This window comes from Rhinoderma darwinii, chromosome 5, assembly GCF_050947455.1.
Source record: "Rhinoderma darwinii isolate aRhiDar2 chromosome 5, aRhiDar2.hap1, whole genome shotgun sequence".
Classification (NCBI taxonomy): domain Eukaryota; kingdom Metazoa; phylum Chordata; class Amphibia; order Anura; family Rhinodermatidae; genus Rhinoderma; species Rhinoderma darwinii.
Window position 1 is genome coordinate 123159163 of NC_134691.1, and position 144179 is coordinate 123303341.

General features: G+C 41.9%; 1 protein-coding gene across 1 annotated transcript; it reads right to left on the reverse strand.

The window, feature by feature from the left end:
- Window positions 1–37175: 37175 nt before the first annotated feature.
- TMX3 (thioredoxin related transmembrane protein 3) lies at window positions 37176–102590 on the reverse strand. Its single transcript, XM_075828378.1, has 16 exons — window positions 102492–102590; window positions 100771–100822; window positions 86208–86247; window positions 83752–83875; window positions 74139–74184; window positions 71097–71177; window positions 59914–60013; window positions 58840–58917; window positions 57223–57289; window positions 55921–56019; window positions 54467–54524; window positions 47125–47178; window positions 45684–45740; window positions 44297–44426; window positions 40638–40706; window positions 37176–37495 (listed from the first exon to the last, which is right to left on the reverse strand). Exons 1-16 carry the CDS (start codon window positions 102526–102528, stop codon window positions 37232–37234), a joined length of 1356 nt encoding a protein of 451 aa, XP_075684493.1. The 5' UTR covers window positions 102529–102590; the 3' UTR covers window positions 37176–37231.
- Between the last annotated feature and the right edge of the window lie 41589 nt (window positions 102591–144179).

Consider the following 144179-nt stretch of genomic DNA (forward strand, 5'->3'; position numbering starts at 1 on the left):
ATCACACATTGCCTAGTGCCCTGAAAGATTATATTTTCTGTCCAGGAATTTAAAGGTTGGACTTCACACATATAGTCTCAAAAATGAAGTATTAGGAGTTGTACTACATCACTAGAGAATGTTGTACAGATGCATTAGCCACATCCCACAATTGCAAAGAGCTGGGGAACAATCTAAGTAAAAACAGTAGGACACCATCAAAGAAAAAAGTATGACAACTTTTTTTTATATTTTTTACAAAGAAATTAGGCCCTATGCACACGACCAAAGTTTTCATCTGTAATTATGGATCTGGTAATTACGTCAGAAATTGACCCATTAATTTCTTAACTCCACTGAGTATATTTATGGATTTGTGTCCGGGTCGTAGAAATGATCTAAAAAATATAGAACATGTCCTATTCTTGTATGGAATTGCGGCACAGGCACATCCATAGAAGTCTATGGGCACTTCTGCAATTGTGGAAAGCTACGGATCAGCATACGTATTTGCGGATCCGTATTTGTGGACAGTGAAAATCCTTACAGTCGTGTATGAGGCCTTATGCTTGCAGAATACATGTTTTACATGCAGATTTTGCCACAGATTTCACCATAAGGCGTTGCAAAAGGTAAAATCAGCTGTGAAATTTGCATTTCTTCAACAGAATGAAAATGCTGCAGATTTGAAAATCTTCAGCATGCTTTTATTTCCATGTGTTGATGGGGATGTGAAAACACTATCATCATGTTTTGTACAGCAAATTGCCGCAGATTTTTGGTGCAAAATCCGCTTTGAAAATCCACAGCAATTTCCCTACGTCTGAACGTGGCCTAACACTGCTAGCTGTGGCTTATTTACTGTCTATTTGCTAACTAGCTATCACTGCAGAAAACATAGTGGCGTGTACAGCATCCAGGCTGGAAATAATGATCGTGTCATGCATCACATTTCCTTAAAGTAGAGACCTGATTGGCTAATTTAACTCTCACAATTCACTGCCTCATCTAAACTGAAAATGTTTGTTATTCGCAAAACATGGCGAACAGCCTGAATCTCAAAGTGGCTAAATTGTTTGCTTATCTTTAATGACAGTTATTTATAATTATGCATTATATATAGAAACAGCTCACTATGGAACTTAAGGGGTTAGCTCACAAAGAGACAAGGAAAGAGCCTATTCATGGATCAGAAAAGCAAATATTTAATAAAAAAAATATTAAATAAAAATGTAAAAGTCCTTTTACACAGGCCAATGATCGGGCAAACAAGCGTTCATATGAATGCTCGTTCCCCATCATTGCCTTGTATAAATAGGACAACGATCAGCCGATAAACTAACACGCGCTCGTTCATTGGCTGATCGGCTCTTTTATGCGGCCAGAAAAATAGGGAGATGTGCATCTGACATGATGGAGATGAAGGGTCGTATTAACAATTGTTCGTCCCCACAAATTAAGGATCGTTGCTCCTTGTGAATGGAGCTTTTGAGCACGGATCAATGATACAGCATGTCGATCGACGCTCATTTTTCCGGCCAGCATTTGCCGTGTAAACCATCTTTACACGGGCCAATGATCGGCAAACAAACGCTTATATAAACGCTCGTTCCCAATCAATGGAAAGACAAAATGTTTATCATTTATTCTCTTACAATCTTGATCATACTATTGCATATACTTTACTACATTTATACGCATTCCTACAGAAGCTATGCCAACCTAAATAAAACAACTTAATTAGTGATTTTCTAAGGACAGATACTGTATGTGGAAGTGTCACTGCATAGATGTATAAGGCAAAACTTTATTTCATGCGGGTGCTCTTAATAGGAACAAAGGAGTGTATTGTGTTATTCACAGCAGCAATGTATCTTGGAACTTAAAATATGCACAGTGAAACAGACTTTACTAAATCAATCTAAATCAATGCGTAGTATAGTTTTCCAGCAAATTGTACAAATTATAGAACACCCTTTATCTGTTCTTAATCAGGAAAGTACTTTTGATATTGTTTTGTTTCTTTGAAAAATTTATTGCCATCTTTGTTTACCAGAATTAACTATAATTCTACATGGCGTAGGGCCCATTCTCACGAACGTGAATAACGTCCGTGTACTGCGCATGGAAATCACGTGCAGCACACGGACTCATTGCATGTCCTATATTGGTGCGTTTTCACGCACCTACGCGCCTATGGAAGTCAATGGGTGCGTGAAAACCATGTACCGCACACGGATGCACATTGAAAAAAAAAAGAGATGTGCTTTGTGTGTGCGTGAATAACGCATGCCACTCGCAAAGCACACTGATGCATAACGCAGCACACACGGACCAGATTCACGCGCGTTTTCACGAGAATGAATCTGATACGAGTGATACGAGTGGTGTGTCAGCTATGATATACAGTTGACACCTGCAGCATATGGAGCGGGCTCAGTGGGTAAGCCCGCTCAAATCTTCACCCCCCCCCCCCCCCCCGCGCTCCATGATGTACAGTTTCGTAGTGGGCGGGAAAGGGTTAAAGTTGTGGCATTTCATAGTGAAAAATACCTACGGTTAGGGATTGAAGGCGGATCTTGCGCCATAGAAAAGCACTCGATGGCTCCACTCTGATTAAACCAAATCTACAACTTCATGACTAAATGCTGTTGTTACTCCTAGAAGCTTCCACTTCACAATAATAGCACTTACAATTAGGCCTTATTCACACAGACCTGTCCATTTTGTGTGCGCGCAAACGGTCCGTGTGGCATCAGCATATGGTGGCAGCGTGATTTTCGTGCAGCCAGCATCATTATAACACTCTGATTTATGTTTACAAATAGAAAAGCACTAGGTGCTTTTCTGTTTTCATTCATTTATTTTACTACTGTATCGCGCATCACGCGCGGCTCCCAGAAGTGCTTCCGTGTGCCGTGCGCGATTTGCACGCACTCATTGACTTCAATGGGTGCGTGCTGCGCGAAACACGAGCAAGTATAGGACAAGTCGTGAGTTTCACACAGCGCACATACGCTGCGTGAAATTCACTGACAGTCTGACATTCACTAACATAGGTCCGTGCGACTTGCGTGAAAATCACGCACGTAGCACGGACGTATAACACGTTCGTGTGAATAAGGCCTTAATGGGAGGCAGAGAAAACGTATTTCGCTGCATTTTTTGCCCATGGCGCTCAATGGCCGCAATCTGAAAACACTGCGAAAATCGTGGCAAGAAATTGCAGGCAGGTTAAAATCTGCCATAAAATTCCTGAAGAAATTGAGGCAAATTTTTCTGCCTGCAAAAAACTCTGTGTGCAGTTCCTTATACAGTATTGACAAATCTGCACCAATGTGTTACTTAAACTTAGAATAAATAGTACATACATATACTTTTCACTTTCAATATGTTTTACTCTAATAACTATGTACAATATACTAATTTGTAAAATAATTACTTTTACCAAAAAACATTCTCTGGGGCCTCATTTAAACATGTGCAGCTAGGGCAAGAGTAGAGCTGGAAAAGATGATGCCACGGAAGAATATAAATATGGTAATATGCATCTTTCATAGAGCTACAATGCACATCACTGTGCTTACTTTTATTATAGGTATTGTAGTTTGTGTTGAATCCATATTGAACTTGATATTCCAAAAAACAGCGCAAAGGTTTACAGCAGATGCTTCAGTTTTATTATTGTTCTGTATAAACAATTAGTTTTTTGTGTTTAACTTTGACTCCCTCCTACTCCTATAGTATCATTGTTTAACAAAACGATTGTTACACTATTATCTTCTCTTTTTTGAAACCCTTGTTATCGTCAGCAATTTTTTACAGTATACTGTCAAGTTCTGGACCAAAAACTTATTGTCCAGCGAATCCTATGGAAAACAGCTTATTTATTTTCAAATGTTTGGATTATCATCAACAGAATTTAAAATATACCAAAAACAATAAGGCTCTGTTCACATCTGCGTTGGGGTTCAGTTCTGACGTGCCGTCAGAGGTTTCTGGCAGAACGAGACCCTGAGCAGACACAAACTGAGACTGACGGAAACCTCTGGTTTCCGTTTCCATCACCATTGTAGTCAACTACGCTATTGCTTCCGGCAAAATGATGGATCTGGTGCACAAAAGAGACAAACGGAAACCACGGGCACCGGCTCCGTCACCATTGAAATCAATGGTGATGGAAAAGGAACTTCAGAACGGGACCCCAAACATAAGTATTAATGAATATCATTATATTAGTTTACACAAAAAAAAACAACAACAAAAAACCCACGAAAAGTGCAACTACAAGGTAGAGTTGATTAATTGCCGAATGATAGAGTACCACAGAATATAGACAATAATACACATACTATAAAAAAAAAAGAAAGAAAGAAAAAAAAGAGTAGTACTTGAGGGCAAGGACTCTACATTCAAATGTAATAGTACAATATAAAAAAAATTAATAAAAAGACTGCAAATAGTTATAGTTTATTATATATAGCCTCTTTTTAAATTATTTTATATATTGTATGTTTTTATGCTCTCTCGCTTTGCAAATGGTGCAAAATGTATTCCAATAAATACTATTTGGTCTTGATTTTTGGGGTGTCTTATTTATTTCCCTAAATATGCTAAAAGAGAGAGAACAAATAAACACACACACAATATACAGTACAAAACACTGCAAAATAGGGATTTCTGAGGCAATAGCTTTAATTACTGGGCTGGGGGTCAAATCAGCTTACACATAATTAGTACGGGCCGTGACTTGTCCATCCATCCTGAAAAAGGTGCAGAAGGCAAGTCCAGAACAATCCCCGGAGTAGACACCCATTTGAAGTGCTGCCAAAACTCTTCTAGCAGACAGAGACTTTGGCCCTTGCCACTGACATCTATGTAAGGCCTCATGCCCACTTCAGTTTGTTCCTTCAGGGTGCTATCTGTTTTTGTCACTGATAGCAGCCTGAACCCATTCATTTCAATGGGCCCATGCACACTTCCGTTATTTTTGATGGATCCGTTGTTCCGTTCCGTCAAAAGTAGAGCATGTCCTACTTTGGTCAGTGATTCCGTGACCGTGGGGCCCATAGAAGTCAATGAGTACATCAAAAAATGGACGGCACACAGAAGGCTTCCACGTGCCGTCCGTTTTTGACGGATCCGTTGCCCTAGCAACGGCAGGGCGTGCCAAATTTGACAGACTGGGACATGTGACAAGTTCAAATAAAGTTCAAAACCTTCCGTTTTTTTAACGGACACACGGAAGACAAACAGAAGCACAACGTCCACACGGATACCATAACGGACACACAAATTCATGAGAAACGGCCGTGAAAATGGTAATGGAAGTGTGCGTTCGGCCTTAGGCTAGATTCACACGAGTGTTTCCGTTTTCCATCCGCAAAAAAACTGACACGTTTTTCATGCGTTGCAATTCCAGAGCAATTCCGCCACGTCTGGTCATGCCCTAAGGCTGGGTTCACACGAGCATGTTACGTCCGTAATGGACGGAATGTATTTCGACCGCAAGTCCCGGACCGAACACACTGCAGGGAGCCGGGCTCCTAGCATCATAGTTATGTACAACGCTAGGAGTCCCTGCCTCTCCGTGGAACTACTGTCCCGTACTGAAAACATGATTACAGTACGGGACAGTTGTCCTGCAGCGAGGCAGGGACTCCTAGCATCGTACATAACTATGATGCTAGGAGCCCGGCTCCCTGCAGTGTGTTCGATCCAGAACTTGCAGCCGAAATACGTTCCGTCCATTATGGACGTAACATGCTCGTGTGAACCAGCCTTAAGGCATGACCAGGCGTGGCGGAATTGCTCTGGAATTCCGCTGCGGACAGTCCGCAGCGGAAATCCGCAGCGTACACGTTTCTCCATTGCCTTCCACAGCATTTTAGTAGGGTTCGTTTACACATTGTGGACAATTCCGCTGCGGAGCATAGGCTGCGGTGCAGAATTTGGTGTCCGCAGCATACACTGACTGTTGCGGACGTGTAGCGAACTTGTTGCGGACTCATTGTGGAATTTCTCCATTGACTTCAATGGAGAGTCAAAATTCCGCAATGAAGTCCGCAGATGTTATGTGTGCTGCGGAGCGTATTGGTTTTACTAACATGACATTTCTTCATTCTGGCTGGACCTATGTATTTCTAGGTCTACAGTCAGACTGAGGAAGTCAATGAGGCTCCCGTAATACGTAATTACGGGAGCGTTGCTAGGCGACGTCAGTAAATAGTCACTGTCCAGGGTGCTGAAAGAGTTAAGCGATCGGCAGTAACTGTTTCAGCACCCTGGACAGTGACTTCCGATCACAATATACATCAACCTGTAAAAAAAATAGAAGTTCATACTTACCGAGAACTCCCTGCTTCTTCCTCCAGTCCGGCCTCCCAGGATGACGTTTCAGTCCAAGTGACGGCTGCAGCCAATCACAGGCTGCAGCGGTCACATGGACTGCTGCGTCATCCAGGGAGGTCGGGCTGGATGTCAAGAGAGGGACGCGTCACCAAGATAACGGCAGGTTAAGTATGAATTTATTTTTACTTTACTAGGGAAAGGGCTGTCCCTTCTCTCTATCCTGCACTGATAGAGAGAAGGGAAGTACTTTCACCTCAATACGCAACGGCTAGTTCGCATCAATTTAATGCCCATTTTAGGCAAAGCAACGCACATTCTGTGCGGCATTGATGCGGACAGTGGCGGAAGAACTCCGCCACATCTGGGCATAACCTTACAGTTATGGACATAGCCTCCACTTGACACTCCAATATAGAAAATATGTACTAATAGAAAATAGTAGGAAGCACAAAGCCTTTTCAATGTAAAAGTAGTGAAGACATATAAACATGATGTGTGATATCTCATTTTTGACTTGAGCTTTACATTAATTTTATGACCATGTATTTAATCACATCAAAACTGGTTCATCCAAGATTTGTGAAAGAAGCTGACAAAATATAAATGAAAATCATGAATATCACATCAGTGCCTTTGTTCTCTAGGTATAGAGAAAGCACCAAAAAAATGTACGCTATCTATAGTCCTTTACTCATAATGAAAATGTTACACCAGTATAATGGATTTATCCATAATACTATAAGAAATCTAAAAAAAAAAATACAAAAATTCTGTTATGCATTGTACATTTGATAATTGTAGTAAAACATAGAAATATTGTTACAAAGCTTGAAGGTTGCATATTCTTGACTCATTTTTGAACAGCAATGTAAGATTTTATGCTGAAACCGTTCAACGTTTTACAATGGATGAAACAAGAACAATAACAATACAAAATAATAAAATGGAATTCTGGACAAAAATTAATTTGCTTGTAATTTAATGCACAGTGCTGTTAAGTATTTTCACCTCCACAGCATCATCCTTCAAGCATTATGTTTCAGTAATTAAATGTTTTAAAGTGCTTTGAGGCAGCTATATTATGTGGAATTGAGTGCAGGAACGCCTGCCCGTTCGTTTGTCATAATATGCTCTCCAAGCGCTAATTGCTACTCTAACATATTTACCTCTTTAAAAGAAGAGAGAGAAAAAAGCGGTTTTCCACATGTAGAAGCACTTAAGCTCAGCTAACCATTATTCACATGATGCATTAACATTCCTTGTCAGACTAAATTTGCACCAAAGCTGTGCACAGATAACAAAATGTCCCCAGTTGCTAGTATATTACGAGGTATCAGCTAAGAAATACGCTGCTCCTCTGGGAAGCAGATATGCGTGTTGCCTCTCCGATGGCATTTATTGTAACGCTATTGTCAACCCTTTAGTGTAATTGTTCTGATATTTTCCAGCTGGGAATGTGCATATATTCAGTTCACATCTACGGAAAGCCTACTGGGACATATGTGAGCACTGAGGATATGTTCACACGCTTCGCAAAAAAACATCTGAAAATACGAAGCTGTTTTGAGGGGAAAACATCTGATTTTCAAAGTCGCGTTTTTGAAGCTGTTTTTCCCAAAAAAACGGCTCCAAAACTGTCTGAAGAAGTGACATGCACTGCTTTTTCGTGGCCATTTTTTTATGCGGCTGCTTTAAAAATCGCCACTTCGGAACAGAACGCCGTTTTTCCCATTGAAATTAATGGGCAGATGTTTGGACGCCGTTTACGGCCTGAAAAACGGCTGAAAACACTCCGTGTGAACATACCCTCAATGTCGATAATGTCATGACCAGAAGACGCTGTTTTAATGCTTTATTGTTTGAAATTTAGAAAAATTACAACTGAGCAGGGTGATCAAAAAGTAGCACAGACAATACACAACAACCATGTTCGAGGCAATCCAGGAAAAAAAATTAAAATTCTCAGGGCACCCCTACCAAAAATTGTTTACAAAACGACAAAAAATGGCTAAAAACAAGCACTACACTCTTATGGTATGTTCACACAATGTTTTTTTGTAAGGCAGAAACTAAAAATCTGCCTCCAAATTAATTTAGGAATTTTGAGGCAGATTTTGAACTGACAGCGTTGTTTGACTTTTTTTTTTGCTGTGTTTTTTTGCCCACATTTTTTTTAAGCCGTTGAAGTGAATGCAAAAACCGCAGACAAAAAAAGCACCAAACGAGCGCCGCAGGTTTTTTCTGCCTCCTATTAATTTCAATGAGAGGTCAGAGAAACCACTCGAAGACCATCAGCCCCCCACTCACAGTAATGACCATCAGCCCCCAACTCACAGTAAAATGACCATCAGCCCCCAACTCACAGTAAAATGACCATCCGCCACCCACTCACAGTAATGACCATCAGCCGCCCACTCACAGTAATGACCATCAGCCCCCCACTCACAGTAATGACCATCAGCCCCCCACTCACAGTAAAATGACCATCAGCCACCCACTCACAGTAATGACCATCAGCCCCCCACTCACAGTAAAATTACCATCAGTCCCCCACTCACAGTATAATGACCCCTCAGTAAAGAGACCATAAGCCCCGACCAGTAAAGTGACCATCAGCCTCAGCCCCCCCAGTAAAGTCACCATCAGCCTCCGTCCCCCCCCCAGTAAAATGACCATAGGCCCCCTCCAGTAAAGCCACCATCAGCCTCAGTTCCCCCCCCCCCCTTCGACAAAATGACCATCTGCCTCTCTAGTAAAGTGACCATCACAGAGAGAATGTGTGCTTACTCCTGGGGAAGGAATAAATAAGGAGGTATAAGAACAAAAACTCCCAGCATGTCCAGGCCATTATTATGTGATATCAATGGACATTACAGGGAGGAGATATGAGGAGAGAACTACAACTCCCAGAATGTCCAGGATGTTATGTGATATCAGAGAAAGTTTACAGGAGGAGGAGGTAGAAGAGGAGAGAACTACAACTTCCAGCATGGCCAGGCTGTTATGAGATATCAGAGGACATTACAGGGAGGAGGTATAAGAGAGAACTACAACTCCCAGCATGCCCAGACTGTTATTATGTGATATCAGAGGACATTACAGGGAGGAGATATAAGAGGAGAGAATTACAACTCCCAGCATGTCCAGATTGTCATTATGGTATATCAGAGGAAATTACAGGGAGGAGGTATAAGAGGAGAGAACTACAACTCCCAGCATGCCCAGACTGTTATTATGGGATATCAGAGGACATTACAGAGAGGAGGTATAAGAGGAGAGGACTACAACTCCCAGCATGTTCAGGCTGTTATTATGGGATATCAGAGGACATTATAAAGAGGAGGTATAAGAGGAGAGGACTACAACTCCCAGCATGTCCAGGCTGTTATTATGGGATATCAGAGGACATTACAAAGAGGAGGTATAAGAGGAGAGGACTATAACTTCCGGCATTCCCCTGGCTCAATTTTACACACAATTGCTAACAAATGAAAGAAAAAAAATACTTACCCTGCCCAGCGTTAATGGCTCCTCTCCCTCCGTCAGGTTTCTAGTGGGAAGCGGTGGGCGGTACTCGTAACAGACGTCCGCGCGTCACGTCTGCTACAACATCGGGGGCGGAGCTTGTAGCAAAAAAATTATTTTCTTAAATTTCTGCAGTGGATGAGCGGAGTGTCGCGGCACCACGGTTGGGAACCACTGGTATAAAGTGTAATTTTTCATTAAAACTACATAACAATTTAAACTAAAATTGTGACCCTAGCAGAAAATTAGATACACCACACATCGTAAAAATGAAAGTTCAACATGTGCAGAGTTAATACATACCATTTATGCCTAGGTCTACATGCAGATATCTTCACAAAATAACCAGAATTGAAGTGAGAGCAAAAACCCGGTTTCAAGCTAGAAATTTTAAAAAAAGAAACAGTCTATAAAATACAGGGATTGTGCTCCTTAAAAAAACATATACTTCCTAAAAGCAAACAACCTGATGATTGTCGTTGTCTTGACATGCTGTTGGCAGCCGTGTCCACTTTCACGTAATTTTATGACAAACAGGGATTATATTTAAAAATACAAAGTGCAAAGTTCATAAATAGAGATGAGCGAACCGGGACAACTGAACCCAGTTTCGGTCCGAACATCGGAAAAAGTTTGGTTCGCAGCGAATCCAAACTTCACCGGGTTCGGCCGAACCCGTTTTGACCGAACCCGGTCAAAAATATTATACAAATCGACAGCCACTTGTCTCTATCAATCACTGCTAGAGAAAAGAGGCTGTTGATTAAAAATAAAATAAAAAGCATTTCATACGTACCCGGTCGTTGTCTTGGTGACGAGTCCCTCTTCTTCCTCCAGTCCGATCTTCTTTTCTGACGCGGCAGCCTGTGATTGGCTGCAGAGGCCTCTGCAGCCTGTGATTGGCTGCAGAGGCCGCGGCAGCCTGTGATTGGCTGCAGCGGTCACATGGGCTGTAACGTCATCCAGGAATGTCGGGCCGAATGTCGAGAGGGACGCGTCACCAAGGCAAGGGCCAGGAGACCGGACTGGAGGAAGCAGAAAGTTCTCGGTAAGTATGAACGTCTTTTTTTTTTACAGGTTACTCTATATTCTGATCGGAATTCACTGTCCAGGGTGCTGAAACAGTTACTGCCGATCAGTTAACTCTTTCAGCACCCTGGACAGTGACTATTTACTGACGTCGCCTAGCAACGCTGCCGTAATGACGGGTGCACACATGTAGCCACCCGTCATTACGGGGCCTCATGCACACGACCGTAAAAACACCCGTTATTACGGGTCGTAATTACGACCCGAAATAGCAGGCCCATAGACTTCTGTTAGCCACGGGTACCTTCCCGTTTTCTCACGGGAAGGTGCCCGTGCCGTTAAAAAGATAGAACATGTTCTATTTTTTTATTTTACGGGCCGTGCTCCTATACTTTATAATCGGAGCACGGCTCGGAAAAACGACTGGCTGCCCGTGGCCGGCCGTGCTCATCTCCTGAAATACTCTGTGCTGCCTTAAACTCTGTGGACAGGTCAGGATCCCGTTTCTTTTAAATGCTGCTAGGGAACCTGCTCGATCCACTATATAAAGCTGCGCTACAGTGCACGCTCCTCTCCTGAAATACTCTGTGCTGCTGTGAACTCTGCTCTTACCATTACGTAGCTCAGTCTGTTACCTCTCCTCCACTCCTGTCCTCAATAACACCTTCACATGATAGGCAAGTCACCACGTAATGGTAAGAGCAGAGTTCAGAGCAGCACAGAGTATTTCAGGAGATGAGCGTGCGGATCTTGTGCGGGGTGGTGACTTGCCAATCATGTGAAGGTGTTATTGAGGACAGGAGTGGAGGGGAGGTAACAGACTGAGCTACGTAATGGTAAGAGCAGAGTTCACAGCAGCACAGAGTATTTCAGGAGAGGAGCGTGCAGATTCAGTGCTGCTGTGAACTCTGCTCTTACCATTACGTAGCTCTCAGTCTGTTACCTCTCCTCCACTCCTGTCCTCAATAACACCTTCACATGATTGGCAAGTCACCACCCTGCACAAGATCCGCACGCTCATCTCCTGAAATACTCTGTGCTGCTGTGAACTTTGCTCTTACCATTACGTGGAGACTTGCCAATCATGTGAAGGTGTTATTGAGGACAGGAGTGGAGGAGAGGTAACAGACTGAGAGCTACGTAATGGTAAGAGCAGAGTTCACAGCAGCACTGAATCTGCACGCTCATCTCCTGAAATACTCTGTGCTGCCTTAAACTCTGTGGACAGGTCAGGATCCTGTTTCTTTTAAATGCTGCACTGTAGCGCAGCCTTATATAGTGGATCGAGCGGGTTCCCCAGCAGCATTTAAAAGAAACAGGATCCTGACCTGTCCACAGAGTTTAAGGCAGCACAGAGTATTTCAGGAGAGGAGCGTGTGATTGGCTGCAGAGGCGGTCACGTGGGATGAAGCGTCATCCCTGGAGGCCGGCCTTCTGACGTCATCCTGACGTGCGTGACCGCCACTACAGCCTGTGATTGGCTGCAGCGGCGACATGGATGAAACGTCATCGCTGGAGGCCGGACAGGAGGAATGTAAGTATGAACGTATTTTTTTTGATTTTTATTACATTAAAATTGTATTTTCCGCGCGCCGAGCATGTACTGTCAAGGTTGCTGAAAGAGTTAGTGCAGCCAATTAACTCTATCAGCACCCTGGACAGTACCATGCTCGGCGCACGGAAATTACAGGTTCGGTCAGAACTAGTTCGGTCCGAATCGAACTTTTTCGTGAAATTCAGCGAACTAGCTGAACCGAACTTTTCATAAGTTCGCTCATCTCTATTCATAAATATCACAAACGTCTACATCAACAAAAGCTTGTGCTCTCAATAAGGGCGGATTTACACGAGCTCCGTGTGTCATCACCATATGATGCGCGGCTGCGTGATTTTTAAGCAGCCGCCATCATTATGACACTATTTGTATGTTTTTAAACAGAAAAGCACGTGGTGCTTTTCTGTTTTCAATCATACTTTTGACTACTGTTGCGCGAATCACGCGCATCCCACGGAAGTGTGGTGCTCGTGATTTTCACGCACCCATTGACTTCAATGGGTGTGTGATGCGCGAGAAATGCAGAAATATAGGACATGTCGTGGGTGTACACTGCGTAAAAATCCCGGACTGTCTGCACGACCCCATAGACTAATATAGGTCCGTGTAAATCCGTGTAAATCTGCCCTAAGGCTTTATTCAGACAAACTGGAAAAATGTCCGTGCAACGCGCGTGATTTTCACGCGCGTTGCACGGACCTATATTAGTCTATGGGGGCATGCAGACAGTCCGTGAGTTTTGCTCAGCGTGAGTTCGCTGAAAAAAACTCACGACATGTCCTATCTTTGTGCGCTGTTTACGCATTACGCACCCATTGAAGTCAATGGGTGCGTGAAAACCACGCATGCCGCACGGAAGCACTTCCATGCAAACTGCGTGATTCGCGTAACAGCTGTCAAACTCTGAATGTAAACAGAAAAGCACCACGTGCTTTTCTGTTTACAAACATCCAAACGGAGTGTCATAATGATGGCGGCGGCGAGAAAATCTCGCAGCCGTGCATCATACGGACACGGAGCTGTTAAGTTCTTTTTGCGCACGTAAAACGCCGCGTTTTTTGCATGCGCAAAATGCACACGCTCGTGTAAATCAGGCCTAAGGCTGAGTTTTTGCATGCAGAAAATCTGGCTCAAAATTTTTCTAAATAAAAACCACTGCTGTAATCTACATTACAGCGCCAATCATATTATGTAGAAGATAGGACACTTATAATGTGGTGACAGAGCCTCTTTAAGTACGTGATATTGGGTGTCCCCTGAATATCTGGCACTGGGAGCTTTTCAATGAAAACCCATGAAAAATATGCGTTTAACCCCTTAATGACCGCTGATAAGCTTTTTCACGGTGGTCATTAATGGGCTTTATTCTACAGCGCCGCCATTCCACGGCGCTGCATTAGAATAAAGTAAACAGAGCAGGGAGCTGTCAAATCTCCGAACTCTCAGCTGCCAGATGTAGCTGAGGGCTGGGGGCGTCCCTGCTCGACCGGGTGAGATCGATATTAGTATCGATCTCACCCGTATAACCCCTCAGATGCGGTGCTCAATAGTGTGCACCGCATCTGAGTGGTTTTGGAGGGAGGGAGCTCCCTCTCATCCCACTGACACCCGGCGAAAAAATCGCTGAGTGTCTGTGTCTCCGATGGCAGCCGGGGGCCTAATAAAGGCCCCCAGGTATGCCTGTAGTAAATGCCTGCTAGATCATGCCAGAGGCATGTCCTAGCAGATGCCTGTCCATTTTAAACGGACAGGCAGTAATACACTGCAATACAAAAGTATTGCAGTGTATTATAATAGCGATCAGAGGATCGCATAGTGAAGTCCCCTAGTGGGACTAGTATAAAAGTTAAAAAAAGTTTAATAAAGTTAATTAAAAAAATGTGAAAAAAAAAAGAAAAAGAAAAACCCACCTTTTCCCCTTACAAAATGCTTTACTTTTAAAAAAAACACAATAAAGCTAAAAAAAGTTACACATATTTGGTATCGCCGCGTCCACAACGACCCCGACTATAAAGCTGTTACATTATTTAACCGGTGAACGCCGTAAAAGATAAAATAAAAAGAGAATGGAAAAATTGTTTTCTGTTAATCCTGACTTGGTACCAATAAAAACTACAAGTCGTCCCGCAAAAAAAAAAGCCCTCATACAACTGCATCGGCGGAACAATAAAATAGTTATGGCTCTTCAAATATGGAGACACAAAAACAAATAATTTTGAAAAAGAAGTGTTTTTACTGTGTAAACGTAGTAAAACATACAAAATCTATACAAATTTAGTATCGTTGCAATTGTAACAACCCGCTGAATAAAGTTATTGTGTTATTTATATCACACGGTAAACGGCGTAGATTTAGGGCGCAAAAAAAGAGTGGTGAAATTTCAGGTTTACTTCTATCCCCCCACAAAAAAGTTAATAAAAGTTAATAAATAAATTATATGTACCCCAAAATGGAACTATTAAAAAATACAACTTGTCCCGCAAAAAACAAGACCTTATACAGCTATGTCGACGTAAAAATAAAAAAGTTATAGCTCTTCGAATGTGACGATGGAAAAACGTAAAAAATTGCTTGGTTATTAGGGCCCAGAATGCAAACAGGGGGAAGGGGTTAATATCTCAGCCCTCCCTTTGTCCTCTACAATTATGATTTCATGGTCATCTTTAATAGGGCCAATATTATCTGATTTTTTTCTATTTGGCATTCATATATTTAGTTTTTTTGGAAATTTATTTTAATGTCCTTGGCGATTTGTTTTTCTGTTTAACTTTGCGAACTTGATTTCATTTTTACATTTTCTATTGAGATTTTTGTACATCTAGAATGAGTTTTCTGAACTCTCAGGCTTCAATGTGCCATTTGTTTTTGTCTTTATATTTTCAGTACTAATTAATAGTAGGAAAGTTCAGATCCACCACAATGAGGACCCCATTATTATTTGCTGCCTTTTCTATTTTTGCAGCATTTCATCCTCAGCTTGTTCGGTGGCTTATAACAAACTCCAATCAGTAGTTTAGCGATATTGCTTAATAAATATTTAACCATAAAGACTCCACACTGTCAAAGCCTCCCTCAATGTCTTCATTTAGCACTGGCCTTAGGCTGGATTTTACAAAGAGACAAGCCCTTCCTTCGTTTTTATCTTTTCTATCCTTTCTAAATACTGTGTAGCCCTCCACAATTCTTACCCAGTCATGACTCTCATCCAGACAGGTTTCTGATATGCCCACTACATCATAAGCTATGTTTGTCATTAGAATCTCCAACTTGTCCATTTTATTTTCAAGTTCTTCTTGCATTCACCAGCACACAACTTGGAACAAGATTTTTTTGTCCAGAAGAAACCAGGATTAACTTGTACCAGAGTGATTGAAAGAGAACAGTATGGGTTACAGACTTTAGGCAGTCATTGACTGCAAAGGATTTCAATCCAAGTATTAAAAATAATCCCTATATTTATAGCTATCTTAATTTGTCCAATTACCCTGTGAGAATTGAGAGGCTATGTAAAAATGGCTGTATTTACTAAACAGTTAATGCAATATTTTTGTTAAACCCCTTGAATTAAAGCTTAAACTAGTGATCTGGGATGTGATTTTTTTATTATTATTATTAGAGGCTAGTAATGAATTAAACCAAAATAGCAATACTTACCTATCCTTACCCCCGGCGATCCTGAAGCTCCGGTGCCATTCACGGTTATTTATATGCACGTACCATCTGACTGCTACAGCCAATCAGAGGGCTCAGTGACCATATGTTGCATTTCTGGCATTATGCCAGAAATACAATTAGTCACCAGTGAGCCCTCTGATGGGCTGTGGCAATTACATGCTACGTGCATGGAAACAACCACCAGGAGTGCCACCTGAGACACAGCATTGGATTACCAGGGTCAAGTATAAGTAAGTATTGCTTTTTTGGTTTATTCATTTTATATCCAGTACTAATAAAAAAAAAATTCACTTCACGGATAACCCCTCTAATGTTTACACTTCAATCATATCTTGAATACTTTGTTTCAGGTGCATTGTGGTAGAGTGCAGAGCCAAAATTAAGAGAATTATGTCACTGTCCAGATACTTCAGTACCCAACTCTGTATGTACACTACCGTTCAAAAGTTTAGGGTCACTTAGAAATTTCCTTATTTTTGAAAGAAAAGCACAGTTTTTTTCAATGAAGATAACATTAAATTAATCAGAAAGACACTCTATACATTGTTAATGTGCTAAATGACTATTCTAGCTGCAAACGTCTGGTTTTTAATGCAATATCTACATAGGTGTATAGAGGCCCATTTCCAGCAACCATCACTCCAGTGTTCTAATGGTACATTGTGTTTGCTAACTGTGTTAGAAGGCTAATGGATGATTAGAAATCACTTGAAAACCCTTGTGCAATTATGTTAGCACCGCTGTAAACAGTTTTGCTGTTTAAAGGAGCTATAAAACTGACCTTCCTTTGAGCTAGTTGAGAATCTGGAGCATTACATTTGTGGGTTCGATTAAACTCTCAAAATGGTTAGAAAAAGAGAGCTTTCATGTGCAACTCGACAGTCTATTCTGTGACCCTAGAACTTTCCGCGTAAGAGGTATTGACCGAATTCATTGCGGTGTCAGAGGTGGGGATGTCAAAAAGATACTTGCACAAAAAGAGTGCAGGTGGATTATCACACTGGGCACCATGACTCCACATGGGCTCAATGAAAATCTAAGTTTCTCGGCCTTTTTGTAACATATTTGTTGCCTCTTGGAATATAATATAACTCGGCCAGTAAACCTCTTTCACACCAATATCCCTTTAAATTTTAAGTGCTTTTAATTGTTACTAATGCCTGTTTTTCCTGCATTGTCATGTTTAGATCGAGTGATTCCAAATTTGCTGTCCTTCCGATATACTACGGAACTACACCTCCGATGTACCGACTTACTACCATGGACAAGAAGAATCTATTCATATTTATTCTATTGGTTTATAGTGTACTGTATGGTCCATTTTTTGTATTTTTTATCTTACTGCTATTTTGCTAAATAATAATATTTTATTACCTTTTGTGACTTTGTGTCTCTTAATTGCTTGATATTTAATTAATATATACGTTTTATTTATATATATTTCTTATTTTTATTATGTGCCTTTTTTGTGGTCTGTTTGTTCTTGTCGTTGCCTTTGTGGTTCACTGATCGCAATATATACATATATTTACAGTGAAGAAAATAAGTATTTGATCCCTTGCTGATTTTGTAAGTTTGCCCACTGTCAAAGACATGAACAGTCTAGAATTTTTAGGCTAGGTTAATTTTACCAGTGAAAGATAGATTATATAAAAAAAAAACACAGAAAATCACATTATATATATTTATTTGCATTGTGCACAGAGAAATAAGTATTTGATCCCTTTGGCAAACAAGACTTAATACTTGGTGGCAAAACCCTTGTTGGCAAGTACAGCAGTCAGACGTTTTTTGTAGTTGATGATGAGGTTTCCACACGTTAGATGGAATTTTGGCCCACTCCTCTTTGCAGATCATCTGTAAATCATTAAGATTTCGAGGCTGTCGCTTGGCAACTCGGATCTTCAGCTCCCTCCATAAGTTTTCGATGGGATTAAGGTCTGGAGACTGGCTAGGCCACTCCATGACCTTAATGTGCTTCTTTTTGAGCCACTCCTTTGTTGCCTTGGCTGTATGTTTCGGGTAATTGTCGTGCTGGAAGACCCAGCCACGAGCCATTTTTAATGTCCTGGTGGAGGGAAGGAGGTTGTCACTCAGGATTTGACGGTACATGGCTCCATCCATTCTCCCATTGATGCGGTGAAGTAGTCCTGTGCCCTTAGCAAAGAAACACCCCCAAAACATAATGTTTACACCTCCATGCTTGACAGTGGGGACGGTGTTCTGTGGGTCATAGGCAGCATTTCTCTTCCTCCAAACACGGCGAGTTGAGTTAATGCCAAAGAGCTCAATTTTAGTCTCATCTGACCACAGCACCTTCTCCCAATCACTCTCAGAATCATCCAGATGTTAATTTGCAAACTGCAGACGGGCCTGTACATGTGCCTTCTTGAGCAGGGGGACCTTGCGGGCACTGCAGGATTTTAATCCATTACGGCGTAATGTGTTACCAATGGTTTTCTTGGTGACTGTGGTCCCAGCTGCCTTGAGATCATTAACAAGTTCCCCCGTGTAGTTTTCGGCTGAGCTCTCACCTTCCTCATGATCAAGGATACCCCACGAGGTGATATTTTGCATGGAGCCCCAGATCGATGTCGATTGACAGTCAATTTGTACGTCTTCCATTTTCATACTATTGCACCAACAGCTGTCTCCTTCTCACCCAGCGTCTTACTTATGGTTTTGTAGCCCATTCCAGCCTTGTGCAGGTCTATGATCTTGTCCCTGACATCCTTAGAAAGCTCTTTGATCTTGCCCATGTTGTAGAGGTTAGAGTCAGACTGATTAATTGAGTCTGTGGACAGGAGTCTTTTATACAGGTGACCATTTAAGACAGCTGTCTTTAATGCAGGCACCAAGTTGATTTGGAGCGTGTAACTGGTCTGGAGGAGGCAGAACTCTTAATGGTTGGTAGGGGATCAAATACTTATTTCTCTGTGCACAATGCAAATAAATATATATAATTTTGACTATCTGATTTTCTTTTTTTTTTTTTTTATAATCTATCTCTCACTGGTAAAATTAACCTAGCCTAAAAATTCTAGACTGTTCATGTCTTTGACAGTGGGCAAACTTACAAAATCAGCAAGGGATCAAATACTTATTTCCTTCACTGTATATGCGTCCTCTATTCATGTTATTCATGATCTCCTCACTTTACTTGACATTCATGTGTTCTATAAGCCTAGTAATTCTTTTTTCCATTAACTCACGACACTAATATTTTCCAGTACCATTATATATTTTTTCTGATGTATTTTTACACCTTCATGCATTATAAGTTGCAATTTTTATTAAATTGTCATATCTAAATCATTAGCTATATCCCTGCACCCACGTGGTTGTCCCGCGTCTCGTGACCCTTCTTCTCTTGTTTCTTTTCATTTATTGATTTCTTTCTTCTTTCCTTTTCTTTTCCTTTTCCTGTTTCCATCCACTTCTTTCGTTTGATCACCTTCGGGAAAACATCACAAACACTATCACTTTCTTACCCTTAGTCATATTCATATTTTTAAGTATTACACATATGTCCCCATACTCATTCTAATACCTCCATACGTCCTGGGGTTGCGCATGCTGTAGTTGAACCTGGGAGCCTCGCCCTGACTCTCTGTCATCTCTACGCTCGCACTGTGCCTGCTCTGTTCCCATGGACACGCGTCCTTGGGGGCACGCAGACGCACTGAGAGCGTGACGATAGAGGGCAGGGATCTCGCGGCTCAGGTCGGGTTCCCGCGCATGCGCCGTAGACCAGAACAGGAGGACAGACACCGAACCTCACATTTATTATTAATGGAACCATATATAAAGCATGATATTGCAGTATCTAACACACTACCCCCTGAGGAAGCCATATTGGCGAAACGCGCGTCGGGGCGCTACATTTTCAGGCTGCAGTGTGGGGCCTTTAACACGTCCACCTTTATGGGTAAGCCTACCTTCACATTTCTTATGCAAGATATAGACCCATAGTGATCTATATAGGCTATGTATACTCGACTCTTTCTCTGGCAAATTTAGTCCTACTATGATACTCTGGTCCTGGTCTATTTCTATTCATTCTATCTATGCAATGCGTAAACTAACTATGGATACAAATTTTTCACATTTTTAGTAATTTTTGAAATATATATGGCCTTTTGAGTGATTCTTTTTCGCTGTAAAATTCCATAAACTCTGTTGTTATTACTATTCTATAGTTACGCATGCACTATATCACTTAGACTGCGTTACCTGCGATCTATACTGGACAGTGACTTATTGCCAGGGAAGTTGTGTCGTGGTGGGCTTAATATCCCAAATATCCAATGCCCTTGAAGCCACCACACTGTGTTCCTTCTTTTATTCGGATCCGTCTTTGAATTTTATGTATTAATATTTTGTGTTGTCCTAATAAAATTTGTTAAATCTTTTACTATACTTGTGGCGTAATGACTTCTCTTTCTCTAAGTTTTTTATGATGTAATGAAGTTTGCTATGTTATCTATATACAATGAGGCGTATTGGACACTTGTTAATGGCGCCTAACTTTCTACCTAACCTGGTAAGTCCTTATATTTAAATCGACAGTCTATTCTTGTTCATAGTAATGAAGGCTATTCCATGCGAGAAATTGCCAAAGAAACTGAAGATTTCCTACAACGTTGTGTACTACTCCCTTCAGAGGACAGCACACACAGGCTCTAACCAGAGTAGAAAGAGAAGTGGGAGGCCCCGCTGCACAACTGAGCAACAAGACAAGTACATTAGAGTCTCTAGTTTGAGAAATAGACGCCTCACAGGTCCTCAACTGGCAGCTTCATTAAATAGTAGCCGCAAAACGCCAGGGTCAACATCTATAGTGAAGACGCGAATCCGGGATGCTGGCCTTCAGGGCAGAGTGGCAAAGAAAAAGCCATATCTGAGACTGACTAATAAAAGGAAAACATTAATATGGGCAAAAGCACACAGACATTGGACAGGGGAAGATTGGAAAAAAGTGTTATGGACAGACGAATCGAAGTTTGAGGTGTTTGGATCACACAGAAGAACATTTGTGAGACGCAGAACTGAAAAGATGCTGGAAGAGTGCCTGACGCCATCTGTCAAGCATGGTGGAGGTAATGTGATAGTCTGGGTTTGCTTTGGTGCTGGTAAAGTGGGAGATTTGGTCAAGGTAAAAGGGATTTTGAATAAGGAAGGCTATCACTCCATTTTGCAACGCCATGCCATACCCTGTGGACAGCGCTTGATTGGAGCCAATTTCATCCTACAACAGGACAATGACCCAAAGCACACCTCCAAATTACGCAAGAACTATTTAGGGAAGAAGCAGGCAGCTGGTTTTCTATCTGTAATGGAGTGGCCGGCGCAGTCACCAGATCTCAACCCCATAGAGCTGTTGTGGGAGCAGCTTGACCGTATGGTACGCAAGAAGTGCCCATCAAGCCAATCCAACTTGTAGGAGGGCCTTCTGGAAGCATGGGGTGAAATTTCTCCTGATTACCTCAGCAAATTAACAGCTAGAATGCCAAAGGTCTGCAATGCTGTAATTGCTGCAAATGGAGCATTCTTTGACGAAAGCAAAGTTTGAAGGAGAAAATTATTATTTCAAATAAAAATCATTTTTTCAAACCTTGTCAATGTCTTGACTATATTTTCTAGTCATTTTGCAACTCATTTGATAAATATAAGTGTGAGATTTTATGGAAAACACAAAATTGTGTGGGTGACCCAAAATTTTTGAACAGTAGTGTTTGTATATATATATATATATATATATATATCTATATATATCTATCTTATACACACACACACACACACACACACACACACACACACACAGTGCATTCGGAACGTCTTCAGACCATTTCACTTTTTTCATTTTGTTATGTTGAGGCCTTGTGCTAAAATAAAAAAAAAAATCGTCCCCATTGTTCTCAATATCCCATAATGGCAAAGTGAAAACAGAATTTTAGGAAGTTTTGCAAGTTTATTAAAAATGAAAACCTCAAGTTTTGCATGGACCTCAGTATTCAGACCCTTTACTATGACACTCGAAATTTAGCTCTGGGGGCCTCCCATTTGTCATCATCTTTTAAATGTTTCTACACCTTTATTTGGAGTCCACCTGTGGTAAATTCATTTGATTGGACATGTGTTGAAAAGACACACCCCTGTCTATTTATGTTCGCACAGCCGACAATGTATATCACTGCAAAAACCAAGCCATGAGGAGAAAAGGACTGCCGGTAGAGCTCAGAAACAGGATTGTGTGGAGGCGCAGATCTGGAGAAGGGTACTAAAATATTCTGCTGCACTGAGAGTTTCCAAGAGCACAGTGGCCTCCATAATTCTTAAATGGAAGAAGTTTGGAACTACCAGGACTCTTCCTAGAGCTGGCCACCCCACCAAACGAAGTAACCAGGGGAACAATGCATAAGAGAAGAAGTGGAGCCGCACTCACCCAAATCTGACGTTTTAAATGTACTCCATTGCTCATAAAAGATGTGGGAGGGAGACATAGACAGGCAACAGCTGTTTCGCATAGACATACTTTCTCAATCCTTTCGCGTGTCTACGCGAAACACCTGTTGCCTGTCTATATGTCCGTCTCCCTCCCACATCTTTTGTGAGAAATAATGTACATGAAAAATGTCAGATTTGGGTGAGTGTAGCTCCACTTCTCTTATTCATTGTTATATTGATGAACTCTCTTTGCCAAGCCAGCACCTCTCTTGACACATACCATGTCAGTGTGCATGCTGCCTGGGCAGTGATCTGCCAAACGTCCAGGAGGACTACTGATTGCAGCAGTGGCGACTCACATTTATTTTTCAATTGCTAAGCAATCAGGGGAGAAGGGCCTTGGTAAGAGAGGTGACCAAGAACACAATGGTTACTCTGCCTGAGCTCCAAAGATCCTGTGTGCAGATGGAAGAAACCTCTAGAAGGTCAACCATAACTGCAGCACTCCACCAATCTGGGCTTTATGGCAGAGTGGCCAGAAAGAAGCCTCTCCTCAGTAAGGGTATGTGCACAGGAGCTATTTTCAGACGTAATTGAGGCGTTTTACGCCTCAAATTACGCCTAAAAAGACGGCTCTATTACGTCTACGAACATCTGCCCATTGCTTGCAATTGGTTTTATGATGTTCTGTTCAGACCAGGTGTAATTTTACGCGTTGCTGTCAAAGGACAGCACGTAAAAAGACGCCCGTGTCAAAGAAGTGCAGGACACTTCTTGGGCCGTTTTTGGAGCCGTTTTTAATTGACTCCAATGAAAAACAGCTCCAATTACGCCCGTAATGGACGACGCGAAAAATGCGAGTACTTGCAAAAACGTCTCAAATTCGTGAGCTGTTTTCGCCTGAAAACAGCTCCGTAATTTCAGACGTATTTTGCGTTTGCGTGTGAACATAACCTAAAAGTAATAGGGTCATGATATTAAATAGCAAACACTACATGACATAACCAAACCGAAAGGAGCAGCATGAATCAATTATAGCCCACTAATTTATACAAAATGAAAAGTATATTAAACCAAGTAACACGGGCTGATCCAAGGGCGTTCACCCAAAAGCATCGCAATGGAATATATATAACCTAGAAGAGGAGGATGCTATAAAGACACATGATGTACAAAGAGTAGAAAAATACTTTATTAGCATACATGATGTAAGACAGTAAACAATGTATAAAAACAAAAGAATCCATAGACCAACAGTTTAAAAAGGGACACAGGACTGGGTGTCTATATGACATAAGTATAGTGTAGTAATCATTAAAAAGGCGTTTAAAAAAGAATGTTCAATATACAAGTTCTATTTAGTGGGTGTAAAATACTTAAGTACCCAATAAAACCAAGTTAAGAGATTGATTTAAAAAAACACACATTTAAACTTACAAAAAAAGCTACCACATGTGGACTTACTATTCCTCGGTCTCAGCGTCTCCCATTCGCCACTGCACATGCCTGTGAACTAAGTGAAGGCAGCCGTCTTAAAAAGACTACTCTATCTACTGCAAATTTCTCATATGTTCTGAGTCAGTCTGTTTAGTCCATGTATGCGCATGGGCTAAGAAAACCCAGGGCACACAAACGCCATCTTAGAGATGGGAAAAAAAGGTCCAAGTCGCCAGCAGGCACCCATTGAGCATATTGTACTAGAGAAAGGGGAAACACAAAATGTGCCTAGACTAAAACTGGTACAACAATAATATAATATATGTTAAACGAGTGTATTAAAGCACGGCTCGCCCAATATGGATGACACCGCTCACCCCTATACCTCTCATCCATAAACGGGACATGAAGGGATTAACCCATGGCCAAACTCACACAAAATACCCATTAAATTAGGTGACAAAGAGGCTTGCTCCCTCCAGTCCAAAAAAACCCTCCCACATCATACTGATGTAGAAACGGAGTTTGACACAGGTGGGATCCAAAAAAAAAAAAAAACAGACCCAGGAACCGAACCCAGGATGTCTGTATTACAGTAAGTCTCACAATATCACCCTATCTGGTGCAACACTGCACTTCATCTGGGTAAAATCTTAACATAGCCAGCAACATACCCAAATCCCGAGAGAGGATTATATGTTCTGAGTCGGTCTGTTTAGTCCATGTACGGGCATGGGTAAGGAAAACCCAGGGCACACAAACGCCATCTTGGAGATGGAAAAAAAAATGTAGAAACGGAGAAGACGAATGTCTCTTCTTCTCCATTTCACGAGCACAATGATTATCTCCTGTATTATGTTTTCATCAACGGACGCATATCTATGTATAGTGTACATGGTCATATATATATATACATATCTTCAATATTGTCTTGGTATTTATCATTATCCCTGTTATCCCGTTATTGTTACATTATATTTAAATCTCTCAGCGCAGTTATATGGACTCGTCCCTCTTTGTTCCTCCTCTCGGTATTTGGGTATATTGCTGGCTATGTTCATTTTTTACCCAGATGAAGTGCAGTGGTGAACCAGGGAGGGTGACGTTGTGGGACTTACTGTGATGCAGACATCATGGCCAGGGTTTGGTTCCCAGGTCTGTTTTTGTTTCGACCCCACCTGTGTCAAACTCTGTTTGTACATCAGCATGATGTAGGAGGTTTTTTTTTTTTTTTTTTTAAACTGGAGGGAGTAAGCCTCTTTGTCACCTAATTTAATGGGTATTGGGTACTTAAGTATTGTACACCCACTAAATAAAACTTGTATATTGAAATATTTTTTTAAACACCTTTATAATGATCACTACACTATACTTATATCATGTAGTGTTTGCTTTCTAATATCATGACCCTAGTACGTGTATTTTTGGTACTGTATCACTTAATTATATTTGCTGATTGTTAATGACTCTTTGAGTCCTTATACAGTGTCCACCAAAAGTTCCGGAACACCCTCATAACTTTTGAACGGCTCGAGGTAGAAGGTTGAAATTTGGTGGGATTTAATGGGGTAATAACATCTACCAGTTAACAAAAAAAACAAAAAAAAAACACCCCACCCGCTTTGGGGCGGTCGGGTGGGCGGGGGAAACAAAAATCTTAAATGGCTCGGGGGGGTCAAGTGGGAGCTCATTTGAAGGCTCTTTTCAATACGAAAACAATGCCGCAATTGATCTTGAGATAGCATTACCCAATAATGTACCGTGCGGGTAAAATCCTAAATGTGTGTGGGCGTGTGAGCTTGGGAATGTCACATCAAGGTGACTTTAAATTACGTATTATTACAATCGGCCTCGGCGATACAAAATGGACCTTGTCTACGATTGTAACATGATTTCATGTGTACACATATCGGTAGTCGCTTGTGAATTTCAGAGAGCGCAAATTCGGAGAGTAATTTTCATTTTTGTATATTTCTATTGTCCTATCACAAAACGCATTTGACCGAACCGGAAAGGATCACTTTATTGATGATGAGAGGGTATGGCGAAGAAAAAAATTATCCTATCCGTGATCCAATTTCATGGTCAACTGTTAAAAGAACTGTTCATCATTTCGAAATAACCGGTTCAATTAAAGACGACAAGATAACTTTAACATTAAATATATCAGCGAAAAAAAAATATCCCATCTCAAAATAGTTTGTAGCATCGTTTTTGTATTGAAGTTTTCAAATTAGCCCCCATTCGACCCCCAGTGCCATCTAAGATTTTGCTGCCCCCGCCCACCCCACAAGGGGGTGAGGGTGTTCTTTTTTGGTGTTAGCTGTTAGATTTCATGACCCCATTAAATCCCACCAAATTTCAACCCACTACCTCGAGCCGTTGAAAAGTTATGAGGGTGTTCCGGAACTTTTGGTGGGCACTACATACACATCACATTGTGTCATTGTGTGTGTTCACATGTTTGAGACAGGTCCTATTGGATTAAAACGTTGCATATTTGGGTGAATAAATTCCTCCTTTTTTTTGGATGTGCTGTCTCATCTCTCTATTTGGATTACATCAAAGGACTTTGGATCAGGTTCTGTTGAGGCTTGCACCCATATAATCATATATCTGGTGCCGTGATATTCCATTGTTTGAAATTCTCCTCAGTAAAAGACACATGAAAGCCCGCCAGGAGTTTTTAAAAAATCCCCTAAGAAACAAGATTCTGTGGTCTCATGAAACGAAAATTTTAAATTTTGGCTCCAATTCTAAGCGTCATGTCTAGAAGAAATAGGCACTGCTCATCACCTGCCCAATACCATCCCTAGAGGGAAGCATGGTGGTGGCAGCATCATACTGTGGGGGTGTTTTTCAGCAGCTGGGACAGGGAGACTGCTCAGAGTGGAGGGAAAGATGAATGGAGCAAAGTACAGAGATATTCTTAATGAAAACCTGATCCAGAGTGCTCTGGACCTCAGACTGGGCTGAGGGTTCACCTTTTCAACAAGACAATGATCCTAAGCACACAGCCAAGATAACACAGGAGTGGCTTAGGGACAACTCTGTGAATGTCCTTGAGTGGCCCTCCCAGAGCTCTGACATTAACCCAATCGAGCATCTCTGGAGAGACCTGAAAATGGCTGTCCACCAACGGTCCCCATCCAACCTGACAGAACTTGGGAGGATCTGCAGAGAAGACTGGCAGAAAATCCCCAAATCCACGTGTGCAAACCTTGTGGCATCAGACACGAGAAGACTGGAGGCTGTTATCACTGCCAAAGGTGCTTCAACTAAGTACTGAGTAAAGGGTCTGAATATTTGTTTTAATGCAATATTTTAGTTTTTCCTTTTCAATAAATTAGCAAAGATTACAAACATTCTGTTTTCACGTTGTCATTATGGGGTATTGAGTACAGAATGATGGGGAAAAACATGATTTTTTTTATTTTAGCACAAAGCCTCAACATAACAAAATGTGAAAAAATTAAAAGGGTTTGAAGAATATCGGAGTTCAATGTGTAAATATAAATAAAACACACACACACCCCCCAATCAGCCCTAACCTTAACTCCATAGTTAAATCTGCCGTGCGCTGTCACAATACGGTGCGCTCTCAGGAGTTGAGCCTGTACCTTGTATGGCGGGAACTGGCTGTTTCATACACCTGACACTAACCTGCAATGGCCAGGATCGGATATAACTCAGATCCCCGTTGTTTACCCCTCAGATATGCAGCTGTGAATAGTGACCATGACATTTGAGTGGTTAGAAAGTGTGTGGAGTGGGGGTGATAGTCCTGCAGAGGAGAAAAACGGATGACACATGCAAACCACATGGACATTCATATAGGTAAAAAAAAAGTCTGTTTTATGTGGATGTAAATCGGACACGCTCATCTGAATAAGGTCTTATGCAGTCTCCTGCTAATTATTAATTTTGCCTAGGTGTTTTTAAAGTGCTGGTATCAAGGAAAAACAAAAAACAAAATATTAGGGAACAGAATATGAGAATACGACAAATTGCAGGAGACTGCATAACGGTTTCTGCTTTTCTGCTTCCAGTTTGTTCCCAGAGACCACCTGGAAAGGTGAGCTCCTTTAATCTGTTAACTTGGTTGTCTCTGCTGCTGCGGTGCTGTGCCTGTGGGGGGACATGTTCATAAATTTCACTTAGCAGCAATCGATCAAAGTATATAAAGTCGATGTGCTGTCCGTGTCTTTCTATATTAATGCTCTAAAAAAATACAAAAACACTTTTTTTCATGGTTTTATTATAGTAAAAATGTCATACATTATCAGAATTATTCATTTAATAATACAATCTGTGAAAAAAATGTGAAAGAAAACGAATACATTTATCTGCAGTCATGTAAAAGCTCCTTGGGTTTCAACATGTTTAAAATAAAAACCCTAAAGAGATTTTAAGTAAATATGACTTTCATTTAAAACTAAGTATTTGATAGTCAAGGTGATAAAAATAAATTATTGTATGTGAAATTACTGTATCATTGTAGGAGCGTGACACACTAGTATTGGTTTGCATGGTTTTTACTTGTCTTTATGATGCATTTTAACTAAGTCAATGAAAAAATAAATGAACAAATGCCTCAAAAAGACAGGGGATGGGTCATTATAAAGAGTACTGGAGTAAAACGTGCCTAATTTATTAAAACACACGTCTCTTATCAAATTATGCACATCTCCGGCTGTTTGTGCGCCAGAAGAGGAAATTGCCGCCAGCTTTGAGCTGGAGAAGATTCTCACTATAATTTACGGCAGTTTCTGCCGTAAATTATAGTGAATTGTATTGGGCCGTGAATGGCCCTGCCCCCTCCTGCTAAGCCCCAGCGACTTTAAAAAAAAAAAAGAAAAAAACAAACCGTGGCAGGCAGCTAAAGGCCAGTTCACACTGAGTTTTTGGCACGGATTTTGACAAACAGTGTGAATCAGCGCCAAAAACCATTGCAAACCGCCTCCCATTTATTTCAATGGGAGGCGGAGGCAGTTTTTTTTTTTTCCCTCCGAGAGGCTTTTAGCCGCTCATGGGGGAAAAAAAAAACGTGTCATTTCTTGCCACGGTTCCACCTCTGACCTCCCATTAAGGAGGCATAAAAAAGTTTTCGGCCATGGTCCTCAATGGCCGCGGGCAAAAGAACACAATGAAAACCGCAACAATAAGGTGCAGGCAGGTCAAAAGCTGCCTCCAGATTCCTAAAGGAATTTGGAGGCAGATTTTTCTCTGTCTGCAAAATACTCTGTGTGAACAGGGCCTAAAAATGCCCTGAAAAGTGGTAAAGTGTGAAATCTATTCCCACTCGTGTTGTTTAAAGGATGATCCCACATTCACCAAGATGTGTCGCATGACATTTAAACTTCTTACAGCTGAGCATCTAACTAGGCAATGTCAATTACTCTGCAAAAATTTGGTGGGCTGCAGTTTGAAAATTCTGACAATTGGAGCTCAGCATGTGACTACATTGTTATGCCTTAAACTTCAGGAAAGGTAGGCTAGAGGACTGGTTGCCTCTCGAGACATGTCTGTTTTAGTAAATAATTGTATTTCCCATGAAATAATTTGGGAGCAGCTTTTCTTAGAACTCTTTGTTGTACCGTTATTCATACTAGATATTTTTGAATAAATTGAAAACTGGGTGTTACCAATTGGGGGGTGCGCCCCTACACAGGCTGATAATTTCCACTCACTGCTGTAGTGGTCACATGGGACAAAACTTCATTCCAGGAGGCCGATTCAATACAGACCAGCCCGGGAGAATGGAGGCATCGATGTGGATGCTTTAAAGAGTCAATATGGGGAAGCGAGTATGTTTTTTTTTCTTTTTATTTAGATGTGATTTTTCCGGCAGAAATGCAGCTATTCGCAACATTTGCCATTTCTTGCAGATCTTCACTTACCCTTTGAACTCAATGGGGAAAATCTGAAACAAACGCGCAACCATTCCGCAGCATAAATGGACATGGTGCGGATTAAAAAAAAAAAAAAAAAGAGAAAAAAAGCAATTTTATAAAGCCCAGAAATATTCTACAGTGTGTGAATGAATTGGTAAATCTCATCTACTTAGCTGTTACTGTAATATGCTGCAGATTTTCTGCTTGTAACTCCACACAGATAACCTGCAATTACGCAACATTCTGATATGGCAAAAATAACAGCTCTAGACATGCTTACAATGAATCGAATGGACATTATTAAAAGTTGGTCGCTGGCATCAGCACAAAGAAACAATGTATTGACCTTATATAAAAGAGTAGTCTTATGGATAAGATGTAAATAGACAAAGAAATAAACCTCTGCTCCCCTTCCCCTTGATAAGAGAAATTATTTTTAACATAGTATGTTCAGACGTAATCTCTAGAGAGCCACTCAATGAACATTTTATACATTTGAATAATATGCGGCATCACATTTTGTGTTTAGCTTGTTACTTCTAGTGATTGATGTAAACTCATTCCCAAATATTCGTCAACTTACTTAGTATAGCGAATGTGCAATACAATGTGTGATGGTGATGACATCAGAATGTTTTTGTAACAAACATAAAAAGGTCAACATGAAAAAAAAATAATACATGGTTTGCATATTTGTATTCTGAATTAAAATGGTAAAAGATTAGACTAAAACGGCAGCTCAAAAACAAACCTAAAATAACAAAAATGACGAAACAACACAGCATATATTTAGTTACTATGGCAATCACCATGGCATTCGTGAAGCTTACTCTGACTTTTCCCGTGAGACTCTGTATACAGACTTTGCAGTGTCAGGATTACAGCTATCAGTAATGGGGTTTGCTGCTTTTACAATGCTAGAATTAACAAGAAATTGTTTGAAGAAATTACTTCAACTTTCCTCATTAGTTATTCAATCATTCCAGATTTTTCAATGGTATGGAAATAAAGTTCAATCCGTGTTTGTTTTTTTTTAAAATTATGGGCAGTTTTAACTAATAATTTATTACAAGAATTCTTATTTCTCTTTATATCATTCACTTTAAACAGGAAAATTACCTAATAAAATGGCTTTAAACAAATAATAATAGCCTGAAACTTCAGTATGTTTACCTAATAATTTCATCCCGAGGGTACCCGAACACATGGCGGATCTTTCCACAGCAAAATCTGCGTGTGTGAAAAGTGGTAAAAAAAAAAAAATGAAGATACTGTTGGCCAAAGCAACATACAGCAACTGTAACGTGAGGGAATACTCTGCCATCGGCTTATCTGCCAAATATAGCAATAATCATAAAAGGGAGAGAACTGAAATGTTGAGATTTTTTTTTTAGATTCTGCCCACTTTAATGTTAAACATTATTGCATGTGAGCGCATGACACATTTTAAAAAAAATGTGTAAGACTAAAAAAAAATACAATTTGTGGGATTAAACGGACAAAAACAAAATTAATAGAAGGAGAATCTAGAGAATTCGAAACACAAGGATGAATCAATTTCAGTGACCAAGCCAGATATAAAAACACAATAAAATGCAAATTTTTACATTAAATTTTGAGCAAGTTTAAAATACATATGTCCTGTACCACATCTAGAATTGACTTAAATCTGCTTAAAATCTGTATGATAAAAGTTAATAGCCTTCTGAAATATGAAGAGCTAATTCAGTAAAAAAATTGTGAAAGCACAAGCTACAGTTTTACGAATACCAATCAGAATATAACATTTAACGATTGCACCATTAAAGCGGTTATCCGTGGACCAAAAAATGGATTGCAATAATATATTTATGTGAAACGAAAAAACGTAGTAAATGTACTGTATTTTTCGGACCATAACTTTTTTTTTTTTACACATCTTATTAGTTCCCGTAGGGGACTTGAACCAGCGATCATAGAGCGATCGCTGAGCTGCGCTGTTTCCGTAACTCCCATAGTAGTGAATGGCAGTTACAGAAGCATCGTAGCATGCTACGCTATTTCCGTAAAGACGATACAGTTCTATGGGAGTTCCGGAAACAGCGTAGTTCAGCGAGTTACGCTATTTCCGTAACTCCACCATGTACGCTGTTTTCGTAGCTACTGAGTTCCGTAAACAGCATAGCTCGCGGTGCTACGCTGTTTCCGGGGCTTCTTTTGAAGTTCCGGAAACAGCATAGCTCAGCGAGCAATCGGCTGTTTCCGTAACTCCTGACCACCTACCCAGGAAGTGGCCGGGAGACATCGGGGCCGAGTAAGATAGAACGTGGTTTAGGGGCCCCGTTCTAGAGATAGACGCGGGTCCCAGAGGTGGAACCCGCCTCTATCTGACATTTATGACATATCCTGTGGATACGTCATAAATGTCTCTCATGGGAAAACCCCTATAAATGCCGCTGACACTATTGACCGTGGCATTTAACTAGTTAAACGACCAGGAACAACGTGATCGCTGTTCCTGGCCATTAGAGCAGCGTGTCAGCTGTAAAACACAGCTGACACCTGCAGTGTATCGAGCGGGCTCAGCGCGTGAGCCCGCTCCAGACATCACCCCCATGTTCTATGATGTGCCGGCACATCATGGGTCGGTAAGGGGTTAAGGGAAGCGGTCAGGGGGCCCGGCGCAGCCGGGTCCCTTAACTGCCGACTATAAGACGCAGGGACTTTTTAGCAAGATTTATTCTTACTAAAAACTGAGTCTTATAGTCCGAAAAATACGGTACTTTCATTTAAAATTCTGTACTAAATAGTGCAGTTAAAACCCCATGAATTGTTCTCGGATGTCCTGGAGCTTTTCTAATAATGAGGACGCTCTGACACGGCCTCACGTAACTGCGGGCTTGCTTCATGTGCTGTTTGTGAACATGACCGCCAGGGTCTGTCACATTGCCTATTGCTTGAGTCCCGAGCAGAGCATCAGCTAGCACTGTGCTTGGGACCCCAGCACTGCTCCCGACGTCCATATTTGGTCAATTCAGGGGTTTCCTATCGCTGGAGTTCCCGAGTAGAGCATCAGCTGATGCTCTGCCTGGGGACTCAAGCACTTCTGCCAATGTCGCTGTCACTCTCCATATATGGACAGTGACGTCGACAGCAGTACTTGAGTCCCTGAGCAGAGCTCTGCCCGGGGACTCCAGCCCTAATCCCGACGTCACTGTCCATATATGGTCAGTGACTTCAGGGGTTTCCGATCGCTGGTGTTCCCAAGCAGAGCATCGGCTGATGCTCTGCTCGGGGACTCCAGTACTGCTGCCGATGTCATTGTCCCCATATGGACAGTGACATTGGCAGAAGCGCTGTAGTCCCCAGGCAGAGCATCTGCTGATGCTCTGCTCAGGAGCTCCAGTGATAGGAAACCCCTGAATTTACCAAATATGAACGTCGGCAGCAGTGCTGGAGTCCCGAGCAAAGTGCTAGCTGATGCTCTGCTTGGGACTCAAGCAATAGGCAATGTGACAGCCCCTGGCGGTCATGTTCACAAACAGCACATGAAGCAAGCCCTCAGTCATGTGGGGCCATGTCAGAGCGTCAGCATTATTAGAAAAGCTCCAGGACTTCCGGGAACAATTCACGAGGTTTGAACTGCACCATTTAGTACAGCATTTTAAATTAAAATAAATTAGTAAATTACTTCGTTTCACATAAATATATTATTGCAATGCAATATTTGGTTCCCCAGATAATCCCTTTAATGGTACATGATGCAAATTTTTCATAAAATAGAATTATTTTTTTTTGCACACATTGATAGAAGTCTGAAATTGGGAGGACTGTTCAATACTATGCGGACTTAAAAAAAACAATTTATGCAAAAATAGGCCTGCACAATAGGAGACAAAGGAAAAGTAGAGCTGTTGTGCATAGCAACCAATCAGGTTGCAGCTTTAATGGTGGTGGAATCTGATTGGGTAGTCGCAGCAGTTTTCATAAATCTCCCTTAGGCCTAGTTCACACGGAGGAATTTGCAAGCTGAAAAAATCTGCCTCAAAATTCCATTAGGAATTTTGAGGCAGATTTTGACCTGCCTGCACCTTCTTGCTGAGGTTTTCGCTGCATTTTTTGCCCAGGGCCAGAGGGCCGCAGGCAAGAAACCCTGCAAATGCCGCGGTTCAAGGTGAGGCAGATAGAGACAAGAAAGAACAGGCCACTTTTTTTGCCGCCGCAGAAAAAAACGCCTCTGCCTCCCATTGAAATAAATGGGAGGCGGTTTCTGCCGTTTTATGGAGCGGATTCCAACTCAAAATCAGCACCAAAAAAACTCTGTCTGAACTGGCCCCTAATGTTTTAACATCTGAGATTATTGAAAGGACACCTATCGTTACAAAATAAAATGTTCCAAACTCTCCATAGGCAGCTGTAGCTGTTGTCTATTGGATTTAGAATAGTCATAGATGTTGTGTATTAACCTGCATATTTTTTCTTTGCATCAGTTCTATAAATGTTCATTTTCTCTCTCCATGCTTGCTGAGTTGGCAGTCTATTCCTAGTGTGATGTCAGAGCTGTGCTGCATGCTTTGAGCCAATCAGATGGGTCTTCCTCATGCAGACTCACACGGAGACTGATGCAGAGAGACTAACATTATCCCCTTCCTCCCTCCCCTCCCACAGCACGTAGATACTAAGTGAGAGATCCTATTGCAGCTCCCCCCTCCTCCCTGTCTAGCACCATTTGTTTCAATCTTGACAGATTATATAGTGCGAGAAGCAGTTTCTAAACATTTATACAGAAAAAAAATGCAGATAGGGAAAGGGAGGACTACAGACTGCTGGAAGTAGAGGAATATACCATTTTCCTCTAATAAGATATCATTTTCTTAATGTGAATACATTTGTAATATAAAAGACTACGTACACCTTTGAAATGGGATTTATTTATAAAAAACAAAACAAAAATTGCATCAGTGTGATTGATGCAACTTTCAGAATAGTTTTATTACTTTTTGAGATACAGCTGCTTTGTATACTGTATACAGAGCAGCTGTATTGTGCTGTGAGAACTGAATCTGCCAGGTCCGCTGGACTGACTGGTTCGGTGTCAGTGGGTCCTGCGTGTCACTGACACGCAGGATCGAGCTGCTATCATCACATCTAAGTTCATAACTAAGAAGTGATCGATTAAAGTGGATCCTGCATCTCAGACACACAGGACCCGCTTTCACTGAAACCGTCAGTCCCACGGATTCAGCTCTTAACGCAAGATATAGTAGCTCTGTATACAGTATACAAAGCAGCTATATCTCAAAAAGTAAAAATATTTTTTAAATAAAAAGTACCGTATTTTGAAAGTTGCATCAATCACACGGATATACATTTTAATAAAAACAAACAAAAAACACCCCAACAATTTGAAAGGTGTCCATAGCCTTTAACCGGTTCCCAACCGCCGGCTGTATATAAATGTCTGGCGGTTGGGGTCCTTAAAACCTGCGCCATAGCAGATATACGGCGCGAGTTCTAGCTGGCTGCTCGAGCGATTGGGCAGCTGAATGTACGGTGCCTGGCAGTCAGTGACTGCTGGAGACCCTGAGGAGAAGATAGAAGCAGTTTTCAACGAGTGCTGTGCATAGAATAGAGGCAGCGGCAGAACCGCTGCCACTATTGGTCCTCATGATCATGTGACTGGTCACATGATTGCCAGCAGATTGCCATTATTGGCAGGCTGCTGCTGGGCCTAACTAGACCCTGCACAGCTCTATTAGTGACAATAGTCACTATATTAGGTCAGATTTCTCCTGTAACTGGGGCAGCCCCCGATACAGTGGAAAAATAAAGTGCGAAAGAAAAAAACTAGATAAAAATTAAGTCCCCCAAAGGTCTTTTCTAACCTTTGAGGGAGAGACCATAATAATAAAAAAAATAAAGTAAATAATAAACTAAATAATTACACATAAAATACCCCCCCCCCCCCAAAAAAACACAAAAACTTTCCCCACACCAATCATTCACCTATCGCTAGCCAAGACCCAATTACCCTAAAATAGACATGCAATACATTAAAATTTACGGTACACATTATCACAAAAAAAAGGTCTATTTTAGGGTAAAACTATATCATTACCAGAAAGAAAATTAGCTGAAAAGTAAAAAGAATATATTTTTTCTATTATTTTCAAACTTTAAGCCTAAAAATTCTAATAGCAAAAAGGATGTGCATACAAATTATAAAAAAAAAACAAACAAACCTGCATTGTCTATGAAAAAAAAAAACACAAAAAAAACCTGCTAAAATCACGTCGCTAGCCCAACAAATAAAAAAAAGCTATAGCCGTTTAACTAACACGTGCTAAAAATGGCTAAACAGCGTCTGGTCCTGGAAGTTTAATATAGCCCGGTAATTAAACGCTTAATATGGCAACTGAACACAATTGGTTTGGGTCATTTGCGCAAAGAGAATTCAGAATGAATAGAATTGATAGCAAAATCATAGTATGTAAACCCACCCTAACAGGGCTTATCGGACATTGAAAACGACACACCTGTAGAACCTTGAGTAATATATGCGGTACCTTTCTTTAAGCTGAGGGTTGTGTAGGTATTGCTGTAAGGCCGGATTCACACGAGTGTGTGCGTTTTGCGTGCGCAAAAAATGCAGCGTTTCGCGCCTGCAAAAGGTCCATAAAAGCTCCGTGTGTCAGCAGCATATGACGCGTCGCTGCGTGAAACTCACGGACTGTCTGAACGGCCCCATTGACTAACATAGGTCCGTTGCACGGACGTATTATACGTTCATCTGAATAAGCCCTAAGGCAGACTTAGCTTTTGAGACACCACTTCAACACACCTGAGTTGTACTACAAAGCTGCAACAGAGAGACATCAAGTACACAATATTCATTACTACTTCAATCTGTCAAAGTTTGAGGTTGTGCACCTAGTTTGACCATCGTGAAACTAAGACTGATATAAAAAACAATGTTGCACAATACTTAATCCAATAACTTAGAAAAAGTAAAACGAATGAAAATAAAATCATTAGCAAAAACTCCAAGATGAATGAACACACACTAGAATTTTAGCTGAATTTCCAAATAATGAACCATAGTAGGGACAGCGGTACAATAAAAAAACAAAAGCTCCTTATTTGTCTTCTATTTTCAAATCCTTTTTATTAAATTCTAGAACGCATGAGAAAGTCTTGATGCCTTAAAAATGAAAATCAGTTGCATGCCAAGAATCAGTGAAGCCGTCCTGTCTTTTTTATTTTCTATATTTTTTTTTTTTTTTTTAACAAAGCTGTGTCAGTGGTTGAATTTAATAAATAAGTTTATTTTTGGATCCTAGTAATCAAATTTTCCTAAAAGTTAATCTTTCTTCTTTTCCGTGATATCTTTTTCTTCTTGGTCTTCATCCGTTACCTCGGAAGAGTTCTCTCTAGTTTTGTCTTCGTCTTGTTCCTCGTCGCTGCCCTCATCCGACACGTTTGGATCAATGACATCTTTTCTGGTCATTTCCTCCGAGCCATCATCAGAGTCAGCGGTGCAGATTCCATAACACATTATGCTGATGACACCCAGTGGCAGACCGAAGAGGAAGCACCCAAGTAGAGGTGAACTCTTAAATACAGACTGGAGAAACAGAAAAGGTTTACAGATTGTTCAAACCATACGATGCCCAGGATAACAGCTTCACAACCCTCACCATATTTCTAAGTCAGTAGTAGTTTAGTTTATGGCAGTAACAGATTAATAGATCGAGTGCAGACTCAGACACGTCACACAAGTCTTTTTAGTTACTTTTCCTCGTGTAAATATTGTATACAAAATAATTTTTGTTAGGGAAAAAAAGAAAGCAAATCATGTATTTAAGATTTGACAGAAACATTTTACCAAATTGCAAGATTTTTTCACGATGTAGTCAAAAGAACATATATGAAGGATTGTTTTGTTTTTGCATGTGGAGATGTATAAATCAATAGCAGTTTTTTTGGGTACATCTATCTTAGGCCTCATGCAAACGACCGTAGCCATGAGCACGGCCGTGATTTTCGGGTCGGCCGGCTGCGGACTGTCAGCAGCGAGCCGCCCACAAATCGCGGGCCATGCACATGGCCATTATTTTCAACGAGCTCGGACCGCAGAAGACAGCCGTAATAAGGCATGTCCGTTATTTCTGCGGTGCGGGCTCCCGGGCCATGCACAGTCGTGTGCATGGCCCCATAGAAATAAATGGGGCTGCAATTCTCCCGTGGATTTTTGGGGGAATTGCGGCCGCAAAAGCACGTTCGTGTGCATGGGGGCATTTAAGATGTCTAAAAAATATTTTACTAATAATGGCAAAAGAAAAGCATTAAAAAAAAAAGCAATTCCCCCATTGTTTTTAATGTATTTTTATGCCTTTTATTGTATGGTATAAATTCTGCATGTTGCTACTTTTACGGGGATAACCCAATATGTATAGTTTGTCTTATCTTTAAACACTTTTTTTATTTTATTTTTTAATAAAAGCCGTTATGGAAAAAAACAAACAACTTATTCTTTTGCTGGTATGTTTTTGTTTTTTTGAGAGAACCTTTCACCTGGCCATACATATGCAGCTGAGGGCAGCATGTAATAGGTAGGGCTGTACAAACCGTCTCACTATAAAAAAAAAAAAGCCTATCTTTCTCTGTTATTTAGATATCGGTGCCGTTATATTTGGCGCCCGATATTTAAATAACCCTCTGAACAGTCAATAGGGTGTGTAATTGGCAAGGGGGCGTGTAACACCGCTGTGACACTGTCCTATCAGCTATGGACAGTGCCACAGCAAGAACTGGAGAGAGGAGAGCGAGAGAGGAGAGCGAGAGAGGAGAGCGAGAGAGGAGAGCGGAGAGAGGAGAGGAGAGAGGAGAGAGGAGAGCGGAGAGCGGAGAGCGAGAGAGGAGAGCGAGAGAGGAGAGCGAGAGAGGAGAGCGAGAGAGGAGAGCGAGAGCGCAGCTCCGCCACCACCACGGAACAGAAGACGAGAAGAATGTGAATTCTTCTTCTTCTGTTCCATGGCAACAGGAGTATCTTCGGCAGCGGCATTGGAGCTGTGCGTGCATGCGCACGCTCTGACTCACTCTTCAGCTCTGTGCAGACAAGGACGACATGACTGTGTGAACGCTCGCGAGACATCACACTGTCTTGTCGTCCTTGTCTGCCGAGAGCTGAAGAGTGAGGGCGCGATTAGACAGTGCTACAGCAATAGTACACGCCCCTTTGCCAATTACATGCCCCATTGACAGTTCAGGGGGTTATTTAAATATCGGGTGCGAAATATAACGTCACCGATATCTAAATAACGGAGGAGGATAGGAATTTTTTTTAAAGTGTCCCAGGGTCTGTGCAGCCCTCCCCATTACATTGTGCACATGTATGGGGAGGTGAAAGGTTCCCTTTAAATAACTGTTTATTTTACTTTTTGTCCCACTAGAGGATAATTCTTATGAACGTTAAACAAATAAAAGCAAAAACGGACAGACCTATTAGAACAGGCCTAAGGCAATGTCACTATTGACCTTAACAGAATGCCAGTGCATTGAACCGTAAGGTGCCAAGGGGTTAAAATACGCATTACCTAAATATTTTTGTAAGCTTCACCATAAACCTAACTCACTAGATGCTTCACAAAAAGCACCTTCCATTTTTATGGGAGAAAAATGACACTCCTCCTTTTTAGCATCAGATACAATCACTATACTAGCACGTTCAAACGGTATCTCCAGATCTGTGGTCTTGCAAGACAAATCCTTTAAAATACTCATGATGGTATGAAACAACCAAAACTTTTTTGCGATCACAAATTAACTTACACATTTTGAGAGAAAAACATGTAGGAAACATCTTTGACCACACAATAAGAATAAACCTTTAAGAGATTTTCTGGGACTTTTATATTGATGGCCTATCCTTAGTATAGGTCATCAATATCAGATCGATGGAGGTCCGACCCCCGACACCTCCACCAATTAGCCACAGCGACGCATGCTGCGGCCTCTTCATAGTTTACCAGAAACATCGCCATACACAAGTGTAGCCGCTGTGCCTTGGATTGCAATTCCAATTCCATTCATGAAGGAGGGACAGGTTTGCTGCCAAATTGTATATTTTGCAGCGATTTTTGAAAAATTGCAGCAAAAGAGAGTGGTTTTGCAACCAATGCACTTTGACTGCACCATGCACATAGGCCCTTAGATTCACTGGCCAATACAAGTCTTCCAACCATAACCTTCGACATCTTCGCTCAGCTGTAAATTCGTTGATCCCTTTATTCCGGTTACATGAAATTGTACCCACAATTGGACATTTTTTAGACAGGCTTAAAAACAAATAAGCAGATTAGAGGAATTATGCAGTTGGGTAAATGACTCACACAAAAAATTATGTTAAAGGGCAAACTTGGAGGGAGAAATAATCGGGATGCAACATCTACCAATATCTTTAAACCATTAACAGGATTAACCTACTAAACCTCAACAGTTCTGCTGTATCATGGCATACAGTTCTCTCTCCTCTTTTATACATGGCGGTCCGTCCGGTTGCTACTTACATTCCTCAAAAGACCTCTGAAAAATTATAGGTGGAATCGGACTGGCTGCTCTCTGCACCTGCTTTACTTTAACACCAAGTTTGATAAATTACCCCACTATATCTAGTTCGATACAGTTGTTTTGGGAACACCAGGTTTTAATAGCTTTGTAAAACATAATAAAGGTTTTCCATAAACCCCAGTACACATTAAACTTACTATAACAGTAGACTTGGCATCATAAGCAACTCTCTTGATGCGCTGCAGAATTCCATCACCACCTTGAGCCTGAAATGTTAAAAAAAAACAAAAAAAAAAAACTGAATATAAAGCTGTAACCGGTCAGTCTGCACAGTATTCTAATAGTAATTACATGAAAATAAGGTAATGTACAGGCCAACATGCTAGGAGCTCAAGCAAAGTGTATTTGAGATCCAAGCCAGTTGTGTACAGTGCCAATACATATGGCAATATATTCCCGCAAGATCTGCATAAAAAAAATTGTAGTATCTTCAACTGGATGCTGTATATTGGACTGTATACTAATTTTAATGCACATGGTCGAGAGTACAAGCGCCATTAAAGGGAATCTGTGCCGAGGTTTATGAAAATAGCCTAACTGATGATATAAATGACAGATAAGGCTATGTTCCCATCTGCGCTAGGAATTTTGTTTTCTGTTCAGTCATAAGAGAAGAAAAATGTAATTATATATGACAGATACATCACATGATGGAAACCAACGAAACTCGATTAACCCCAAATACTTTTATGGGTCCCGTCGGGTTTCCATCATGGTGTCAAATATGTTACCGGAAAGAATAGATAATTATTTTAAGCATTTTTGACAGAATCTGTGAAGCAGATGTGAACAGAGCCTTAATAAGATCAGTCATGCCAAAATATATTTTAAAAAAAAAGGGGGAAATTGAAAAAGATTGAATGTACTCAAGAAGGACAAATATTTTTGAATATGGTAAATATGTAAAACCTACATATTTATGATGTAAGTTTCTCTTAACCCCTTCCCCCTGCTTGCATTCTGGGCCCTAATGGCCAAGCCATTTTTTTTAATTTTTCCATTGTCACATTCGAAGAGTTATAATTTTTTTATTTTTGCGTCGACATAGTTGTATAAGGTCTTGTTTTTTGCGGGACGACTTGTAGTTTGTATTGGTACCATTTGAGAGTAGATGCGACTTTTTGATCACTATTTAAGTCAGGATTAACAGAAAACAGCAATTCTTCCATAGTTTATTTTATTTTTTACGGCGTTCACACTTTTTTGCTTTATTGTGTTTTTGTAATAGTAAAGCATTATGTATGGGGAAAAAGTGGTTTTTTCATTTTTTTTTCACATTTTTTTAAATTAACTTTATTCAACTTTATTTTACTTTTATACTAGTCCCACTAGGGGACTTCACTATGCGATCCTCCGATCGCTATTATAATACACTGCAATACTTTTGTATTGCAGTGTATTACTGCCTGTCCGTTTAAAACGAACAGGCATCTGCTAGGTCATGCCTCCGGCATGATCTAGCAGGCATTCACCACAGGCAGACCTGGGGGCCTTTATTAGGCCCCCGGCTGCCATCGCAGACACAGACACTCAGCGATCTTATCGCCGGGTGTCGGTGGGAGAGAGAGGGAGCTCCCTCCCTCTCTCCAAAACCACTCAGATGCGGTGCACGCTATTGTGCACCGCATCGGAGGGGTTAAACGGGTGAGATCGATACTAATATCGATCTCACCCGGTCGAGCAGGGACGCCCCCAGCCCTCAACTACATCTGGCAGCTGAGAGCAGGGAGATTTGACGGCTCCCTGCTCTGTTTACTTTATTCTAATGCAGCGCCGTGGAATAGCGGCGCTGTAGAATAAAGCCCATTAATGACCGCCGTGAAAAGGCTAATCGGCGGTCATTAAGGGGTTAAAGAGGACCTGTCAGCTCTACTGACATACATGTTTTAGTAACTAGTTGTATTCTCCATGAAATAGGAATTCTAGCGCAAACCCCTTTGTTATTTCTCTTGTAGAAGTATGAAGACATTTATTGGACTGTGTCAGAGTGTAGGGACAGACCCTAAAGACAAAGGATTGCTCATTTCCAAGTGTCAATTTCTCTAGACATTTCCGGGTGGAATAACCGAGGAATGGCATAATGCAGAGTTTTAAGAAAAGTGTTCTAGTATTGTTATTATATGGGGAAAGTGAATATTTACTAAAACATACATCTCAGGAGAGGAAAAATCTATTTTAACCCCTTGATGCACCATGACTTGCCGGCACGTCGTGGTGCAGGGGCAAAAGTATGGAGCGCGCTCACAGGCTGAGCGCGCTCCATACGCTGCGGGTGTCGGCTGTGTTGTACAGCCAACACTCGGGAGTAACGGCCAGGAACAGCGATCCAGCTGTTCCTGGCCATTTAATCCCTCAAATGCTGCGGTCAGTTGCGACCGCAGCATCTGGGGCTTTATAGAGAGGGGGGCGCCCCCCTCTGACAGCTCATCGTCGCCCCATAGCGCGATCGAGGGTCTCCAATGGTTGTCAGCCTAGGTCCCTAATGAAGGCCCCCAGCACTGCCTTCACTCTGCCTCTGTTAAGCCCTGCCTGTGGCCTGTAAAAATGACTATACATTGCAATACATTGCAGTGTACTGTACCAGCAATCTAACGATCGCTGGTTCGAGTCCCCTGTGGGGGGGACTAATGAAATGAGTAAAAAAAGTTAAACAAAGTTTTAAGTAGTGATAAAAAATATTTTAAAAAAATGAAATTTAAAAAAAAACCTTTTCCCATTTTTTCTCTAAAGTAATGTAAAAAACGAAAAAATTAGCAAATTTGGTATCGCTGCGTCCGTAAAAGTCTGAACTATGACAATATAGTATTAGTTAATTTGCATGATGAACGCCGTAAAAATAGCTGTTTTTTTTTGTCAAAAAGTCGTACGCACCAAATAAATCTACTAATAAAACCACAGCTCGTGCCGCAAAAAATAAGCCCACATACCGCTCAGTCGACAAAGAAATAAAAAAGTTATGGCTTACAGAACGTGGTGTCACAAATATTTTTTTTTTTCTAACAAATAGTTTTTTCTTTGTAAAAGGAGTAAAACATTAAGAAAACGACATCAATTTGGTATCACCGTAACCATATTGATCAGCAGAATAAAGTTATATTATTGTTTGACGCATGGTGTACAACGTAAAAACGAAACCCAAAAGAAAATGGAGGAATCAGTTTTTTACAATTCCACCCCACAAAGAGTTTTTTTCCGTTTCCCAGTACATTATATGGTGCTTTAAACAGTGCCAGTAGAAAGTACAACTCCTACCGCAAAAAATAAGCCCTCAAACCACTCCATTGACGCCAAATAAAAAAGTTACGGCTCATAGAAGGCGGGGAGTGAAAAACAAAAATCAAAAAAAGGACTTGAACTTCAAGGGGTTAAAAGAAATTTGGTGCTAGATGTGGTAGGAAGTAACAGTCTACAACATCCGCTTCTTACTCTCATAATTATATAAAAGGGAAATTTATGTATTTTCTTCAGTTATTTAATACTGAATAAAAAAAACATATCAAGTAAAAAATTTTATTATTGGGCTAGGAGTCAACTTTACGTACGACTTGAAGATGAAGATATGTGGAATTTGTATTTTGGACTAGTGTCTCCCATAAATAGAAGTGAGTGGGGACCAAAGCATTCCCATAATGTGATTTATGTTACAGAACATTCCTCTGGTTTGAATGGCTCAACTATATGATCAAACTCAGCGTTCTTGATATAGGTAATGTCAAAACATCATACTGTAGCTCCTATTTGAAATCCTATTTCAGATCTGTAAATTGATGTGGGAGGATTGTGTATACGAGCTTACCTCTGCTGTTCCATCCAAAATGCTGTTAATAAACTGAATCAGGTCTTCGGTAGTCTCGACTTTGTCGTTTGGCAGAAAATACTGTTGGTTGGATGTATTGAGTACAACAATAGTGGGCACCTGAACTTCACTGCAAGCAGACCCAAGCAAAATAGAAGAAGAAGTCATTGTCACATCACTAGGATTATGAATGGCAACATACCGACCTGAAGGCTACAAAGATGCTAACTGCAGCTAGAATTAAGCCACAAGTATGGGATAAGTTATATGGGCTATACGGTCCACATATTCATATATTCTTCACAAAAATGTAAACATCATTATAGTTTTCTTTTGAAAACTTCAATAGCCAAGGCAATAACTTCAAAAACGTAAAAGCTGAAATTTCTAACAAAATAAAATATCTGTTGGCACTGAGAATTATAGGGATATCCCTCAAACGGCATGGATGCTGCTAAAGGTAAAACAAGCATAAATATGAACTCCCTGGGATGATGGGTAAAGATGAGGCAAATAGAACCCCAGTTGAGTAGACATTGCAACTGGACAATTTCTTAAAAAATGTTTAGTACAGAAGACTTTCATATAAACAAAGGCTTAGTTTACGACATGAAGTAAAATAGCATAAAACAGGTTGAATTGAAAGTAGTTATGTGCCAAATATATATATATATATATCCCCCAAAAAAATGAATGAAGAGACAGTACTCCAAGGAGATTGATGGAAAAAAGTGGTGTGTTTATTCACCCCAGGCAGGCAACGTTTCGATCCGTCTCTATGGGATCTTTGTCAAGGCTCGACAAAGATCCCATAGAGACGGATCGAAACGTTGCCTGCCTGGGGTGAATAAACACAACACTTTTTTTCACCAATTTCCTTGGAGTACTGTCTCTTCATTTTTTGGAGTAATTTCATTAACAAGGGTTCCTAGTCTCAACCTAGGAGGCCTGCACCCACTGCTGTCGCTGTGCTGCTTTATTCTTTTTCTCATATACACACACACACACACACACACGCACACGCACACGCACACGCACACGCACACGCACACGCACACACACGCACTATTAGGCTTCATTTTGATAGAAGCAATACCATAGTCAACTACGCTATTCATTCAGTCAAAACGACGGAACCCTTGCACAACAGAGACAAATGGAAGCCATTGACGCTGGATCCGTCACCATTGAAGTCAATGGTGATGCAAACAAAAACGATGGTTTCCGTTTGTTTAGGTCAGGGTTCCGTTCATGTGTTCTCCTGACGGAAAGCTCCGATGGAAACCCTGAACAGAACCCTGACGCAGATGTGAACGAAGCCTTACATGTAAATGTTTGCATTAAGTGAGGCTTGGGGTAAAACAAAAAAAAAAAAAAGACAACTTACTCCATAAGAAGGCTATTTATGTAATCGTTACCATCCATATGTCCAAACTGGAAGTCTCTATAAGCAAAACGTAACAAAAAAACGTAATAAGATACTGCTGATTACAGTAACACTGACCTCTTTAATATACTGAAGCTACACACAAAATTGTTTAAAGAGGACCGGTCACCTCTGACTTGTCTGTTTTAGTAAGTAATTCTGGAAAAACTTTTCTTAGAACTCTACAATGTGCTGTTCCTCTATTATTCTTTCTAGAATTTAAAAAAAAAATTTGACAACTGGGCATTACCATACAGAGTCTGACACTGTCCAATCAGTGCTGACAGAGTGAGAGTGTATAGGACACACCCCATTGACAAGGGGAATGGTAACATCTAGTTGTCAATTTATTCATAATTTTCTAGGAGGAATAACCATGGAATAACACAACGCAGAGTTCTAAGAAAATATGTTCCAGTATTGTTATTTACAAATATTTACTAAAATAGACATGTGAGGGAAGGGGACAGGTCCTCTTTAACCCCCTTCTGACATTTGACGAACAGTTAGCTGAGAAGGGCGTGTATGGAGTGGGCTCACGGGCTGAGCCCATTCCATACTCAGCGAGTGTCGGCTATATGTTACAGCCAACACCTCACTGCAACGGCTGGGATCGGAGACAACTCTGATCTCAGCCATTTCACCACTTAGATGCCAGGGTTAATAGTGACCGTGGCATCAAAGCTGTTGGAGGGGGTGGTCACCTTCATCAGCAGCCCTGCTACGTGATTGCGAGGTGCTGCTAGTTGTCACGGCAGGTTTGTCATCTTTGTGCTCCCATTAAGCCCTGCCAGAAAAGCTGGTAAAAAAACAGAATATACTGCAATACATAAGTATTGCAGTACACTGTGCAAGCAATCTAACGATTGCTTGTTCAAGTCCCCTAAGGGGACTAATAACAAAAAATTCTGCAATTAATTTTTCTGCTACATTTTTTGGAAGTCGCAGCGTGTGCATTTACCCTCACATGTAACGGAAAAATCTGTGAGGAATTGAGGGCATCATGCTATGGATTTTTACCTTTTGCAAGGCATAGGTTGAAATCCGCATCAATATCCACATATAACTCATGCAAATAATCTGCTGTGAAATCTGAGTGTGAACACCATCTTGAACAGAAGTTACAGGGTGCTTGACAGCAAAACTGTATAAAGGGATTGAACGGTGGTATTTTTCACCGACAATCCGAGAACCAATAGAGATTCTGGAACCATCAGAATAAGCTAACAGGTCACACTAAGCCATCCTTTGGCATCAAGAGTGTTGTAGCAATACTTGCCTGGTTAGTGTTTGTATAGACTAGCCATTGGCTCTTGAAGGTTTTCATAAACAAATACATAGAATAAGCCCTAACTGGACAACCACAGCAACAGGACTGCACACAAACAAAATCAGGACATACCGGTGAAATTGGTCTCTGTAGTCTCTTGCTGCTTCTTGAACAATAGACTTTAATCTATAAAAAGAAAGGAATTAAAAAAATTAAAAAAAGACAACGTTCAAATTACACCATAATTCATTTAGATCAACACCGTCTGATTTGAAATAGGTTCATTTACACATTTTCACCCCAAAAAAATTCTGATGTTGAAAAGCTGCCAGTGATTGTAAAACAGACTAAAGCTGTTAACAGTTTAAAAGGGAAACCCTAACTTTCCACAAAAACTAAACCTAATAAAATTACAAAATACATTCATAAAATTATCATATTAAAAGTCCTGTTCTGAATTTAAAACTAAGCAATTGCGCAAGGCCGGAAGGAAGACCATCAGTGAAATCCAGTAATGCATATCCATTATTGCAGATTTCAACCTAATTCTGTTCCGTTTTAGTACTGGCTTGTGATCCCTTACAGGGGGTTTTCAGTCCTAAGAAATTGATAGCGTATCTTTAGGATAGGCCTTCAATACCTGATCGGTGGGAGTCCAACTCACGGCACCCCACCGTTAAGCTGCTTTGAAGGGGCCGTGCGGCTTGTACGAGCACTGCTTCCCCTTAATTTTAACCAGTTCGTACTGTTCAAATGAATGGGAGGCGGCTGTAATACTGTGAATCGTCGCTACAAATGTGTCGGCCATTTAAAGTACGAGCAGGTAAGGAATAAAGGGGTAGCAGAAATCGTACGAACGCACAGCACATTCTTTAAACAGCTGATCGGTATAGATGCCAGGAGTTGGAACCCCACCGATCAGAAATTGATGGCTTATCCTGAGGATAGGCCATCAATTTCATAGAATTGGAAAATCCCTTTAAAGTATAACACTTGAATGGTCATCCCTGCAGAGGTCTAGGAGCATGTCACCATACTGTTCTGACAATATTTAGGCTGTAGTAAATGTCACCTTTATTCTGCAGAGAACACCAATAAAGCGAGCACTGGAAATGTGAAATTTCTTGATGCAAGTTCTGCAAGTTATTACTGCATCTCTCCCAGATGTAAAGAGAGTAATTTTAATAAAATTATATACACTGCTCTGCCACTTTATTAGAGAGGCACCTACCCTTTCAGAATTCGAGATTCCGTGTATCGAAATTAGACACTTGACCCCGGATTGCAACATAAAATCAAGTTTTCCATGGATCATTTTCAGTATGAATCCCCATTAGAAAGGTAAAATCGAGCGATCTAAGCGAGTTCGAAAAAGGCATGGTCATCAGTGCTAGACTGTCCTGGGCCAGTATTTCAAAAACTGCAAATCTGCTTAGGTTTTCTCGTGCAATGTTAACTAGAGTAAACCGAGAACGGTAGGATTGAGGAAAAAGATCTAGTGAAAAGGTATCCTGTGGACGTCAACAACTCGCCAACGAAAGGGACCAGAGGAGGATGTCAAGAATCGTTCTGACGAACAGGAAGTGCACAGTCAAGCAAATTGCAGCCAAATACAAAGCTGGTGCTCCAAATAAAATGACCAAACACACAATTCTTCTTTCCTTAGCATGGATGGGCTAGAACAGTAGACTACAATTTCGGGTGCCACTGTTGTCTAAGGGAAACGGAAAGGCAAGATTCCAGTGGGCAAAAGGGCACCGAAATTGGATCACTGAGAGGAAAAAAAAAAAAAAAGATCACCTGGTCAGATGAATCCAGATTTTCTGTTGCCCCATGCTGATGGGAGGGTCAAAATTTGGCACAGGCAGCATGACTTAATGAACGCTTTATCGGCTAGTGGAGATGGGGAAATGGTGTGGGGAATGTTATCTTAGCACACCCTGGGCAGGGCAGATTCTACAATATTTGGTCAACAGGACGAACATCAAAAAAGCACCTCCCCCTCCAGGATCAAATAATACTGACAACATTAAAAGAGTTGTCCAGGTTCGGGGCTGTATTTTACACTGATAACCTATCCATAGAATAGGTCATTAGTATATGATCAATGGGGGTCCGACACACGGATCTTGCACCGATCAGTTGTACGGGCTGCCTCCAGGCTCCAGAATCTATGCAAAGGTCGGTGACGGTAGCAGAAGGCTTTCCCACCTATCATATACTGATGAGCTATCCTGTGGATATGTCATCAGCATAAAAAACAGCCCTCAACCTGGACAACCCTTTTAATAATAAGGCTGCATCATTAGATTAATACAAATAAATAGATGTGACACACCTTCGTTGCTGTAGAATCTAATAACACACAACGCAGCTGCTGCATAACTGTATACTAAACACCTTAGTTGCTAAAGAAAATAAATACAGTACCAAAACCAAGCTCCGCACATAAATACAGCACCAGAACCAAGCTCAGTACATATATACAGCACCAGAACAAAGCCCTGCACAAATATACGGTGGCAGAACCAAGCTCAGTACATAAATGCAGCTCCAAAATCAAGCTCAGTACATACATACAGCACCAGAACAGACTTCCATAATGACTTCCCCCAGTAACGACTCCTCTGTGTTGAGTTTTCCACTCAAGATTTCTTCGGCTCCTCACTTTTCCACACCTATAAACTAACACATCCTCATGGTACCACAGACTACACCCCTGAATAGAATAGCACCATACACTGTGCCCCTGAGTATACCACCACACACTGTGCCCCCTGAAAATACCGCAATACACTATGTACCTAAATACATTCAAGGCACACACTGTGAAATAAAGCACCACACATACACAGTGTCCCATAAAAATAGTGCCACTCGGTGCCCCCTGTAGATAGACCACCCACAGTGCTCGCCTGTGCAGACCTTGTCTCCTTTGAGAAGGCCTGCTCTAGAGGAACAATGCAGTTGGAGCTATGACATCATCGCGCTGTCTGCAGCACAGGGAAAGCGCTGAATGGTGGGGGATTGAACGAATAGTTCCCTTACTCCACTAGAGCTAGTTAGACGTTATACAAATAAGTGCAATGGGAATGGTTAGGCGGGATTCACACGACCGGGTCGTTCCCGAGCCCGAGTGTCGGCCGGTAAAATCGGCCATTTTGCCCGGCCGGTTTGCATAAAGTTATGCATCCGTGCCGGGCCGGGCAGATCCGGACAGTGACATCAGCGGCAGCTCCTGAAGGGGAATCCCCATGTGTTCGGGGATTCCGCTTCAGGAGTTTCCCCTGATGTCACTGCCCAGATATGGACAGAGACATCAAGCGCTCTGTCCGGGAGCGGAATCCCCGAAAACACGGGGATTCCGCTCCTTCAAGGAGCTAAAGTGCGGCTAGCACATAGCAGAGCGGGGAGATACCTCCCCGCTCTGCTATAGTGGCGTCGCTACAGTAGTAGCAGCCGCAGCAGCTGCTGCTACTACTACTAGCGGCGCCATCGAAGGTGTCGCCGAGCCAGGGTGCTTTTAACAAGCAGGGGAAGGGAGCCAGCGCAGCGCTCCCTCCACCTGCTGTACACCCCGGCCCTGCAACACAGTGTACAGCGATGCCATTCGTCAGAATGGCATCAACTCCTCCTCCTCACATGCACTCTGCGCTGTGAGGAGGAGGAGATAGAGCGCAAGCGCCGGGAAACCCGGCCATCACTCGGAACACATTCCGGTGATGGCCGTGTAATACCCGGCCCCATAGACTTCTATGGGAGCCGGGCGGCCGGGTGTCCGGGCAAAGATAGAGCATGTCCTATTTTTTGACGGCCGGATTTTCCGGCCGTCAAAAAATCGGTCGTGTGAATAGCCCCATTAGGGGTCTATTATTCCTAATGCAGCCGGGTGCCGGCCGATTTATGAACGGCCGGCACCCGGCCGGGAAACCCTGCCGTGTGAATGAGGCCTTAGGGATCTCGGTTTCGCCAAACTGGCTGTTATTTTATCAACTGCTTCGGGAGATCCCATCCCTGGGCGCAGGGATATTAAATAAAAGATTTGTCAACCTCTTTGCTACTCCACCCCTCTTTTCAAGCAATGGACACCCTAGGCAGTCCTCGGATACCTGTGGATGGATGTTTCAACACCTCTTAAGGAATCTATCGAAGGGAGTAGTGAGCATTTTGACCTTGCAGGTTTTTTGCAGAATTTATTGGAATTAGGCTGTGAAAATAAAAAAAATTCACACTAAAATGTTGATTTTTTTCATTTTTACAAGTAATAAAAGGAGAAAAAGAACTCCAACATTTGTAAAGCAATTTCTCCCGAGTATGACAAAACCCCACATGTGGTCAGAAACTGCTATTTGGACACACGGCAGGGCTCCGAAAGGCAGTGCTATTTGGCATGCAGATTTTGTGGGATTTTTTTGTGCGCCATGTCGCATTTACAAAACCCCTGAGGTACCAGTTTACAGTGGAAACCCCCAAGAAATGACCATATCAGAGACTGCACCCCTCAAAGCATTTGTCATTTGCCTGGATATATGACAGGGCTTAGAAGTGAAAGACCATTATGTGCATTTGAGGCCTATTCTGGCGATTTTCACAGCATTTGCCCACAATTGCAGGGCTTTGATGTCAAATAGTATAACGAATCCCCAAGTAGTGACCCCTATTTTAGAAAACTACACCCCCTAAGGCATTTTAAAGGGTAGTGAGAATTTTAATACACTGGGAATTAATGCGCAGCAAATAAGCAAAGTTAAAACTGCAATTTTCGACTGATATGCCATTTTAGTGCACATTATGGTGTGTCCTGTTTGTGCCATTGAAGACAAATACCTCAAACTGTTAAGCGCGTTCTCCTGAGTATGGTAACGCCACATATGTGGACGTAAACTGCTGTTTGGGCACACTGTAGGGCTCAGACCGGAGGGAGTGCCACTTGGAGTGCCGATTTTGCTTGATAATAGATCTGTTTGGGGTTTTACTGTTATTTCAGTACATAATGTGGGGGCATATGTAAGATGTGCAGAGTACATCAGGGTATAATGAGAGTATAATAATGCAGGAAATAGTAATTTATAGATGTGTGGTCAGTGTCGTTCTGGTAAATGGTGCACAATCATATCTCCCTTTTGGAACACACTCCTTTTGTGTCGCCATATTCTGAGAACCAGAACTTTTTTTTATTCTTTCACCACCGGAGCTTTGTGAGGGTTTATTTTTTGTGGGACAATCTGTAGTTTTCATTGGTACCATTTTAGGGTACATGCTACATTTTGTTCCTTTGTTTGTCAAGCAAGGTGACCAAAAATCTGACATTGTTTTTTATTCCTTTTTTTTACTACTGTGTTTATGAAATAGTCACTTTATTCAGCCAGTCAATACGATTACGGCGATAACATGTGTATACAGTTTTTTTCAGGTTTTAAAGCGTTTGCACAATAAAATCATTTTTTTTTTTTAAAACATTTCCTTTTTTGTGTCACTATATTCTGAGAGTCATAACTTTTTTATGTTTCCATCAAAAAAGCTGTGTAACGGCTTGTTTTTGTGTGGGACAGGCTGTTTTTATAGGGTCTATATTGGGGTACATGAGACTTTTTATTCTATGTTTTGGGAGGAGTGGTGACCAAAAAAGTGATTTTGGCATTTTTTTCATTTTTTACTATGCGGGAAAAGTAACGTGATATAGATCAGGCTGTTACGGACAATGCCAAATACGTATACATTTTTAATGTTTTAATTTTTTCCCTATAATAAAAGACTTATTAAAGGAAAAAAAGGCGTTTTTTGTTTCTTTAACTTGAAACTTTTATACTTTTGTACAACATTTTTATGAACTTTTTTATAACCTTTTTTTTGTCCCACTAGGGGACGTGCAGACATGAAGCCCTGATCTCTATTCTAATACATTTCAACTACCTACGTATTGCAGTGTATTATAGCCGTCAGTGTCACTTTGACAGCAAGCCCATTAGGTCCTGCCTCCGACAGGGCCTAACAGGCTTCCGTATGTGGCAGACCAGGAGGCCATTGTTAGGTTTCCATTTTCCATAGCAACCATCAGTAGCCAATGAGCTACAAACCACCTAGATGCCGTGGTCGCTTTTGACCGCGGCATTTAAGGGGTTAATGGCGGGGTCCGGTGCTAGGTCCGGTCCGTTACAGCTCCGCTTCTGTGACCCCGCCATCTTCTTGTCGCATTTGACCATGGCATCTAGGGGGATAATGGCGGGGTTTGAAGCTGCCTCCGGTCCCTGGTGTTACAGCAGGGTGTCAGCTGTAATGTACAGCGGACACCCACTGGTGATGACACAGGCTTAGCTTCAGAGCCCATGCCATCACTGCCACGCACAGTTATGTGCCGTTGCATTAAGTACCAAACTGCAACGACGTAACTGTATGCGGATTGTCGTTAAGGGGTTAAAGGGGTTGTCCAGCCTCTAAAAATTGAGGGCCTATCCTCAGGATAGGTCATTAATAGCTGATGGGTCGGGGTCCGACTCCGGGGCCCCCCGCCGCTAAGCTGTTTTGAAGGGGGTGAAGTGCTTGTACGAGCGCCGCTTCCCCTCCATTTCTACTTGCTCACTGTGAATCGTCTATACGGATGTAGCGGTGATTCACAGGTATTGCAGCCTTCTTTTCCCATTGAAGCGCATGGGAGAAGGCTGCAATACCCGTAAATCGCCGCTATATCTGTGTCGACGACATACAGTGAGCAAGTAGAAATGAAGGGGAAGCAGCGTTCGTGCCAGCACTACGCCCCCTTTATTTTGAAAGTTCTGCCTTGCTTCTCTTCTTCCTATCCGGAGGATAGACCATCAATTTTTAAGGACTGGACAACCCCTTTAATACACTCTGTAGCTCAGATTATTTTACACATAACCACTTAATACAAATATTAGCCATTCATACATCAAACTATTTGGACCTCGGTGTGTTAATGCGCTGCATCGAGTATTAAGGTGTGTAGATTATAATTACAAATTGGAATAGCACCATAATAAAACCATAAAAAGGATCAGTCAGCAGTAGCGAGCCCACTTACTGATGAATTCTAGTCAGTAAAAAAATGTGTATTCACTGGTTGCAATAAAACTTGGCCGAAAAATAAAGCCTCATGCACACGACTGAATTGGTTTTGCGGCCTGCAAAACCACGGGTCCATTGTGGTCCAAAAACCCCTTGTTGTGCAGCCGTGTGTTATCCGGACTCACAGATCCACAACAATTCACCAGTATTGGTGAATCTGCAAATCCAGACCGTAAAATGACTTGTCCTGAGTTTTTGCAGTCCTGATTTACGGCCCCCGCCCTGATCTGTGTAATCACGGTCGTGTGCATGGGGCCATATAGAAGAATGGGTCGTGTGCATGAGGCCTAAGTGGTCCAAAAAAATAATAATAAATATTTTCAATGGGGAAAAGGAACATTAAATGGAGAATGCCGCATATTGGGAGCCAAAATTAATTGAATGTTCTTACCGTGTATGTTCAACTGAATTGTTTTTATCATCAATAACTGCAACAGCCACAAGTTTTCCTAAGGAAAAATAACCGTTAAAAGATAATAATTTAAGATTACAAATGAGCAATAAAAAGCTTTCCAAGACTTTCAGAAAACCCTCATGAAAGGCTTAAAGAGGCTCTGTCACCACATTATAAGTGCCCTATCTTCTACATAATGTGATTGGCACTATAATATAAATTACAGCAGTGTTTTTTATTTAGAAAAACGATCATTTTTGACGGAAGTTATGACCTATTTTAGCTTTATGATAATGACTTTCTTAATGCCCAACTGGGCGTGTTTTACTTTTTGACCAAGTGGGCGTTGTGGAGAGAAGTGTATGACGCTGACCAATCAGTGACCAATCAGCGTCATACACTTCTCCCCATTCATTTACACAGCAGCATCTTGTTCTTACTAGAACAGGATGTGCAGCCACATACACACACATTAACGTTAATCAAGTGTCCTGACAATGAATATACATCACTTCCAGCCGGAACGGGATGTCTATTCATAATCCTGACACTTCTCTAACGTTTGAGTGATACTACAACAACACAGCAGAGCGAGATCTCGCTGTAAATGACAACTAACAGCGTAATCTCGCGAGACTATGCATGCTGTGCAGTAAATCTCACAGAAACGTTAGAGAAGTGTCAGGATTCTGAATACACATCCCATCCTGGCTGGAGGTAATGTATATTCATGGTCAGGACACTTGATTAACGTTAGTGTGAGTAAGTGGCTGCACATCGTGTTCTAGTAAGAACACGATGCTACTGTGTAAATGAATGGGGAGAAGTGTATGACGCTGATTGGTCACGGATTGGTCAGTTATACACTTTCCACAACGCCCACTTGGTCAAAAAGTAAAACACGCCCAGTTGGGCATTAAGAAACTAATTTGCATAAAGCTAAAATAGGTCATACCTCCGTCAAAAATGATCGTTTTTCACTTATAATGTGGTGACAGAGTCTCATTAAATAAGGTTCAGAAGAGTAAAAAATAAAAAAGGTATGAATATGGTGTATATTAAAAAAAAACAAAATAAAACATGCAGAAAAACATTTATACTTTAGTATTGTTTGTGCATTTTATCATGGTTGTATAATAAAGCAATAAGAAGACACCTAAAAGACTGGTCATTAGTTGTTAGTTTTTTTTAGACTAATTAAAATTCATTGGTAAAAGCCTAAGTTTACTTAAAGAGGTTTTCTGAGCTTATAAAAAATATATATATACAGAAAAGTACCTATATCTATCTGAATGCTCACCAGGTGATGCCTACCTAGTGAATAATTACAATGAAGAACTCTTTTTTGCAAATATTGTACAGCAAATAATGCAACAAACACACACTAGCATGTTCTGAGTTGCCTGCTTTTCAGCAAATATGAAGAATTACAGGAGAGTTGGATTCATTACCTGTGTCACCCAGCTCATATAATGTAAATCCATCGACATGAATGTACCCTTCAAACCTCTCCTTATTAACCCAGCTTGATAAATCACCATCTTCATATTCTAAACAAAAATGAAAACAAAAACACATGGTTAGGTAATGCCCCATACACACATCGATACTTTTCATCCGTCATTACGGACCCATTCATTTATATTGGGCACGGACATCTTTCCGTATATTTAAGGGTGTGTGTCCGTGCCATAGAAATGATCCGCAAACTAAAGAACATGTCCAATTCTTGTCCACAATTGCGGCACAGACTCTCCCATAGAAGTCTTTGGGCTCTTCTGCAATTGTGGTCACTTACGCATGTGTATTCGTTGCTGTCAGATCTGTATTTGCGGACAGTAAAAACCCTTACAGTCGTGTGCATGAGACCTTAAAAATGCTTTCCAGTCATAAGAAATTGATATCTGATCAGTGGGGTTCCGACTCCTCACCTACTCGTACTGTGAATTGCCGACACACTTGTAGCGGCGGTTCACAGTATTACAGCCCTCTCACATTCACTTGAATGGGAGAAGGCTGTAATACTGTGAATAGCCGCGAGGCGGCCTCTTTAAAACAGCTGATCGGTAGGGTTGGCAGGAGTCTGAACCCCACCGATCAGATATTGATGGCCTATCCTGAGGATAGGCCATCAGTTTCTTTAGACTGAAAAATCCCTTTAACGCAAAAACATTACAAAATAATGCACTTAGTTCAATAGAATTATCTATATTAGTGTTTTGTTATCTGCATATTCAGGAAAACTTGAAGACATTTTTCCAGAAAAGACATTCACAGCATGTCAATTTGACATACAGTAACTGGCTCATTGATAAGGATTCATCTTCCATAGAAATTTATAAAGAGTCCTTATATACAGTTTTAAAGACTATGGATAAAGCAGCAGATGTGTAACCACTACTAAAAACCGGAGAACTTGTGCTAATGTGAATTTTTTCTTAATAAAGCAACAGATTTCTATTTCTATTCAACATATGTAAAATATATAGAGATAAACACATGACATCCAGCTGTAATGTATCAACAGTTGGGACTCACCACTTGAAAAATATATAAAATCCAAGAACCCTGCTGTTTCCCACGAGGATCTACCATTATCACTGCACATGTCTGTTAGATAGGACCGCCCACAAGAGGCGGAATATGCTGGACACCGGTCATACATGATGTATGACCCCGCGAGTGCACGCATATAAAATCTAAACGTCCAACAAAAATGTATATAACATAAAATATTTAAGAAAAGATCTCACCATCATAAACAAAGTATGTTGAGTCTTTAAACACCAAAATAGAAGGAACCTCATTCAAGGTGACATACTAAAATAAAAAAAATAAAAAGGAAAGGAGAATGATATGAAATGTAATCCAGAAATATTGACAGACAACTTAGGCTGTGTTTACATCAGTGTTAGTTTCCGCTGAGGGGTTCCGTCGGGTTAACCCCTCAGCGGAAAGTCAAATCGAAACCTCAGCTTCCGTTTCCCTCACCATTGATCTCAATGGTGACGGAAACATTGCTAAAGGTTTCCGTTTGTCACCGTTGTGACAGGGTTCTGTAGTTTTGGACGGAATCAATAGCGCAGTCGACTGAACTACTGATTCCGTCAAAACAACGGAACCCTGTCACAACGGTGACAAACGGAAACCTTTAGAAAAGTTTCCGTCACCGTCGAGATCAATGGTGAGGGAAACGGTAGCTAAGGTTTCAGTTTGCCTTTCCGTTGGAGGGTTAACCCGACGTAAACCTCCAACGGAACCCCTCAACGGAAGGGCAACGCTGATGTGAACACAGCCTTGGGGAGTCGACATGTTAACACAACTAGCTCCAAACCAGCTCACAGTCAAGTACATTAATCTAAATAATAGTTTTTCAGTTACATATCCTGGCAAAGTCCAGTTTTATATCCCGGCAAAAAATGGATCTGATAACACATTAGTGTCTGGTCACATCTGCGCTACGATTTTGGAAACGCCGAATACGCCATAAGACGGAAACCAACAGTGCCAGACGGAACCTATCCCATTCCATTTGGGTTTCTGTCATTTTGCCTGGTGAAAATGATGGAATCTGCAATGGAGGCTCCAAACAGAGCCCGTGACCCAGATGTGAACAGGGCCTTAGGCTGGGTTGACATTTGCGTCTTAATTATGTTTAAAACAGATCCTTATTTTATTTGACGGATAATAAATAAAAACAGACAGAAACAAAAGTTTCAGGGTTTTTTTTATGGATCCATTTGACTAAACCATCAAAAAACAATTTTTTGCATGAGTTTGTATCAGTTTAAAATCCGTTATGCCCCCGTATTTGACTGTTCAGTCTTTTGACTGATCTGTAAGCACATGTTATGTGGCTCCGGAAAGGATCTCCCAAGCTCTAGCTGGTGACTAGAGCATATTTTGAACAGATATGTCTTCTGCAACATGTGCAGAAGAATTTGAAGAATCCGTCAAATGGAATAAATGATGGATACAAACGGAATACATTGTGTTTATATCAATCATCCATTGACTTCCATTTAAAAAAAACAAAAAACTGGAAAGGTGCATTCCCTTAAGTTTCCGTTTTGGTTTTTTTTTCACGGAAAAAACAGCGCTGCAGTCTGCGCTATTGATTCCGCAAAAGAAACCTAAAACTTGACGAAAAAGAATTGAACTGAAACAAACTGAGATTATAAACATCCATTTACCACAGTAAGAAGATTTTCTATCCCCCAATCCCCATCTTGTAAAAACTAACTGAAGTGTTATGACTGTTAATAATCATTTTTGAAATCCAAATACAGGCTAAAAACATTTGTCACTTTGTCATTCTTGATTTACTATTTAATGCTCCTTCCTTATAAGCCATACGAGTAGAGCGTTACCTCAGGTAAGACCTCTTCTGAAGCAGAAAAGAAGTATGTATACACAATAAGTTCAGACGCAACTTCAATGAATTTTTCCTGTGGAAAGAAACATTTTCAAATAATGGTAAACAAGAAAAATTCTAACCACATTCGTGATATGAAAATTTTCAGACAATAGTAGAACTTTTTCTATCCTCACAAAAGTATTATGAGTAAAATAAAACTTTTCAAGAACATTTCCTAAGTAGACCTAAGAACAATTATATAGAAAAGTTCCTATAGTGTACATGAAAATTTCCAAACTGTCTAAGGACTTGTTCACACAGTGCAGATTCAATGCAGATATTGCTTGGATTTCTTAAGTCAAAATCAGAATTGGATCCAGGAGTAGACACACTTTAAAGGGGTTCTAAAGCCTTTAGCATTTTTCACCTATCCACTGGATAGGTGAAGAATTATAGAATTATAGATTATAGAAATGAACCAATTCAAAGTAATTTAAAGGGGTTTTCCAGCCTCTGACAACTGATGACCTATATACCGGATAGGTCATCAGTACATGATCTGTGGGTATCCGACACCCGTCCCCTGCACAGATCTGCTGGTCCGGTGCCACACCGAACGTACAAGCCGGAAGCAGTTAGCTCCCGCCACGGAATAGCTGTAGAGATACTATGCTATGTATGGAGCCAACTGCTTTCGGGCTCCGTACATAGAATTATGTGCCACAACATCCGATGCCCGCAGGCCACCAGAGCGGCTTATTGGTGCAGGGTAAGGGTGTCGGACCCGCACCAATGACATACGGATGACCTATCCGGTGGATAGGTCATGAGTTGTCAGAAGGTGGACAACCCCTTTAAAGTCTATGAGGCAGACAGAAATAGCCATGCCTGGAAGAGGAATCCGTCCAGGCAGAGTCCACAAGGGATTTCTCATAAAAAAGAACTCTCGCCAATTCTGTACATCTAGTAGTAGACATTTTTTTCATTTGGTTTTTCTTTTTTTCATTACATGTTTTGCTTGAATTTCTCCTATAAAGCATGAAGTACAAGCCGTTTTTTCACAATACTGGAAAATTAAATGCCTCACCTTTAGGGTTGATTCAACACCGACATACACAAACAGCACATTATGACGTTTTTGTACGTGCTCAAACATCTGCTGGCTTGGGAGTGGTCGTATTAATGGCCTTTAAACAGATAAATGTAGAACAGATAACTTGTTTAATGTAAAAAAATAAAAGCAAAAACAGCACACAACACATATTTCTCTAATACCAAACTGCAACAAAAGGATTATATATAGACAGACATACCTTCAATCTAGAATTTGTTTGCAAAAATAACAAACAACAAAAACTGAAGTTTTACCACATGCCTATTTAACCTATGAGTTTCATTTGATAGAATTCAGATTTTTTTAATGTTTTTGAATGTTTTTTTTTTAGTCTTATCTAAAAAACATCTAGGACTCATGCACGCGATCGTGTATTTCTTTACTCTGCTATCCACATTTTTTGTATGGGGCCTTGCACACATCAGTGTTTTTGCGATTCTGCTGTTCTGGTCATTATAGAAAAATGTCCTAAATCCCTCTAATCAAGTTTATGGGTCCGCAAAAATAATGGGCAGCACACAGAAGCCATCTGTGTGCTGGCCGCATTTTGGGAATACATTGCTAGGAAGCGCCTAGAAAATCAGATTACGTGACATTCCTACGGGTGCGGACTGCGAAATACAGATGACACATGGAAACAACACGGCTGTAATGTACAAACACAACGGTTGCGGAAGCAACTTGGAGGCATTACGAACCCAAATACGTACACTAGGATCTGTAGTTTTTAACTTAAACAACAACAACGATCGTTTGCTTGAGGCCTTCATTGCCTAATAAAAATTTGTGCAACTTTCTAATACAATTTTGGTTTAAATTCCTGACAATTTGCAAGATTTCAGTTTGCGGTCAGTGAAAGGAGCCATTCGTGTTTAGATCCATAGGATTAAAACCTGTACAGCTCTGAGGGGATGGATATACTCCTCTGTGAGCTAAATACAACAGAAGTACAAATCTCTCCCTTGATCATTTGCTAGAAAGTATTTAGCCTGGAGTCGACAGAGGATTGCTTGTCCACTTCTGCTGGGAGTTGGACTAGGTTTGTATGTCAGCCTCTATAATGGGAGTAATTGAAGCCCAACTTTATTATAAAGTTGCAGAGCCGCTTCCTACAATAATACCGTCATCTCAATCTAATATTGTCACAGGGCAGAGCAGTTTTGCCCTGTCAGTGGGGATGAAGTCAGCTCCACCTACAGAGGGAAAACGGTCATGTAGAAATATGGTAGCTAAATACATTTATAATGTATCCCAAAGATTGAGGGAGATATTGTAAAACATACATTAAAAACAATAAAATAACCTAAGCGTCAACACCAAAACGGTAACCTACAATTTAAAATAAACATCAGCTCATAAGGAACTGTTTTAAGGACTGGATTTTAGGGACACATTAACAGATTTACATTTTTATGGTGGAAATGTAAAAAAAAAAAAAGGATATTATATATAAATGTGTATCACATTCAGCTTTCTATGAAGATATATCGGTGAGTAAACCACAAGACCACCAGGTATTATCCCCACATGCTACCTGAAAACTTCTAGAGTATCCAATGTGGCCCACATAGTTACAATATAAACAGCATGGTGCATATATGAATGAAGCACAATTATCTGCAGCTCGAGTTTAAAGGGGTTGTCCTGTTTTTTGAGGGACAAGTTGTATTTTTTAATAGCACAATTTTTGGGGTACATATAAATTTATTGATTAACTTTTATTAACTTTTTTGGTGGGGTAATAGAAAAAAACCCTAAAATTTCGGAATTCTTTTTTTGCGTCTTAAAATTATGCCGTTTACCGGTATAAACAACATAATAACTTTATTCAGCGGATCGTTACGATTGCGACTATCCCAAATTCATATCCTTTTTAATGTTTTACTACTTTTACACAGTAAAAACACTTTTTATTTCCAGAATTATTAATTTTTGTGTCGTCATATTTTAAGAGCCATTACTTTTTTTATTTTTCTGCTGACATAGCTGTAGGAGGGCTTTTTTTTTTTTGATCGAGGGACATATGATATATAGGCAGACAGTCCAGGGTCCATTGTAGGACCCCAGGGCTGTCTGACTATATTTCCTGTTTAGCAAAGACAAGAAGGTAGGAAAAGGATCCAGCGCTGAGTCTTGTGCAGCTGTTAAAAATGGAAACTTCTTCCAAGTTTCTGTTAGCAACAGCCTGGGCTTCAGGAGCAGAGCATACGATTAGGGAAAACAGTTTCTGAAGTACTGCCATGAAAAGGCGGCGCATCAGAAGAACTATCCTGAGTGACCGAATGGCGACTTAATCCATTCTGGCTACGCCGGATAGGGAAGATGAGATTATTTACGCGCTTAAAGGGAATGTTTGCCAGCAAAACATGTTTTTTTTTAGTTAAACAATTAGTGTATAGGTGATTAAACATTGTTCTAATTTTTTTTTTTTTTTTCACGAGTCAGGAATATATTATAAATTGGATTCAATTTATAATATTTCCCAGCACTGGTCACTAGATGGAGCAATTCCCAAAATTGCAGCATTGCATGTGGTAAAGCAACCACATTGCTTTATGCTGCAAAATTAGGAAAAAATCCCTCGCTCTAGTGAGCTCTCAGAATCCCCCCCTCCTTTATCCTGGCTAGTGCCGGGAGAAACGAGGGGTTTGAACGGTCTAACCTCCTACACTGTGTGTCGCCATTTTTTGAGCTGACACACAGTGTAGAAGGTTTACATACACTAGTAAAACACACTAAAACACGAACATACATAGAAATCACTTACCTGCTCCAGTCGCCGCCGCTCCCTCCGGTCCGTCCACTCCGTCTGCTGCCGCTGCTCCATGTGCACAAGTCCGGAAGTAGTAATCTTACTGCCCGGCCGCGACTTCCGGTCCACAGGAAAATGGCGCCGGACGGCGCGCATTTCAAATCGGACTGTGTGGGAGCGGCGCATGCGCCGTTCCCACACACACGGCGTACACCAAAGTGGATGGAACGGGCCCCGTTCGCAGTCCCTATGGGACTGGAGCTGCCGTATTCCATGTCTGTATGTGTCGTTAATCGACACATACAGAAATGGAAAAAAAAATGGCAGCCCCCATAGGGAAGAAAAAGTGTAAAAATAGAAAAAAAAGTAACACACAAACAAATATAAACGTTTTTAATAAAACCCTAACATAAAACTAATATAAAAAAAAAAATGTTGGTGACACTGTTCCTTTAAGCAATTTGTTTAGTTTCACGGGAGTTATGGCTCACCTGGCCTGCTATAGGATACGATCAAAGCTTATATGCGGGGGGTATTGATGCAAAGAGCCCGGGAGAGGTGGAAATCTATTCTGGGAATATCAGGATATACTCGTTATATGTCCATATGGGATAATGCCTTCCTTGAGGAATTAAATATTTTGGAGGGCTTTGAGTACTGGGTGCACCGTAGCATTTCTTATGTCTATCAGCTGTATGATGAAAATGGGTTCAAAGCTTTTCGTCACTTACAGGAGTATTCCTTGCCTCATGCAGCCTTTTATAGGTATTTACAGCTGCGGCATGCTGCTCAACATCAGTATAGGGTCATCTCTCTGATTATGTGCAAGACGGAGGTGTTTGGCCAAATTGTGAGAGCGGAAACATCTCGTACTCCGATTTCCTTTGCTTATAGATGGCTTTTACCAGGGGTTCTGGATGACCCAACACAGGGTTTGAAGGAACGATGGGAGGTGGATGTGGCACCCATGTCTACTGAGGTATGGAAAATGTGTTAGAATTAGTGTCTAGGCTCTCTCTTAGGGCTTATTCAGACGAACGAGATATACGTCCGTGCAACGTGCGTGATTTTCCCGCGCGTCGCATGGACCTATATTAGTCTATGGGGCCGTGCAGAGAGTTCCGTGATTTTTACGCAGCGTAAATCCGCTGCGTAAAACTCACGACATATCCGTTCTTTGTGCGTATTTCGCGCACCACGCACCCATTGAAGTCAATGGGTGCGTGAAAATCACGCGCACCACGCGGAAGCACTTCCATGGGACGCTCGTGATTCGCGCAACAGCAGTAAAACTATGAATGTAAACAGAAAACCACCACGTGACCACCGAGTGTCATAATGATAGCGGCTGCGCGAAAATCACGCAGCCGCGCATCATACAGGGCTGACACACAGAGCTGTTAAGTGCCTTTTGTGCACGCAAAACGCACACGCTCGTGTGAATCCGGCCTTAGGCTGGGTTCACACGACCATGTTACGTCCGTAATGGACGGAACGTATTTCGGCCGAAAGTCCCGGACCAAACACACTGCAGGGAGCCGGGCTCCTAGCATCATAGTTATGTACGATGCTAGGAGTTCCTGCCTCGCTGCCGGACAACTGTCCTGTATTGTAATCATGTTTTCAGTACGGGACAGTAGTTCCACGGAGAGGCAGGGACTCCTAGCGTCGTACATAACTATGATGCTAGGAGCCCGGCTCCCTGCACTGTGTTCGGTCCGGGACTTGCGGTCGAAATACGTCCGTCCATTACGGACGTAACATGGTCGTGTGAACCCAGCCTTAGAGTTTACCGTACACCATACTTTTTGTGCAATATAGGTGTTAGACCTGATGCTGGGTGTTCCTGATGCCATAAGACTAATGCAGACTTGCGCCATATGCTCTGGTCATGCCCCATGTTATCTTCTTATTAGGATGACATTTATGGACAGTGTCAGGTCTTCAATGATTAGTTTCCAAAAAACCCCTTTCAATGGTCTCTGTAGTATGTAGGGGAGCTGCCAATGACTGAAATCCAAAAGTTAGCAGTGATAAAACGTCTAGATGAGGCCCACAAGACTGTTGCCAGTCATTGGCTTGGTGATGCGCTTCCTACTGTGGAGGATTTTTTTGGGGTGATTCTGTTGAAGAGGGGTGTATACATGAAACGCGGCACACCACTTAAGTTTGAGCAGCAGTGGATTGACGCCAGGGGTGGCGTCTCAGGAGCTACATAGGACAAGAATACTTTGAATGATGGTGGGCTAAGGAGTGATGTGGTAGACATGGCTGTAGGGTTGAATATACTAGGTACCAACTTTATAAGACCAGCCGAAACTCTGACTAGACAGTGCAGAAGAATTCTGAAATTCCTAATATAAATCTCCTTTGCCAGTGATGTCATACCATTTTTGTTTTTCGGAGAACAGTTGCACAGAGACCAGGCTATGGGTTGGGGCATTTGTCATCTCTTTTGTACATGTTGTTTTAACATGTAATTCTTGTATGTAGAAAAACTTGTGTTCCTTAACCCCTTAAGGACGCAGCCTAGTTTGGGCCTTAAGGCTCAGAGCCCATTTTTCAAATCTGACATATTTCACTTTATGTGGTAATAACGTCGGAATGCTTAAACCTATCCAAGCGATTCTGAGATTGTTTTCTCGTGACACTTTGGGCTTCATGTTCGTGGTAAAATTTGGTCGATATATTCAGTCTTTATTTGTGAAAAATTGCAAAATTTAGAGAAAATTTACAAAAAATAGCATTTTTCAGAATTTAAATGCATCTGCTTGAAAAACAGACGGTTATACCACCCAAAATAGTTACTAGTTCACATTTCCCATATGTCTACTTTTGATTGGCATCGTTTTTTGAACATTCTTTTATTTTTCTTGGACGTTACAAGGCTTAGAACATAAACAGCAATTTCTCATATTCTTAAGAAAATTTCAAAAGCCTTTTTTTGAAGGTGCCAGTTCAGTTCTGAAGTGGATTTGAGGGGACTATGTGTTAGAAACCCCCATAAAACACCCCATTTTAAAAACTAGACCCCTCAAAGTATTCAAAACAGCATATAGAAAGTTTTTTAACCCTTCAGGCATTTCACAGGAATTAAAGCAAAGTGGAAATTAAATTTGCAAATTTCATTTTTTCTGCTGAATTTCAATTTTATTCAATTTTTTTTTAGTAACAGAGAAGGTTTTACCAGAGAAACACTACTAAATATGTATTGTCCAGATTCTGCAGTTTTTAGAAATGTCCCACATGTGGCCCTACTGCGCTCGTGGACTAAAACACAAGCCCTAGAAGCAAAGAAGCACCTAGTGCATTTTGAGGCCTCTTTTTTATTAGAATATATTTTAGGCAGCATGCCAGGTTTGAAGAGGCGTTGAGGTATCAAAACAATGGAAACCCACCAGAAGTGACCCCATTTTGGAAATTACACCCCTCAAGGAATTCATTTATGGTTTTTGTTATCATTTTGACCGCACAGGTTTTTCACAGCACCTATTTGAATTGGGCTGTGAAATGAAAAAAATTATATTTTTTCCAATAAGATGTCATTTTTGATCAAAATTTCTTATTTTCACAGGGAACAACATACCCCATTTTGTTGCCCAATTTGTCCTTAGTGCGGCAATACCCCATTTGTGGTGATAAACTGCCGTTTGGGCCCATGGGAGGGCTCAGACGGAAAGGAGCGCTATGTGTTTGTTGGAGTCCAGATTTTGCTGGATTGGTTTTCGGGTGCCATGTTGCATTTGCAGAGCCCCAGAGGTATCAAAGCAATGGAAACCCACCAGAAGTGACCCCATTTTGGAAACTACACCCCTCAAGGAATTCATTTATGGTTTTTGTTATCATTTTGACCGCACAGTTTTTTCACAGCACCTATTTGAATTGGGCTGTGAAATGAAAAAAATGATATTTTTTCCAATAAGATGTCATTTTTGATCAAAATTTCTTATTTTCACAAGGAACAACATACCCCATTTTGTTGCCCAATTTGTCCTTAGTGCGGCAATACCCCATTTGTGGTGATAAACTGCCCTTTGGGCCCATGGGAGGGCTCAGAAGGAAAGGACCACCATTTGGCCTACTGGAGCTTTTCTGGTGCTAAGTCATGTGTGCAGAAGCCCCTGAGGTACCAGTACAGTTGAAACCCCCGAGAAGTGACCCCATTTTAAAAACTACACCCCTTAAGACATTCATCTAGAGGTGTAGTGAGCATTTTGACCCCACAGGTACTGTGTAAAAGATAATGCGCAGCAGATGGTGCAGTGTGAGATTTGCAATTTTATATATGTATATGCCATTTCAGTGTCCAATATAGTGTGCCCAGCATGCGCCACCGGAGATATACACCCCTTAAATTGTAATGTGGGTTCTCCTGGGTACGACAATACCCTACATGTGGCTGTTATCAGCTGCCTGGGCATACGGCAGGGCTCAGAAGGGAAAGATGAGGGGGGTAAGCTGTGCGGAGTGCATCAGGGTAAATTGAAAATCAAGGGATGTATGATACATTTTAAAACAATCTTTTATACAGAGCCCTGGTTTTTCGGGACACGTGTCACATTGGTATATTGTGTTCTTCCTTATCCCCCTCTTATAGCAGACTCTGCACCTCTTTTGACTCTTTCCCTTTCCACCGGTTTGGGGACCTTCTCCTGGAAAGTGTTGCCCTGGTACGATGCGCCCCCCCTTCCTGGTCCCTAAAGATTAGATCTTGAAATTCCAGGAAAGTTCCCCTCTGGCCTGCACATCGACGTAGCACATACGCATTGTACAAAGCCATCTGTAGGATGTGCCCGGCCAGCTTCTTATACCTCACCGCATGGCGCTGTAGGGCTTCAGGACTTGATTTGACAAGTCCATCCCTCCCATGTACCTATTGTAGTCCAGGATGCAGTCTGGTTTGGGGGTGGCCTTTCCTTCATATATCCTAAATCTGTAGGTATACCCTGATGCACTCTCGCAGCTTATACATCTTCACGCCATACCTTGCCCTCTTACCTGGCAGGTACTGGCGGAATTGAACCCTCCCTTTAAAATGTACCAGGGACTCATCAATAGAAAAACACTTCTCGGGGGTGTATGCTTGGGAAAACCGGGCACTGGAACGGTCTAATAGGGGTCTCCGTTTATACAAACGGTCAAAACTGGGGTCATCTCGGAGTGGGCACGGCTCATTATCAGTATAATGTAAGAAGCGAAGTATTGCCTCATTTATTTATTTTTTTAGGTTCCAGTTCATTTCTGAAGTTGCTTTGAGGGGCCCATATATTAGAAACCCCTATCAAACACCCCATTTTAGAAACTAGACCCCTCAAAGTATTCACAACAGCATTTAGAAAGTTTATGAACCCTTTAGGTGTTTCACAGAAATTTAGAGCAAAGTAGAGGTGAAATTTACTCTTTTTATACCATTTTTTTTATAACACAAAAGGATTTATCAGAGAAACGCAACTCAATACTTATTGCCCAGATTCTGCAGTTTAGAGAAATATCCCACATGTGGCCCTCGGGCGGTAATGGACTGAAGCACCGGCCTCCGAAGCAAAGGAGCACCTAGCGGATTTTGAGCCCTCTTTTTTATTAGGCACCATGTCCGGTTTGAAGAGGTCTTGTGGTGCCAAAACATTGGAAACCCCCCAAAAGTGACCCCAATTTGGAAACTAGACCCCTTGAGGAATCCATTGTAGTTTTCATGGGGTGCATGCGGCTTTTTGATCAGTTTTTATTCCATTTTTAGGTGGCGTGGTGACTAATAAACAGCAATTCTACTATTGTTTTTGTATACTTTTTTTTTTACAGCGTTCACCGTGCGCTATAAATGATATATTAACTTTATTCTGCGGGGCGATACGATTATGGCGATACCCTATGTTTATAGTTTTTTTTTATGTCTTATGGCGTTTGCACAATAAAATACGTTTTGTAAACAATCATTCACTTTTTGTGTTACCTTATTCTAAGAGCCATAACGTTTTTATTTTTCAATCAATAAAGCCGTGCGAGGACTTATTTTTTGCGTAACGAACTGTATTTTCCATCAGTACCATTTTTAGGTACATGCGACTTTTTGATCTCTTTTTATTCCATTTTTTGGGAGGTGAAGTGACCAAACAATTGTGATTGTGGTACGGTTTATTAATATTTTTTTTTACGGCGTTCACCGTGCGAGATAAATAACAAAATAATTTTGTAGTTCAGGCCGTTACGGACGCGGCGATACCAATTATGTATAGTTTATTTGTTTGTTTATATATTTTTATTAATAATAAAGGCCTGATAAGGGAAAAAGTGGGACTTTTACTTTTATTACTTTTAAAACTTTTATTTTCTTATTTTTACACATCTTTTTTTAACTTTTTTTTTACTTTATTACTTTGTCCCACTAGGGGACATGAGGGCAGGAGGCCCTGATCGCTATTCTAATACACTGCACTACATGCGTAGTGCAGTGTATTAGAACTGTCAGCTACTCACTGACAGCAAGCATAGTGGGTCCTGACGTTGTCAGGACCCACTAGGCTTCCGTCTATGGCATAGCCGGACGCCATTGTTTGGTGTCCGGTTGCCATAGTCACCATCGCCGGCCGCTATCGCGTAGCAGGCCGGCGATGGCAGCTTAACCCCTAAAAAGCCGCGATCTCTATAGAACGCGGCTTTTAAGGGGTTAATCAGCGGGGACACAGCGATCGGTCCCCGCTGTAGGAGCTGTGACAGCTGCTGAACAAGACAGCAGCGTCACAGCTCCTGTATGTGTCGGGAGGACGGCCGAAGCGGCCGTTACTCCCGAGACGTACTATTACGGCATGGAGCGCGAACGATACAGCTGCCATGACGTAATAGTACGTCAAGGAGCGGGAAGGGGTTAACAAAAGCTATTTGATTAAAAAAAGAAACAATTATACAGTTTGGATGCTAGAATTATGGGTTATTTATATGTCTTTATGAACAGAAGAATATCTCTCATCAGTCATTGCTTCTTTACTACCTTGAACATCTGGAAAAAAATACAAGTTACCTTTTATTTCAGGGTAGTAATAGTTATGTATGTCATTAAGAGGTCAAAATATGACAGGTACTCGATAAAAGGAAATAAAAACTGGGGGGGGGGGAGGGGAGGGGCCTACAATAACACGAGACAGTTATTAGCTTTTAATTTTTCCTTGATATTTTTAGTTACAATTTCGCTGCTAAATTTGTGGCTTGTCCCCAATTTTTAACAACTAAATAATTCACTGACTGTACGGGAACTAAATCAGCAATCATTATATTTATGTCCCTTAGACATTCGGTTAATTCCCTTTTTGTTAAGTTGGATAAAATTGTTTGTTACTATTTATGTGCTGTTTTTTTTTTTTTTTAACTACTGCTTTATTCATTAAAGGGGTTTTTAGAACTTATGAAAAATACAGAAATATACTTATATGTGTCGGAATGCTTACCAGGTGACATATCCACCAAAGCACTGAAGTACTTATTTTTTATTTTCATTATCTTACCTAGCTCTGTACAGCATCTCAGTTTTGATGCTTTCAGGGATTGCTCGGGGCAGGATCACCATGTAAAGAACAACAGCTGCCATGATTCCTCTCCCCTCTTACAGACATTGCCTCTATTTACAGCTACATGCATGCCCCTCTATTACATAGTGTAAGGTAGTGCTGCAAATACTTACAGTCTTCACACATAACACAGCTCTGCTATCTAGACATTGCTCTGTTAAGGTCCTTTTACACAGGTCAATATGGGCCATAAAAACGAGCGACGATCAACGAGACAGCTTGTTGGCTCCTTTCACAAGGAACCATGATCAGCAATGTACGCCAAGGAGCGATTGTTACAACGATCGCTCGTCCCCATGCAATTCCATGTCGGCAGCGATAATATTTTGTACTGCATAAACTATACGATCAGCCAATGAATGAGCAGAAGCTCGTTCATCGGCTGATCGTTGCCCTGTTTACATAGGGCAATGACGGGGAACGAGAGTTCATATGAACGCTCAATTGGCTGATCATTGGCCCGTGTAAAAGGGCCTTTACTAACACAGAACGATCTGCTGCCCAACATGTGAAAAATCCCCCCTCCAGAGACAGACAGGGAGGAGGGTAGCAGGGAGCAGCGGAGATAACAGGCACAGATAAGGACAGGATGTGTGATGTCTAGTACTTTAGGAAGGGGGAGAGGGGAGATTACCTCATGCTTGTGTGAAGCCCCATAGTCTGAACACGTGATAACACCAGTATCATGTGACTAAATGTGAGGTTGGCTTACAGAGACATTTCAGCTACAGACAGTACATTAGTTACTGATAAGCCATGCTGCAATTAAACCATATGCACACAGTTTTTAAAGATCAGAAAACCCCTATATTTTTCTATGTACATAACACTAATCCCCTACTTACCCAGCAACTCGATTCGCAAATTCAATTATATCCTCCTTTGTTCTAGGACCACGATAGTTGTAGGCTGAATCCCCCTTTAACCTGTGCATTAAAAGAAAAAAAAAAAAAAAAAAAGATTCAGAATTTCTTAAAAAATAATGCAAGAGATAAATCCCAAAGCCAGAAATGGATTAACCACATATGACTAAATCACATATTAAGAAGGCTTAGCAACTACACTGAATGGCCACTTTAATAGAGACACCAATCTAGTAGCGCGTTACACCACCTTTTGCCTTCAGAACCGCAGCAATTTATCATGGCATAGATTTCACAAGGTGTTGAAATCATTATGTAGGAATATTGGCCCATGCGGACAGGATAGCTTCTCGCAGCTGCTGCTAAAGTGTCCTTCTGCCATAGGTTAAAAACCTGGCATGAGGGGATAAACTTGGTCATCCACAATGCTTAGGTAAGCCCCACTGTTCAAACTTCCATCCACAGGCATCACAGGACCCTGGCTGTGCCAAGAAAACATTCTGCGCACCATTATTCACCTCCACCAGCCTGAACTGTTCACATCTGACAAGAAAGGTTTGTCAATTTATGCTGCTTGCGTCAAATTCTGACCCTCCCTTCAGACAACTGGACCCAGGTGATATTTTTTCACTGCTCAGTAAACCAATTTTGCCTTTATGTTTCCCTTAGACAACAATGGCACCCAAACTGGTCGTCTGTTATAGGCCAACCGTGCTAAGGATCAGCACGTAAGTTGGAGCAACAGTGTTCAATTCGGCTGCAATTTGCTTGACTGAGCACCGCCTACTTCTCAAAACGATTCTAGACATCCTCCTCTAACCCCTTTTTTCAACGAGATATTGATGTCACAGGTTCCCCTTTCGCTGGACGTTTTTCCTCGATCACATCATTCTCGGTATGCTATTGACACCGTTGCATGAAAAAAACCAAAACACAAGGCTGGCTGATCTAGCGCCAATAACCATGCCTCGCTCAAATAGTTTAATTTTCCAATTCTAATGTGTATTCATACTAAAACTGATCCACGAAAACATGCTCATTTGATTTTATGCTGCATGGGTCACATGTCTAATTTCTATGCAGGGAAGCATCAATCCTGAACGGGCAGGTGTCTCTAATTGAGTGGCCATTTAGTGTATATAACCATATAAATATGCGGTCAATAGGTCCATAAATTATGTTTTCCACCAAATAAGGGTCAAAACATAAATCAGCTTACATTATAAAAGGGTTATTAGGCTCTGTTCATATCTGCGTTCTGGTTTCTGCTTATAACAATAGGAACCAGGACATAAAGCCAAATCAGACGTATGACATACCATCAGCGCCCAACGGCAACTATTGACTTATATGGGGTCCGTCGGGTACCGCCGTTTTGACGGTAAAAACATAAGGAAATTTGCAAAGCAAATGTGGACGGAGCTATAATCTTATCCTTAACAAATTAGGGAAAAAAAACTAATAATAACTCAGAAATAGACACAGCGGCGTTCAAGAATATAATGCAATGCCAAGTGGTTTTAACCCTCTATCAGTGGTGTGTAATAATTTTGGCTAGTTAAAAGCGAAAATTATCCAATTAAAGAGTAACTATACTTTCAAATAACTTCTGACATGTCATAATGACATGTCAGAAGTTTCGATTGGTGGGGGTCCAAGTACTGAGACCCTCCACCGATCACGAAGTTAGAGGTCATTTTTATTTTTTTTTTTAAACCACATTGCTCCCCTCATTCCTGGCATTCTCTCGATTCCAGCGCTGAGATTGTTATTTTTTTGGCCCTCCCTCCTCAGAAGGCATTGCCTCCTGCACCTCTGTAACGCTGTCCAATCAGAGCGTGTCTTCTGCATCACAATGAGGCTGTCCACATCACAGTGATGCAGGAGGCAACACCTTTTGAGGAGGGTTGAGGTCTTCTACCTCTCCGTACCTTAACTCAATACTAGAATATTGAGCGCCAAGCAGAGCAGGGGCCATAGCGGGACAAAAAAAATTTCAAAATGACAGTGCTGGAAACAAGAGGACGCCAGGAGGTATGTGGTTTTAAAAAAAATAAATAAATAGCCCCATGACAGGTCCTCTTTAAGGTTCAAATCAGCATCAGAAGCTCCGTCAAACATTTCTTTATACTTCAAGGGAAAAATATCATGCACTATTTCTCCCGACAAAACAGCAGAAACGTTGTCAAAACTTGACGGGCAACATTATAAGCTAATGGGTTCTGTCTGGCGCCAGTGGTATCCGTCATACAACGGATTCAGCACTGTGTCCTGGTTTCTGTTGTGATGTGCATGGAGCCTGAACTTAATATCTCAATTTTGACATGTCACTAAAATAAATTTGGGGCTAACATTTCATTTAATTTCTTGTTGAACTGTACAAAAAAAATTCTCGTGTGCGGTAAATAAATATGACATAAAAATTACGTCCAAATCATTAAAACGCCAGGGACATCAAATTTGCGGGTTTTTTGAAAAGCAAAATTGGGGTCTGTTTACATAGCATTTGGACTTTGTTTAGAACACGTCGTATAAATTTCCCGACACATATAGTGGCATACATAATACATAGAAAGCCATGTTGATAAAAAAAATTCAAAGTATATCACATGGTATACTTTTCTTTGCGGCAGCAGGTTGCACTTTCCTATACAGTAAAAAGAAAAAGTATACCAGGATGTCCATTAGGGTTTATGGACTTGTTCACCTAACACGGTATGAACACAGCCTAAGGAGAAGCATCAACATGAAAGGATAACCCACCTAAACAGTGACAGAACCATTTTCTGACATTAGGCACCCTGAAGACTAAAAAAGTGGCCGACTGATTTCTGCAGGTTCCACAATCTTTATTGATCATCAAATACTGATTTTTAGATTAAACTATCACCTCAACATATTCTTTTACCACACTTAGTCTCTTAGTTGTCACTTAAAGAGGTTTGTAGGGCACAAAATGTATTGCTCACATTATGATAAAGTGAACTAGAATTGAAACGTTAAATCAATTAAAACAATACTCACAATTTTATAGTTGGAAATCCACGAACCCCAAATTCCGAAGCAATGCCTGCATTTAGAAAAGTTGTGTAAGATCAACGTGTATAACAGATTAGACATGCAGAAGAGATGGTAAAAAACATTACAGATTTAAAGAGGTTCTACACCTGTTAACTACACACAGAAATAGTATAATACCCTTGCAGTCAAAATATTGTCTTCAAGTAAAAATCTCAGAGAATATCACCATTCCTAATATTATAGTAATACAGACTGAAGCGAGGGGTCCCTGGTGAACTTTATTCCTGACTAGACGATTCTTATCAGGTCAAGAGAAGAAGGGAGCACTAAAAAGCGCTATTCCACTAGCAGAAACATTGGCAGCCCTGCACTTGGTAATGGTTTCCAGAGGCAATGCGAGTACTCGGGACTAGTCAAAAAGTCCAGCACATAAAGGTTACTACGGATATGGTCCGAGCTCTGTGCATGGAGCACATTTGCTGCCTCACCGATGAGCGGCTACTCTGAGTAGATGACCAGGTAAGGCCAGGTAAGACTTTCACCATGTTTGTTATCATTATGGTAAAATATTCAGATAACAGAAGCTTTATAAGAACATAGTGGGTGTAAAGGGAAGTGTTTTCTGTGTCAGAAATTAGTTAGGTGTGTATTTGTACCCTCTGGGGGAGAAGACATTAGACACATCCAATGCATGCTCACTGCCCCCCCCCCCCCCTCACCAGGTAATGAGATTCCATGGGGGGGGAGCCATAAACAATCACATGCCCCCCCTCACTTGCACGAGATGTCACACATGTGCACGAGAGGGTTTAAAAGGACAAACTGTCCCACACTTCTGTCTCTTCCCTCTTTTCCTGCCTCCCTCAACAGAGACCAACTCAGCAACTTTGGACCTCATGGACCGCTAAGTATCCACGTGCAGCAGCAGCTACTGGTAACCCTCTCCCCCCTACACACTTAACCCTTCACCTCTCTCCCCCTATACACTTACCCCTTACACAACACTTCCCTGGTCAACCCTTTCTCACCTGCCCGTACATTACCTGAACCCTTTACACAGCAACCAATTCCCCTTGTTAACCCTTTATCCTCCTTATCCAGTGTTAACCTATTAGTGCACAGGGACAGTTATTGCTAGGAGGGAGTGGGACAGAAACAGTGAGCATGTGTATTGTATTGTAACGTAACTTCTATGTATTTTACTTAGAGCCAGGTGGGGGAGGGTCTCACAGAAGCAAGCTTTAGTGAATGAACTATGTTTAGGTAAGTAGGTGGTAGTAAGAAGTAGGATTGTGATACTGTAATGATGGGGGTAAGGAAACAGACAAGTGAGCCCTAATCTACTCGCCACTCAGTCCCTGCCTACTTGCAACGACCCGCCCTAGGCGACGGGGTACAACTGGGCGACGGTCCCTACGCTCAATAAGTGCCCGACAGACAAACAGATAAGGGTACACAGAAGCAAGGGAAAAGGGGCAGTTGGCCACGGCAACACCGTGAGCAACAAGAGTGGTGAACGAGCCGAGTCAAACCAGCAGTGTACGAGGTACCAAACGCAGAGCAGGAGAGTAGTCAGTAAGCCTGGGTCAGTATGGAGCAGGGACAAATAGTTCAGAAGCTGCAGAAGGGCCAGGAAACCACACGAGAAGAATCACAAGCAAGGAGGAACAGGAAAGGCAGGTATAAATAGACAGAGGGCGGGAGCTAGCTCCGTCTGGCCAGGCTGTGATAGGCTCTCCCACTCCTAAGCCTGCCATCCTGAGTGGTGGAAGATGGAGTCAGTCTCACAGACATAGAAGCAGGTGCAGACTGATTACCTATGGGCGTGGATACACAAAGCTGTGCCTGGCAGATCCTTAACAGATACCGTGTTTATACTGTACTTCGTATAGTGTGAGTATACTCAATATATATTAGCGTATTATATGTATTGGGGTATACTGATACTATACTGTGATCAGTTACGGTGTTCTGCGTTTGGTGTATTTTATATGTAAGTGTGATTATTGTTGGTAATAAATATCTTTATTTACTATATGGTCTTATACGCTTATTTAGTAGCAAAGCAAATAGACTAACGTTAGTATAAAGAAAAAGGTAGGGGAACTAGGCATAAGCCTAGTGACCCTTATTATAAAGGAGGTAGTAATAGTGGGTGAATGCCGCTATGATACCAGCCCTTTATCAGTGGGGCAAATTTACTAATGCTGCCTAAGAAAACCTAAATCAGGCAGCCAGAAAATGCGCCAAATTTATCACAGGGGTGCACGTTGTATGATAAATTTGGGACACCTTGCTAAAAAGGTTACACTTTTCTCTTACTTATACAAGTTTTTTTGCGCCAAAATTTTGGTACACAGCAGCACATTTTAAGCCACGCCCCTCTCCGCTAAGCCACTTTTTATCAAAATGTGCACTAAGAACCTTTCCATTGTATGTAGATTTAGCAGTAATGCATATTTATTTATATTTAGTGGTTTAGGTTGCATTGGTGTTCGCAGTATGCTGTCGCCATTTCTTTGTCTGCTGTATATTTGCAGTCACAGGTGTTCTTGCACCTGCATACACATTTTATATCATATTGTTGGAATGTGCTGTTCAAACTTTTGTGTTTATGTGATCCACTCCCTTTTCTAGACACTTTCGAAAAGTTGATTTTTGGCACAAACCCGTAAGAAATTTGTCTAAATTGATTTGCGCCAAAAAAAGGTAACAAAAAAAAGTAAATCTGCCCCATTGTCTTTAAGGCCCTGTTCACACTGAGTTTTTGTGACACGTTTGACGTGGAAACCGCGGCAAAAAACTTCTAAAAATGCCTCTCATTGATTTCAATGGGAGACGGAGAAAGTGTATTTTGCGGCGTTTTTGCCCGCTGCGCTCAATGGCCGAGGCCGAAAAACGCGGCAAACGGCGTGCAGGTGGATCGAAATCTGCTGAAAAATTGCAGACGGAATTCCACACAAACACTGATTTCAGTCATATCGATTTCCTCAACTCAATACGGTTATTTTTATACTTTGAAAACCATGTAAGGCTTACTACAAATATATCTGAATGCTAAGTGAACTCTATTGTCTAACTAAATCTATAGAGCCCCATCAAATGACTATGTATAACTTATACACACAACAGATGTCGTTCAATAAAAAAATATATACAATATAAATATGGTAATGATTACAGTGAATTAACAAAAACACAGACCTTGAATAATCATAATTAATTTTATTAATATAGCTGGTAAGCATAACTTTGATGTCATCCAGCCCAAATATCCCTAACTTATTACTGAAAGGATTTCGTTGTTTACCTTAAAGGGGTTATTAATATTAGATTGTGGGGGTCTGACTGTCGGCACCTCCCCCGATCAGCTGTTTGAAGGAGCGCCGCAGCCTCTACATTGTTTACATGGTTCTTCTTTCTGTTCATACTTGTACGAACCATTACATTTGTTGTGGTCGTGCAAGGTATTGCAACACTGTCTCATTCAAATACCTTGCACGGCTGCTACAAATGGACTGGCGCGTGCAAGTATGAACAGAGAAGAACCATGTAAACAATGAAGTGGCCCCTTCAAACAGCTGATTGGGGGGTGACGACAGTTGTATGGTTGTATGTGACGTATAGCATCTCTGTATGTGTCGCTTATCGACACATACAGAGATGAAAAAAAATGGCAGCCCCCATAGAGAAGTAAAAGTAAGAATACATTAAAAAGTAAGAAATGAGAACACAAATAAAATTTTTGTTAATATTATATTAAAGGCCATATAATAAAAAATAAATAAATAAGGACACCTTCCCTTTAACATTGTGGGCCTTTCCTTAGAACATTAATTTTAACAACCCGGATAACCCCTTTAAGCATTCGTGTTACAAAAAAAAAATCCAATCTTTCCTTAAGCAGCTGGAGGATATGTAGGGCAGACAGACATGTAGCATAAAACCTGCATATTTTTAGCCCCTTCCATGTGCATCTTTTCTGTAAATATTTATTTTCTCTCTCCTCTACCATGGCGTTTTTTCACCTTTTATTTTGCATACATTTTGCATAGTTTCTTTTAGATGCAAATGAATTAAAAGCAATGTTTTAGCTACTAGTACCTTTAAGTGCTTAATGTGTATATACTTCGTTATCTTTTATTAATGCCACATGTCAATTCTTCCTTTAGCGTGAGATTACCACATATACCAAAGGAGTCGTTTTTAAAGAACCATTTATCTAGTTACTAATATATAAAATAAGGATTGGATTATTACAATAGGTTTAATATACAAAAATATTTTGTTTGTAATTTTTATATGGAATATAATAAATTTTGTATAATAAGAAAATAATAAAGAATTCAAAAACAAAAAAAATAACCATAAAGCTCATCGGATTAAACATTTGGTAGCATTTACGCCCAACTCACACTTTCATTTTGATGCAGATTTTTGTACTATATCACAGATCCACAATAGTCAGTGGCTCACATTTATTAATAATGGCCTATTTTGCACCAATTAAATTATGGGTAGCTGAGAGAATTGTATCGAATTTATTAAAAAAACAAAACAAAATTGATGCATATTGAATTGTCTTACTGTTTGAATGTCTTTTTATTATGAGTAGCTGTACATTTGCGCCTTTTTTAAATTTTGCATGTGCCTTTTTAACCAGTGCAATTTCTACTAAAAATCAAGTGGAAAACGGATTGAGCCACGGGATAGGGGTCATTTCCGCAACTCCCATAGGAATCTATTGAGACAGACATGTGGCCACCTCTCTATTGATTCTCCGCCTAGATGCAGCAGCCTCACAAGGCGGGACAGGGGTCAGGAGACCTCGTTTCTGGTGATAGGTGTGGGTCCCAGAGCTGGAACCTGCATTTTTCAGACATTTATGGCATTTCACAATGTGCTCGGTGTCTACTTTCACTAAATATGTAGGTATAGGGGTTTAATGTCAGTTTCTTATTTTATAATTAAAGTTTTATTTTTGTATGTCAAAATTGTGCAAATTGCCCCGGCAGTGAAAGCTAAAGTTACTGCATATGAACCTCAGGATGTTATCTCGATGAGGATGATAATCTTCTCGAGACACCAAAAGAATACTATGTATAACTCAGTTGCCATACCGAATATTTGTCTGGCAGACATGCGAAGTATATATATATATATATATATATATATATATATACATACATACATACATATATATACACACACATATATATATATATATATACACATACATATATACACACACATATACACACACACACAGATATTTTCTTTTTTATTTACAGAAATATTGTCTAGAAAAAAGACTGGCGGAGCAGTTACTAAAGATCTATTTACAAATCTAAACTATTTTTTAAAGGTTACATGGTGGGTCTTCAGAACAGCTGGACAGTAAGAGCTTTGCTGCCAACACATTATAGCAAAACAAATCTCTTTTATACCCATAGTAAAGACTAATCTCCAAACAAGAAATATTTATCCTCATGTAACATCTGTCACTCTTAGATTGTGACATTTATCCTGTACTATTCAAAGCTACAAAATAGAAGAGGGTGCAACAAGTTTTAAAGTAGAATAGAACTATTAGAAGATATACACCTAACTTGTGCATTTTATGAGCAAAGCATATCTATCTATCTATCTATCTATCTATCTATCTATCTATCTATCTATCTATCTATCTATCTATCTATCTATCTACTTACACATACACAGTACTGTGCAAAAGGTTTAAGCAGTTTGTGGAAAAATGCTGCAAAGCAAGAATGCTTTTAAAAATAGTTTTAAAAAAATGAACAGAAGAGAACTAATTCATACCAATATTTGGTGTGACCACCCTTTACCTTCAAAACAGCATCAATTTTTACACACTTGCACAAAGTCAGGTGTATGATTAACCAATTATACCAAACAGGTGATAATGATCATCATTTTCATACATAGTTTGAAACACAGTCATTAACTGCAATAGAAACAGCGGTGTAGGAAGCTTAAAATTGGGCGAGGAACAGCCAAACTCTGATACAAAGGTGAGGTTTTGGAACAGTTTCATGTCATAGGTCTACCACGGCAAGACTGAGCATAGCAACAAGACACAAGGTAGTTATACTGCATCAGCAAAGTCTCTACCAGGCAAAGATTTCAAAGCATCTACTGTTCGGAGAAGTCTGGCCAGAAGTGGTCTTCAACGAAGAATTGATCATGCAATACCATCAGGGAGGCATCTGATTGGCTTTATTCTGCTGCAGAACAATGACGCTAAAAGTACAGTCAACGTCATTAAGGAGTATCTTTAGCGTAAAGAAGAACAAGGAGCCCTGGAAGTGATTACATGGCCCCCACAGAGTCCTGACCTTAACATCATCGAGTCTGTCTGGGATTACATGAAGAGACAGAAGGATTTGAAGAAACCTTCATCCACAGAAGATTTCAGGTTAGTTCTCCAAGATGTTTGAAACAACCTCGCTGCTGAATTCATGCAAAAACTGTGTGCAAGTGTACCTAGAAGAATTTATGTTATTTTGAAGGCAAACGGTAAATAAAATTGAAAGGGAGATATGTCTATGAGGCCATGTCTGATAGTTTCTCTGGCCCTCCTGACATTAATCGGACATCCAGTCAGCCCTTCTGGCTTACAGGGAATAAAATAAATTCTAAACCAAAAAACCTCCACTTAAACACTAGTGCATCACTCCTATGCAGGTTAGACAGAAGATAACCAGTAGCCATGGATGTTATGGCAGAATATTCAGCCATCCTCAAACCATGGAAAAAGTAGTAATCTCACCAATAACGGAATAACGGGCTCTCATGTGTTTGCCTAATTAAAAGGTCAATTTGGAATTTATATGGTCACCCATTTTTTAAGAAGAACACACGGCAGTGGCTATACTAGCAGAATTACAGAAGTAGGTTTCCTTTGGGAACCATTAGGTTATCTTGTTACTTTGGAGTTTTTTGTCTTACAAGCCACCAAGACCAGAGAAAAAAAGCATTTTGTTAGTAAATATATATTACAAATTGCATTTGGTTTTTTTTATGCTCCACCACTTCTTCAAAAAGTTTTCTTAAAGTGAAGTATACCTATTGCTCAAAATTGAATAAGTAGTGTAATGCCGCAAGAGCCAACTGCAGTTTGCATTGTAATTGTGTCTTCCACATTTCTCAGGTTAAAACGTTGCAGATTTAATTTGTGCATGCTGATAAATAGAAGCAGATGGTTCTAGAAAGCATACAGCATTGGAAGAGATGGGAGATGTGGAAAGAAAAGAGTTCACTTAGATTCCAAATCATCTACAGATGATTACACCTAGTGCGGTCATCTTATTTAGCTGCATCTTTGGAAGCAAATTTCTTAGGCCCCATGCACACGACTGTAAAAATCATAATTACGGCCCTTAATTACGGGCTCATTTGTTTCTATGGCCGACTGACACCTCCCCATATATTTACAGGAAGGTGTCTTTGCCGTAGAAAATTGCCGAAAAAAATAGGACGTCATTTTTTTATTTTACGGACCGTTCTCGCATACTTTATAATGGGAGCACGGCCCGTAAATACAGACAGCTGTCCGCGGCCATTCGTGCCCGTAATTACGGGTCGTAATTACGGGCATGGTCGTGTGAATGGAGCCTAAGACAGCACTTTTAGCTCAATTGTATTTGTACATAGACACAACCACTTTTCAAAAACAACATTACAGGTCAGCGGAGCACGTACATGCAAGCATCATCGGTAAGGACAGTAATTGGTTGCAGCAGTAACGTTTTTTTTCTACTATACGGCAAAGTGCTGATTTAGACATGTCACGGCTCTCTAAAAATTAAGTGACTGTTCATCCTTGAAAACCATCTAAAAAAAAAGTTACATTTTATGCCGATTAATTTCTTAGTATATTTTTTACAGTGGTCGGAATGCTATTTTTCTGAAACAGGAAAGTGTTTATCTATATATTGTGGCGTTCATTTGCTTGTAGCTATTGGATATTTGTTTGCTATCACTGTTTAGGGTCATTTCCCAAGATTTATCAGGTTATTGCCATTTTATATTGATTGGTAATGAGTTTTAGTAAATTTTTAGTAGCACTGGGGATTCAAAAAATTCTCCATGCATAAATCGGTTTAGTTGTATATCAGCTATAAAACGTTTTTTTTTTCCCCTCTGGCTGATGTATAAGGACTTTTTTGGTACAATTTCTATACATATTAACAAAGATTCATAGATTTAAAAGATAACATACTGGTACCAGCAGTTGCCAGTATAGAGAATAGAAGCTTACTGCATGCTGCTTTACATTGAACAAAATAATAACAGTATTACTCCCTCTAGTGGCAGCAGCGGACATTGGGCTAGAATATTATCCTTTAAAGGGGTTTTCCAGTGAGAAAAAAAATGTACTGTCTATCCTCATGCTAAGCCATCAATATCTGATCGGTGAGGGTCTGACTCTTGACATTCCACAGTATGGAGCAGTAGCAGGTATGAAGGGGAAGTAGCGCTCACACAAGTGCCGCAGCCCCTTTAAAACATCAAATTGGCAGGAGTGCCAAATGTTGGACTCCCACCGATCAGAATGTTGATAGCCTATCCTGAGGATAGCCTATTCATATCTTTCTTACTGGGAAAACCCCTTCAAATCCTAAGGCTGGATTAACACATGGCGTATTTGTTCCAGCTTTTGTTGCAGATTTTTTACCTAAAGCCAGAAGTGCTTTCAAAAGGAATGGTAAATATGAAGGGTTATACTTCTTCCTGGATTAACGTCTGGCTTTGGTTAAAAATAAAACTGCATCAAAATCTGCACTGAAATCTGCAACAAATACAAGATGTGTGAATCCAGCCTTAAAGAGTATCTGCACTTTTAAGTCAGACTGAAGAAGGGCTCATAGATGCTCAATTAGCCAATCTTCAGCTTGGCAAGGAGCGTCAATCACAGTGGAAGGCGCAGAGCGCTCGGCTAAGCGCTTCTGCACATTTGTCTCAGCACTGGCCTGGGTCTCAGCAACCTGTACGCCTACTGATCAAAACTTCTGATATTTATCTATGACATATCAAAAGTTTTTTGAAAGGGCAAATACTCTTAAGAACACAGCCAATTTAAGTTTTTTTTTAATTTTCTTTTTATCTTCCCGCACTCCGAAAGTGTTTTTTTTTTTTTTTTTGCAGGGTGGCTTGTTTTTATTGGTACCATTTTATAAGATTTTTTTTTAATCACTTTTTATTCCTTTTTTTGGGGGGGGGGGGGGAAGCAAAGTGGCCAAATGCAATTTCTGCATTGTGAATTTTTTTCCTACGGTGTTCCCCCTTTGGGTTAAATAACACAATATTTTAATAGGTTGGACTATTACAGAAGCGGCCATACCAATTATGTTTATCTTGTTAGGGTTTACATTTTTTATGTGAGAAATGGGAAAACAGATGTTATGGGGGCCCCATTCTCCACATTAGTTGTGGTTACGAAGGTAATGTGACAACACTACACTCATCCCACTGTACACCAACAAGAATCATTATTTAAATCATGGGCTTTATTTAAGAAAGCCAGAGACAAAACGTGGAAATTTTAATAATGCATTTAGAAAGATAAAATATTTAAAATGTAGACACTCACTTGAATGGACAGTTGCATCCATCTTTCCAACTCTCACAGGGGAACCACTTGACCTCATCTCAATACCAACCTCATTCCAAACCGGTTCAAGTTTCTTGCAGTGGCCACACCAAGGTGCATAAAACTAGAAAAAAAACAATTTCAAATAAAATCTTGTTTCATGTAAATTAATTATATATTCATTAAATCTTAAAACCTTTTCTAAATAGCCAAAAAAGTAGTAGTTATAATATTATGATTAGAATGACTTTCTCGGAAGTCTATTGCCTTCATTGCTTGCAGCCCCACAGCAAACAGCACATACTAAAGATATTCAACAATAGTGCGAAGATCTCTTTAAAGAGAACCTGTCACTAGGTCATATGAGTTTAACTGGTTTGCTGACCTGAAATGCGGTTTCTCCCCGATTCCAGCATGGTTTCTTTTTTCCTGGACCTCCCCGTTCCAGAGATATGGCCCACTGTTGTGTTGGCTCCCTATATGCTAATTTTTTGTGCCCCACGTTAACATGGCCTGAACTGGCCTCAAGCTGCCTCGTGCTGATTGGTCAGCATCAGGGGCAGAGAAGCTGTCTCCACCCTGTTGGCTAACCACAGCAAGTTCGCATATAGGGAGCCAACACAACAGTGGGCCAGGTGGTCCAGGAAAAAAAGAAAACCAGGCTCAATAGAAAGTCTGAGTCTGTACACAGCTCGCTCGGATTTCCAAGAAAAGCAGATCAAAAACGAAGTGGCACAGAGCTTACTCGAGCTCTTCTGCCACTTCGTTATAGTGATCGGTGGGGGTCTCAGTGCTTGGACACCCGACGATCAAAACTTCTAACTTGTCACTTTGATAAGTCAAAAGTTTTTTAAAAGTTTAGTTACCCTTTAAGAAGAAGCAGAAATTCCTTTGTCTTGCATTCACTATCTGATCTCTCCAAATATAGCGCTCCCCAACAGTGCTAGCACCATCAGGGCAGAATGGAAGTAGGCGTGGTGTTTTTATATTTCCATTTGGAGAGAGAAGTGCGAGAATACAGTCAGCAGAGAACATTATGAAGAGTGTTGAGCATGTAGCTCAAGTAATGTTAAAGAGGCTCTGTCACCACATTATAAGTGCCCTATCTCCTACATAATGTGATAGGCACTGTAATGTAGATCACAGCAGTGGTTTTTGTTTTGAAAAACAAATCAATTTTGACGGAGTTATGACGTATTTGAGATTTATGCTAATGACTTTCTTAATAGACAACTGGGCGTGTTTTTACTTTTTGACCAAGTGGGCGTTGTAAAGAGACGTGTATGACGCTGACCAATCAGTGTCATACACTACTCCCCATTCATGTACTCACACACAGATCACGATGTGCTGTCACTTACTCACACATTAACGTTACTGAAGTGTCTTGAGAGTGAATAGACATCGCTTCCAGCCAGGACGCGATGTTTATTAACAATCCCGACACTTCGGTAATGTTTGTGTGGGACTTACAGCACATCGAGATCACGCTGTGCTGTCATTAAGTCTCACACAAACATGACCGAAGTGTCGGGATTGTGAATAGACATTGCGTCCTGGCTGGAAGCGATGTCTATTCACTCTCAAGACACTTCAGTAACGTTAATGTGTGAGTAAGTTACAGCATATGTGAAAACACACTCAGTTGTCTATTAAGAAAGTCATTAGCATAAATCTAATATAGGTCATAACTCCAAATTTAACGTTTTTCTAAATAAAAATCACTGCTGTTATCTACATTACAGCGCCGATCACATTATGTAGGAGATAGGGCACTTATAATCTGGTGACAGAGCCTCTTTAAATAAAACACACATTTTTTTACAACCAAACATTAAAATAAGTCTCAATACATAAAATAAACACTTTCTAAATCGTCGCGACCGTAATAACAAATTTATAGCGTCATTTAGGATGTTTAGGCTGATCTAAAATAAAAACTACTTTCACTTATTGTGTGGCACGCAGTATTATGAATTGTGTACCTCCATGTGCCTCACATTAATAGTAACTCAGTGGCTGAGCTTTTGTTACTCCTAGACTCTTTCACTTCACATTAATAGTACTTACAGTTGGCCTGGACAGATCTGGAAAATCAGAAATTTCAGGAATAGACCTGTGGCAAAGGTGGCATGTTTAAAAGTCCCGTAGCTCTTCAGTATGACCTTTATTACTACCAATGTTTATGGAGATTGAATCGCTATGTGCTTGATTTTATGAACCGGTTTACAATGGATGTGGCTGAGACACAATTAAATAAATAATTAAGAGGGATGTCTACATACTTTTGGCCACATAGTGTACTTAAGCACTTCCCCCACTAGTTAAAAAAAAAAAAAAAGTTTTTTTTTTTTTTTTTAGTGACTGAATGAATATTCAGCTTTATCAATTCTACAGAAATAACATGATCTGTGATTACAAGAAAAGATAAAATATCGAAAATTAACAGGACTTACATCAACAAGCCAAACATCCTCTTGTCTGGTTTCTTTGAAACTATGAAAGGAAATGAAAAAACAAAACAGTAAGTGGAAGTTCCTTATTATAAATTTATTATTTGGAACAAGTCTTTACGCTGTGTTTTTCTATACAGTTGTATAAATATTGGATGAAACTACCCAAAAAAAAAACAAACACAAAAACAAGGAACGAAAAAAAGAGAAACTCAATGTTATTCACCTTCTAACATTGGTAACTTTAGAACACATGGTTTACCATAAAATATATTCCACTTCTTCTGTTTGGTAACGGTTTTGATCTAGGTTCTGCTCTATGTTCCACACTATACGCTTTTTCACTGTAGCCTTAACCCCTTAGTGACCAGCCTATTTTAGGCCCTAATGACCAAGCTATCTTTTTTTTGTTTTTCTATAGTCGCATTCAAAGAGCTCTAACTTTTTTATTTTTCCGCCGACATAGCTGTATGAGGACTTGTTTTTTGCGGGATTAGTTTTACTTTTTAATGGCACCATTTTGGGGTACATATAATTTTTTTTTATTAACTTTTATTGGGGTGACTAGAAAAAACCCTGAAATTCCGCCATTGTTCCATGCTTTTTAAATTGACAGCATTCACTGTGCGGCGTAAATAGAACATTACCTTTATTCTATGGGTCGGTACGATTACGGCGATACCACATATGTAGAGGTTTTTTATGTTTTACAACATTTACACAATAAAAACTCTTTTGAACTAAAATTATTTGTTTTTGCATCGTTGCTTTCCAAGAACCGTCATTTTTTGGGCTTTTTTTTGCGGGACGAGACGTAGTTTTGATTTGTACTGTTTTGGGGTACATTGCACTTATTGATTAACTTTTATAATGACTTTTTGGGGGGCAATATAAAAAAATAGCAAATTCGCCATCGTTTTCTTGCGGGTTTTACGGTCGCCGCGATACCATATATGTGTACTTTTATTTATTTTATTGACACTTTTACTAAATAAAACCACTTTTTATGGAAAAAAAACGGTTTGTTTGTTTTTTACTGTAGTTTTTATTTCACATTGATGACTTCTTTTTTTAGTCCCACTAGGGGACTTTACTATGCGATCTTTAGATCACTGCTATAATGCTTTGGTATACTTAGTATACCAGAGCATTATTGCCTGTCAGTGTAAATTTGATAGGCAATATATTAGGACGCGCCTACAGCTAGTCCCAATAGGCAGGACCGGCCTTAGGGGTGTGCAACCTGTGCAAGTGCACAGGGCGCTGTACCCTCCCAGAATGTAGGGGGCGCCACTGGGCTCTGCCTCTACTCTGTGCTCTGCTCTTGGTTACACACACGGAGTAAATAAAGAGTCAAGGAGCAAGAGAAGAGGAAGCTCCGCCCACAGACCGTCCTGCACGAAGTCTGTGATCCTGTCAGCAAGGAGAGATGGTGAGTATCGGTGTGTGTATATACAGTATGTGTCTCAGTGTTTGTAAGTGTATATGTTACAGTATGTGTGTATATGTGTCTGCGTATATGTATAAGTATGTGTTCAATACTAAAGTAAAACAGATAAAATGAAGAGATCTATGCTGCCCCTATATACCCTGCTGCCCCCTATACACACTGCTTCCACTTATATACCTTGCTGCCCCATATATATGGGTATAGTTATCAACTACGACATTATCTGTACTATCACTGTGTTATTTGTGGTGTTACATAGGACTGCAGGTAATGTCTACTACATTATCTGTACTGGGTATATATGGGTCTGTTTGTGAATGTGTCTTTGTGCTTGTATATATGTGCCTTTTATGTACTTGTTCCGTGTGTGTGTGTGTGTGTGTGTGTGTGTGTGTGTGTGTGTGTGTGTACGTCTATATATTTACCTGTATGTATGTATGTATGTATGTATTCCAGAATGTGTGCATGTATATTTGCCTGTATGTCTAAATATCTGTCTTTATGTATGTACAGTATATTTTTCCAGTATGTGCGTGTCATTATAATATATATATATATATATATATATATATATATATATATATATATATGTGTGTGTGGTTAATTTTGGGTTTGTGTAGGGGGAGGCAATAGAGTCCCGCACAGGGCGCCATCCAACCTAAGGCCGGCCCTGCTAATAGGCATATGCCCAGGGCAGACCTAAGGGATTTTATCAGGCCCCTGGCTGCCATGGCACCACATCAGAGGCCCGCAATTGCACTTACAGGCCCCAATGGGTGACAGAGGGAGCTCCCTCCCTCTGTAAGCAAGTTAAATGCTGCGGTCGCAATTGACCGAGGCATTTAACGGGTTAAACGGCCACTATCGAAGTAAACTTTGATTGCGGCCGTTAGAGCAGTAGCCCGGCTGTCATTAGACAGCCGACCCCCGGATCCAGCCTGCACGGGACACCCGTGCAGGACTTAGATTAGGCCACCGTGAAAAGGCGACGGCCTAGCCTAAGGCCCCTTGGTGACCATCGTGAAAAGGCGTATTGGTGGTCACTAAGGGGTTAAAGGGATTGTCTCATGAAGACAACCCCTTTCCACATGCCCCATTAATGCTTATAGATGGACCCCCCCCCCTCTGAGTCACAAGATAGTGAGGGTTAAGAAAACAGCGTAGCACAGTGGGCTTTCCGTAGCGCCTGCGTTTCGGAAACAGCGCAGCTCGCATCACTATCTGGTCTCTGTAATTCCTATTCACTTCTATGGGAATTACGAAAACAGCACCGCTCAGTTGTTCCCGTACTCCTAACCACCTCGTCAGTCAGTGGCCGAAGAGCAAGAGAAGGTAAGACGAGGGACATTCTATAGTTAGGTGCAGGTCCCAGAGGTGGGAACAACATCTATCAAACATTTAAAGAATTAGCTGTTGATAGCCGCACAGCTGAAAACAGAAGTTAGTAGGGCCTGTGCACATCAGCGTTCACTTTCCATTCAGGGGTTCCGTCAGAGGTTTCAGTCGTGGAACCCTGCAACGAAAAGTCAAACGAAAACCACAGCGAACGGTGATGTGAACAGGCCCTTAAATAAATGTGTTTTTAACATTTTTCAAAGCAATGAAGAAGCACATAAAAAAAAAATTGAAAAAAACAAAATAAAAATCGCAACAAAACTGCAATAAAAATGTAATAAAGCGCTCTGTGGAAACTCAGCCTTACTTGCTACTGATGACGTTGACACGGATTTCTTTGTTCTACACACACATTTCTAATTAGCATTTGGAATGATTTGAATTATAATTTTGTCACACACCCTTGATATTAAGAGTTTGCTTTACAGCAATAATTTTCCTTTTATAGAGAAGAAACTATAGTACGTTGTTTCCGCACAGGATAATCCGGATTGTCCGGAGACGCTGCATACTTATAAATAACACCTTCTCCGTACCTATATATCTAGATTGCCCAGAATATCACAACTAATTCATGCGGTTACAGCATTTTGTTTTTGTTTCGCAATGTTGTAAAAACTGCTCAGAAACCGATCAGTATTATTGCAGCATCGCGTCCCCGGGGGCTTTCACAAGCATTCTCTTTACTGCTGCTGCCATAACCAATCATTGTTGTTTTTATTATGACAGGCAGTTTCGTCAGCTATAAAGATAAGCTTGCATCACTGGCACAACAGCAGTGGAAATCCACATTGTTTTGTTACGCTCACCATTCGAGCAAATGGTTTTACAGTACACACTGCAGCACATCGTCCGCTCAACAGAGTCCATTATCTGATGGCAACTCAGTGAACCGCGCATTAATAATTCCCACCGTGAAACATTTTCAGTGCTCGGACTGCAGTATTCACAGTCCACTGCTCAGCAATTTAGTTCGGTATAAATATACTGGCAAAGGATGTTCGTACAACCTTGGAGGCATTAGTAAATGTACTGATCTGAAATATTGCATTTAACGGTCAATTATATTATCAGATGAGATGATCTCTGCGGTTTGAAAAAGGGAATTGGTTCCCAATATACATTATGTTTGAGATCAATAAATGAACAAAATGTTCTTCGACTACTTCCGTCATTGTCCTCGAGGGTAAGCGCTGTCCAAGCATTTTTCTCCTCTTCTCTGCTTCTACAATTATATCTTTAAAGCGCTGTTCACATGTGTTGTGAGCTTTGCTGGCTTACAGCGATGTTCCTGCAGTCAAAACGATGGAAACCCTGAAGGAGCCCTCGATAGTCCCTATTATAAGTTCACTTGTGTGATGCGGAGTAGCAGTTCGCGGGACTGCGCGAGAACGGGAGTGGCGCAGCACAGAGAAAATATTTTTAAGGAAGTTGTACAGGATACGAAAAAACATGGCTGCTTTCTCCAAAAAACAGTTCCACACCCGTCCACAGGTTGTGTGGGGTATTTCAGCTCAGTCCCATTAACTTCAAGTCTATAAGGCCTAAGGTTATACATATTTTTTATTTTATGTCCAATGGGAGCACAACCGCGGTCAGTATTTGTGTTGTACTGTCAAAAGAAGCAAAACATTTAGAGGCGTTCGCCTCTTAATAAACAATTCGTTGGAGTAAGATGCAACGCTTTATTTATTTTTTTATTTTATTTTTTTAAGACTGGCGTATGAAGCACCAGTCCTAATAAATCTCCTCCATAGACTGTAATGGTGTACGGATTGTACTCTGGGTGTCAGAGGAGTGTGAACTTCAAGCATTAGGACATCAATGGATGAAAGGAACGTGCCCAGCTTTAGTGGCCTATCACCATACCTTTATCTGTAGCTTTAATTTGTAATGTGAGATTTAGGGCAAAAGAAGGGAACAAAAGAAATAACGGAATATAAAAATCTATTGACAAGCCTACCAATGTCAGGGACTTTCTTAAACTACAAACATGCATGTTGGCGTAGTCAAAAAATAATAATTAGGTTGTGATCTTCATCTTCCAAAGCGCCTTCGAAAAACTAAAAGCTGGAATCTTTTTGGTTGCTATGGGCAACACGTCCTCAGTGAGGAGGAGCTTGAATGCAGTGAGGAATGCGCTATACTTGACTGTCTCGGTCAGTCCCATAGACATTGAATAGAGCAGCATCGCGCATACTCGTTCGCCGCTCCATTTAAAGTTCTCCTGTGATCTTGCATTTAGGAGTAACGGAGGGCTCGGTACCGCTATTCTAGTGATCAGTGGCGCCTCCAGCGATCAGTCACCTATCACCGAATAGATACATTTTGATTCTGACAATACCCATTTAACAGGAATTTCTTCTTTTCAATTATCTTTCTCAAAAATATTTTCCCAATACAAAAAACATAGGAAATGGCGTAGACACGGTAACATAAGTTGTCAGCAGGTGGTAAGGAAAAAATTGTCCCTATGTCACTTTTTCGAACACATACAAATAGGTTTGTAAAAGTGGGTGGGGCTTTAGTCATGCGACCCATTTATCAAAGATTACAAACACTTGTTTTCCAACACTTTTCTGGTCATACAAATTAGATAACGGACGGCCGACCGCTCGTTTGACTGACCGCTATTTCTCCCAATCCCCCCCCTATACATATGGACTCTTGGCTAGGCTTATATTCTGAATGGGGAGAGGGAAGTAAGCCGCTGCCAGACACCTGTAACGGTGGCTTATCTCCCCTAAGAACAAAAGGATCGGGCATGTCGAAATCCAACTGCGCCCTGTTGATAAATCTGTTGCACGCTGCACTGAGGGCGAGACTGGCACAAGGGTTTAAATGGAACCTACCACCAGCATTTCACATATTGAACTCTATTCACCCTTGCTGGCCACTGCTGTCAAAAGTTCATTGCCGTTATCCGCTATCCTAAACTTCTTCTTCGACCGTAAATAACGGTCTGCAAACATTTTGCACCTTTTATGGTAATAATGCGGCAGTCTCGTTGGTTCCTTTTCTTATGCCCACCCACCGCCGAAAACCGGCCAGCCCTGAATGCCAAAATCTCATCTGAGATATCACACACGCGCCCGTCATGTATAGACCAATACCCTGCCCTGCTTCGTCCGGGCCTCAAATCCAGTTACTGCGCATGCGCCACTATGGTGTCCCGTTGTGTGCACACACCAGAAAAGGTCATCGATGCGCAACCGTGGGATTTAGTTTGTACTTGAGGGAGGCGATGAGAGGTCAATCAAAAATAACGAGGTGGGTAAACTCGGAAAGGCTTTAGGAATGAAGATATGACTCTTATGCTCCTTAGCATATGGCACATGAACACTAAAAAATTGAATACTAAAGCTACTTAGAAGATAATTCTAGGTTACATAAAAATGATTATTTTCACCTACTTCCACCAGGTATTGCTGGTTTAATAGGTGAAATGCTGGTGACGGGTTCCCGTTAAAACACGCATGCACAACCTTCCTTGGGTCAAATGCCACTTGAATAAGCCACAAACAGAGCATATTTAGTGATCAGTTAGACGTGTTTTAATTGTATAAAACTTTACTAAATATTCTAAAGCTGGAGATTATGACATTGGAACCAATGTGGTAAAAGCAACATTACATTCTATTGTTGCCAAAAGCATTGCATAACGTCTGTCTGCAACGACACTGCAGCCCTTCTTCAATGCCCATGGTATCAGAGGCCGGACAAATGGAAAGAAAAGGAGGCTGTCTCACTGCGATGACAGCACCACATGCCGCCAGTGAGGCTAAAGACGCATGAACGCGAAAAAAGCATGTGGCCCTTAAACAGGTCATAAACATTAGATAGCTGTCCGACGAATAGCCTATCAACTGAGCGTATATTTCTATTTCATGGGTAAAGCTCTGGCAGCAGCTTATCACCTGCGGGAACAACGGACTGGGTATGTCAAAATACAACACCGGCAACCCTTTTTTTCCTGTGAGATCTGTCATTGGACACAGTCAAGCTGCCCTCATGTACCTTAGCATCAGTCAATCATGCCAAAATCGTCAGGTTCGGACTACTTTAAACTAAGGTGTACGGACATTTATAGCTGGAGCTACTATATAAATGTATTGAGACCGGCATTTCATATGCCTAAACAGCGATGGAGTAAGATGCGCCTAATTTATTAAGAGGTGCACTCCTCTTAATAAATTAGTCACATCTCTAGTCGTCCGTGCGTCAGAAGGGGAAATCTACGCCAGCCATGAGCTAAATTAGATTTCCCCTCTAATTGGCGCCAGTTACTGGTGTAAATTAAATAGAAATAATGCAGATTTTTCGGTGATTACAGTCAATTTGTACAAAGCTGAACATTTTCTGGAGGAAAATCAGAGGATGCTGCAGATTTTCAAATCCAGAGCATCCTCATTCTGTTCAAAGTGGATTTCAGCCTTTCTAATGTAAAAGGGGTGAAATACGCAGCAAAATGCGCACATAACATGGGCAAATGTTGCAGCATTTCTGCCCGTGTGAATCTAGCCCAAGAGAAAAGTGGAGAAGTTGCCAATATCAACCAATCAGAGCTCAGCTCTAATTTTTCAGAGGCCCTTTGGAAAATTAAAGTTGCACCTGATGGGCTGCTAGGAGTGCTCCATTCTTCCCTTGCACTAGTTTTCCTAAATCTCCCACATTGTGATTAGCCCCCCAGATGCACCCTTAAAGAGACTCTGTCACCACATTATAAGTGCCCTGTCTCCTATATAAGGAGATTGGCGCTATAATGTAGGTGACAGTAATGCTTTTTATTTAAAAAAAACGATCTTTTTTCACAACGTTAGGAGCGATTTTGGTTTATGCTAATGAGCTTTCTTAATGCCCAAGTGGGCGTACTTTTACTTTCGACCAAGTGGGCGTTGTACAGAGGAGTGCATGACGCTGACCAATCGGCATCATGCACTCCTCTCCATTCATTTACACTGCACTAGCGATATAGTTATATCACTATGTGCAGCCTCATACACAAGCCCTAACATTACTACAGTGTCCTGATAATGAATACACATGACCATCCAGCCTGGACGTCATGTGTACTCAGAATCCTGACACTTCTGGCTCTTTTTTTGTGAGATTCCGGCAAGTGAAACCAAATCTCGTTTAGCTCTGTGATCTCGCGAGATTTCGTATCCGTTGCTGGAATCTCACAAAAAAAAGAGTCAGAAGTGTCAGGATTCTGAGTACACAGGACGTCCAGGCTGGATGGTCATGTGTATTCATTATCAGGACACTGTAGTAATGTTAGGGTTTGTGTATGTAGCTGCACATAGTGATATATCTATATCGCTAGTGCAGTGTAAATGAATGGAGAGGAGTGCATGATGCCGATTGGTCAGCGTCATACACTCCTCTGTACAACGCTCACTTGGTCGAAAGTAAAAGTACGCCCACTTGGGCATTAAGAAAGCTCATTAGCATAAACCAAAATCGCTCCGAACGTTGTGAAAAAAGATAGTTTTTTAAAATAAAAAGCATTACTGTCACCTACATTACAGCGCCCATCTCCTTATATAGGAGACAGGGCACTTATAATGTGGTGACAGAGCCTCTTTAAGGTTGTGGATATGTGCGTTAAAGAATTATGGCACTCAAAACATTTGTTTCTCAGTTCCCAATATTTCTTTATAAGGAATCCATGTGGACAGGGTGGGTGGAAGCGAGTAATCTTATGGCTTGTGTGTGCCATGTGAAAACAGGAAGAAAAAGCAGCGGCAGAACTGCATTAAAAAGTTATTTCAGGAAATGTAAGTAATGCTGTCAAGAAAAGTTGTAATATATAAATGTAGAATTGTTAATACAATAACCTGGGACTTCCCACTTGCAGTCTACAAATAGGTTTTATTATCAGATTTCAAAATATCACCGGCAGTTTGGATAACAGTGTGGTATACCCAAGCTTCTCACGTATGCCCTGAACGTAAAGCCCCCGATGCATATACCTACAAGGCGGATTCCAAAACGATACTCTTTTGACATCCATTCGGGCTTTAGCAGTCTATGGACATGTTCATCGTTTGCAACGGAAGTATTTCTAAGCGCATCCCCTGAACGTGCACACTAAACAAGGTGTGAACATAGCCTTAACGATAAGCTGTGTCGCCGGTGCCACTCTTTGTATTGCTCTATGCTCTGGCTAATACAGTAAAAGGATCCATCTACCTACACTATATGGCCAAAAGTATGTGTACACCAGTCCATCACACCTATATGAGCTTGCTCGTCATCACATTCCATAACCATGGAGTTGGGCCAAATATTTTAGCTATATCAGCTTCCACTCTTCTGGGAAGGCTTTCCACAAGATGTTGGAGTGTGTCTGTGCCCATTCAGCCAAAAATAATTATTTTTATATAAGGCACTGATGTTGGACGAGAAGGTCTGGCTCACCATTGGTGTTCAATCCATCTCAAATGATTTCAAAAGGGTTGAGGTTGGGGCTCCGTGCAGGCCACTCCAGTTCCTGTCTTTATCAACCTGGCTTTGTGCACAGGGGACACAGTCATATTAGAAAGGGCCTTCCCAAAACTGTTGTCACAAGGTTGGAAGCTTACAATTTTCTAAAATGTCTTGGTATGCTGAAGCATCAACATTATCCTTCACTGGAAAGAAATGGGTCGAGCCAAAATCCCGAAAAAAAGCCCCAGATCATATCCGTCCATCACCACATTTTACAGTTGGTACTATGCATTCCAGAAGGTAGCATTCTCCTGGCATTTGCCAAACCCAGATACCTCCATCAATCTTATTACATATTTAAACGCCATTCGTCACTCCACAGAATACGTTTCCACTGCTCTAGTGTCCAGTGGCGATGTGCTTTACACCACTCCAGCCGACACTTGGCATTGGGATCTTTCATGTAGCTCCTGATGCACTGTTCTTGTGCTGATGCTACTTCCAGAGGCAGTTTTTAACTCTCTAGTGAGTGATGTAACAAAGGATAGGTGATTTTTACACGCCACGCTTCAGCACAGGGCGGCACAGATTTATGAGTTTGCACGCTCTACCTCTTCGTGGCTGAAATGTTGTTTATCCTGGAAGTTTCCACTTCACAATAATAGTACTTACAGTTGAGCGTGGCTGACCAGAAAAATCACTAACTGACTTGTGCAAAGGTGGCATCCTATGACAGTGCCACGTATAAAGCTCTTCAGTACGCCCCATTTTACTAGAAATGTCTGTCTATGGAGATTACATGGCTGTGTGCTTGATTCTATGCTCCTGTTTACAATACATCTGAACTAAAAAATGAGGAAGGTTGTCCATATACTTTTGGCCATATAGTGAACATACTCATAACCAAAAATGGGGGCAGAATGGATCATTAGGCCTCCTGCACAGGGGACAGAAATTGACCTGCGTTGTGGATTCTCAATCTACAGCATGTAAATACATCACGTGGAAATTCTGCCACATTTTTGTCCCTTGTACAGGAGGCGTTATAGAGCTCAAACTCACTTTTGGTCAGTTTTTTTTATGCAGTTTTTGAAGACCACACAAGGAGTGGAAGTAGAATTTTTCCTATATACGTTGTCTCTCTTTATGATCCAAACCTGAACGGCCGTTTTCAGAACAATGAAGTTCCATGGGTGTATTCACATGGTGGTTTCTTTAACAGGCCGTGAATATTCTCAGTAAAAAAAAAAAAGTCCTATTTTTTGCCATTTTCACACCCCCGATAGAAGTCAATGGATCAGTTTTTACCAGCCGTTTTTCAGGAAACAATCCTTGTAACGGCCAGTAAGAACTGATCCTGGCCGAGGACTTCACGAACACAGCGCTACTTTGAGCGCTGAGCCCGGGGAAGCCCTTGACATTACTGTCCATGTAAGTGAAGGCAGGACTTTTAACAATGGAATCCCCAGCCAGAGCATCGCAAGATCTCTGGCCGTGGACTCAAGTCTTGTAGATAGCACAACTCCATGTAGATAGCTCCCCCCTGACTGAAGATAGCAAACCCCCCCCCCCCCTCACCAATAGATAGCACCACTGTAACTCCCTGTAGGAGCGGAATCCCCGGCAGCCAGACCCCACTCTGGCAGGGGATTCTGCTCCTGGAGTAGCCCCCCGGCGTCACTATCCATATATAGACAGTGACGTCAAGGGGTTACTCCTGGAGCGGAATCCATGGCCCACTCTGGTAGGGAATTCCGCTCTCCTGACATCACTGTCCATATATGGAAAGAGACGTCAGGGACTCCGTCTATGAGCGGAATCCCCAGCCAGAGGGATTCCACGCCTACAGTGAGCTAAAATTGCACTATCTACAGGGGACACTGTGGTGCTATCTATATGGGCACTGTGGCACAATGTGGGCTAAATGCCACTATCTACAATAGGCACTGTGGAACTATGTGGACACTGGTACTATGTGAGCACTGTGGCACTATGTGGGCACTGGCACTTTATATGTCAGCATTGTGGCACTATCTACAGTGGGCACTGTGGTACTATGAGGGCGCTGGCCCTATGTGGGCATTATCTATAGTAGGCAATGTGGCAATATCTACAGGGACATTGCAGCAGTATCTACATGGGCACTGTGGTGTTTTCAGGGGGTTGGGACAAGAAAAAAAACTTGATTTCATTTAACGGCCATGATAAACGGATGACAAACGATCATTAAAAACGGACAGACGGACTGGAAATTTGGAGACACGGATTCAAAATGACCATGAAAAACTGACAGTTGATCAATTTTTAATGGCCATTTTTTCACTATCGTGTGAATGTAGCCTAATGTCTTACCTTACAGATCTACGTCAATTTTTGTGCCTTGATCTAAGCCCAATGGAACTATCTCGTGAGAATCCATCAACATGAAAATGGTGGATAAAGAAGATATATCATTATGCTCTCCTTGTGGTGTTGTGTATTTGACACAGTAGATCTAGCCCTGGTGCAGGCTCCTAGTTGTGCCAACTGTAGTGGGTAGTTGCCCAAGATAAGATACTTTTACCTTGATGTCAGGATTGGTAGAGAGAGGTAGGAGAAAGACAGTCCTATCTCCTTTCAGAAAGTCAGGAAAGCCGGGTAACAAAGCTTCAAGGCACTTTACTGGCAGCCATTAGAAGTTGCCACCCAGCATCTATTACATGTAAGAAACCAAGATAACACGGCTGAAAGGAGTACTAAAAGAAATCACTCAAGAGCAAGATCATGTGCGCAAATTTACTAATAGGTCTTGATCACACAGTGCATATTTGATGCAGATTTTATATGCCTTTTTTAAGCCGAAAACCAGAATTGGGTCCAGGAGAGTAAACATATAAGGCATTCCTTTATATTTATTTTGTTTAGGTTCCACCCCTGGTTTTGGCTTAACTGGTTGCCGACACAGGATGAGTATGCGCGTCCTGAGCGGCGAGCACTTCGCGCATTAGGACTAGCATACTCGTCCTGTGTGACAGCCGTCCCTGCGCGCGTCTGTGCGCGCGATCGAGAGCGGGGCAACGGCTGTAATACACAGCCACGGCCCCGCTCTGACAGCGGGGAGGAGAGAAACATCTTCTCTCCGCTGTTAACCCTTTGAACGTCGCGATGAAAGCAGATCACGGCGTTCAAAGAGAGGGGACTGCACATTGATCGCGTCACAGAAGATAACTGTGACGCGATCAAAGCCCACAACTCGTATGGCCAGACAGCCCAAGGTCCATTGAAGGACCCCAGGGCTGTCTGAACATATTTCCTGTTGTTAGGGCATACTGAGGTATGCCCTAACAACTGCCTGTGTACAGTCAGTGCACAGGCTAATGTGCTTGCATATAGATCTATGCCAGTACATTGCAGTTACAAAATAAAAATCAAAATGATAAATCCCTTTATGGGATTAAAAAAAAAAGTTAAATGAATGTAAAAAAAAAAATTATGGTAAATAAATAATAAGTAAATAAAATACACAGAAACACACATTTTTTATAATAAATCAACTTTTTAAAATATAAGTCCCAAAACATGAAATAATATAGACATATTTGGTATCGCCACGACCGTAACAACCTGTACAACAAATGTATAACATTATTTATGATGATCGGTGTATGGTGTAAAAAAAAAAAAATATTAAAACTGCTGCGCAACTGCTTTTTTTTCTGCATTTTAATCTAATTAAAAATGTATAGAAATTAAACGATAATGTATTTGTACCAAAAAATGGTACGTACATAAAGTACAACTCGTCCCGCAAAAAACAACGTCTCATACAACTACATCGTACAAAAAATAAAAGCGTTATGAGCGTCGGGATGCAAAGAGGGAAATGTAAAAAAAATTGCTCTGTCCTCAAGGCCAAAATGGGCCGTGTCCTTAAGGGGTTAAAGAGGCTCTGTCACCAGATTTTGCAACCCCTATCTGCTATTGCAGCAGATCGGCGCTGCAATGTAGATTACAGTAACGTTTTTATTTTTAAAAAAACTAGCATTTTTGGCCAAGTTATGACCATTTTTGTAGTTATGCAAATGAGGCTTGCAAAAGTCCAAGTGGGCGTGTTTAAAAGTAAAAGTCCAAGTGGGCGTGTATTATGTGCGTACATCGGGGCGTTTTTAATACTTTTACTAGCTGGGCGCTCTGACGAGAAGTATCATCCACTTCTCTTCAGAACGCCCAGCTTCTGGCAGTGCAGACACAGCGTGTTCTCGAGAGATCACGCTGTGACGTCACTCACAGGTCCTGCATCGTGTCAGACGAGCGAGGACACATCGGCACCAGAGGCTTCAGTTGATTCTGCAGCAGCATCGGCGTTAGCAGGTAAGTCGATGTAGCTACTTACCTGCAAACGCTGATGCTGCTGCAGAATCAACTGTAGCCTCTGGTGCCGACACGATGCAGGACCTGTGAGTGACGTCACAGATCTGCCCTGCCAGAAGCTGGGCGTTCTGAAGAGAAGTGGATGATACTTCTCATCAGAAAGCCCAGCTAGTAAAAGTAGTAAACACGCCCCGATGTACGCACATAATACACGCCCACTTGGACTTTTAAACACACCCACTTGGACTTTTGCAAGCCTCATTTGCATAACTACAAAAATGGTCATAACTTGGCTAAAAATGCTCGTTTTTCAAAAATAAAAACGTTACTGTAATCTACATTGCAGCGCCGATCTGCTGCAATAGCAGATAGGGGTTGCAAAATCTGGTGACAGAGCCTCTTTAAAAAATATCTGCAGAATCTGCACTGTGTGAATAAGGCCGTACTGTCTAACTTTTAAAAAGCGTAAACTTAGACAAGGCAGACAGAAAGTGCGCCAAATTCACAGTGTTGCATTCTGCATGATAAATTTGGCACATCCAGCTAGACATGTAGATACTTTTCTTTACCTAATATCCCCATTTAATTGGCTTAGTTTACGCCTGTTTTTTATGCCACAATTTGGCACATTTTTGGAGCACAATCGCATTTTAAGCCATGCCCTTTCCAACAGGCCACACACCTTTTCCAATAAAGCACACTCCTTGGCTAGCGTTTAACAAAATAGCATCTAAAACGGTTAATAAATGTAACGCACAGAACGTACGCCAGAATTCAGCCTCAATTTGAATAGTAAATGTGCCCCATTGTTTCAACAACTTCATCTTTGTGCAGCATATTTATCAAAAGGCGGAGACTGCAAACGACATCTAATGTTTTATAGAAGGTCATTTACTCTCATTTCAGGCGTGCAGCTATTCACATAAATAGTATACTCACCTCTCATCCAAGTCCTCTACAAATGCTGAGGAGGGGGCCAACAGGAAGAAGACTGCAACAAAACAAAGGGGAAAGAATCATGCCGGGATATGTATACTCTCCAATCATATATCTGATCTGCACCTCCTATACATCTCCACAATCGTACACTCTCCAATCATATATCTGATCTGCACCTCCTACACATCTCCACAATCGTATACTCTCCAATCATATATCTGATCTGCACCTCCTATACATCTCCACAATCGTATACTCTCCATTCATATATCTGATCTGCACCTCCTATACATGTCCACAATCGTATACTCTCCATTCATATATCTGATCTGCACCTCCTATACATCTCCACAATCATATACTCTCCATTCATATATCTGATCTGCACCTCCTATACATGTCCACAATCGTATACCCTCCATTCATATATCTGATCTGCACCTCCTATACATCTCCACAATCATATACTCTCCATTCATATATCTGATCTGAACCTCCTATACATCTCCACAATCGTATACCCTCCATTCATATATATGATCTGCCCCTCCTATACATCTCCACAATCGTATACTCTCCATCCATTACATATATATATATACACACACACACACACACATATATAATCTGCACCTCCTATACATGTCCACAATCGAATACTCTCCATTCATATATATGATTTTCACCTCCTATACATCTCCAAAATCGTACTCTCCATTCATATATATAATCTGCACCTCCTATACATGTCCACAATCGTACTCCCCATTATATATCTATATATATAATCTGCACCTCCTATACATCTCCACATTCATACTCTCCATTCATCTCCACCTCCACAATCATATACTCTCCATTCATATATATGATCTGCACCTCTTATACATGCCCACAATCATATACTCTCCATTTATATATGTTGGCATCTGCACCTCCTATACATGTCCACAATCGTATACTCTATATTCATGTTATCTGCACCTCCTATATATCTCCACAATCGTATACTCTCCATTCATATATGTTATCTGCACTTCCTAATCATCTCCACAATCGTATACTCTCCATTCATATATATGATCTGCACCTCTTACACATCTCCACAATAGTATACTCTCTATTCAAATATGTGATCTGCACCTCCTACACATCTCCACAATCACATACTCTCCATTCATATATATATGACCGGCACCTCCTATACCCTCCATTCAGTGTGTGTGTGTGTGTGTGTGTGTGTGTGTGTGTGTGTGTGTGTGTGTGTGTGTGTTCTGACCCTCCTATACATCTCCATTGATTTATATACAATCTGCACATCCTATACATGTTCACATTTGTACACTCTGCATTTACACACATATGATCTTTACCATCACGTTTTATTCATATTATTGCACCTCCTATAGATGATCACATCTAATTATTCATATATGTGATCGGCATCTTTTATTCTCCATATATTCCAATGAGACCGGCCTGCACATCTATATAACGCTCACCCTCCTCTCTATAGGACTATGAGGGTGTGATGAGGATGTTGCCCCAATACATGGACACAGCACGAGTCTTTATATCAATAGGTGGGCACACACCCATTCTATGCCCGGTGTGCTGGAGCACAAGCCCACATGGCAGTGGCACGGGCACATCGGATACACCCAGCGTGCTTGCAACAAAAGAGGGAAGCAGAAAGAGAAACAGATCGTTTCTGTCATTACCTGTTGCTAAGAAGGAGCAGAGCCCGGCAGCTGCCATGTTGAGAGGATGTGATACCGGAAGGAAACTGTGTGAGGAGCACGATGAAGCCCTCCCTCCTCCGTGTGATAGGCGGCAGAGGGTGGACGCTGCTTCCTCAGACACCGGCGGGCGCCCATGATATTATTATTACAGTCTGACATGATAAGCTTCCCACATAGCCGACCCTGATTCTCACACGCGGAGCCTGCATATAACATGTGGATTATTTTTGTAGTCTCCATTTATTGTCCAAAAACGTAAAGCAAGTCACAGAATCTCATGACAGTCAGTGTGTGGCAGCAAGATGCCCCCATTACTGCATCCATCACAGGTGTGCCTCTTTTTAGTGTATCTGTGCCAGGTGCCACCCTTAGAGCACGTTTAGACGTGGCGGAATTCCACTGTGGACAGGCCATAGTGGAAATCTGCAGCAGCCTTTTTTCCTTTGGTTTCTATTGCTCTTTAGGTAACTTAGTTCAGACGTTGCAGAAAATAACTGCGGAATTTAGGCTGTGGTGCGGAAATTTCATGTTGTGGTGACGCGTCCCTCCGTGGATGACGCTAAAGCACATGTGACCGCTGCAGCCTGTGATTGTGATTTACCGCAAGTAAATTTATTATCGGGTTTTTTTCAGCAGCGTGAGCATGAGATTTTCAAAATCTCATCCACTTTGCTGCTACTGTAAATGCTGCAAAATTTCCGCACAGAATTCCATTGCGGAAATTCCGCAGCATTTACGCTACGGTGGAACCTGGCCTTAAAGATACTCTGTCACCACATTATAAGTGCCCTGTCTCCTACATAAGCAGATCGCCGCTGTAATGTAGGTGACAGCAGTGCTTTTTATTTTAACAGGTTCCCGACCGCTGGCCGTATTTATACGGCCAGCGGTCAGGGTCTCTAAAGTCCGCCGTATAGACTATTTACGGCGGCACTTCAGAGACTGTGCACGCGCGATCGCGTGCACACAGCTCTATGCCCTGGCTGTTGCTAACAGCCATGGGCACTGGGCAGAATGTCAGGGGTCAATCTTTTGGCCCCTGAACATGTGATCGCTGTGACAACCAATCACAGCGATCACATACATTTCTGCATAGAAAACAGTGTGCATGCGATGTTACCAACAGCTCTGGGCACTGGGCAGAGTATCAGGGACCAATCTGATGGTCCCTGAACATGTGGTCGCTGTGAAAAACTATCACAGCGACCACATTTGTTTTATTTTGACTTGTCTGGCAGTAAATCTCCTGCCTCTTTTCTTCTCCTCAAACATTGTTTCAGTTTGAGGAGAAGAAGAGACTCGAGAGAATTGCTGCCAGAAGATTACAGTTACAGTTACACAAAAAATACAGTTACACTCTAAAACATTCTCTGTATAGATAGATTTCTATCTATCTATACAATCTATCTATCCATCTATCTTTTTTTCTATATATCTACCTTTCTATCTTTTATTCTATTAGAATAGGCAGGTAGGGAGTATATAATTATATATATATATATATATATATATATATATATATATATATATATATCCACATATATATATAACATATATAGCAATAGCGGTTTATTTTTTTGTTAGCGGTAGTGTAGATATATATAGCAGTTAGTTTGTGTGTTTTATATAAAAAAAAAAAAAAACAATTTGTTTCGTTAGTGTTAGTGTTAGTTACGTTATGGCGAGGAAGTTGTTTAGCGCCGAGGAGGCATACGTCATGCTGTGGTCTGAGTCGGAGACCGCATCAGAGATGGCGTCTGAGATGGAACCTGTTTTAGGTAGTGACGATGATAGCGTCACTTCAGGTTCATCTTCAGGGGACGTTGTCCCTGATGCAGTTGAAACTGCAGAACTTGAAAGCGCAGGGCCAAGTAGCGCTGTAGCACGGGACAGCCTGGTCCCTTCAGTCCAGGCTCTTGTATGGGCACCTGCCCCATCTTTTGGGCCTAGAATCCACGGATTTACTGCCACTCCTGGCATAACCGTGGACAATACAAATTTTGTCCAAATGGATTACTTCCATTTATTTATAACGGACGACATCCTAAATCAGATTGTCCACGAAACAAATTTATATGCCACTCAATATATAAGGCAGAAACATCCATCCACCCATGCCAGAGATTGGACGCTCACCAATTTGCTGGAATTAAAAAAAATTTTGGGGCTCACCCTAAATATGGGTATTGTCAAAAAGCCCTCCATTAGGTCTTACTGGTCAACAAGACCCGCCCAAGCCACCCCAGTATATTCTGCAGTAATGCCCAGGTCTCGTTATGAGACAATAATGAGGTTCCTCCACTTCAATGACAACGCACAGGCCCCCCCAAGTACCGATGCAAACCGGGATCGGTTGTTCAAAATAAGACCGCTAATAAATTCCCTGAATAATTTATTTCTGCAACTCTACACCCCTGAGCAGAATGTAAGTGTGGACGAATCCCTCCTCAACTTTCATGGCAGACTTAGCTTTCGCCAATATCTACCTTCAAAAAGGGCAAGATATGGCGTTAAGCTCTACAAATTGTGTGAAAGCGGGTCAGGATATACCACCGCCTTCAGAATTTATGAAGGGCGGGACCGCACAATAAATGTTCCTGGATGCCCCCCTGATCTTTCCACCAGCAGTAAGATCGTGTGGGAGATAATGCAGCCTCTGCTTCACAAGGGGTACCACCTGTACTGTGATAATTTTTATTCAAGTGTGCCCCTGTTTAGGCATTTGCATGCTGCAAGGACTGGGGCATGTGGTACCATGCTCAAAAACAGAATTGGTTTTCCACAGCAATTAGTGGGGAAGCGCATGGTAAAGGGGGACTCCTGTGCTTATGCATCTGAAGAATTGCTGGCGGTCAAGTTCAGGGATCGCAAAGATGTGTATGTGCTAAGCACGATTCATACCGCAGGAACAGTGGCAGCGAGGGAAAGAGGGGCAACATCGGACAAGCACAAACCAGTGAGCGTGTCCGAATATAACAAGTACATGGGGGGGGGTGGATTTAAGCGACCAGGTTTTACAGCCCTATTTAGTAAAACGCAAAACTAAAACCTGGTACAAAAAAGTGGCCATTTATTTGTTACAGGTGGCCATCCACAACTCATTTGTGCTCTACAAAAAAAACAGAGGCAGAGACACATACCTGGATTTCCAGGAAAAAATTATTGAAGGCCTCATTTTTGATGTTCAGGATACCCGAGAATGCCCCCAGTCTGAGGATGTCACGCGACTGACTGAAAGACACTTCATCAGTCGGATTCCCCCAACAGCAACCAGAAGCAACCCCCAGAAAAAGTGCCGCGTCTGCAGAAAAGACGGGCACCGCAAAGATTCCCGATATTTCTGTCCCTCATGTCCCTCACAACCAGGCCTGTGCATTGAGCCATGTTTTAAAAAATACCACACTGTTCTGAATTATTAGATTTTAGTTAATTCGTTGAAAATATATTTGCCCTACATTACGTTTTTATTTTTCCCCTGATTTTACTCCAAGGGTGAGGGAGGGAATGGGTGGGGGGTGGATGTCATGTTTGCATATTCTCTAAAGTTCATCTGCTGGAGAGCTCCATTTGCATAAACCTGCAATTTCTTATTTTAGAAAACCCCAAAAAATAAATTCCCATTATACCCCTAGATGAATATTTTGGGATTTCTGCTTCAAGAGCAGATATTTTGGAAGTGTTCTAGAAACTCTGTTGAGTTTTGTAAAACCAGCTTTGAAAAAAAGCGATTTGTGAAATAATCTTCTTCTATCCTCCGCCCTCCTACTTCTCTATGTGATAAATAAGACACACATATTTGGTATCCCCATGCTCAGGAGAAGTGGAAGAATGTGAAAGGAGATGAATTTTGTCCGTGGTCTATGCCGTGTGTGAAAAATGCTGGTATAAACTGACGCATTTGCTAAAAAATTGCTAATTTTATTTTGATCCATCTTATTCAAGAAACTTTCAGAAGAAAACTGGACTGTCTAAAAATATGATAAACCCCTTGAAGAAAACCTTGTGGGGTCTACTTGCGTGAATGAAATAATTTATGGGGTGATTCTAATCTTTCAGCAGCATTAGGCCCCCCAGAAAACAGTATGCGGCTATAAAATCAAGTGCAGAATTCCTGAACCGAAAAGGCCAAAAAGCCTCCTTTTATGCCAAGCCCTGGCACATGCCCGTGAATAAAGCACACATATTTGGTATCCCCATGCACAGGAGAAGTGGAAGAATGTGAAATGCGATGAATTTTGTCCGTGGTCCATTTTGTGTGTGAAAAAGCTAGCATAAACTGACGCATTTGTTAAAAAAAAAGGTAATTTTATTTTGTTCCATCTTATTCAAGAAACTTTCAGAAGAAAACTGGACTGTCTAAAAATATGATAAACCCCTTGAAGGAAACCTTGTGGGGTCTACTTGTGTGAATGAAGTCATTTATGGGGTGTTTCTAATGTTTCAGCAGCATTACGCCCCCCAGAAAACAGTATGCGGCTATAAAATCAAATGCAAAATTCCTGGACCGAAAAGGCCGAAAAGCCTCCTTTTATGCCAAGCCCTGGCACATGCCCGCACAGTGAATAAGGCACACATATTTGGTATCCCCATGCACGGGAGAAGTGGAAGAATGTGAAAGGAGATTAATTTTGTCCGTGGTCTATACCGTGTGTGAAAAATACTAGCCTAAACTGACGCATTTGCTAAAAAATAGCTGATTTTTTTTTGTTCCATCTTATTCAAGAAACTTTCAGAAGAAAACTGTACTTGCTAAAAATATGATAAACCCCTTGAAGGAAACCTTGTGGGGTCTACTTGTGTGAATGAAGTCATTTATGGGGTGATTCTAATGTTTCAGCAGCATTACACCCCCCAGAAAACAGTATGCTGCTATAAAATCAAATTCAAAATTCCTGGACCGAAAAGGCCGAAAAGCCTCCTTTTATGCCAAGCCCTGGCACATGCCCGCACAGTGAATAAGGCACACATATTTGGTATCCCCATGCACGGGAGAAGTGGAAGAATGTGAAAGGAGATGAATTTTGTCCGTGGTCTATACCGTGTGTGAAAAATACTAGCCTAAACTGACGCATTTGCTAAAAAATAGCTGATTTTTTTTTGTTCCATCTTATTCAAGAAACTTTCAGAAGAAAACTGGACTTGCTAAAAATATGATAAACCCCTTGAAGGAAACCTTGTGGGGTCTAGTTGTGTGAATGAAGTCATTTATGGGGTGATTCTAATGTTTCAGCAGCATTACGTCCCCCAGAAAACAGTATGCGGCTATAAAATCAAATGCAAAATTCCAGCTTCATGCTTGATGCACGTGTAGAGAGACTCTACATCGATGGTAACAAGGAGCATGTCACTGTCGATGCTGACACCGCTGATCTTTTGTAACAAATCAGCTATGTCACGAATGTAAGAGGGTAGGTTGATAACTAAATTTTTGAGATGGAAATCAATAAATTTGCAAATCCCCTCAGTGAGGCTACCCCTACCTGAAATAATAGGCCTTCCTGGTGGAATTTTTTCATTTTTGTGGATCTTGGGTAATAGGTAAAGGGTTGGTATGGTGGGTTCATCAGTTGAAAGTGCCATGTTTAGTTCTTTCGAAATGATGTTGTCTTCTACTGCCTGCAGAAGTTTGACCTGTAATTCTGATCTAAAGGACGACAGAGGGTTGAAAGTTAATTTCTTGTAACATTGTTTGTCCCTTAGCTGTCTATTCGCCTCTGCCTCATACATAGTACATGGCCAGACCACCACATTTCCCCCTTTATCCGCCGCCTTGAATATTACATCATTGATTTTTTGTAATTGTTTGAGGCTGTTTCTCTCTGAGGGGGTTAGATTGTCATCTTTGATGTACCTTGGAATATTCCAAAATTCTTGGGTCACTGATTTAATAAAAAGATCCACCGCAGGGCACAGGCTCATCCTTCACAGACTATTAAACGATCCCCATTGGACAGTTCTTACGAATAAGGAGGATATGTTCAAAGACCGTTTTTTGGAACGGGGATACAGCATGAGATCCATTAAAAAAGCCTATCAAAGGGCTAAACGTACACCCAGGGATGACCTATTATTTCCCAAGAAAAGGCCAGACAAACACAGTCAGGTAAGATTCATTACTGGGTATCATTCCCGATGGCCACAAATGAGAGAAATCCTAAAGAGGTATTGGCCGATCTTACTGACTGACCCCACTTTAGACAGATTTATTACGAAATATCCTAGCGTCACAGCCAGACGATCTAAAAATCTGAAAGACCATCTTGTCAAAAGCCATTATGACCCAACAAAAACAAAATATCCATTCGGGACCCAGGGTCCAAAATGGGGTTGCAAGCCTTGTGGACAATGTGTCGCGTGCCCTAACATAGATAAAGCCACTACCTTCACCGATGCCTCTGGCAGTAAGACCTTCAATATCACTCACTCCATCACATGCACCACTAAAGCTGTCGTGTACTATGCGGTTTGTCCTTGTCCAAAAATTTATGTTGGTCTTACTTCCAGAGAGTTGAAGGTTCGTGTACGAGAGCACATGGCCGACATAAAACGGGCATCGGGGGCAGAGAACTTGGAGAACTTGAAACCTGTGGCCCGGCACTTCAAAATGCATCATTCCTGCGACCCCTCTAAATTAAAGGTGAGGGGAATTGACCACATCATATGTGGCATGAGAGGTGGGGCCATAAAACAAAAGCTCGCACAATGCGAGACTCGCTGGATCTGGGCTCTTGGGACAATGTTTCCACATGGATTAAATGAATCTCTGAGCTATGCTCCATTTTTGTAGCCATTGACTCCTGTTGTGGGTCTTGGTTTTTACCCTTCCCTCATTTCCGTTGTCACTTTTTAGTACTAACTACCCTCTTTCTGCTCATTTTTGTACACAGAATTATGCTGTTTCCTGATGATTAGGAGGTCACCGATTGGACTTCAGTCAAAAAAACTTCTCAACAAAAAAGAAAATAAGAACGAGAATTTGAATCTTGTACGTTTTGTCTGTGTTTATGTATACATCATTTTTTGCTGCGACTCTAATATTAAATATAAATATAGTATATTTCATTGTTTTATTACCATCTTTCTATTTATATATGTATATACAATGTTAGCTTTGCAACAACATTTTCAGCCACTTTATTCATACACGTGGTATATGTTTCCTCACGTATAGGCATTATATGCACTATTTTTAGTATGTTCTCTTCATGTGATATAGGATTGCATTTCCGTCAAATACAATATGCACCTCATACGTGTGGTCGTATAAGGTATTTGTATAAGTACAAACCTCTATTTCTTTTATAAGATTGTGTTATATGTACTCAACACACGCTGCATCACAGTTCCTTGTTTAGGGGCAGTTCCTCCCTTATTTAATATTTCTCTTGTACACGTTTCCCACACCAATTCACTGTTCCATTTTTGTACCTGTGTTTATTATTCATCATTTTCACTCACATCATCGGCCCCAGAATTATTTTCTTGGTACCGTCTTACACTTTTATGCTGTACGTATCTTCTTACTCAAGCATCAATATCCTTGCATAACTTCACTTAGTCACTCTTTATTCATCACTGCCCGTCCACTTCACTATATAATTTTCACTTTCAACTGTCGTATTTTTTCACTGCTATCCTCCCCACACATTCTTACTTATCATCACTTTTTTATGTTTGCATATACTCATTTATCTCTGCACCCACACATCTCAGGCAATCCGCTTCACTTTCCTCCCAGATCGTCCCACTCATGTCATATTGTTTTACACCTACGTTCGTTGTATTACTCATTCACACATCACTCCCGTCCAACACACTGCCGGCATATGTATCATGGGTGGCTGTGCGCTGATGGTGTTTACAATCTGTAACAACATACTTTCGGGGGGGAGTGGCTCTGGCCTCTTCCAACCGCTGTCTGCAATTGGAGTAGGATGTGGGGGGGCGTGGTCAGTCCTCGCCGCCTCACATCCTCTCTGATGACGTGGTACAGGAAGTGGGGCAGCGCCATCTTTGTACCCCGCATCAGACGCCGATTACCTCCACCCTGTTCATGCTACCTCCTCCTTCACTGTTTTAACTAATTAACGAATCAAATACACGTTCTGTGTACTACATATAGCTGGGCACAAGTAGTCGGACCCTAAACCCCGGACGAAGGCAGTTGCCGAAACGCGTGTCGGGTCCAGACGTCTCATCTCACACTTCCATCATGTCCACCGGTATGTTTCATAACTTTTGTTCTGTCTAGCAGCTATTGCCTTGTTTTGTCCATCATCTCTGGTTACCTTCCGTTGATTCCAAAGATTTGTTGATATGTTACACTGTCCTGTAACATCGTGTATCTAAACTTCCTGCGATCCATACTTATCTCTCACACCTATGCAGAGATCGCTACAATCACTAGTACCTCATTTTTGTACTGACCATATTGCTGTTCTTGGACATGTCTGTGTAATGGCAGGAAGGAGGTGAAGGGAAAGTGAGCCCTAATCTACCCACCGCCCTGTCCCTGCCTACTTGCAACGACCCGCCCTAGGCGACGAGGTACAACTGGGCGGCGGTCCCTACGCTGGCTAAGTGCACAGGAAGACAAACAGGGAACACGCAAGGGAAGGGGCAGTAGCCACGGGGAAACGGGGCGGCGAACGAACAGTCAGGACCAGGACGAAGTGAGTACACCCGAGCGGGCACGGAGACAGAGGCAAGCCAGGGGCAAAGCAAAGCAGGTCAAGCAGAACTGCAGCAAGGCAGAAGCACGGCAGAAGCAGGCTGGAGCAAGCAGCAGTGGGGCCAGGAATCCAAAAGAATTACAAGCACTGAGGGAGAGCACAGGGCAGGTAATAAAGGGCAGGGGGCGGAGCTAACTCCGACAGACCAGGCCGCGATAGGCTCTCCCACTCCTGAGCCTGCCACCCTGGTTGGTGGGAGATGGTGTCAGTCGAACAGGTCTGGCCTCAGGTGTGGATTGATTAATCCCAGGAGTATAGCTAGATGAAGTACCTGGCAGATCCCTAACAGTACTCCCCCTTTTATGAGGGGCCACCGGACCCTTACTAAGGGGACCCGGTTTAGTGGGGAAGAGGAGGTGGAACCTCCCGATCAATACCCCAGCGTGAACATCACGGGCAGGTACCCAAGTCCTCTCCTCCGGCCCGTATCCTCTCCAATGGACCAGGTACTGGAGGGAGCCCTGGACCATCCTACTGTCCATAATCTTGGCCACCTCGAATTCCACCCCCTCAGGGGTGAGAACGGGAACAGGAGGTATCCTCGAGGGGGACCAGGACGGGGAGCAGCGTTTAAGGAGGGAGGCATGGAAGACGTCATGTATGCGAAAGGATGGGGGGAGCTCCAGACGGAAGGATACAGGGTTGAGGACTTCAATGATCTTATAAGGTCCAATAAATCGGGGAGCAAACTTCCTGGACGGGACCTTAAGGCGCAAGTTCCTGGACGACAACCAGACCAAATCCCCGACGACAAACCGGGGGTTAGCAGAACGTCTACTATCCGCCTGAATCTTTTGTGCGCTCTGGGACGCCTCTAGGTTCTTCTGAACCTGGGCCCAGACAGTGCACAGTTCCCGATGAACCTCCTCTACCTCAGGATTATTGGAACAACCAGGGGAGACGGAGGAGAACCTTGGGTTAAACCCGAAATTACAGAAAAACGGGGAGACCCCTGACGAGTTACTGACCCGGTTATTCAGGGAAAATTCAGCAAGGGGAAGGAATGAGACCCAATCGAATTGACAGTCAGAGATGAAACACCTTAAATATTGTTCCAGGGATTGGTTGGTCCTTTCCGTTTGGCCATTAGTTTCGGGATGGAAGGCGGAGGAGAAGGACAGATCAATCTCCAACTTTTTACAAAAAGCTCTCCAAAATAAGGAAACAAATTGTACCCCTCTGTCAGAAACGATATTGACTGGGGCCCCATGGAGACACAGGATGTGTTTCACAAACAAAGAAGCTAACGTCTTGGCGTTAGGTAGCTTCTTAAGGGGCACAAAGTGGCACATCTTGCTGAAGCGGTCGACTACCACCCACACCACCGACTTGCCCTGAGATAGAGGCAAATCGGTGATAAAATCCATGGAGATATGGGTCCAAGGTCTCTGGGGAATGGGCAAGGAACGTAGTAGGCCCGCAGGTCGGGACCTAGGGGTTTTGGACCTAGCGCAAACCTCACAAGCGGCGACGTAAGCCCTAACATCTTTAGGCAACCCAGGCCACCAATAGTTTCTGGTAATGAGGTGTTTGGTGCCCAAGATGCCAGGATGACCAGATAGAGCGGAGTCATGGTTTTCCCTGAGTACCCTCAGCCGGTATTGCAGGGGAACAAACAGTTTGTCCCCAGGGACGTTCCCGGGAGCTGCACCCTGATCAGCCGCGATATCAGAAGCTAAATCAGAATCCGTGGCAGAGACGATTATACCAGGGGGTAAAATACAAGCGGGATCCTTCTCGGAAGGAGGATTGGCCATGAAACTACGTGACAGAGCGTCAGCCTTAATATTCTTGGACCCAGCCCTATAGGTAACCAAGAAATTAAATCTGGTAAAGAATAGTGCCCACCGAGCTTGTCTAGGATTAAGCCTCCGGGCCGATTCTAGGAAAACCAGATTCTTGTGATCCGTAAGGACCGTTACCTGGTGTCTGGCCCCCTCCAGGAAGTGCCGCCACTCCTCAAAAGCCCATTTAATGGCTAGAAGTTCGCGGTTGCCAATATCATAGTTACTCTCCGTGGGCGAAAACTTCCTAGAGAAGTAAGCACAGGGGCGGAGATGGGTGAGGGAGCTGGTACCCTGGGACAAGACGGCCCCCACTCCCACCTCGGAAGCGTCAACCTCCACAATAAATGGCTCCTCTTGGTTGGGCTGAATCAGCACGGGGGCCGAGATAAAGCACTTCTTGAGAGTCTCAAAGGCCTGGACGGCCTCAGGGGGCCAATGGAGGACATCGGCACCCTTGCGGGTAAGGTCCGTAAGAGGCTTAGCGACGACCGAGAAGTTGGCAATAAATCTCCTGTAATAGTTGGCGAACCCTAAAAAACACTGTAACGCCTTAAGGGAGGCAGGTTGGACCCATTCCGCCACAGCTTGAACCTTGGCAGGGTCCATGCGGAATTCATGAGGAGTGAGGATTTGCCCTAAAAATGGTATCTCCTGTACCCCAAAGACACATTTTTCAGTCTTAGCAAACAGATTATTCTCCCGAAGGACCTGGAGCACCTTCCTGACATGCTCCACGTGGGAGGACCAGTCCTTGGAAAACACCAGTATGTCATCAAGGTACACAACAAGAAAATTACCCAGGTACTCTCTCAGGATTTCATTAATAAAATTCTGGAAGACAGCAGGGGCATTACACAACCCAAAGGGCATGACCAGGTATTCGAAATGACCCTCGGGTGTGTTGAACGCAGTTTTCCACTCATCCCCCTCTTTGATGCGGATAAGGTTATATGCCCCCCGTAGATCGAACTTAGAAAACCATTGGGCTCCCTGAACCTGATTAAAAAGATCCGGAATCAAAGGAAGTGGGTACTGGTTCCTTACGGTGACCTTATTCAGGTTACGATAATCAATGCACGGCCTAAGACCACCATCCTTCTTCCCCACGAAGAAGAAGCCAGCACCTACAGGAGAAGTCGAGGGGCGAATGAAACCCTTGGCCAGGCATTCTTGGATATACACCCTCATCGCTTCACGTTCAGGACATGAAAGATTAAATATCCTACCCTTAGGAAGCTTGGCACCAGGCACCAAATCGATAGCGCAATCGTAATCTCTATGGGGGGGCAACACCTCGGAGGCCTCCTTAGAAAACACATCGGCGAAGTCCTGAACAAACTCAGGAAGCGTGTTTACCTCCTCCCGGGGAGAAATAGAGTTAACAGAAAGACATGACATAAGACATTCATTACCCCATTTGGTGAGATCCCCAGTATTCCAATCAAATGTGGGATTATGCAACTGCAACCAGGGAAGGCCTAAAACCAGATCAGACGATAATCCCTGCATCACCAGTACAGAGCACTGCTCCAAATGCATGGAGCCAACAAGGAGTTCAAAAACAGGAGTATGCTGAGTAAAATAACCATTAGCAAGGGGGGTTGAGTCGATTCCTACTACAGGGATAGGATAAGGTAAATCAATACAAGGCATCTTTAGAGACATAGCAAATTCCACAGACATGATATTAGCAGATGAGCCAGAATCCACGAAAGCACTGCCCGTGGCAGACCGGCCAGCAAACGAGACCTGAAAGGGAAGCAAAATTTTATTGCGTTTCACATTAACGGGAAATACCTGTGCGCCCAAGTGACCTCCCCGATGATCACTTAGGCGCGGAAGTTTTCCGGCTTCTTATTCTTGCGCCTGGGACAGGTGTTCAGTAGATGCTTGTCGTCCCCACAGTAGAAGCAGAGACCATTCATTCTGCGAAACTCCCTACGTTGTCGAGGGGACATGGAGGCCCCGAGTTGCATAGGTACCTCCGAGTCCTCCGTGGAGGGGCGAGGAGACGGGACCTCGGGGGGGATCGCAGAAAAGTCAGAGGGGAGCACACTGAAGCGTTCTAGCTGACGTTCCCTGAGACGTCGGTCAAGTCGTACTGCTAGGGCCATAACCTGGTCAAGGGAGTCAGGCGAGGGGTAGCTAACCAGCAGATCCTTCAGGGCGTCAGATAATCCTAACCTAAACTGGCACCTTAGGGCCGGATCGTTCCACTGAGAAGCTACGCACCACTTCCTAAAATCAGAACAGTATTCCTCAACCGGTCTCCTACCCTGACGTAAGGTCACCAGCTGACTCTCGGCTAAAGCAGTCCTGTCAGTCTCGTCGTAAATGAGTCCGAGGGCAGAGAAAAAACGATCAACAGAGGAAAGTTCAGGGGCGTCAGGAGCCAAGGAGAAGGCCCACTCTTGGGGCCCTTCCTGGAGTCGGGATATGATGATACCCACCCGCTGGTTCTCGGAACCTGAGGAGTGGGGCTTTAAGCGGAAATACAGTCTGCAACTCTCCCGGAAGGAGAGAAACGTCTTACGGTCCCCTGAAAACCGGTCAGGTAACTTGAGGTCGGGTTCTAGAGGTGAGGTGAGGGGTACTACTAAAGCAGCGTCACCCTGATTGACCCTTTGGGCCAGGGCCTGGACCTGTAGGGAGAGGCCCTGCATCTGCTGGGTCAGGGTCTCAAGGGGGTCCATGATAGCGTCAGCGTAGGAGAAATGGTAGACTAGGTAAGGGCTTGTAATTATGTAATGGCAGGAAGGAGGTGAAGGGAAAGTGAGCCCTAATTTACCCACCGCCCTGTCCCTGCCTACTTGCAACGACCCGCCCTAGGCGACGAGGTACAACTGGGCGGCGGTCCCTACGCTGGCTAAGTGCACAGGAAGACAAACAGGGAACACGCAAGGGAAGGGGCAGTAGCCACGGGGAAACGGGGCGGCGAACGAACAGTCAGGACCAGGACGAAGTGAGTACACCCGAGCGGGCACGGAGACAGAGGCAAGCCAGGGGCAAAGCAAAGCAGGTCAAGCAGAACTGCAGCAAGGCAGAAGCACGGCAGAAGCAGGCTGGAGCAAGCAGCAGTGGGGCCAGGAATCCAAAAGAATTACAAGCACTGAGGGAGAGCACAGGGCAGGTAATAAAGGGCAGGGGGCGGAGCTAACTCCGACAGACCAGGCCGCGATAGGCTCTCCCACTCCTGAGCCTGCCACCCTGGTTGGTGGGAGATGGTGTCAGTCGAACAGGTCTGGCCTCAGGTGTGGATTGATTAATCCCAGGAGTATAGCTAGATGAAGTACCTGGCAGATCCCTAACAGTCTGGCTCTTACTTGCTGTGATCTCAACCGGACACGGTTTCCTCTGTGATCATATGCGTTCCCTATTGCTGCTATAATGTAAACTGCTTACATGTTGACACAACACTCATATCCGACCTTTTGATTGATGCAACGTCTTTTTATTGTGTGACTTATTCCTCATTCCATCTTTTAAATTGTCTCATGTTTGTTATTTAATAAAATGTATATATTTTTTTCATTATTGTGTGCCGTAGTCGATCATATTTTCTTGGTTTAGTCTCTTGTCAATTATTGATCGATGCACCAAGTATATCTTGGTCATTACCTAGGATCCAATATAGTGCATGCAATACAGCTGGCAATTATGCTTTACAGTTTACTGGTTATCTTTTCTTAGCACTACGTTTTATTGTATCCTGTTCGTTGGTATTCTATCGGTTTATATATGTATATATAGAAGAAGAGGTGAGTGGTAGGCCTTTAACTCAGAGGTTAATACGGTCAGTGCTGCCTGGCATTAATGATACAACCACTAATATCCTCACAAAAGCGTTATTAGCTGTATGGAAAAAGTTGTCACTAGAAGAAGATATTTGTCACACTCCTACATTACTGACAACACTAGGTGATCTATTAGGGCTTAAAGAGAAGAGGGAAGGGGCTCATATCGCCATGGGTTCAGAATTGAGAGAAGTGGCACTAGGAAACATTGTACACATGGGAAAATTCCCCTCATTAGAGTACATTAGAGGTAAATACCCTAAAATGAGAATACATTATCTGGAGTACTTACAACTACTCTCAAATTATAAATTTCTAGTAAAACATGGCTTTGTTATCAGACCACTGACATGGTTTGAGTCACTGCTGTCCTCAGCAACGCCAATACCGAAATCCCTCTCCTTACTATATAAGAAGCTAGCTTCCATGAAGGGAAAGAGCGATTTACCACATATCTTATCTTGGGAAAAAGAACTGAAGGTTCAATTTACAAAGGCGGAAATACAATATATCAATAAATCCAGCAGCGGGCCCTCTAGATGCATAAACCTACAAGAAACTTCCTATAAATTAGTCACTAGATGGTACAAAACGCCGGAACTATTGCATCGTATAGACCCAACGATATCTCCCCTTTGCTGGAGATGTAACCAACAGGTAGGAACATATACGCACATCTGGTGGGAGTGTACAAATATTCAATCCTTTTGGAGAAAGGTACAACGAATTCTGACAATTATTTGCCCCACAGCACAGACTTTAACACTTACCTATTTACTGCTGAACCTTCACTCTGTCAACCCCTCAGGTCATTCAAGGGAGAAATTGTGGCCACAATTAGTTTTAGCAGCAAAGGCTTTGATACCGCTAAATTGGAGGAAAACAACCTCCCCATCAATTACCCAATGGTTAAACAAAATAGCTCAAATGTCGAGATTAGAGGAACTAAGCTATCTGGCCTTAAGAAACGTAGGTAAATACTATAGTATTTGGCAACCTTGGTTGAACTTCCTAAATGACACAAAGGGATATATGGAATGCTTAGAGGAATGAAACAGTGGGTATCTGTAGGTCTCATCGCCATACAAAGTAGTAACAAGATCGAATGTTGTGTCTTCCAATGGAATGGAATCACAACACCAATACAGAGACAATATGTGGATCAGTTGATGGCAAGTTAAGAAGTAGAGAAGTTAAAGAGAAATATTTGATGCAAATTTAAATGGAATAAGGGAATCTTATATGATGTTTTCACGAAAGATATTAAAGTGTTATGTAATTAACAATGGAATTAGATGTATCTCTAGTACAAATGAATCATCCGAATTGTATTTTATAACATGTAAGTTAAAAAATTTGGAAAAAATCAATAAACAAAGTTTGACAAAAAAAAAATAAGTCCTGAGCAACAGGGATTGGTTAGGGAGGTTTGTGAATAAACACGCTGACACTATAAGGGGGGATTCACACGAGCGTGATTTTCGTGCGTGCAGGCCGCGTTTTTTTCGCGCGCCACGCACAGCCCTATAGAAGTCAATGAGGCAGTTCAAACAGTGCGTGATTTTTGCGCAGCGTTTGTTCGCTGCGTACAAAACGCGACAAGTTCAATATCTCCGCGTATTTCGTGGATCACGCACCCATTGAAGTCAATGGGTGCGTGAAAACCACGCAGGTCGCACGGAAGCACTTCCGTGCGAACCGACTGAAACAGCGCACCAGCTGTCAAAAGGATGAATGTAAACAGAAAAGCACCACGTGCTTTTCTGTTTCCAAACATCCAAACGGAGTGTCTTTGAGATGAGCGAACCCGGACAACCGAACCGAACACGGCAAAAAAATTTCCGGTACGCGACGTCAGGAGATAGTCACTGTCCAGGGTGCTGAAAGAGTTAAACTGTTTCAGCACCATGGACAGTGACTTCCGATCCCAATATACATGAACCTGTAAAAAAAAACGAAGTTCTGACTTACCGATAACTCCCGGCTTCTTCCTCCAGTCTGACCTCCCGGGATGACAATTCAGTCCAAGTGACAGCTCCAGCCAATCACAGGCCAAGCACAGGCTGCAGCAGTCACATGGACAGGTTTCTCGATATTGTGTTCGGCATTCACTGTCGAGGGTGCTGAAAGAGTTACTGCCGATCAGTTAGCTCTTTCAGCACCTTGGACAGTGACGGGCGTCGACTAGCCTCATCTCTATGATGGCGGCTGCGCGAAAATCACGCAGCCGCGCATCATACACGGATGACACACGCAGCTGTCAAGTGGTTTTTGCGCGCGCAAAACGCTGCGTTGTTTGCGCGGGCAAAAACGCAACGTTCGTCTGAATCTAAGAGGTGGAATCTAAGAGGTGGAAAAGGAGCGCGCACGCTTTAAGGGACATACAATTGCGAGCAGCAGGAGGACCGCGGTCACGGTACGGGGTGTGGACCCACTGGGCCGTACCACGTAGTGGAAAGACAGCTGGCCAACCAGGTACAATACAATGTCTATAGTCCTGAAAGGGCACCTGTGGTAATGTAGACAGTAGCGATGATTCAGGCTTAAGATAAGACTCCGGCAGCAGGTAGACACCCGGTAGGTGTAACACAGTAGATGCAGCGGAAGACACAACTCGACTTCTACTCTAGACGGCACGGTAGCACAGGGTACAGGCAGCAGGAGCGGGTAACACTGGGAACTGGAAAACCATTTGCAAGACAAACTTTAGGTACACAACAACGCTCAAGCAATGATCAAGAGGGCAGAGCTTGTTTTATAATCCAGCAGCATTCTGGACTGATTGCAGATCTCCTGCACTTGTGCGCGCACTGGCCCTTTAAGGCCGTGCACGCCCGGGCACGCGCCCTGCGGGAGATAGTCTCTGAACCAGGAAGTGAGTGCCGGCGTCTCCCAGGAGGTAGATGCCGCCTAGAACTCACATGTCCATGGCCGCGGCCGTCAGAGGGTAAGTCAGAACGATGGGCTGCGGCCATAGACGTTACACACGGGAAACAGGACAGAGGCACCGGCAGACATGGCGTTAGATGGTGGTTTCATTCTTTGTTGCCTAGTGGTGTGATAGGGTTAGTGTTAACATCTCTAGTGTTCTAGACTCTATAGGGTGAAGAAGGGGTTAAAGTGTCATTAGCAGAAAACGTTGAATTTCTATTTAGTATTTACTCATGGCACTGTAATATTAATGTTCTTCTTGGGATAACTATTAGGGTAAAAAGCTCACTGATCTACAGTAATAGTGAGGTATACAATGAAGATTTTGTTTGTTTGGATTTTGCGAAGTTGTACTGTTGAAGTTGTGAAGTATACTGGCTGCTAGTAGTGTCCTGTCTGTATGTGTATTCTGTGTATATACAGTGCATTCGGAAAGACTTCAGACCCTTTCACTTTTTTCACATTTTATGTTCAGGCCATGTGCTAAAATAAAAGAAAAATACATTTTTTTCCCATCATTTTGCAGTCATTACCCCATTCGTGACAAACTGAAAAAAATATTTTAGAAATTTTTACAAATTATTAAAAATTAAAAACAAACATTTTGCTTGGATATAAGTATTCATACCCTTCTCTATGACACGTGAAGTTTGGCTCTGGGGGCCTCCCATTTCTCTAAATCATCTTTGAAATGTTTCTACACCTTGATTGGAGTCCACCTGTAGTAAATTCATTTGTTTTGACATGAATTAGAAAGACACATCCCTGTCTATATAAGGTCTCACAGCTGACAATGCATATCAGAGCAAAAACCAAACCTGGAGGAAAGAACTGCCGGTAGAGCTCAGAGACAGGATTGTGTGGAGGCACAGATCTGGAGAAGGGTACAAAAATATTTCTGCTGCACTGAAAGTTCCCAAGAGCACTGTGGCCTCCATAATTCTTAAATTGAAGATGCTTGGAACACCCAGGACTCTTCCTAGAGCTGGCCGCCCTACCAAATAGGGCCTTGGTAGGAGAGATGACCAAGAATCCAATGGTCAGTCTGGCTAAGCTCGAAAGATCCTGTGTTCAGATGGGAGAAACTTCCAGAAGGTCAACCATCACTGCTTATCACCTGCTCAATACCATCCCTACAGTGAAGCATGGTGGTGGCAGCATCATGCTATGGGGGTGTTTTTCAGTGGCTGGGACAGGGAGACTGGTCAGGGTTGAAGGAAAGATGAATGGAGCAAAGTACAGAGATATTCTTAATGAAAACCTGATCCAGACTGGGCTGAAGGGTCACCTTACAACAAGACAATGACCCTAAGCACACAGCCAAGACAACACATGAGTGGCTTAGAGGCAACTCTGTGAATGTCCTTGAGTGGCCCTGACTTGAACCCAGTCCAACATCTCTGGAGAGACCTGAAAATGGCTGTCCACCAATGGTCCCCATCCAACCTGACAGAGCTTAACAGGATCTGCAGAGAAGAATGGCAAAAAATCCCCAAATCCAGGTGTGCAAACCTTGTGACATCATCTCCAAGAAGACTGGAGGCTGTTATCAATGCCAAAGGTGCTTCAGCTAAGTACGGAGTAAAGGGTCTAAATACTTATGTCAATGCAATATTTTAGTTTTTCCTTTTCAATAAATTAGCAAACATTACTAACATTGTGTTTTTACTTTATTATGGGGTATTGAGTGCAGAATGATGGGGAAAAACGTGCATTTTTTTCATTTTAGCACAAAGCCTCAACATAACAAAATGTGGAAAAAATGAAAGGGTCTGAAAACTTTCCGAATGCTTTGTACATGGGTATATAATACACATATAGACATAGATCTCTCACAGGTTTCTCAATTCGCAACATTCAAATCCCAAATTGTGGGGCATTTTAAGCCCCTTCTGGGAACTCCTCTCTTTTAAAGTAAATCATAACCTCACCCCTTTTGCAGTCTGGTTCACGGGATAGTCCTGCCAAAATTGAGACTGTTGGCAACTATGTGATATGTACCAGTAAACCAATATTATCAATGCTGGAGAACTGGCGTAGATGCATTGAAAATTATTGCACTTGGTCCGATTCATGAAGCCCCTGTACTCATTTTTTCGACACACCTGGTCATGTATCTGAAAAATTGAACGGGACTTTAGAGTTACATGGCATGAGTCTAATTTAGTAATATTTTCAGCCACTTTTCTGATTGGAAAGTGGCAGAAAACACAGAAAGTCTAGGTTTACCCCGGTAATTTTGTTAGCCTCCTCTACTTACATCAATTGGGTGTGTGCCTCTTTGATGAATATGGGTGCTGTACTTGGAGAGATACTGGCACACTGCCTGCACTATGTTTTTGTATGTATTTGTGAAAATGATTAGAATATGTTTAAGGCGGGATTCACACGACCGTGTCCCGCCCGAGCCCGAGTGTCAGCCGGTAAAATCGGCCATTTTGCCCGGCCGGTTTGCATAAAGTTTTGCATCCGTTCCGGGCCGGGCAGATCTGGACAGTGACATCAGCAGCAACTCCTGAAGGGGAATCCCCATGTGTTCGGGGATTCCGCTTCAGGAGTTTCCCCTGATGTCACTGCCCAAATATGGACAGAGACATCAAGCGCTCTGTCCAGGAGCGGAATCCCTGAAAACACTGGGATTCCACTCCTTCAAGGAGCTAAAGTGGGGCTAGCACATAGCAGAGCGGGGAGATACCTCCCTGCTCTGCTATAGTGGCGTTGCTACAGTAGTAGCAGCCGCAGCAGCTGCTAGCGGCGCCATGGAAGGTGTCGCCGGGCCAGGGCGCTTTTAACAAGCAGGGGAAGGGAGCCAGCGCAGCGCTCCCTCCACCTGCTGTACACCCCGGCCCTGCCACACAGTCTCCAGCGTAGCCATTCGTCCGAATGGCATCAACTCCTCCTCCTCACATGCACTCTGCGCTGTGAGGAGGAGGAGATAGAGCGCAAGCCACGGAAAACCCGGCCATCACTCGGAACACATTCCGGTGATGGCCGTGTATTTCCCGGCCCCAAAGACTTCTATGGGAGCCGGGTACCCGGCCGAAAATAGAGCATGTCCTATTTTTTGACGGCCGGTTTTCCCGGCCATCAAAAAATCGGTCGTGTGAATAGCCCCATTAGGAGTCTATTATTCCTAATGCAGCCGGGTGCCGGCCGATTTATGAACGGCCGGCACCTGGACGGGAAACCCTGTCGTGTGAATGAGGCCTTAACGATGACATTTTGCGTGCATTCCCTCTTGTATGGTTGGCGGCCATTTTGGATAGTTGGAATCCATCTTGTGGCCTGAAGGAGCAATTTTGAGATTAATAAATCTTGGTTGCTTTAAAGCTAATATATCTGTGAGCATTCTTGTCCTGCATAATGCCAAAACGGTCTGTATAATGGCAACAGGCTGGGCCAACTACTTGGCACATGCGCATCCCCCCTTGGGCAGCTATCAAAACATCAAACACATAATCTGTAACATTGTCAAATCTGTCAGCTAATATCTCTATATTATGAGCATTTTTTACTGCTAAACCTACTAATGTTGGCAATAATCCAAACTTGTCCTACCACGGCACATGTATTGGTGATAATTGTGTTGCACTGTCACTTACTGTACTAATGGGACCTTTACCACTGCAGATATAACAGGTCATGGGTAGCATCTTCCTCAAACCTAAAGACACCTAGGTAACATAACCTCAGGGTTCCCATTGCTGCCATGTACTTCTTACTTATGAGTGACAACAACCAGTGACCTTCACCTCATAACTCCACATTAAACACCTCAAGTTGTTATTCACAATACCGTGGCATATTTACACACATTATATTATAAACCTCAAACAATAGGGCCTCAACTAATATAATAATGCTATCACCAATCTCATGCTATCACCCCTCAGGTTTGGGTCCCATCAGTTCTTTGTCAAGTCATCATTCTCTTCTTCTTTTGTCTTCTGCTTTTCACTGACTGTCACCCTTCGGGTAACCCACACAATTGTGGAGTCAGACTGTACGGTGGTGTCCAGTGGGGGATTTATTATTAACCACCTCCTGGTCACTTATCTTCCGCTATGAACACTTGGATGTTGCTGACTGGTTCACTCAGGTCTTTGGCCTTTGCTTTACTTTGACAATTGCTGATGTCAGCAGGACTTGGTTTGGTCCTTCTCATCTGTCAGACACCGTCTCTAGTAGACATCCTAGCTCTAAATTCATTGATTCAAAACAAACGCCAAAAAAAATTGCGCATTGTCACTGGGACGTACCAGATCAGTCTCATCAGATCAAGTGAAGATTATGTCCCCCTAAGACACAAACTTCACTTGACACAAATGAGATAGATCAAGTGAAGGTTTGGTCCCCCTGTTTTTGGATATTCCAGTCAATTGTGCAGATTGTGTGCCCTTGCGTTCGGATATTCCAGTCAGTTGTGCAGATCATGTCCCGCTGCGTCCGGATATCCCAGTCAGTTGTGCAGATTGTGTCCCGCTGCGTTCGGATATCCCAGTCAGTTGTGCAGATTATGTACCCCTGCGTTTGGATATTCCAGTCAGTTGTGCAGATCATGTCCCCCTGCGTTTGGATATTCCAGTCAGTTGTGCAGATCATGTCCCTCTGCGTTCGGATATCCCAGTCAGTTGTGCAGATTATGTCCCCCTGCGTTTGGATATTCCAGTCAGTTGTGCAGATTATGTCCTCCTGCGTTTGGATATTCCAGTCAATTGTGCAGAAGACGCCTGCGTGTGAGGAGAGGGTGGGCAAGCACCGCTCCCCGATGGATCCAGTTATGAAAATATACAGGGATAATGGCTGCTTTAAACAGGGATCATAGGGGTTAATACAGGGATGATGGTTGGACTACCCATCATCCCTGTATATAACCCCCATCATCCCTGTATATATCAGCCATCACCCCTGTATATAACCTCCATTATCCCTTTATATAACCCCCATCACTGTATATAACCCCATCATAGCTGTATATACCAGCCAGGCAGGATGATGGAGGTTATGTACAGGAATGATGACTGGTATATACTGGGATGATGGAGGTTATATACAGGAATAATGCGGGTTATATATGGGGATGAAACCTTTAGCAGCCATCATCCATGTATATAACCCCCATCATCCCTGTATAGACCAGCCATCATCCCTGTATATAACCCCCATCATCACTATATATATCAACCATCATCCCTGTATATACCAGCCATCATTTCTGTATATACCTTCCACCATCCCTGTATATACCAGCAATCATCCCTTTAAATAACCCCCATCATCCCTGTATATACTGGCTAGGCTGGTATATACAGGGATGATAGGGGTTATATACAGGGATAATAGGGGTTATATACGGGGATGATGGGGCAGCCATCATCCATGTATATAACTCCCATCATCCCTGTACACAACCCCCCATCATCCCTGTATATATTAACCATCATTCCTGTATATACAAGCAATCATTCCTGTATATAACGTCCATCATCCCTGTATATACTGGCCAGGCTGGTATATATAGAGATGATGGGAGTTATATACAGGGATGATAGGGGTTATATATGGGGATGATGGGGTAGCCATCATCCATATATATGACTCCCATCATCCCTGTACACAACCCCCCATCATCCCTTTATATACCAGCCACCATCCCTGTATATAAAGTCTATCATCCCTGTATATACCAGCCATCATCCCTGTATATACCAGCCATCATCCCTGTATATAACATTAATCATCCCTGTATATAACATCCATCATCCCTGTATATACCAGCCATCATCCCTGTATATAACGTCCATCATCCCTGTATATACCAGCCATCATCTCTGTATATAATGTCCATCATCCCTGTATATACCAGCCATCATCCCTATATATAACCCGCATCATCGCAGTATATGACCTCCATCATCCCTGTATATAACATCCATCATACCTGTATATAACCTCCATCATCCCTGTATATACCAGCCATGATAGCTGGTATATACAGGGATGATGGACATTATATACAGGGATGATGGCTGGTATATACAGGGATGATGGCTGGTATATACAGAGATGATGGAGGTTATATACAGGGATGATGGAGGTTATATACAGGGATGATGGAGGTTATATACAGGGATGATAGAGGTCATATACAGGGATGATGAAGGTTATATACAGGGATGATGGGGTTATATACAGGGATGATGGCTGGTATATACAGGTTTGATGGACATTATATACAGTGATGATGGCGTTATGTACAGGGATAATAGCTGGTATATACAGGGATGATGGACGTTATATACAGGGTTGATGGCTGGTATATACAGGGATGATGGCCTTTTATACAGGGATGATGGCTGGTATATACAGGGATGATGGAGGTTATATGCAGGGATGATGGAGGTTATATACAGGGATGATGACTGGTATATACAGGGATGATGGAGGTAAGGTTATATACTCTTTCATTTACTTTGTCAATCAGTGTGTTTGGTGCAACTTTCTACTTAGTTTTTATTAAAAAAATATTTTTACTTTTTGAGATGCAGCTGCTTTGTATCCTGTATACAGAGCAGCTGTATCTAGCACTGAGACCTGAATCCGTCAGGTACATGGGACTGACGAACTCAGTTTCAGCGGGTCATGCATGCCCCTGACACGCTGGAGCCACCTGTAATCGATCACATATAATTATGAACTTAGATGTGATCAGCAACAGCTCGATCCTGCGTGTAACGCAGGACCGGCTGTCACTGTACCCGTCAGTAGCACTGACCTGAAGGATTCTGGTCTCAGCGCTAGATACAGCTGTTCTGTATACAGGATACAAAGCACATGTATCTCAAAAAGTTAAAATTCTTTTTAATAAAAACGAATTATAAAGTTGCACCAAAACAAAAAAAAACTTTCAAAGGTGTACATAGCCTTTAACCCCTTAAGGACTGAGCCTGTTTTGGCCTTAAGGACACAGCCTATTTTTTCAAATCTGACATGTGTCACTTTATGTGGTAATAACTCCGGAATGCTTTTACCTATCCAAGCGATTCTGAGATTGTTTTCTCGTGACACATTGGACTTTATGTTACTGGCAAAATTTGCTCGATACATTAAGTATTTAATTGTGAAAAACACCAAAATTTAGCGAAAAATTGCAAAAATTAGCATTTTTCTAAATTTATATGTATCTGCTTGTAAGACAGATAGTAATACCACACAAAATTGTTGCTAATTAACATCACCCATATGTCTACTTTAGATTGGCATCGTTTTTTGAACATCCTTTTATTTTTCTATGACCTCACAAGGCTTAGAACTTTAGCAGCAATTTCTCACATTTTCAAGAAAATGTCAAAAGGCTATTTTTACAGGGGCCAGTTCAGTTGTGAAGTGGATTTTAGGGCCTTATATATTAGAAACCCTCGATAAGTCACCCCATTTTAAAAACTTCACCCCTCAAAGTATTCAAAACAGCATTTAGAAAGTTTATTAACCCTTTAGATGTTTCACAGGAATTAAGGCAAAGTAGATGTGAAATGTTCAAATTTCTTTTTTTTTTTGCAGAAATTCATATTTCATCTATTTTTTTTGTAACACAGAAAGTTTTACCAGAGAAATGCAACTCAATATCTATTGCCCAGATTCTGCAGTTTTTAGAAATACCCCACATGTGGCCCTAGTGCACTTATTGACTGAAGCACCGGCCTCAGAAACAAAGGAGCACCTAGAGGATTTTGGGGCCTCCTTTTTATTAGAAAATATTTTAGGCTCCATGTCGGGTCTGAAAGGCTCTTGCGGCGCCAAAACAGTAGAAATCCCCCAAAAGTGACCCCATTTTGGAAACTACACCCCTTGAGGAAATTATCTAGGGGTATAGTTAGCATTTTGACCCCGCAGGTTTATTGCAGAAATTATTGGAAGTAGGCCGTGAAAATGAAAATCTACATTCTTTCAAAGAAAATGTAAGTTTAGCTAATTTTTTCTAATTTCCACAAGGACTAAAAGGAGAAAATGCACCACTACTTTTGTAAAGCAATTTCTCCCGAGTAAAACAATACCCCGCATGTGGTCATAAACGGCTGTTTGGACACACGGCGGAGCTTAGAAGGGAAAGAGTGCCATTTGTCTTTTGGAGATCAAATTTAGCAGGAATGGTTTGCGGAGACCACGTCGCATTTGCAAAGCCCCTAAGGGACCAAAACAGTGAAAACACCAAAAAAGTGACTCCATTTAGGAAACTACACCCCTTGAAGAATCCATCTGGTGGTGTAGTGAGCATTTTGAACCCACAGGGATTTCATAGATTTTATTAGAATTGGGCAGTGAAGATAAAAAAAAAACATTTTTTTCCAATAAGACGTAGCTTTAGCTCAAAATTTTTCATTTTCTCAACAAATAAAGGAATAAAAGAACCCCAACATTTGTAAAGCAACTTCTCTGGAGTACGGCAATACCCAATTTGTGGTCATAAACGGCTGTTTGGGCATACGGCAAGGATCAGAAGAGAAGGAGTGCCATTTGGCTTTTGGAGCACAGATTTTGCTGGATTCTTTTCTTGACACCATGTCACTTTTGCAAAGCTCCTAAGGTACCAGTACAGTTGAAACTCCCCAAAAGTGACTCGATTCACGAAACTACACCCCTTGAGGAATTCATCTAGGGGTGTAGTGAGCATTTTGACCCCACAGGTGTTTCATAGATTTTATTAGAATTGGGCAGTGAAAATAAAAAAAATCCTTTTTCTTCAATAAGACGTAGTTTTAGCTGAAAATGTTTCATATTATCAACAAATAAATGAAAAAAAGCACCCCAACACTTGTAAAGCAACTTCTCCTGTGTACGGCAATACCACATATGTGGTCATAAACTGCTGTTTGGGCACAGAGTAGGGCTCAGAAGGGAAGGAGTGCCATTTGGCTTTTGGAGTACAGATTTTGCTGGATTGGTTTCTGGGCGCTATGTCGCATTTGCAAAGTCCCTGTGGGACCAAAACAGTGGAAACCCCCCAGAAGTGACCCCATTTTGGAAACTACACCCCTCAAGGTATTCACCTAGGGCTGTAGTGAGCATATTAACCCCACAGGTGATTGGCAGAAATTGGTGTGCACTCGATATTGCAGAGTGAAAATGTTTTTTCAATAGATATGCCAATATGTGGCGCCCAGCTTGTGCCACTGGAGATACACACCCCAAAAATTGTTAAAAGGGTTCTCCCGGGTATGGCGATGCCATATATGTGGAAGTAAACTGCTGTTTGGGCACACTGTAGGGTTCAGAAGGGAGGTAGCGTCATTTGGCTTTTGGAGCGTGGATTTTGCTTGTAGTAGTCTTGTATTGAGTCTTACTGGTGTTTCCATTTATAATGTCGGGGTACATGTAAGGCGGGCGGAGTATATAAGGGGCATAGTCAGGTGGTATAGTGGGGTAAAAAAAAACAATAAAATAATCCATAGATGTGTGTTATGCTGTGACACAATCCTTTCTGCACAGGCCGGTGTCTCACTAATAAATGGTCTTTACTTATCCCCCTTTTGGTCCACACTCCGCACCTTTGAAGTTTGGGGAATTTTGCTGGGAAGTGTTGTCCTGGTATAATACGGGCACCGTCGCTTCCAGCAGATATGTTTGGGCCCTCCCCTTCCTGGTTCCCTAATTTTAGGGGCCTTGATAATTCGCCACTTGAAACAGAAGAAATGTTCCCCTCGAGCCGGCACAACTACATATTTTTCTTTCCTGATTTATTGGTGCCTTGACTAATTTTATTTTTTCATAGACGTAGTCGTATGACGGCTGGTTTGTTGCGGGACGGGCTGTAGTTTTTATTGGTACCATTTTGGGGTACATGCGACATTTTGATCACCTGTTATCCTTTTTTTTTTGGGAGGCCAGGTGACCAAAAAACAGCAATTCTGGCATATTTTTTTAGTTTTTTTTATACAGCGTTCGCCACATGTTATAAATTACATGTTACCTTTATTCTGCGGGTCAGTCCGATTCCGGTAATACCTAATTTATAGCACTTTTTATGTTTTACAACTTTTTGCACAATAAAATAACTTTTGTAAAGAGAATGGATTTTTTCTGTCGCCAAGTTGTGAGAGCCATAACGGTTTTAATTTTTCGTCGACGGAGCTGTATGAGGGCTTATTTTTAGCGAGACGAGTTATAGTTTTTATAGGCACCATTTTTAGGAACATGCGACTTTTTGATCACTTTTTATTACATTTTTTGGAAGACAAAGTGACCAAAAAATAGCAATTATGTCAGTATTTTTTAGGTTTTTTTTTTTACGGCGTTCACTGTGCGGAATAAATAACATAATAATTTTATAGTTCAGGTCGTTACGGTCGCAGCGATACCAAATATGTATGGCTTTATTATTTTTTTCAATAATAAATGACTTGATAAAGGAAAAAGGGCGATTGTGTTTTGTGTTATTATTTGAAACTTTTATTGTATGTTTTACAACTTTTATTTTTACTTTTTTTACACTTTTCTTTAGTCCCACTAGGGGACTTGAAGGTCCTACTGTTTGTTTGATGTTCTAATACATTGCACTACCTATGTAGTGCAATGTATTAGAACTGTCAGTTGTTCACTGACAGCAAGCCGATCAGGCTCCGCCTCCGGGCGGGGCCTAATCGGCTAACGTAATGGCAGATAGGAAGCCATTGTTAGGCATCCTGTTGCCATGGTAGCAGTCGCCAGCCTTGCCATCGCATGGCAAGGCTGCCGATTGCATACAAACCACTTTGATGCAGCGATTGCATTGAATCGCTGCATTGAAGGGGTTAATGCCAGGAATCGGAGCTAGCTCCGGTTCCTGGCGATAGATCGGGGTGTCCGCTGTAACATACAGCGGACACCCACTGCTGATGACGCCGGCTCAGCTTCTGAGCCGGAAGCTGAGCCGGCGCCATCTTGCCGATGGTACCGGAAGCCTCCTGGGCCCCGCCGACGACGGGGCATAGGAGGATTCCGTTACAGGCTGATCGGGAGGTAAGCATTAGCCCTCCGATCGCCTTTGCAGCCACCGGCAACCCAGCGATCACGTTGCTGGGGTGCCGGTGGCTATAAACTCCTCACATGCTGCGATCTCTATTGAACGCAGCATGTGAGGGGTTAATCGGTCGGATCGGAGGCTAGCTCCGGTCCTGGCCGATACCTCAGGGTGCCAGCTGTAACATACAGCTGTCACCCGGCGGTGATGTCGCTGGCTCAGCTCCTGAGCCAGCTTCATCTCCATCACGTACAGTTACGTGGAGATGCGCGAAAAGGCCATCTCCCATCACGTAACTGTACGTGAATGGCGCGAAGGGGTTAAACTTAGGCTCTGTCACCACATTATAAGTGGCCTATCTTGTACATAATATTATCGGCGCTGTAATGTAGATAACAGCAGTGTTTTTTATTTAGAAAAATTATCATTTTTGACGGAGTTATGACCTATTTTAGCTTTATGCTAATGAGTTTCTTAATGCCCAACTGGGCGTGTGGAGAGAAGTGTATGACGCTGACCAATCAGTGACAAATCAGCGTCATACACTTCTCTCCATTCATTTAGACAGCAGCATCGTGTTCTTACTAGAACACAATGTACAGCCACATACACACACATTAACGTTAATCAAGTGTCCTGACAATGAATATACATCACCTCCAGCCAGGACGGGATGTCTATTCAGAATCCTGACACTTCATTAACGTTTGTGTGAGACTACAGCACAGCACAGCAAGATCTCGCTGTAAATGACAACTAACAGTGTAATCTCACGAGACTACGCATGCTGTGCAGTAAATCACACACAAACATTAGAGAAGTGTCAGGATTCTGAATACACATCACGTCCTGGCTGGAGGTGATGTATATTCATTGTCAGGACACTTGATTAACGTTAATGTGTGTGTATGTGGCTGTACATCGTGTTCTAGTAATGAATGGAGAGAAGTGTATGACGCTGATTGGTCACTGATTGGTCAGCGTCATACACTTCTCTCCACAATGCCCACTTGGTCAAAAAGTAAAACATGCCCAGTTGTCTATTAAGAAACTCATTAGCATAAAGCTAATATAGGTCATAACTCTGTAAAAAATGATCGTTTTTCTAAATAAAAAACACTGCTGTAATCTACATTACAGCGCCGAACACATTATGTACAAGATAGTTCACTTATAATGTGGTGACAGAGCATCTTTAACCCGTTAGTGACCGACCCATAGTGTTTCTACGTCGGTCACTAACGGGCCTTATTCCGATGCCATAGACTTTTTACGTCGTGGCATTGGAATAAGTAAACAGAGCAGGGAGCTGTCAAATCTCCCTGCTCTCAGCTGCCAGAGGCAGCTGAGGGCTGGGAGCATCCCTGCTCGACCGGGTGAGATCGATATAAGTATCGATCTCACCCGTTTAACCCCTCAGATGTGGTGCACAATAGCGTGCACCGCATCTGAGTGGTTTTGGAGAGAGGGAGGGAGCTCCCTCTCATCCAACTGACACCCGGCAATAAGATCGACGAGTGTCTTTTTCTCCGATCGCAGCCGGGGGCCTAATAAAGGCCCCCAGGTCTGCCTGTGGTGAATGCCGGAGGCATGACCTAGCCGATGTCTGTCTGTTTTAAAGGGACAGGCATAATACACTGCAATACAGAAGTATTGCAGTGTATTATATATGCGATCGGAGGATCGCATAGTGAAGTCCCCCAGTGGGACTAGTAAAAAAGTTTAAAAAAAAGTGTCATAAAAAGTGAAAAAAAAAATGAAAAACACACTTTTCCCCCTTACAAACTGCTTTATTATTAACAAACAAAATAAAGTAAAAAAGTTACACATATTTGGTATCTCCGCGTCCGTAACGACCCCGACTATAAACTTATTACATCATTTAACCCGCACGGTGAACGTCGTAAAAAATAAAATAAAAAAACATGCAAAAATTGCTGTTTTCTTTGAATCCAGCCTTAAAAAAAATGTGATAAAAAGTGATCAAAAAGTCGCATCTACTCCAAAATGATACTGATAAAAACTACAAGTCGACCCGCAAAAAAAAAGCCCTCCAATTGCATCGGCGAAAAAATAAAAACGTTACGGCTCTTCAAATATGGAGACACAAAAACAAATAATTTTGAAAAAAAAGTGTTTTCACTGTGTAAAAGTAGTAAAACATACAAAAACTATACAAATTTGGCATTGCAACAACCCGCTGAATAAAGTTATTGTGTTATTTATACCACACGGTAAACGGCGTAAATTTAGGACGCAAAAAAGTGCGGCAAAAATACAGTTTTTTTTCTATTCCCGCCAAAAAAAGTTAATAAAAGTTAATCAATAAGTTCTATGTACCCCAAAATGGTGCTATTAAAAATTACAACTTGTCCCACAAAAAACAAGACCTTATACAGCTATGTCGGCGCAAAAATAAAAAGTTATAGCTCTTTGAATGAGACGATGGAAAAACGTAAAAAATGGCTTGGTCATTAACATCTAAAATAGGCTGGTCATTAAGGGGTTAAGTAAGAAGGAGGTAGAAGGCGAGAGAAAGGAGGGGATAGAAAGTGCAATTGTTGGGAAGAGAGTGGGGAGCAGGGGGAGATACTTTTTCGATAACAGTATTGGAAAATGGATAAAAAATACAAATCAGGTGCGTTTAAGCGCAAAGAAAAGGAGCAAAAGAAAAATCTAGTTTCATCTTGTGCCCCTTTGACAAGTTATTTTTTTGTTAGCCAACCTACTACATCTATAACCGATCCAAAAAGGAAAGCAACAGAAATCTGCATACTCAAAGGTCCAAGATAAATGACACATAAAAATATGTGTGGACCAAAAGGTCGATTTCAGGGTGTAAAACCCTAACAGCATCAAAAAATGCAAGAGAGAACCAAAAGAGAAGGATTGACGCTGGGAAACTAGGAAGTAGTAAATATACAAAAAATACTTTATTAACAATGATAGCACATATAAAAAGAATCCAAAAAAACCACAGTAAAAACAAGGATCTTTGGCTGATGAATGAAGTCAGACCATATAGCTATGCAAGAGACAGGTAGATAGAATGCATGTGCGTCCTTTGAATAATGTAGTGGGTGTGTGTAGGCATCCGTTAATGGCAGTCTGTGCAAAAAATAGTTCAATTAAATGCATATATATATATGAAGTACAACAGACTACATGGAAGTATCTCAAGTTGTTATTGTGGTCATAAGAGAACAGATATGACAACACAGATGCCAATAAACATAATAAGTACAAAGGATCAAAAACATGCAAAACAAAATCATTAGCGAGGTAAGTGAAAATTTACAAAGAGTCAATGATGGCTTACATACCCATGGTGACTGAGTAGAGTGAGTGCAGCCAGAGTCCACCCCAACGCGCGTTTCGGCGCTAATGCCTTCGTCTGTCTACTACATCTACTGAGAAAAATGATGATGTTGTGGGTTTTCAATATTAACCTTGCAGTAGCTATCCAAGAAGGCACTACTAGCAGCATAGTGCAGGGCAATTCCCCCACCAACATCCAGTTTCCCACAGAGAAGGTTCAACAAGAACATGTTAGCTGGACCAGCGAAGATGACATATCTGCATTAAGTGATCCTATTGGAATTGTTAGCTTAAGCTTACCCACTAAGTAAACTGAGGAGCTTGATGCCAATCCAGGCCTAGCAGCGCCACCACTGGCCTTGACAGCATATTCAAATTAAACACTCAAGTGCATTACCCCACCGATCCATTTCTCTTCAAAAATCAGACTCTTAGTACTGACATAATTAGAGTTCTACTTGAACATGTCCCATGTCAGCCAGGATTGAATGATGGCTATGACAATTTTCCTTATGACACAGAATAAAGATGATTCAGTCCGTCATAGTACAGTTACAATGTGGGAAACTCATGCACAGTTAAACGACAATGGTTAATTTACTCCCCCAAAACCCACCGGCTCTATTGCTTCTGCTGTTGTCTATTTTGTAAGAGAAATTAAACAGTTAGAGTCTGGGCAGACCCGTGCATAGGCTTCTCTAACTTTAAGAAAGGCATTGACAAAATAGAACAACACGAGAGATCTAATATTTATCGAGAAGCAGAGAAAACATTTCTTATTACTAAATACTGCATCAGTCAGGACAGCACAGCTATAACAGGGCTCATTTAGGGCGAGAGGGATCAGATAGAAAGGAACAGAAAAATCCTTCACAGGCTGATAGATGACAGTCTTTTTTTTAGCAAAGCAGGGTCTTTCATTTCAGGGGGCACAGAGAACATGGTGGCTTGGGTGACACAGATGTCAACAAAGGCAATTTTTTGGAGCTGGTTAAATTGCTAGCACAGTATGACACTGTTCTTGAACATCATCTGAAGAATCCAGTAGGCCGTGTTACTTATCTGAGCTCAGAATCGCAAAAAAAAAATATTTCTTGCAATGGAAACTATGAGCACTATCATAGAGGACGTGAAAGAAGCAAAGTTTTTCTCAGTAATTGTGGATTCCACAATTGAGTTCTTCTCATCATTAAGATATGTCACCAAAACATGTACTAGCATTGAGCGATTTATTAAATTTGAAGAACTTCCAGATGGCTGTGCAGAGTCATTCTATAATGTATTAGTTCATGCACTCACCAAATTACTTGGTCTTAATGAGAGGGCAAGCCTATGATAGGGCACAGACAATGTCAGGTCATTTAAGGGGGGATTCACACGAACGTGTATTCGGTCCGTGCGGGCCGCGTTGTTTTCACGCGCCACGCACAGACCAATACAAGTCTATGGGGCAGTACAGACAGTCCGTGCTTTTTGCGCAGCGTTTGTCACCTGCGCAAAAAACGCGACATGTTCAATATCTCTGCGTATTTCGTGCATCACACACCCATTGAAGTCAATGGGTGCGTGAAAACCACGCAGGTCGCACGGAAGCACTTCCGTGCGAACCGACTGAAACAGCGCACCAGCTGTCAAAAGGATGAATGTAATCAGAAAAGCACCACGTGCTTTTCTGTTTCCAAACATCCAAATGGAGTGTCTTTGAGATGAGCGAACCCGGACAATCGAACCGAACTTCACCGGGTTCGGCCGAACTCGTTTTGGCCGAACCCGGCAAAAAAAATTCCGGTACGCGACGTCAGGAGATAGTCACTGTCCAGGGTGCTGAAAGAGTTAAACTGTTTCAGCACCATGGACAGTGACTACCGATCCCAATAAACATGAACCTGTAAAAAAAAATGAAGTTCTGACTTACCGATAACTCCCGGCTTCTTCCTCCAGTCTGACCTCCCGGGATGACAATTCAGTCCAAGTGACAGCTCCAGCCAATCACAGGCCAAGCACAGGCTGCAGCGGTCACATGGACTGCCGCGTCATCCAGGGAGGTGGGGCCAGATGTCGAGAGGCGCGTCACCAAGGCAACGGCCGGGAGAGAAGTTCTCGGTAAGTACGAACTTTTTCTTTTTTTTTAACAGGTTGCTGTATATTGTGATCCACATTCACTGTCGAGGGTGCTGAAAGAGTTACTGCCGATCAGTTAGCTCTTTCAGCACCTTGGACAGTGACGGGCGTCGACTAGCCTCATCTCTATGATGGCGGCTGCGCGAAAATCACGCAGCCGCGCATCATACACGGATGACACACGCAGCTGTCAAATGGTTTTTGCGCGCGCAAAACGCTGCGTGGTTTGCGCGCGCAAAAACGCAACGTTCGTCTGAATCTGCCCTAATACAGTAGCAAGCCAGGGTGAAACGAAGCTGCTCTGAAAAAGCATTTTATGTACATTGTTGCACACACAACCTCAATTTGATTCTGATAGATGCTGCGTGTGCATTGTGCAGTGCTAAAATTTTCTTCGGTACCCTTGAAACTCTGTATACATTTTTAACATCAAGCCTGTCTAGATATAAAATTCTTGAGGAAGAGCAGAATAAAGTCCTGGAGGGAACAGTAATGACACTGAAGAGGCTATCAGATACACGATGATGGGCTTCCAGGAAACAGGCGACTGATGCGGTAATCCAAAGCTTGCCTGCAATCCTTGAGTCTCTGCGCCGCATCAAGATGCATAGCGGCACCACCCAACTGCTGCTAAAGCAGATGGTCTGTTGACAAAAAATAAGTACTTATGAATTCAAGCTAATGCTAGGTCTCATGCACATGACCGTAGCCATGTGCACGGCCGTGATTTTCGGGTAGGCCGGCCACGGAGTGTGACCCGCGAGTCGCCCGCAAATCGGGCGGAAATTCCACTGCGTAAATTATTGCACATAATTACCCACTCTTTACTCTGACGTCCGCTTCGGCCTCCCTGGATGACGTTGCAGGCCATGTGACCGCTGCATCTTGTGACCTATTTTGTAACTATTTTGTGTGGTATAACGATCTGTCTTACAAGCAGATGCATTTGAATTTAGAAAATGCTAATTTTTTGCACATTTTCTCAAAATTTTGGTGTTTTTCACACAAAAATATTGAATATATCGACCAATATGTCACGAGAAAACAATCTCAGAATCGCTTGGATAGGTAAAAGCAATCCCAAGTTATTACCACATATAGTAACACACGTCAGATTTAAAAATTAGGCTGTGTCATTTGGTCCAAAAGTGGCTGCGTCCTTAAGGGGTTAAAGTTTTTGTGTCTGAGGGTATGTGCACACACACTAATTACGTCCGTAATTGACGGACGTATTTCGGCCGCAAGTCCCGGACCGAACACAGTGCAGGGAGCCGGGCTCCTAGCGTCATACTTATTTACGATGCTAGGAGTCTCTGCCTCGCTGCAGGACAACTGTCCCGTACTGTAATCATGTTTTCAGTACGGGACAGTTGTCCGGCAGCGAGGCAGGGACTCCTAGCATCGTACATAAGTATGATGCTAGGAGCCCGGCTCCCTGCACTGTGTTCGGTCCGGGACTTGCGGCCGAAATACGTCCGTCAATTACGGAAGTAATTAGTGTGTGTGCACATACCCTAAGCTTTCCAAGTAGCAGAGAAGGAACTGAACGTAATAGCACCATAAGCAATAAAATTCTCATAGGTGGTAATAAGTAATGAAATCACCTTTGCAATAGATGGGGCACTCAGGCTTTTCCAATGTCTAATTACTACTAATTTAGCAATGAGAAAGATTTTACAGGTAATATTCTATATTGTGCCGGTATAACTTGGATACCTATAAACAATAAGGCCAATTGAGGTATAGCAGTAATTTGAAGTTTTAGTACATCAGATAATAAGCGGAAGACATCTCCCGATATGACGTCAAAATAGGACAACTCCACAAGGTATGGTATAAGGATCCTCTACAACCACAATTCCTCCAACAAGTAGGTGGAGAGCTCAGATACATAGAATGCAATCGATCAGGTGTAAAATGGGAATTAGCGTAGAAAAACTTCCGAAACCGACTCATATTGATTTGGGAGGCGGAGGCGTTCTTTCTTGCCGCGGTTCCGCCTCTGACCACCGATTGAAATCAATGGGACGCAGAGAAAGCCTTTTTCGCTGCGTTTTTTGCCTGCGGCCTTTAATGGCACAAAAAACGCGGCAATGCCTTCAAAAATTTTGAGGCAGGTTTTTTTCTGCCTGCAAATTCCTCCGTGTGAACAGGGCCTAAGGTGACCAAAAACAATTATTTTTTTTTTCGTTCATCCTGCAGGTTAGATAGTGTTATATTAGAATAGTTTGCAATTTTGAAAACCTGGCTATACCAATTATGTATATTTTCTTAATTTTTACATTATTTTAGGGCTTAAATAAGAAAATAGTTTTTTTTACTTTCAATTTTTTTTGTTCATTACTAAAGACTTCATTAGGCTGGATTCACACGAGCATGTTCGGTCCGCAAAGGACGGAACGTATTTCGGCCGCAAGTCCTGAACCGAACACACTGCAGGGAGCTGGGCTCCTAGCATCATAGTTATGTACGATGGTAGGAGTCCCTGCCTCGCTGCAGGACAACTGTTCCGTACTGTAAGGGCAGATACAGACGGACGTTGCGTTTTTGCGCGCGCAAACAACGCAGCGTTTTGCGCGCGCAAAAAACATTTGACAGCTGCGTGTGTCATCCGTGTATGATGCGCGGCTGCGTGATTTTCGCGCAGCCGCCATCATAGAGATGAGGCTAGTCGACGCCCGTCACTGTCCAAGGTGCTGAAAGAGCTAACTGATCGGCAGTAACTCTTTCAGCACCCTCGACAGTGAATGCCGAACACAATATACAGCAACCTTTTAAAAAAAAAAAAAAAGTTCGTACTTACCGAGAACTTCCCGGCCGTTGCCTTGGTGACGCGTCCTTGGTGACGCGTCCTTGGTGACGCGCCTCTCTTGACATCGGGCCCCACCTCCCTGGATGACGCGGCAGTCCATGTGACCGCTGCAGCCTGTGCTTGGCCTGTGATTGGCTGGAGCTGTCACTTGGACTGAATTGTCATCCCGGGAGGTCAGACTGGAGGAAGAAGCCGGGAGTTATCGGTAAGTTAGAACTTAGTTTTTTTTTACAGGTTCATGTTTATTGGGATCGGTAGTCACTGTCCATGGTGCTGAAACAGTTTAACTCTTTCAGCACCCTGGACAGTGACTATCTCCGGACGTCGCGTACCGGAAATTTTTTTGACGGGTTCGGCCAAAACGAGTTCGGCCGAACCCGGTGAAGTTCGGTTCGATTGTCCGGGTTCGCTCATCTCAAAGACACTCCATTTGGATGTTTGGAAACAGAAAAGCACGTGGTGCTTTTCTGGTTACATTCATCCTTTTGACAGCTGGTGCGCTGTTTCAGTCGGTTCGCACGGAAGTGCTTCCGTGCAACCTGCGTGATTTTCACTCACCCATTGACTTCAATGGGTGTGTGATGCGCGAAATACGCGGAGATATTGAACCTGTCGCGCTTTTTGCGCAGCTGACAAACGCTGCGCAAAAATCACGGACTGTCTGTACTGCCCCATAGACTTGTATTGGTCTGTGCGTGGCGCGTGAAAACCACGCGGCCCGCACGGACCGAATACAGGCTCGTGTGAATCCCCCCTAATCATGTTTTCAGTACGGGACAGTAGTTCCACGGACAGGCAGGGACTCCTAGCGCCGTACATAACTATGAATCTAGGCGCCCGCCTCCCTGCAGTGTGTTCGGTCCGGGACTTGCGGCCGAAATATGTTCCCTCCTTTACGGACCGAACATGCTCGTGTGAATCCAGCCTGAAACTCTTTTTTTTTCATGCTTTTTATAAACAAGTGATTTTTAGATTACTAAGGTCATATACTGCAATACTTCTATACCGTGCAATTTACAAGCTCCTACTAAGTCCTAGGAGCACCAAGTTGGCAGACCGGACTGCAGGCCATCAAAGGGATGCATCGCCATGGCTATGGTTAAGTATGACCTTTTTTCTTTACCTGCAATTTTCTGCAGCAGACATTCCGGCCGAAAAACTGCAACACAATTTGGTGCGGTTTTTCGGCCGGAGTTCCCTGCGGTGTCCATGACGGATATGCTCTGTGCTTTTACGCAGCGTATCTGCCCTGTTTGAGCATAGCCTTATAAGGCTTGAATTTATTACTCAATGAAAATGGGGCTAATTGCAACAAAGTAGGTGTAAACACGATAAATTTTGCGCATTCTACGCATCAAATTTTTGACGCAATTTGAGATAGAGCTCCTCTTTTTGGTTTAATTTCACTTACAATTTCAAGGTCTCTACTTACTGTCAAATCCAGAGGCTGAAAGCCAGTGCAGTCTTAATGCTAAGCGCTTATTAAAATGGTATCCAGTGTAGGCATTGCTAATCCCCTTGGAGCTAAAAAGCTTGTTCTTCAGACTAGTAACTTTATGCAAGCAGGCAGATAGACATCTCAAAACAGGAAACCTGCCTGGCCAGTTTCACCCTAGGGAGGATTCATAATACAATTTAATTGGTTTCTAATAATTATCTTGGATGATGGTTAAGATCTTACAACTAAATAAGAAAAATCATGAGACATCCTATTTAGCTGCTCTTATGCCCTGTCCTACATCTTACCCCTGCTAGCAAACCTGCCAACCTGAATGCTTTTTCAGTGGGTAAATACACTATTAAAATTAAATGATACATTATAATATACTTGTAGTGGTGGTTTACAGTATTACAGCCATTTCAAAGGGGGAAGCCACTACAAGTTTGCCAACTATTCACACTTAAAGGGTTTTCTGTGATAAAATGACTTTGTGTTAATGTTTGTAATTTATTAATGTGTATACATTTGTAATATACTTACATTTTCCAAATTGGCCCCGTTTCCAGATGCTGCCGTGGGGTAATTGACGGGTGATGTCACTCTCTGGCCGCTGTGTTAATCTTCAATCCTCATCCGGGTATACGACACGCCACATTCTGAGAGCCGTAACTTTTTAATATTTTTGTCTATTGAGCGGTGTGAGGGCTTATTTTTTGCGGGACAAGTTATAGTTTCTAATGTCCCATTTGGTACATACAAATTTTTGATCAACTTTTTATTACATTTTTTTGAGCGCTAAGTTGACCAAAAAACTGCGATTCTGGTGTTATACATTTTTTTTGAAGGCATTCACTGTGAGAGTTGAATAATGTTATATTGTAATAGTTCGGACTTTTATGGAAGCGGCGGTACCAATTTTGTTTATTTTTTTATTTTTTTACATTACTTAAGATAAAAAATGGGGAAAATTTTTTTTTTTTACCTTTTAATATTTTTTTCTTTTTTGTACACTACTGAAAACTTTCTTTTACTTTTTTTTTTACACTTTTTATTAGTCCCTCTGGGGGATTTGAACCAGCGATGGTCAGTATATAGCAGTATATCGTCATTATACAGGCTTCTGTTTAGCCTTAAGTCAGAAAGAAGGTAGACCTGGAGGGCCTTCATTAGGCCCCCAGGCTGCCATGACAACTATCGGCACTCCACAATCGCGTCGCGGGGGGAAGGCGATGGGCTGTTGGAGGGTACCGCCTCTTTCTAACGGCTTAGATGTCGCGGTCACTAATTGAAGCTCAGTCCCATTTACTTAAATGGGACCATAACTGCAATACCAGGCACAGCCACTACGGAAGTGTATTGTGCTAAGTCTATAAACTGGGAAAAGACTGCGGCCCCATAAATCAGCTGATCAGCGGTAATTCCGGAAGTCGGACCCCCACAGATCTGATATTGATGGCCTATCCTAAAGATAGAGAAATAAAAGGAAAAAACACGGCGCCACATAGTGTGAGTAAGCCCAGAAATGACAGTCAGTGAGATACAAGTGAATTCTCACCACAGGACCGTAGAACAATCGCGTTGAAATCACTGGTAGGGGTGAGTGCTGCTGCCGAAATCCCAACCGGTAAGGCCCACTGGTCACCGCAATGAAGATAATTGATAGCTCAGGAAAAACGGGAATAAGTGCGGCGCTGCTACTCAATGAAAGTCGGATAATATAAGATAATGAAGTTTATTGATCAATTCAGGCTACGCGTTTCAATGCCGCATCGGCATCTTCCTCAGGCCATGTAAATTGCAGTACAGACACCAATGTTTTAAATAAACCATGCGGTAAAAAAGAACCGCCAATGTGATCAGGGTCAAAGTGCATCAATGACGTAATCATAAGTGGGTGGGTGAAAACCCATTCCCAGCAGGATGCAGACAAGTAAAAAAAAAGAATGCCTGAAGAACCCCTTAAAATAATCAGAAACCAATCGATGGATAGATGACCAGGTTCTGCACAATAGTATATCATTTTGAAGACCTATCTGTTTGTTGGAGTCATGCCTCAGTCGTATACGAGATGGTGATCCAAGACCAACTTTCCCTGACATTACAGGCCCACGCACATGACTGATAATCACGTAATGTACAGTGCCTGAACGTCATACATGAATACCGTTGGTTGTCGTCTTTGGGGAAGTGTGCGCATGCGCTCTTAGGCAGGTATTTAAATAAGATTACAAGGTCAATTATTTCAGAAGATACAAAAAAGAAGTTGAAAATACATTTAATGTTCCCAAAATGTATATAGTATATAAAGTTCTAAATACATAAATGTGCAATATTCATTAAAACATTAGATCATGATTACGGCTGTCACACGGACGTATGTATTTCAATGGGGCCGTTCACACAGGCGTTGTTTCAACGGATCATGTGAAGGGTCTGTTGGAAAATAGAACATCTATTTTGTTCCCTTTTCACGGATCCCTTGATAGACTCAAGTCTATGGGGATCTGTAAAAACGGGACCCGCACAGGGGCAACTCGGATATTAAAAACAGCAGTTTTTCACATCTAAGTTTCCCCACGTTTGTCTGAATCTGGCCTTATAGTGAGGCCATATACCACATTAATGTCTATAGTAATGTATAAAGTGCACTACATAAAACTGGGTTTTGGTTTGTACCGTTTTTGAGGCAATTTTGTGGTCAGTGGCTTTTTTTCCAAACACAGCATGTGCTGGGTACAGCATTTTTGCATGTGTTTTTCCCATAAGCTTCTCTATAGGACTTCAAAAATGCCAGAAAAAAGCATGTACACAATGACACTAAAAATAGTTTTTAGAAGCCTTTTTATATGCACTTTAAATTGCCAGAAAGTTTGTGTGTGAAGGGGGCTTTTAGCTTTACTTACATAAACATGGACCGCCTTTTTTAAGGAAATTTGAGGAATGAGGTTGAGATATGTACTACCATCAGGTCTGAAATAGTATGGCCTCTGATATTAACAACAGCAAAATGGCACTTTTAATTTGTATTTTTTTTTTCAGAGCTTTGCCTAGTTTAAGAAAAAAAAACTTGTTTAGTCTTATTTTTCAAATTTCAAACTGAAATCCTTTGTATGTGCTTCCTTTTAGATCTGTTTTGAACAGGCATCTTTTTCATGATTGAGGAGATGTGACACATGGTTGCTGTAACCAAATCAAATCTTGGAGTGACCTCATGTGGAAAAATTTGAGAAGACACTTTGGTTTATCCATGGATAATATTGGATAATGGTTACAAAAACATTGAAGGGGTTGTTTAAGGCCTTAGGCCTGGTTTACACGAGCGTGTGCGTTTTATGCACGCAAAAAACGTGGAGTTTTGCGTGCACAAAAGGCACTTAACAGCTCCGTGTGTCAGCAGCATATGATGCGCGGCTGCGTGATTTTCGCGCAGCCGCCATCATTATTACGTTTGGATGTTTGTAAACAGAAAAGCACGTGGTGATCTTCTGTTTACATTCAGGGCTTGACAGCTGTTGCGCGAATCACGCTGTTCGCACAGAAGAGCTTCCGTGTGACCTGCGTGATTTTCACGCACCCATTGACTTCAATGGGTGCGTGATGCGAGAACAGCGCACAAATATAGGACATGTCGTGAGTTTTTTTCAGCGGACTCACACTGAGCAAAACTCACGGACTGTCTGCACGGCCCCATAGACTTACATAGGTCCGTACGACACGCGTCAAAAGCACGCGTGT

Bases quoted from the DNA above. Each gene is read 5' to 3' on its own strand.
- TMX3 (XM_075828378.1), bottom strand. From the start codon at position 102,528: ATGGCAGCTGCCGGGCTCTGCTCCTTCTTAGCAACAG. The intron at 86,248-100,770 runs GTGAGTATACTA...TTCCTTTCATAG, and splicing joins GTAGAGGACTTGGATGAGAG to TTTCAAAGAAACCAGACAAG. The intron at 54,525-55,920 runs GTAATGAATCCA...ATTTTTCCTTAG, and splicing joins ATATGAGCTGGGTGACACAG to GAAAACTTGTGGCTGTTGCA.